At 47.8% G+C, this 143,489-nt stretch overlaps 2 protein-coding genes across 5 annotated transcripts in view; one reads left to right on the forward strand and one right to left on the reverse strand.

Moving 5' to 3' along the window:
• The first annotated feature begins 30,369 nt into the window (after window positions 1–30,369).
• Window positions 30,370–85,119, forward strand: SIM2 (SIM bHLH transcription factor 2). The gene is made up of 11 exons (XM_017526223.2): window positions 30,370–31,199; window positions 40,453–40,535; window positions 43,822–43,911; window positions 51,640–51,748; window positions 55,324–55,409; window positions 58,552–58,751; window positions 64,298–64,404; window positions 73,940–74,087; window positions 75,966–76,134; window positions 77,059–77,467; window positions 79,951–85,119. The coding sequence occupies exons 1-11, from the start codon at window positions 31,025–31,027 to the stop codon at window positions 80,379–80,381; spliced, it is 2,007 nt and encodes a 668-aa protein (XP_017381712.1). The 5' UTR covers window positions 30,370–31,024; the 3' UTR covers window positions 80,382–85,119.
• Window positions 85,120–86,394: 1,275 nt separating this feature from the next.
• HLCS (holocarboxylase synthetase) overlaps window positions 86,395–143,489 on the reverse strand; it is a 216,230-nt gene continuing 159,135 nt past the window's right edge. For 3 of the 4 annotated variants that reach the window (XM_017526220.2, XM_037737662.1, XM_017526221.2), the window contains 5 exons: window positions 99,973–100,040; window positions 97,647–97,807; window positions 92,296–92,410; window positions 88,786–88,999; window positions 86,396–86,998 (listed from right to left, as the gene is read on the reverse strand). In XM_017526220.2, the coding sequence (XP_017381709.1) occupies window positions 86,827–86,998; window positions 88,786–88,999; window positions 92,296–92,410; window positions 97,647–97,807; window positions 99,973–100,040 (730 nt within the window). In that variant the 3' untranslated portion in view covers window positions 86,396–86,826. Of the gene's footprint in view, window positions 86,999–88,785; window positions 89,000–92,295; window positions 92,411–97,646; window positions 97,808–99,972; window positions 100,041–143,489 lie in introns of all 4 variants that reach the window. The other variant, XM_017526218.2, reaches the window with a different exon arrangement.

A 143,489-nucleotide genomic window follows, 5' to 3' on the forward strand; every position in this document is an offset into this window, starting at 1 on the left:
CAGGGTCTTGCTCTGTCACCCAGACTGGAGTGCAGTGGCACAATCACAGCTCACTGCAGCCTTGACCCCCCAGGCTCCAGTGACCCTCCTGCCTCAGCCTCCTGAGTAGCTGAAACTACAAGCACACACCACCACACCTGGCTAATTTTTGTATTTTTTGTAGAGACAGGGTCTCGCTATGTTGCCCAGGCTCGTGCCTGTAATCCCAGCACTTTGGGAGACTGAGGCAGGCAGGTCATTTGAGATTAGGAGACCAGCCTGGCCAACCTGGTGAAACCCTATCTCTACCAAAAATACAAAAATTAGCCAGGTGTGGTGGCAGGCACTTGTAGTCCCAGCCACTCCGGAGGCTGAGGCAAGAGAATCACTTGAACCCGGGAGGCAGATGTTGCAGTGAGCCAAGAGCACCATCCCACTGCACTCCAGCCTGGGCGACAGAGCAAGACTCTCTCTCAAAAAACAAAACAAAACAAAACAAAAACAAAAACCCAACTTTTTCTTCTTTTTTTTTTTCTCCTTCCTCTTCCCAATCCTCTATTCCTGTTCTGTAAAACGAAGGGGGATTTATCTTTCTAATGTCTAATCAGTTGCAGAAATGGACAGAAGTCTTGAACCCCAGGGAGAGGACATCTCTGCAAATGGTGGGACACACGGAAAACAGCAAAGGCCCAACGATGGTGGGTGACAATCCAGGGGTGGGAAGAGGAGACCAGTCAGCTGGAAAGAGCTGGAAAACTCCTCAGCAGAAACGAAGCTGAAGCACAGTGCTGGCAGAAGGGACTCTGGCAGGGTGTGTGTGCTTGGGACAATGAGCCTTCAGGTCCCCCCTCTCTAAGGGCCCACCAGCCGAGGTGAAGCTGACCCTGGCTGCCAGCCCCAAGCCTTGGGGAGGCCTGTCCTGGGTCTGTGGTCCCCTGACTCCCTGCCCTGCCTACCTTCTGGGCTTCCCAGCTGCAGTGGCCCAGGGTGGCCTCCTGCCATGTCCACCCCCACCAAGCTGCATCTCAGCCCTCCACCAGGGGCTCTCAGCACAGCCCCCATTGCACCTCCAGTGGCGGGAGCTGCGGTGACTCTGGAACCAGGGTCTGGCCTGACCCACCCAGGAGGCTCTGGCCACCGCTGGGAACTACAGTATAGTCTGGAAGGGCCGGGCAAACTCAGCCCAGGAGAGACAGAGGAAGGAGCCCGCAGAGACTTGCTCTCCCTGCCCCATGACCCCACAGCCTGTCCCAAGCACCAGTGGTTAAAGGTGGCTTCTCCTGAGATGCCTTACATGACCACGAGGTGCTGATGTCCTGGGTGTGATGGCCGACTGAGCAAAGCCCCGCCAGGTATTGGCATTCCTCCTTTTCTGCCTCACTTTCCTTCTTCCCACACTCTGGCTTCTCTGGGGTTGCACCAACCACCCCCCACAAAAAGGGATTCACAAGTTCGATAAGCTTTGCTGCAGACCGTTTTCCAGGGTGCTGAACTAGCTTTGCCTCAGGGCAAAACGTGCCTCTCTGTAGAGGGGCGAGAGGCTGCCTTCTGCAAATTCTGACCTCGTTAATGTTCTGGGATGGGTGCAGAGGCATATCATCTGTGCTCGTTTCCTACGACAAACTGGGAGGCTTACAACAACAGAAATTGTGTTCTCCCTCAGTCCTGGAGGCCAGAGGTCTGGCAACGAGGTGTGGGCAGGGCCGGGGCAGGATCCTGCCTCGCCTCTCCAGCTTCTGGAGCTCCTGGCACTCCCTGGCACTCCAGGCTTGTGGCAACATACCCCTCCTCTCTCTGCCTCTGTGTTCACAGCACCTTCTTCCCTATGTTTCTGCCTAAGCTCCCTCGGCTTTCCACCCCACGCTTGGGGTGCCACGTGGGGCCCACCGAGGTAAGCCAGGATGATCTCCTCACCTCAGGATCCTTAACTGTAGCGTCTTTTTTCCAAATAAGGTCACATTCACAGGCTCCAGGGATTAGGATGTGGACATAGCTTTTGGGGGCACATTTTTCAATCCCCCATACCATCCTCACTCCCCTGGCTGAAATATACAGCAGGGAAAGAGAAAGGAAAGAAAATCAAGTGAAATTCCAACCCAGCAATTCTAAAACGGAGAGAGAAACATGAACAGAAAAAGTGTGACCTTTCCACTTCTAGCGCTTTCTGTGGCCTAGGAGAGATCCGGCCTTTAATCTTCATGTTGGCATGTGTTATTTCTTCCTTGAGAGAAAGAAAGTGCATCATCCAATATTGCTGAGTGGAACGGCGCACACGTGGGAGGGCCAGGAGTGGCTGGGTGTCCCCCAGTCCTGGTGAGGATACCCCCGTGACGGCTCATTTTAGTGCCTTTGAGCCAAAAAAGCTGGTGTGGAACTGTCAGTGTCCCCATTTAAAACCCATTTGTAAATGGCTCATGAATCACACCCTTAGAAAACTCGCTCCTCATTATAGTTCTGCAGAGAAAAACTCTGTTCAGCAATTGCAGTAAACGCGAGAGCCAGTAGCTTGTTTTTTCAGCAGGGGTCATATGTAAGAGGGTTTTGCATGATATTCTTCAGTCTTAATAAAAGCAGGAATAGTCACGGGCACTTCTCCAAATGCACGAGTCTCTGCTGTCAGACTTCATGGTGGCCGCTGAACACTAAGGGTGATTTCAGAGAAGCCAGGAAGGGTCACAATCCTCAAGACCTCAACCCTGCTGACCCAGCAAAGAAGTGGTGAAAGTCCCAAACTGCACCATTAGAACTTCCTTTCTTTGGGTTTGCCCCTGGTTGAAACATTAATATTGTTGGAAGGAGTCACATTTGAAGCACAGTTTTGTTTATACACTTATTCTGGCATTTTCCTTCTTTTTTTTTTTTTTTTCTTTTTTGAGATGGAGTCTCACTCTATCATCCAGGCTGGAGCGCAGTGGTGCGACCTCAGCTCACTGCACCTCCCGGGTTCAAGTGATTGCCCTGCCTCAGCCTCTCAAGTAGCTAGGACTACAGGTACCCACCACCACACCTGGATAATTTTTGTATTTTTAGGAGAGACGGGGTTTCACCATGTTAGTCAGGCTGGTCTCGAACTCCCAACCTCAGGTGATCCACCTGCCTCAGCCTACCAAAGTGCTGGGATTATAGGCATGAGTCACCATGCCCAGCCTTTTTAAGCATGGTTTTGTTTATACATTTATTCTGGCCTGCCTGCCTGCCTTCCTGCCTTCCTTCCTTCCTTCCTTTTTTCCTTCCTTTCTTTTCTTTTTTAGACAGTCTCACTCTGTCGCCCAGGCTAAAGTGCAGTGGTGCAATCTCAGCTCACTGCAATCTCTGCCGCCCAGGTTCAAGTGATTATCTTGTCTCAGCCTCTCGAGTAGCTGGGACTCCAGGCACACAGCACTACATCTGGCTGATTTTTGTATTTTTAGTAGAGAAGAGGTTTCACCATGTTGGCCAGGCTGGTCTCGAACTTCTGATCTCAAGCAATCCACCTGCCTCCACCTCACAGAGTGCTGGGATTACAGGCGTGGATCACCAATTCTGGCATTTTCTAAGAGCAAGATGGTTATGCACGGTGAAGCACCAGATAGGATAAGGAGACGCTATTGAGGGTGAAGATGAACAGTCACAGTCCAGGCTGAGTCCCCGGCTATGCCTGGAGAAGGCCTCTGTGATTCTGATTTTATAAAAAACCTGAAGTGTACTAAGTGCCTACTCGACATCCAGGGCTCTGTTCTTCCACATGGAGTATCTCATTCAATCCTCACATTAACCTGTGAGGAAGGCACCAACGCCCCTCCAGGTATGAGTGGGATGGGATCTACAAGGTCATTCCTAAGTCCACTGGACCAGTCCACAGCGACACCAAATAAGTTAACCGTGTATGTCCATAAAAAGTTAAGTTTTATAAAAGAACTATAAGCAATAACTTGTATTTCCAGATCATGAAGACCTACGAGCTTGGGGGGGAGCTGGCTTTCTTCCCATCAAGATCCAGACATGACATATTCCTGGAGGTGGAAGTCTCCAGGGATGCTGTGAAATAGACAGACACAGACAAAGAAAAGCTGAGCCCGAGAGAGGGTGGAGGAGGTGCAGGAGAGGAAAGGAGGTAGATGGTAGCTCCTGTGGCCAAAACTGAACGGGAATCACCAGTGGCTAGAGCTGCCATATTCAGGAGCTGGCTGAAAGGCAGGGACCCGGGCCGCAGTAACTAACTGAGAATTGGAGCGGCAAGAACTGACCTGGACCTGTGGCGACAGGCCAGGGGGTCGGGTGGTCCTGAGGTAGGTTCCCATGGGGGGCCTGAGTCTGAGATTCTCACTTTATGAAAAATTCCTTGAGAGAGTCTATGGTCATCATGCATGGAGGGGAGGGGACTTCCCTAGCTATTGGCACAAGCAGAGGTAGAGTCTCTTTGGAGGAAACTTTTCTCCAAGTTAGTTCTGCAGGAATCCCACAAATTAAAATTATGCATGACTTCACAAGCAAAAACTGACAAATATTTGGGAAGGCAAGTCACTGTGAATGACAGCTAACAGGAGCAAGAAACATTCCATCCCAAGGACTCCAGATGTTCTATCATTGCAAGAAAATGCAGAATAGTTAAGTATACAATGTTTAAAGAAGAAAGGAACTACTTACAAAGATGAACAAACAAGAAGAAACCATGAAGCATGAATAGGTAGAGTCAGGAAAAAAAAAAACTTTAAAAAATTGATTACTAGAACTATTGAAGCAAAAAACTGAATGGATAAGTTAAACAGTAGATTACACTGTTGAGAGAATTCATGAGCTAGAAGGTATTTGCATAACTTATCTGGAATCCAGTAGAGAAATAAAGAGCTGGAAATGTGAAAAATATAAAAGATATGGAGACTAGCGTGAGGAGGTCTAGCATGGGGCTGGTAAGCAATGGCTCGTGTGGTAAATCCTGCTGGCCACCTGTGATGGTGAATACTCAGTGTCAACTTGATTGGATTGAAGGTTACAAAGTATTTGTCCTGGGTGTGCCTGTGTGGGTGTTGCCAAAGAGATTAACATTTGAGTCCGTGGGCTGGGGAAGGCAGATCCACCCTCAGTCTGGTGGGCACCACCTAATCAGCTTCCAGAGAATATTAAGCAGGCAGAAAAACTTGAAAAGGAGAGATCGGCCTTTCTTCCGGGCTGGATGCTTCCTGCCCTCGAACGTCAGACTTCAAGTTCTTCGGCTTTGGGATGCAAACTGGCCCTCCTTGCCCCTCAGCTTGCAGACAGCCTATTGTGGGACCTTGCGATCGTGTAAGTTAATACTTAATAAACTCCCCTTTATATATGCCTATGTGTTAGTTCTGTCCCTCTAAGAGAACCCTGACTAATACACCACCTGTTTTTATAAATAAAGTTTTATTGGAAAGCAAACAAACTCCTTTGTTTACACACTGCCTTTGGCTTCTGTCACACTGCAAGAGGGTTGAGCAGGGTGGACAGTCTACGTGGCCTTCAAAGCCTAAAATATTTACTCTCTGGCCTTCTACAGAAAATGTTCATGCCAGGCATGGTGGCTCATGCCTATAATCCCAACACTTTGGGAGGCTGAGATGGGAGGATTGCTTAAGGCGAGGAGGTCGAGACCAGACAGGGCAACATAGTGAGACCCTATCTCTACAAAAAAAAAAAAAAAAAACACATTAAAATTCACTGGGCATGGCGTCACACACCTATAGTTCCAACTACTCAGGAGGCTGGGGTGAGAGATTTGCTTCTAGTCTGAGAGGCTGAGGCTGCAGTAAGACATGAACACATCACTGGGCTCCGGTCTCAGTGATGGTGAGACCCTGTCTCATAAAAAGAAAAAGAAGTGTTCCTGACCTTTCCTCCAGAAGGAAAAAGTGGAAAGAAAGGAAGAGAGGCAATATTTTAAGAGGTAATGACTAAATTTTCCCAAACTCATTTAAAATGTGAAGCCACATACCCAGAGAGTACAACATACTCCAAGCAGGCTAAATAAAAGACAGCCGTGCTGCAATTCTGGGTTGAATTCTATTCCTGCAAAAGATGTTGAAATTCTAACTCTCAGCACCAATGAATATAACCTAATTTGGAAATAGGGTCTTTGCAGATGTAATCAAGTAAGGATCTTGAGACCATTCTGGATTGAATATGGGATCCAAATACAATGACTGATGTCTTCATAGAAAAAAAAAAGGAAAGAGAATGAGAGAGAGAGAGAGAGAGAGAGAGAGACAGAGAGAGATGGATGACATGAAGACAAAGGGAAGAAGCCACGTGAAAACAAATGCTGCCCAAGCCAAGGAAAGTGTGGAGTCACAGAAGCTGAAAGAGGCAAGCGGAACTCTCCCTGAGAGCCCTTGGAGGGAGCACGCCCCTGTAGACACCTTGATTCTGGAGTCCTGGCCTTCAGAGCTGTGACAGAATAAATGCATGTTGTTTTAAGCCACCCAGTGTGTGGCAATTTGTTATGGCAGCCCCAGGGAACAAACAAATTTTGGTGTTATATGGGAGAATAAAAATGATTCCAAGTTCTTTGTCATTCCCTACCCTGAGATAGTATTTATTTCCCCTCCTCTTCAATCTGGGCTGCTGGACTGTTACTGTTTTAACCAACAGAATATGCCGAAATGATGCTGTATTAGTCCGTTGTCATGCTGCTAATGAAAACCTACCCAAGACTGGGTAATTTACAAAGGAAAGAGACTTAATTGACTCACAGTTCCGCATGGCAGGAAAGGCCTCAGGAAACTTACAATCATGGTGGAAGGGGAAGAAAACATGTCCTTCTTCACATGGCAGCAGGAAGGAGAAAAATGAGTGCTCAGTGAAGGAGGAGGCCCCTTATACAACCATCAGATCTTGAGAGAACTAATTCACTAATACAAGAACACGATGCGGGAAATTGCCCCCATGATTCAACTATCTACACCTGGTCCCTCCTATGACACATGGCGATTATGGGAACTACAATTCAAGATGAGATTTGGGTGGGGGCACAGCAAAACCATATCGGGTGCCATGCCAGGTCCAGGACCCAGCCTTCAGAAGCCCTGCAGAGTCTGCATTTATACTGCTGGGAGTTGCCATAAAAGAAGTGCAGTGACGCTGCTGAAGACACCACGTGGAGAAGCCAGGGGAGAGACAGAGGCCGTGGGACCTAGAGGAAGAGAGGCTCAGCACTCCAGCTGAGCCTGGCTTTCTAGATGCCCCGTCTTCCCAATTCTTTAGAACCGGCTTTGAGCTTTGGCTCACTCCTGTCCCATTCCAGTTCTGAGAACTCCTGGTTCTCAGGACTAGAACTCCTAGTGCTTTCTGGGTTCTGGAACACTTCCTCAGAGGCAGCTCAGAATCAGCCAGTCCTGCCCCGGGCCTTCTGTTACCTGTGGGAAACCATCTTGGATGTCCCTGCCCAGTGGAGCCCCATGAAGACTGCAGCTTCAAGCAACGTCGGCTGCAGCAGAAGAGCCACCCGGCTCATCCCAGTCAACCCACAGAATCATGAGGCATTGACAACCTTGAGGAACTCTTACAGATATAGGGATTGTAGGCAAAACCAGGTGGAGAGAAATGGCTTGGTTGCTATTCTCAGCAGATGTGCTGATAATAGTAAATTCTTTTCTCTTTTTTTATTTTTTTTGACACAAAGTCTGGATCTGCTGCCCAGGCTGGAGTGCAGTGGCATGATCTCGGCTCACTACAGCTTCTGCCTACCAGGTTCCAATGATCCTTCCATCTCAGCTTCTGCAGCAGCTGGGACTACCGGCGGGCACCATCATGTCCAGCTAATTTTTGTATTTTTGTTTTTGTTTTTTGAGAGATGGGGTTTCGCCATGTTGACCAGGCTGGTCTTGAACTCCAGGGCTCCAGCAATCCACCTTCCTCAGCCTCCCAAAGTGCTGGGATTACAGGCGTGAGCCACCGTGCCTGGCCTAAACACTTATTTTTACAACTAAGTAACTAATCTTACCAAATAAATAAAACATCAAATTATCAAATAAAACAAAACATCAAATTAACAAATGCTGAATCAAATAAATCGTAAAAACAAACTCATAGTTAAATATGTGCCTTATGGCCAGGAACTTGACCACTCTGTGGAACTGTAGAGGCAAAGTGGTACTCACTTACAGGTAACCATGCACACCTTAACCCAGAGTCAGAAAGAGAAAACACACCATATCTGAGACGAACAAACAATGCAAGGTCACCAAAAATGAGGAAAACCTTGTGCCTTTCCTGTAAATTACTCACTCCTCAACAAAACCTTTACCCCAGACGTTTCCAATGCTGCTACTTACGGATTCGTCAGGACCTTTGTGGATATGACAATCATGTGATAAATTTTGTTTCTCTGCCATGTGCAGACTACTATAAACTCAGTGGCCTTTGTAATTGTGTGCGTTTGTTTTCTTTAAATACCTGTTTTATTTGATGATCCATTTCTTCTAGCCTCAGAACACCCTTGCAGATCTTTCTCAAGCAAGCTTTTTTTTTCCCCCAAATGCTTTTATCTCAAAATCTTCCATTCTCAGAGACCTTGAATTCAGGGAGGGCAGGCACAGTGGAGGGTCGGAGTGGGGCACTGCACGGAAAATAGAAGAATTAAGGGAAGATCTATGTGTTGAAGAGCCATGTTCTCCCACTCAGCTCCCAGAACATTGAAAATGAGGTGCCTTTTTTTCCAGGCAAGAAATTGGAGGATTTGTCTCTAAAGATTCTAAATGGCCCCAGTAAAACTACTGCTGACATTAACAGTTAGGGCCCCCCCGCCCGCCGCCTCCCCAGTGGTTAAAACAAACAAACAATCCAATAACTCTCCAATTACTCTTCAGAGAAGCTCAGCCATCGCAAGTGGCAGTAAACTCCACAGACCTAATAAGTGTTATAGACATTTTTTCCTAGCTGCTTTTTGTATGTTTATTTTTGAGACAGACTCTCACACTGTCACCCAGGCTGGAGGGCAGTGGCGCAATCTAGGCTCACTGCAACCTCTGTCTCCCGGGTTCAAGCGATTTTTCCAGCCTCAGCCTCCCAAGTAACCGGGATTATAGGCGCCTGTCACCATGCCCGGCTAATTTTGTGTATTTTTAGTAGAGACAGGGTTTCACTGTGTTGGTCAGGCTGGTTTGGAACGCCTGACCTTGTGATCCACATGCCTCAGTCTCCCAAAGTGCTGGGATTAGAGTTATGAGTCACCGCAACTGACCACTTTCCTAGCGTTTTAATATGAGAGGATCTCTCACATGGCAGGCAAAAAACAAACAGCAGAAAAGACAAATGTGGGCAGCAGATGAGAAGCTCAAAAATTAAAAACAAAATTCTTAAAGAGAATACAATGCATCCATAAAACAAGAAGAGAATGATAGAGAAAAAAGGGCACAATCGGAGGGAAAGAATGGGCTCTTAGAAAGGAATGATGCATTTGCTAAAATGAAAAATTCAATAGACTGATTCGAAAAGGAATTGAAAAATTATCCCAGAAAGAAGAACAAAATGACAGAGATAAACTAGAGGAGAAAACGATAAAAAGAAAAGCAAAAAGTCAATACAGAAGCCAACATCCAACAACAGGCAGTCTAGAGAAGGCATATAACACAGAGAGAAAAAACTATGAACGAAAGAAGACTCCTGCCACCAGAAAATGCCGCCACTGGAATGTATGATTTTCCAGACTGATTAGGCCGGAGAGTACCCAGCACAATGAACGGAGCAAAGCCCCCACAAAGACTGTTTCAAAAAAAATCTTAAAGTCTTTCACAGAGGAAAAATAGTTTCTATTTCTAAAAATTAGGATGCTATCAACTTCTCAACGGCAACATTGGATGCTGGAAGACAGTGAAGTAACAGCTTCAAATCAATTTCTACACTCTAGAATTATATAACTAGCCAACAATTAGAGAATGAGGGTAGAACACAGACACAGATGGGCAAAATCCCAAACCTCCCACGCATCCTTTCTCAGGAAGTTAATTGAAAATGTGCTTCTCCAAATGAGAACTGAACCAAGTAAGACAGGATGAGACAGAGAAACTAACACACAGGAGGCATGAGTATCACAGCCCGGTAGAGTCTGATGGGGAATGGCAAATATATGGTCTCAAAGTCACTCACAAAAATACTAGTTACATTATTATCATTATTATTTTAAAACAGAGTCTTGCTCTGTCGCTCAGGCTGGAGTGCAGTGGCACAGTCTCAGCTCACTGTAACCTCTGCCTCCCAAGTTCAAGAAATTCTCCTGCCTCTGTCTCCCGAGTAGCTGGGACTACAGGCACCTGGCTAATTGTTTGTATTTTTTGTAAAGACAGGGTTTCATCATGTTGGCCAGGCTGGTCGCATACTCCTGACCTCAAGTGATCGCTCGCCTTGGCCTCCCAAAGTGCTGGGATCATAGACGTGAGCTACCATGCCTGACCCCTTACTAATTACGTTATATTTGTATTATATTTGTGAGAGGTGTCCATAACAGAAGGAAGGAAGGAAGGAAGGAAGGAAGGAAGGAAGGAAGGAAGGAAGGAAGGAAGGAAGGAAGGAAGGGAAAGAAAGAAAGAGAGAAAATGAAATAAATGTAGTAATTACAAAGGAAATTGGTACAAATTTCCAGTGGGGAAGCCTGACAGATATCACCTTAATCAAATGAAGAAATGTAACATCAATAGTAGTAGGGCCAAAATCATGTACTACTTGGAAGGCTGCGATGAGAAGAACACAGCGCTGGGGCCAGAGATGCCTCACCTGGATCTAATCACAGGCAGCAGCAGACAGAAAGGCGGCTGTTTCAGAGTAAAGGAAACTCATAAGACATGACAACTAAATGCAATCAATACATGATCCTGGGTCAGGGAGGAAAAGGTTGGAAAGCACATTGTTGGGAAAGTTAATGAACTTTGAAGATAAATTCTGGGTTAAATAAAAGCAGTATTTCAACAGTAGATTTTCTAATTTTAATAATTGTATCAAGGTTATGTGAGAGAATAATTTTATTCTTAGAGAATATCCACTAAAGTATTTGGGGATAAAGGGTAAAAGATATCTCCACCCTATTTTCTAATGAATGAGAGAGAGAAAATGATTCATCAAATGGGAGGAAATGTAAACAATGTGTGAATTTAGGTAGAGGGTGCAGGAGAGTTCCTTGTACTATTCTTGCAACGCTCATGTAAGTTAGGAATTATATAAAAAGTTACCAAAGGCTCATCATTTTATTATGGGTTCATTTCCCTAGAAGTTTACATTTTATGGTTAAAAACGTGGTTTTGCACTAGGCATGGTGGCTCATGCCTGTAATCCCAGCACTTTGGGAGGCCAAGGCAGACATAACACCTGAGGTCATGAGTTCGAGACCAGTCTGACCTACATGGTAAGATTCCTGTCTCTACTAAAATACAAAACAAAATTACCCAGGCGTGGTGGTGGACACCTGTAATCCCAGCTACTCAGGAGGCTGAGGCAGGAGAATTGCTTGAACCAGGGAAGTGAAGGCTGCAGTGAGCCAAGGTTGCACCATTGCACTCCAGCCTGGACAAGAATGAAACTTCATCTCAAAAAAAAATGTGGTTTTACTAAAGGAACCAATGAAGTGAAAGGCAGTATAACAAAGGTTAAAGAGCGTCTACCCAGAGGTAGACAATAGGTCAATTAACCTCCCTGTACTTCACCTTCCTCATCTGTCAATGTGACTGATAATAGTACCTATACCATAAATTTTGAGGATTGTATAAGGTAAAATGGGTAGTATTCATATCACCTTGTAAAAAAAAAGCTCACTTTAAGAAACATACCCTTGGGCCGAGCAGGGTGGCCCAAGCTTGTAATCCTAGCACTTTGGGAGGTCAAGGTGGGTGGATCACTTAAGCTCAGAAGTTTGAGAACAGCCTGGGCAACATGGCAAAACCCTGTCTCTATAAAAACACAAAAATCAATCAGGCATGGTGGCATGTGCCTGTAGTCCCAGCTACTCAGGAGGCTGAGGTGGGAGCATCACCTGAGCCTGGGAGGATTGCAGTGAGCTGAGATCGTACCACTGCACTCCAGCCTGAGCGACAGAGCCAGGACTTGTCTCAAAAACAAACAAACAACAACAACAACAAAAAAAAAAAAAAAAAAACAGAGAGAAAAGAAAAGAAAGAAAACATACCCTCACGGGCACAAGTCCTCCCTTGTTCTGCTTTCTCTGATCGTGGCGCGCAGTGTCAGCATTGTGTGGTTTATTTGTGCAGTCTGTTCTTTTACATGCCTGATACTCAAATTTTGTTAAAGATCCTATACACAAAAGTGGCAAGAGCCCCATGTGGCTCTGACAGATCCCATTGTTTCCCAAGACCTAGCTGGTTTTTTCTTTTTTTTTTTTTTTTGAGACGGAGTTTCGCTCTTGTTACCCAGGCTGGAGTGCAATGGCGCGATCTCGGCTGACCGCAACCTCCGCCTCCTGGGTTCAGGCAATTCTCCTGCCTCAGCCTCCTGAGTAGCTGGGATTACAGGCACGCACCACCATGCCCAGCTAATTTTTTGTAGTTTTAGTAGAGACGGGGTTTCACCATGTTGACCAGGATGGTCTCGATCTCTTGACCTCGTGATCCACCCGCCTCGGCCTCCCAAAGTGCTGGGATTACAGGCTTGAGCCACCGCGCCCGGCTGGTTTTTTCTTGCTTTACATTTCAGAAGCATTCCTGCTCCAAGAGAACAAAGGCAAGCTCACAGGCACAGCCTTCTTTGTAAACACAGTAAAGAGAAGGACGAAAATAAAAGGCGCACCCCTCAATACCTGGGCTCTGAAAGGTGATGCGCTGGAGACAGTTACCTGTGGTGTGGGGACATGAACCTAGAATAGAAGTGCCGTATTTCTGCTTCCATCTATGAAGAAGTGTCATAGCAAACTCTGTGCTAGGAACAGCTACACAAGCTGGATAAAACACAAAGGACAGCATTTGGAGCACCTCAGAGAACAAACAAGACATCCAAATTGGATCCTGGAGAGGTCCTGGAGTGAGGAAACACGTTGCGGTGAGCCCCATTCTAGCCTCTACTTTTTCCCTTAGAGCATCTGCCGACTTAAAGATGGGGAATGAATAAAAAGCAGTAGCCTGGCGCTTGCGTTGATCTCACTGAGAAGGCTGGGAAGGAAAACTATTTGAATGTAGAACTATCAAGGCAGCTAGTACTCGAGGGGCAAAAATTCAGGGGCAGGGCGGACTGCAGAGATAGGAGCTTCACATTCTATGTGGTTTTCGCTAGAGGTATTTCCAGCTCAGGACTGAAAAACAAATAGCTGCTATAAAGAAATTACGAATCAAGACAGCAATGGTCTTACTGACTTCAGTAATGTTCCCCCGAAATTCATGTCTCCCCAAAATCTCAGAAGGTGATATTTGGGCATGTAGTAAGTAAGCATCCTGAGGTGAAATCTTCCTAGATTTACAGTGATCTCTAAATCCAATGACTGCTGTCCTTATAGGAAGAGGTGATGACACAGAGACACACAGAGGGGAAGCTGTGACCATGGAGACAGAGAGTGAGGCAGCCAAGGCCAGGGAATACCTGGGCCAGGCGGGGAAAGGCAGAAAAGGATTCTTCCACGGGGCCTTCAGAGGAACCACGGCCTTCCCAACACCTTGATTTCAGACTTGTGGCTTCTAGAACTGTGAGAGAATACATTTGCCTTTTCAAGAACCACCCCATTTGTGGCAATTTACTTACTTCAGCCCCAGGAAACCATACAAGCCTCATAGCGCTGAGGATATAAAAATCATCATTCAGAGCCTGCCAGAGAAGAGGAACCCTGGTAGGTAATAGGCTTCACTGGGACCCCAGAAGGACTGTGCCCCGGTAGAAAAGGAAATCAAACTTAGTCTTGACACAAGATTAAATTTTCTCAAGGATGAAAAATACTGCACCAAAAAGTGCATACACGACATGCAGAGCCGATATGACGTTCTAACGTTGGTATAATTCAAGTGGGGAAGAGCTGAGAGGATGGGGACAAGCAGTATTTGAAAAGATACTAAACTGGAAAGTTTCCAAAACTGATGAAAGACATCAAACAACAGAATCAAGAGATGCCCTGCCAGCTCCAAAGAGGATAAATTATTTGTAGGAAAATCAGTAAAACAGATGAAAACCAAGACCAAAAATAAATATTTTTTTTCTTCCCCAGCTTGATTAGGTATAATTGACAAATAAAATTCTGTCTATTCAAGGTGTACAGCGTGATGTGGTACACACTAACATGGTTTGGCTCTGCACCCCCACCCAAATCTCATCTCAAATTTAATTGTCACATGTTGAAGGAGGGGCTTGTCATTCCCAGGGTGAAAAGAGGGAGGTGACTGGCTTATGGAGGCAGTGATCTCGTGATAGTGAGAGTCTCAGAAGATCTGATGGTTTTATAAGTGTTTGGTGGTTCCTCCTTCATTCACTCGTGCTCTCCTGCCTCCTTGTGAAGAAGGTGGCTGCTTCCCCTTCCACCATGATTGTAAGTTTCCTGAGGCTTCCTCAGCCATGCAGAACTGTGAGCCGATTAAACCTCCTTCCTTTATAAATTACCCAGTCTCAGGCAGTTCTTTGTAGCAGCATGAGAATGGACTAATACGTACACATACACAGTGAAATGATTACCACAACCAAATTAATTAACATCAGAATTAGTTACCGTGTGTGTGTGTGTGTGTGTGTGTGTGTGTGAGAGAGAGAGAGAGAGAGAGAGAGAGAGAGATTTGGCACTTAAAATCTACTCTCTTTAGTGAGAGAGGAGAAATTACCTAATAGGTACCATGTACACTATTCAAGTGATGGTCACACTAGTGCCCAGACGTCACCATTACCTAATATCTTCATGTAACAAAACTGCACTGTGCTCTCGAAATCTTTAAAAATAAAAATTTATAAAATTTATAAAATCTACTCTCTTCACAGATTTCAAGTAAAAAATATAATATTGTTAACTATAATCACCATGCTGAACCCCCCAAAATCTTTAAAACAGCTAGAGAAAAGAAAAAACACATTACCTTCAAAGGAGCAAAAAAATAAGGCCAACAACTGACTTTTCAACAAGAACAACAGAAGCCAGAAGATAACAGGCTAGAAAGAAACCTACGTAACGGGGTGGGGAGAGGAGTGGAGTACCTGCCTGCTGCCAACATCGTACCTAACGGTGAAGTACTGAAAGATTTCCCCTTGAGACTAGGAATGAGGAAAGCGTGTCTGCTCTCACCACTTCCATGAAAACTGTACTGGAAGTTCTAGTCCATTGCACTGAGGCAAGAAATCAGTAAGAGGGAAGAAGGACTGTAAAGGATAAAATGATAATTCTTTCAGACAACACGGCATGCTCTCTGGGCTACTTGGCAGGTGTGAGCCCTTCACCCATCGCTGGTGCAGGTGCCAGGGGTGTCCTGGTACAGAGGTTATGATCCTTTGGGGGTCTCCCCTATGAGCTGGGTTGAGGGAGCAGATGCTTGAGGAGGCGAGATGCCTGGCTTGATTTAGCTGCTTCTGGCCTGGCACAGGGCATTTGCCTAGGGGCTGGCAGGAGGGGAGCCTGGCACTAGTGGGGTGCATATGGGTGCACTGAGTTGCAAAGTGGGGCCCTTTACAATCAAGGATAAAAAATACTGTACTAAAAAAATGGATACTTGGCTGGGTGTGGTGGCTCACGCCTGTAATCCTAGCACTTGGGAGGCCGAGGCAGGTGGATCACTTGAGGTCAGGAGTTCAAAACCAGCCTGGCCGATATAGTGAAGCCCCATCTCTACTAAAAATACAAAAATTAGCCGGGTGTGGTGGTGGATGCCTGTAATCCTAGCTACTTGGGAGGCTGAGGCAGGAGAATCTCTTGAACCCAGGAGGTATAGGTTGCAGTGAGCCAAGATCCTGCCACTGCACTCCAGCCTGGGTGACAGAGAGAGGCTGTCTCAAAAAAAAAGAAAAAGAAAGCATTGGCACTCATGTCTTGGTAACATCAAATATCCAGTCAGTCCTCACATCTCCCTGATTTCCTTCTACATTTGCCTGAATTCAGATGCAGACAAGATTCCCACTTTGCATGCAGCTGATACACCTCTCAGGTGTCGTTTCATCTATGGGTTTCCTTCCTCCCCCTTCCCTTTTTTGTCCTTGCCACTTATTTGTCGAAGGAACTGGGCTGTTTTTCCTACGGTTTCCCTCTTCTAGATTTGCTGGTGGCAGCCTATGATACTGATGCACATATTTCCCTCTTCCTGTATTTCCTGAAAATCTGTGGTTAGGATGTCTAGTTAGGGACTGAATCGGATTCACAGTTGATGTTTTTAGCCAGACTATTTTATAATTTTGTATTTTGTACTCCATCAGGAAACACGTGAGGTCTCCAAATCATTCTGGAGAATCTCTCTCTCTTCCTTTCTCCCCGTGCGGATCCTCCTCCCTTCCTCTCCCTGTTAACAGTCTTTGATGACAAGCTAATCATTGACACGATCTATAACCCAGCAAAGGTTTACGAAATGCTGTATCCTCATTCTATTCACCCTTCTCTTATACTCTAATCAGAATACTTCCACAGGGACAAATATTCCCTTGTTAACTATATATTTAGCTATAAACATAATTCCAGTGTTACATTTCCAGCATTTCATGCACATTCACCCTGGAACTTTATTCCCTACTTGGGTATAAAGAAGAAAACTGAGCAAAAACAAGGAAGCCCCTGTGGATACCTATTTTCTTGATTCAAGTAATTGACATTCCACCTATGTATCTTTCAACTCAGCATATGTAGGGCCATGCCAGTGTTTTGTTTATTTTATAGTCATTCCTGTAGCCTTTTGGCATTTGACATTGTAAGTCACAATCATGTTTAACACATGAGCTCAGGGAAACTTTGATTGATAGGACAGATCACTAATATTTTTAAGGAGTAGCTCACAATTCTCAGGCTGCACTCAAAACAGCAGAAATTCTTTCCAAGAAAATGTGCAAATAGCAAGTTTCTGCAGGAGAGGAAACTCTCCGAGTTCGTCATCTTCAGCTTTGGTTCACACTTCACCTGACTCATTTCATTATCCAGGGTCATCAGTCACTGAAAGCTAAAATTAACACTTCATGTGTTTTGCCAGAGAGCTGTGATATCTCCAGAGGAAATTTTACAAGCTCTTGTGACAGACAGACCAACATCCACTGATGTTGCCACAGAGAAACAAAACATAAGAAATGAGGCTTTTGCCCTGGTTTTTCCAGCAATTGCCACGTGGACAGCCTGCCTGACCTTGGTGATAACCACACTCTGGTCACATTCACATGACAACTAGTTTTTGGTCCTCGACTGTGAGCCTGGTACACTGCTGGGTGCTGCTGGGCACAAGACGGACAAACAGCTTGTGCCGAGCCAGGAGACCTGGCCCCCTACTCCAGCCCCAGCACTCACTGGCTGCAGAGTTTCAGGTCAAGCCTTGAAAATCACGTAGATTCTAGGCATTGGAAGAGTTCCCGGGGAAAGTGGCACTCCACATCAACTCAGGAAGAGGCAGATTAAATTCCCAGCTCCCTCCCTTATCATCTGTGTGGCAGGAGCCTGAGGACACTCAGAAATGGTCAGACAGGAAGAAGCAGATGAAATGGGAGAGTGAAAGGAATATCCAAGGGAAACCTCATAGCTGTTGTTTCTTCTTTAATCAGAGTGTAATGTTCATACCATAAAACATAATAACATGCACCAAGCTTAAGCACACAGCATAATGAACTTTTCACATGAATCCCATATAACCATCACCCAGATCAAGACATAGAACTTTTCTAGCACCCCCGGTAGATAGATATTTTAATGTGAAAATACCAAGTCTAATCACATGACTTGTTAGGTTATCACAATCAACTCTGCCTCACACAGCGCCTTTCCTTAGCAGTGGAGATGGGTTTATATTTTCTCGTCCCACCCTCCTGGGGAACAAGAGCACCACTTACAGACTAGCCTACTGATCTGGGGGTAGAGATGGAACCCCTAGATCTGGCTTAGACTTTTTTTTTTTTTGAGACAGAGTCTTGCTCTGTCGCCCAGGCTGGAGTGCAGTGCCACCATCTTGGCTCACTTCAATCTCTGCCTTCTGAGTTCAGGCTATTCTCATGCCTCAGCCTCCTGAGGAGCTGGGATTACAGGCACTCGCCACCATGTCCGGCTAATTTTTGTATTTTTTAGTAGAGATGGGGTTTCCTCATGTTGGCCAGACTGGTCTTGAACTCCTGACCTCAGGTGATCCACCCGACTCGGCCTCACAAAGTGCTGGGATTTGGGAGGTGTCTGGCCTTGCTGAGGCTTCTAATGTGTAATGAGCTAACTGGCAAGTGCTCCACTGGCAAAATATGCAATCTTGTTCCCTTCTTAATGTACTAGCTAACCAGGTCAGACTTTCTTTATATTACAGAATGTACTAAATATCATAAAATTACTACACGGTTAATAAAAGTTGGGGGGAGGTACCAGCATCCTTCTCAATAGCCAACTGGTGGGAACCAATCAAAAGTCCAACAGATGAGTGGATAAACAAAACATGATCTATCTATACAATGGAATATTATTTAGCCATAAAAAGCAATGGAATTCTGCTATATGCTACAACATGGATGGACCTTGAAAATCTTATACTGAAAGAAACTAGATACAAAAGACCACATATGATTACATATGATTCCATTCATACAAACATCCAGAACAGGTAACTCTATAGAGACAGAAAGGAGATTAGTGATTGCCTGGGGCTGGTGCTTGGAGTGGAGGGATAGGAAGTTAATAGCTAAAGGTATGGGGTTTGTTTTAGAGGTGATAAAACGTTCTAAAATTATATTGGTCGCACCTATTTACAAATAGACTACAAGCCATTAAATTGTACACTTTAAATGGATGAGCTGTATGGTATGTGATTGCTATAGTTTGAATGTCGGTCACCTCCAAAACTCCCACTGAAACTTAATCCCCATTTAAGAGGATGGGGCTGGGCCGGGGGCAGTGGCTCGCGCCTGTAATCCCAGCACTTTGGGAGGCCAAGGCAGGAGGATCGCTTGAGCTCAGGAATTTGAGACCTGGGCAACATGTCAAAACTCCACCTCTACAAAAAATACAAAAATTATTTGGGCATAGTGGCTGGCACCTGCAGTCCCAGCTACTTGGGAGGCTGAGGCAGGAGGATCGCTTGAGCCTGGGAGGCAGAGTTGCCGTGAGCCGAATCACACCACTGCCTTCCACTTTGGGGGACAAAGGGAGATCCTGTCTCAAAAAAAAAAAAAAAAAAAAAAAAAGGCCGGGCACCCATGGCTCACACTTGTAATCCCAGCACTTTGGGAGACTGAGGCAGGTGGATCACTTGAGGTCAGGAGCTCCAGACCAGGCTGGCCAACATGGTGAAATCCCATCTCTACTAAAAGTGCCAAAATTAGCTGGACATGATGGCAGGTGGCTGTAATCCCAGATACTCGGGAGGCTGAGGCAAGAGAATTACTTGAACTCAGGAGGTGGAGGTTGCAGTGAGCTGACGGCGCCACTGCACTCCAGCCTGGGTGGCAGAGCAAGACTCCGTCTCAAATAAATAAATAACTTAGTACCAGGTATTCAACTATAGCAACAGAAAATGGACTAAGACCATGATTGTATCTCAATAAAGCCGTATTTAAGAAAACAAGAACAAGGCAGCAATATAAAGTAAGTTGAAATGTAACTGAAAGCCTTATTACCCAAAGATACTCATGATCAGCAGTCTAAGGAGGATCCTTCTGGTGCTCTCTACATGTAATTTTGTTGTTAGTTTACTTAATCATGATCAGACAATATGTAGAGTTTTATAGGCCTGGAATGATTTCTAATGTATAACAGTCGGATTTAGGTGCCAATACCAGAAATTTCTTAAGCTATTTGAAGCACAAAGAGATTTAACAGAGGGACTCTTTGGTGTTTACAAAACTGTTAAAAAGACTGGATAGAGACACTAGACTGGCTGAGCAGGAATGGACAACACACAGAACGGGCCAGCCAGGGTAGCTGTTAGCACTGCCACAGCCAATAATAGCATCAGGAAGCTGCCACTGTGACTGGTGAGTCCAGCAACACCCTTGTTAGCTGTGATTAAGGGATCTGAAAACCACCACTGGAACTGCCGGCTTTGGAGCCATGCCACTGGTGCCTCTGCTAATGCCGCCAGGCACACACGTATCCACAAAACGTATTCACTGATTGTGCTTACAGCAGAAACCACAAAGGCAACCAAAGTGTGGCTTCCACTTGACTTCTCAAAGAAATGCAGTCAACTGGTCACACCTAGTTCATATCAAGAACTTTAGCTGCAAGGGAGGCTGGGAAATACAATTATATAGAGAATGGTATTTATCATACCCTGTTAGGAACTTTTAAAATCTTTTAAAATAGCTACATAACTTTTCATTAAATATACATACATATATATATATATATATGCATTTAATTAATCAACACCTCCACCAATCTAGGATAATTTGTGTCCAGAGTTTTATATGATGAATATTGATTCCAAAATTTAATATTACAAATAATATGATGATACTGCCAATTATAACAGCTACGGTTTAATACTCCCTTCTCCCAGGCAGTGTGCTAGTAGGCCCTTTTATTTTCACTATGTTTGTCGATCGTTTTTTAGTTAAGACTCAACAACCTGCTTATGAGGTAACTATTAACCCCATTGTACAGATAATAAAACTGAGGGTTAAAGACAAGTCAAAGCTAGATTTGATGCCAAAGCTTGTGCCTTTTACCATTACACAAATACTCATGCAAAAAGACTTTTTTGGTATTGGAAATGATCTTCATTGGCCAAATAACCAGAAATAGATTTAGATACTGTTCAAGAGCTGTGAATGTTTCCAAATCCCTTGAAATACAAGAATGAGCAGGCCAGATTCTCAGTCAACGTCACTGTCAGGACTGTCACCACCTCCCCAGCAGGAACTTGGTTTTATCACGTGAATGCCTGGCTCGGCACTTGGCACACGTGGACACTCCACGGATGTTTCTTGAGTGTCTTCCGTGCGTAATAGTGGGTGTGCAAGCAGGAGTACGTGAAGATACTCCTCCAAAGAACTGCATTCCTTTTGCTGCATAAAGCATGAGTTGCCTCTAGCCTAGTCCAGCTCTAGACCACACCTGAATGTGAGAGCCTGCAACACGCAGCCCTCTGTCCGCTTTAGCCACCTTCACACACCAGGTAAGTCCCTACACTATGACTGTGTTGCCTGTGACGAGGATGAACATGGTCTGATAAATCAGGCATCCAAGCAACTGTGCACAAGGCTGCAGGTTGCATCTATTCTTTTAGGTAGGTCAATGGGAGCAATTTTTAGCAAGTGCAACTGCGTCACCCTGGATTATTTAGTAAGTTAACTGTCCTATTTAATGCTGGTTCTCTAAATCAATATTAGCCATTCATACATATTGTCACAGTCCACCAATGCCCACACAAGTTACACTGTAAGCCTGAGGGCTTCAGAAGATGCATGAACCACTGCAGGCCACAAATAGCCTTCATAAGCCTTGCCCTACTTCTCTCCCAGGAAGGGGTTTATATTCACACAACTACCAGCTGAAGGGCTTGGTGTTGCTAATACCTTGGACCTCCCTGTACTGTTTTTTCCTGCAGGGCAAAGTGTAGTAGCAAAATGATTGCTCTTGGGGCCAGGCACGGTGGCTCACACGTGTAATCCCAGCACTTTGGGAGGCCAAGGTGGGGGAGGGTGGATCAACTGAAGTCAGGTGTCAGAGACAAGCCTGGCCAACATGGTGAAACGCCATGTCTACTAAAAATACAAAAATTCGGGAGGCTGAGAATCACTCGAACCCCAGAGATGGAGGCTGCAGTTAACTGAGATGGTACCACTGCACTCCATCCTGGGTATCACAGCAAGACTCTGTCTCAAAAAAAAAAAAAAAGATTGCTCTTGGGAATTTCACCACTAAGATGTCAAAAACCTGTGGCGCATCAGCTGGCCTATAACAAGGTGGGTCTATGTTCCAGTGGATTTACTCCGTCTTTAAGACTATATCACGTGGAGTTTTCTTAGTCTTTCTCCCCCTTTAAAACAATCCTAAAGTTATCAAAGATAATCCTTTCAGTACTGCCTTCCCCGCCCCTTGGGCTACGCTATTCAGTTATCTTTTAAAGAACAGACTTGTAACTTGCATTATCAAGAGAAAATACCTGGAGAAAACACAGATGGTTTCTGGCTCATGTCACACAGGAGGTTCTGAAATCTGCAAAGCTATATCAGGACTTCCTGGCACCGTGAGAGGAAGGTTGGGAGGTGGTATTACTCAGCCAGACCATAATGATTTTATTTATTCCACATGGCCTAAAAACATGTTTGAACATAATGTGCCATAATTTTTCTGGTGATTTCTATGAATCAGCTTTTAATTATGAATAATGTTTTTGGAGATACTCCTGACAAATTTCACCCAAAGTTCTCTTGACAGCTGTCACATAAAATATCCAAAATGAAGCAGCTTCCACGGCTAACACAGGAAATCAAAGCATAGATTTCCAAAAGATCCATTAGTCATCTTTGCTGAGAACAACAGTCTCACGGTTCACACATGCAAAGGGTGGCTGAGAAATTCAGATCAGCAAACATAGCTAGAAAAAGACATTTACTGTCAAATAATTATTCAAAGGAGTTTTGTACAAATACAAATTTTGTAACTTCACTTGGAGCCTTTTTTCTTTTCTTGTAGCTAGGAATTTTCTCTGTGTTTAAATTATTGCCTTTCTAATCCTCAGCTGACGTTTTGCAGCTTTTAAGGGATCACTGTGGCTAGAGCAGGAAGCGTTCTTGCTCCCTGGCTCAACTCGGGCCACTCAGAAATTAAAATGTTTGTGCAAGATAATGAGTATGAATTTCCATTTCTGAGATTTACTTTTAGAAAATCCAACTACTGAAGCTCAGTCAAGTAGGGTCCAAGTGACATGGTCTCAAAGAACAGATGGGTGGAGTCAGCTGTGGAATTCAAGTGCTTCTGGCAGGTGTATCACTCCTGGAGACCACTTTTCTTCATTTGTCAGAGCTGACAGCTTCTGTGAAAAAGACGACTAGGGATCAGGCTAAACAGAAATATAAATAAGTCAAGTAGCTTTCAACGGAGCACCCTTAATGTTGCTTAAACAGGGAGGTATTTTCTGGTCAATTACCTTAAGTAGACTCCAATAAACACAAAAATTACTTTTGCATGGGTAACTACCGCGCTGATCTTTTTTCCTTCCCCGGCTCCCAACTATCCAGGAATAAAGCAAATTCATACAGAAGTATTCCAGGACTCTCCACCTTGTTTAGATTGTTTAAAAGGAATTGGAGGTTGTGGCTTTCCATCCAGCATCGAGAGCTCCCGAGCAAGTCAAACGTGGCACGCGCTGCTTTGCCAGAGGAAGCGAGCGTCTACCTGTCACTGAACAGCGCTTCTCCCATGGCGACACCTCCGTGCTTTTTTTCCCCCCTGTATTTATTCAAAATTAGATTTGTCAATAGCGCGGGGCCTGGCAAATAGGAGGACCTCTCCAAAATCAAACGCAAGATTGAACATAGGTCTTTCGCATCATAATAAAACGGTTTAATTGGTTACCACTGTGGGAGCTGAGTGGCACTCGCCCAACCCCTTTGAGCCCTGCGCACACTGGCCCCATGACCTCCTCTCCCTTAAAGAGGAAAACCACGAGAAGGGACCCCGACTGCGCAAATCTGTGTGCCCTTCCGAGGAAGGCGCCCGAGGGCTCACTCTGCCTGCTTCAAAACTTGTGGGAGAGAAGCACCGAAAAAAATTCCGTTGTTAGGTTAAAGTCTTAGTCTACACTCGCAGCGTGGAAAGGGGAATGGTGCAATCACCACGATTATTTTCTTTCCTTCCCCTAAAAAATGAAGACAGGACTGAAGTCGGGACCAAAATTATTCATAGACCACACGGTTTGAAGTCACCCCGTAGTCACCAGCAGCCGAAGCTGTCTCCAGGGAAAATGTTCTTGAGCTGAAAAAGGTGATAATTTAAAGTCTTTCGTTTTACAGGAAAATGTACTGCAGTCTTTGACTGCTTCGGGATTTGCCCTAGCACCTAGAAGAAATTCTGGCTCAGTGCAGGGGCGAGGGACAGTGGATGGCGTTGGAGCTTCCTCCCCAATCAGGGACCACGCCAGGTCTCCCCGGAGAAGGCTGAACTTCCAGCGCGTGGATTCAGAGCAGGACTCTGTCTACGCAGGCACGAGCTGGGGATACCTCTGAGGCTTTGGCGAAGCCAAGAAAGCACTGGCTTCTGATTCTCACTAGACATCTGAGTACCCACCTGCTCTGGGTTCCGAAGTCTCCCGCCCGCCCCACAGGGGTCCCAGCCCTGGTCCTTCTCCCCGCGGGGGAAGAAACTGGGGAGGGTGGGGCGGAGAGGTAGAGGGAGGATGAGAGATGGGAGGTGGGCAGAGGCTGCCCGCGTCAGGGCCAGGACAGACGCCTGCCTGGCCCCAGGCACGCACGTGAGCATCACGCACAGTCGCCCTAACGCCGCCCAAGACCGTAGTGGGATACGCACCGAGCTCCCTACCAGGGGTGTGTGCGCGCACCCAACGATCCCTTCTCCAGGTGCGCGAGACGCTTGTGCGGCTGTGCACACTGCGCCCCCTTCCGCCCACCTGCCCGGCCTGCGTTTCTAACCACGCGGGCTGTCCCGAGGTTTTTGCGCAAAAGTGAGGATCCCGACGCCCACGAATTGTATCTCCGAAATAATCCCCCCGAGCGGGCGCCCAGGCCTGGGGGTGGAGTCCCGAGCCCATTCGCGGAATTAACGAGACTTCTGGCGACCGGGAAGCCTGCCCCTGCGCCCGCTCCAGCCGCCCTTGCCGCGTGCCGGAATGTGGGGAGCGTGGCCCGCAGCTCCCGAGGCCCAGGTATGTGTGGCCTAGGGCCGGGAGAGTTGGCTGCCGGTACCCGTCACCGCCCCAGTGCCAACGCCCCGGGGCCTGACCAGATGGGGTGCTGTCCCTACGCCCGGCGTGGACCTGCCGCCGCTCAGATCTGAAGTCTGGCTTTCGCTCGCCCTGCGCGTCGGAACCTCTGACCCGGAGCAGCCCTCGGTCGTGGGCTTGGTCTCCTCCTCCTGGAAGGGATGAATGGGCTCCCCGACACACGCCTCTCAGGAAACTCACCTTTCACGCTGGCCTTCAAAAACAAAGAAAGAAAGTAAAAGAAAAATCCGCTCGAAGCGGGAAAATGTCCACGCCCGGCCCCGGCCTGGCTGGAGGAGCCAACCCAGCGCGCCCGCCAGCACGCCGCCCTTTCTGTAACTTTCTCTCTTTAAACCTCCAACGAATGAGCGAATGAGCGTGCCTCTTACAGATTTGTTAAGAGTAGGAATTAGATTCCTCACTGATAGCGTTGCTTTGCAAATAGACCACCTGTATTTTTTAAATCAAATGAGTCCGTGTCTTTAAAGGACTATGGCAGCTCTATTCCATGTTAAGGGTTGGCTATCACAATTATTATATGCTTAGGAAAAAAATATGAGCCCCGTATGTTTGTGCTTTTCTTGATGTACAGAAATATTTATCTTAGGTGGATAGGTTTTGTTTCTTAAATGGGAGTTTTTGGTTCATGTCTTTGAAGGGCTGGTTCCCTACGTCATTAATGAACTAACCGGTTTTCAGATTTCGCGGCGGTGGGTAATTTATGTAACCACTGAGGAATTTCAGTGCACACCAGACTAAGATTCCTCCAGCACAGGGGTTTACAGACGAGTCTTGGGCTCCCTGGAAGCCGTTGGAATGTTTCTAGACCGAAAGCAGGGGTTTTGCTAGGGGGCAGATGTGCTGCGTCTCCCCGACCCTGGACTTTGAGGCGATGTTTCCGTTAAGCTGGGCCGAGACCCTCTGGGAGAGGGCGGCAGGTCGTGGGGGTCGAGGGGAGTGCCAGGAGGTCGGAGCTGGACGCTGGACTCCCTTGTCCTTTTCCGCAGAATACCTGGCCAGGCCCAGGGAGCCGACCCTGGGTGTTCCAGATGGGTCCCCACCCTCACTGGAGGTCACTGGATGTCTGTGTGTATCATAAGGGGCCCACTGAAGTTCCGAAGCGTTCTCAGGGACCAGAGAGAAAGAGCTTGGGAGGTAGGAAAGGAAAATGCGGAGGAAAGGACTCAACCCTCACCCCCCAGGTAAAAATAGAAGGAACGTGTGGCAACCCAGGTGCAGCTTTGGTCTCTCTCAAGGAGTTTGCTAGTCACTATCATTAATTAATTAATCACTATCATTAACTACCAGGGACGCCGTTTTTATTCCCCTAAAAGTATCGGCTTAAGGGGGATAGAGAAGTGGGGAGCAGCTATGCAAATCCTGGGACAAGAAGCACTGACTGGGGACCCTCTCTGGCTCCCAATCCCCGAACCCGAAGTTATCCCAGACAACCAAGTTCAAGGAGAAGAACCAAGACAATCAGCTTCAGGCAGCCCCATTCCCCCACAGGCGGCGCAGGAAGTGAGCATAATCTCCGACCCCCGTGATTCCTCCATCCCATCCTCTTCTCTCCTGGGGGAGACAGAGCTGAGGTCTGCCAATTGGGGGTGATGGCTTTGGCGCAATGGGGGCTCTAGACCAGGGCACACAGGCGGATCTGCCAGGGCTTGCTGCAGGTAACGAGATCATCAGACAAGTTGACCAACCTAAAAGCAAACACTTTCTCTAAAGGAATAACTTCTAGTGAAGTAATTTATTAAAACAAGCAAAAAAGAGACATACATTTATCTCTCCTACTTGGGGAAACAGCAAACAGAACGAATTACTGTCTTGGTCTCTGGAGTAATAAATTATTCTGGACTTGCTCTGGGTACCTGTAATTACTTGTAAACAGTGGGTAGTAATACTGTGATTGCCCGTTTTTTTCTGGAAGTAGCAATGACCCCAAGGACAGTTGGTGACGTCTCCACAGGGTTTACATAAGGAAAGGAGTGAAAAATCGAGGAATCTTTCAGATAGTCCAGACCAAAAATCCTCCTAGCCATGAAATGGTCATATATGTGATGCTGGACCAAGTGGACTTTTCTGGCATAACTATATCGAAACTGATTGTGGGTGTAGACAAGGGTGTATAAACCAAATAGGCTTGAATTAACACAGTCCTGGATTTTCTGTTGCCTCTGCTTGCTGGGGCGATGAAAGTTCTTAAACTCCACTTCAGAGGTTGGAAATTCTTTCCCCTCCCCCACCTCGTTAGGGACAAGGTCTCTGATCTCCCGCCGCCACTACAACAGCCTCTCTCATCCTGAGGGGAACAGCTGGGAGTTCTTCCCTGGATCTCTAGCGAAAGTCGGTTTCCGCTGGGGATGGATCTCAGGTAGGCGCGGGCGCGGCCTGGGGAAAAACAGTTGCGGAGCATCAGAAGCGGAAAATCCAAGCAGCTGTGAGGCGATCCGGCCCCGCCTCGTTCCTCGTGGGGCCTGAATTTCTTCCAGATAAGTTTCCTAATGGAAAATTTCTAACAGGCGGGGTAAGCGGCGGCTTGCTCGCACGCGCCGCGGGACAGACTGCGGGTAGGGACGCCCTGGGAGCTCCAGACCCCAGTGCGTCCGATCCCTCTCCCGGCCGCCTTTTCCCAGGCCCCAGTCTCCTTTCATTCCCAACTCTGCAAGCTCTTTCGGGGCCAGTGGGTGAGCCGCCATTTCTGACGGTGCTTCGGACTCGGGGTCGTGTGCTGCATCTGTACCTCCCCTCTGGGGCCCGCGAGGCTGGTCCGGGCCTTCTGAGCTGGGCCTTCGGCTTTAGGCCCAATGCCCAGACCCGGAATTTCTTCTCCCCGCGCCAGAAAAGAGAGACATAGGAGGTGTCCCAACCTGCTGTCACCACCGCTGCTCCTGAGGACTTCAGTGAGCACCTGCCCAGTACTTTTCCATTCCAATAGAGCGTCCACCTTACTAAGTGTCCCACATATGGCCTGTGGGTATTCTCGCTAAGAGTCCTTTTCCAAGGGTCCCAGGCTCCCCGTCAGGCAGGGAGAGCTCCGGGACGGCCCCACCAAGGGCTGGGGTTCTTCCTTCTCGATTCCACTGAGGCATCACTGCCCCTCCTACCTGGGAAGCCTCGAGGTGCGGTGCCCGAGTACTTTTGGTACTTCGCGTGGTGCTGTCGGGGACCCCAGACCCACAGCTGCGTGTGCGTGTGTGTGTGCGCGCGCGCATGTACGGCGAAAGGATGTGCTTGGGCAGCTGCTGAGCAGGCGTTGGGTCATCTCACCCCCACTTATCTTCCATTCTTCGAACACGGCCTTGAGCTACCTCCCCCAGCGCACGCTTCGAACCCGTCTTGAGGACGCGTGAACAGAGGCTGCGCCTGGGAAGACAAGTGCGCTTTCCCGTAAAATCCGGGAAATTTACCTTGAGGAAAGTTTCCGTTCCTGTTACTTGTCAGGTTTCTCCCACTTCCACTTAGCCATGTTTCTGCGATCTGAGTAATCCCTTTCAGTCCCGCAAGGAACTCTCCGCGGTCCATAATTGAGGGTCGGAAGTCGTGGGGGTGAGAAACCGCGTTAAATCCTCCCGAAGCCCAGGAGGTGCCAGAGCAGGCTCAGGGGGCCGCCTGCGGAAGCTGCGGCGGGGGACCGGGTCGGTAGCCTCTAACCTCTTGGAGCCCCTATCTCCCAGAGGCCCCGAGCCGGCAGCTATCAGCGCAGCCAGGCGCCGGGTCCTGGGCGCCGAGGTGGGCCCGACTCCTCTGGCTTGAGTATTGCAGACCCGCGCCGCTCGCGCACTGCCCTGTGCTCAAGCCACTGCAACAGGAAAGCCCTCCTGGATCCGAAATCCCAAAGGAAAGCACGTTTCTCTGTGCGCCCGGCTCGCGTGGCATCGCGGTTTCGGAGCACTTCCGCTGTGAGCAAGCTCTGGCCACGATTTGGGCTTCGCAAGGGGCTAGGGACAGGCGAGAGGCGAGCCGGGATTTGCGCACACCTTCCATCCCCTGGAGGGAGCCTGCGCAGCTTCGAACGCCTTCGAACTTTTGACCTTCAAAGGGGTACCGGGAAAAGGTCCAAGCTGCAGGCACGGTTGCCGAAAGCCAGGCCTTTCCTTCCCTGGTGAAGGGAAGGAAAGGGGTACTCAGTCGCTGTCCGACAGCGAGTTTTCGGAGCAGCAGGTTTTTGATCCTGGGCGGGTGGCGAGAGCGGTGACATTGGGCACCCAAATCTCTGCACCCGCAGCCAGGTGTCCTCCCGGCCCGTCCTGACCTCCAGATCACGCACCACACTGCCCCACAGCTCTGCACCCTGCGGCACACGGCCGAGAGTCCCACGTAATGTCGATGCCAAGGAAAGAACTGCCTTGCATTCTCTGCGCCTGTCTTTGGACTGGGGCGCCTGGGAAGCTGGACTCTTGGAAGAGGTGGGGTTATGAGACCGCGGTGGCAGGGGTGCACAGAGGGCTCTGGACCGCACACCATTTCCAGGCTGCAGGAGCGGGACAGGAGAGGACAGAGGAGGGACAAAAGGACTCTTTAGGTCCAAAGTGAACCTGAAGGAGACCTCCGGAATGCCCGGTGGCCGCGTCTTCAATGGTGCCTTCTTTCTCCGATTGCCTTCTGCCTCATCACCATGGGCCCCACCTCCGCCCACCCTGTGACCTGGCTCAGAGACCTTCGCCCTTAAGTGCCCACCCAGCGGCGATCCCCCAAAATTCCAGCTGCTCTGGATCCGGCTGAGCGGCCGCCCGGGCAGTTGGGCCCTGTTTGCTCCGGCGCCCTGGGAGAGGCCTCACCGCTAGGCTGGGCTACCCGGCTCCTCCCTTTCCCTGGCCTGCGCACCCCTGCGGCCTTCCGCTCGTCCTGAGAATGCGACTGTCTCTTTTCACCTTAGTGTTTCGAGGACAGAAAGGGCAGAGGGTCACTTCGGAGCCACTCATGCAGTTCTCTTGTGTGAAATGGGGTGGAGGGGGACTCCTGGCTTTCCCCCTTTCAGCTCTTGGACCTGCGACGCAAGGAGGGCGAGGACCTGGGACCAGCGCACGCTCGGAGGGCTCGGCCCTCCACCGCAGGGTGCCTGGCCGGCGAATGGCGCCGCCTGCTCTCGGTCGCGCCTGCTGGTGACCTGCCCAAGAGCCACAGGGGACACCTTGGCACCCCTCCTTCCCTCGCCCTCCCCGCCGCCCATCCTAGCTCCGGGGTCCGGCGACCCGCGCTCAGGAGCAGGTCCCCGCGGCGCACCGTGTGCACTCACCGCGACTTCCCCGAGCCCGGGGGGCTCGCGGGTCTCTCCGGGGAGAGTCCCTGGAGGCAGCGACGCGGAGGCGCGCCTGTAACTCCAGGGCCGCGGCGGGGTCGGAGGCGAGATTCGCCGCCCCCGCCCCCGCCGCGGTCCCTCCCCCCTACCGCCCCCCCCTCCCGGACCCGGGCGGCCAGTGCTCCGCCCGAAGGCGGGTCCGCCATAAACAAACGCGGCTCGGCCGCACGTGGACCGGGTAACAGCTGCGCTTCGCCACAGATCGAGGGCTCCGGCGCCGCGTCTCCAGACACAGGGAGCCGCCAGAAAGGGCAGGAGAGCGCGCCCGGGCCCGGGCCAGGCCCCAGCCGCCTCCGGCCCGCTCCCCTCCGCTCGCCTCCCGCTCCATGGCTCCCCGGCCGCCGCCGCCCTTGCCGCCCTCGCCGCCCTCCGGTCCGGAGGGGCCTAGCCGCAGCCGCAGCCGGTGCGAACACTCAGAGAAGGAGTAAGCAGAGCCCCTGCCTCCGCGCCCGCCGCCCCCACACCCCCAGGAAGGCTGAGGCAGGAGGGAGGAGGCAAGCGCCAGAAGGAGCGAGCAGGAACGGGGATCCAGGTGCCGCGGGACTGTCCGGCCCGGAGGAGGCTGCGCCCCGGTCGGCGGCGGGCGGAGCGCGGGGCGGCGCCGCCGGGTTGCTCGGAGCTCAGGCCCGGCGGCTGCGGGGAGGCGTCTCGGAGCCCCGGGAGGCCCAACGCACCTGCCTGCGCCCCGCGTCGCGGACTCAGCTGGCTCCCGGCGCCCCCTTCCCCATCCCCGCCGCCAGAGCGGGGCTCCGCGGGCCTGGAGCACGGCCGGGTTTAATATGCCCGGAGCCGAGACGCGATGAAGGAGAAGTCCAAGAATGCGGCCAAGACCAGGAGGGAGAAGGAAAATGGCGAGTTTTACGAGCTGGCCAAGCTGCTCCCGTTGCCGTCGGCCATCACCTCGCAGCTGGACAAAGCGTCCATCATTCGCCTCACCACCAGCTACCTGAAGATGCGCGCCGTCTTCCCGGAAGGTGAGGCTGCAGGTGGGCGGCCGGGAACGCTGGGGAGCCCGGCGGCCTCGGCCCAGGCGGGAAGCGCAAGCCGGTTCTCCCGGAGGGGCTGCCGCGGCCTGGCGTCCAGAGCTGGGGCGTCTGAGGGAGGTTGCGTGAGGGTCTTTGGCTTCGGTGCTGGCTTGGGTAGAAGGGCCAGGGCCGAGGCGGCCGAGGCGACCAAACCCTCTCCTGAGCTGGGTGGGAGCGAATTACGAATTGTTCCAGGGGCAAGCGGTCCCCAAGCCCGCACAGCGCGCGAGTTCTTTCTGGTTTTGTTCTTTCTGCCTTTCCTCCTTTCTCCGCCAAGGCATTCTGGTTTGGTTTGTTTTTTTTTTTCTCTCTCTCTCTCTCTCTCTTTCTCTTTATTTATTTTTTCTTTCTTTATGATTTTCTTTCTTCCTCTTCCTTTCATTCCCTCTCCTTCCTTCCTCCCCCTTCATTCCTTCCTTGGCCAGTGCATTGGTTTGTTTTCTTTCCTTTTCTTCCTTCCTTCCTTCCTTTGGAAGTTCACCCTGGTTTTGTTTTGCTTGCTTGCTTTCCCCTATTCCTTCCTTTCTTTCTCCCTCCCTCCTTCCTTCCTTCTTTCTTTCTACAATTCCCTTTATATTTTCTTCATTCCCCCCTCTCTTTTCTCTTGCTGGAGGAGGTGAAGCGGGGTCTGCTCCACGCGCTGGGAGTCAGCGGGGATCACGGTGAGGCCCAGGCACTGCGGGCTGAGGCGCAGAGCCAGCGTTCGTGTGGAGCCGGAGCCGCTCGTGAGACTGGGGCGGGAGGTCAGGGCAGGAGAGAACCTCGGGTGGTGAGCTGAGATCCGGCTGAAAGCGAGGGGGCCGATTAATTCAAAAATGGCAGACGAAGCTGAGCGCTGCCGTTCTTTTTAGGATTGGAAATGTGCCACAGTGGGCCAGGGGTGTGGGACACGCGGTTCCGAAGACTCGGAACAGAAAGAAATGGTGGTGCGCTGGGTGGACTGTCCCACGTTCCACGCTGGCTGCCGCTGGTGACGGTGGCCGCCCAGCCAGGCACCTCCAAGCAGCAGGTCTCAGGAAGGCCTGGTCACCACAGCGTTCGTTTTTGGTGTCCCAAGGGTTCCTGGCCGAGCGTCTTCCAGCGCCTCTGCCTCCAGCAGCGGGGTCGCTGCGGCCTGGCCAGAAGGATTTTACTCTGCTGGGAGGCGCGCTGCTCTGGGGGCCTGATGAGACCTCTGGGTCCAGGAGCTGGGAGTGGTGTGCCGGCCTCTGGAGCCCGGGGAGCCAGCGCCGGGGTAGGGAGACAACTTCAGCCGCAGGGCACGGGATGGTCTCGGCAGAACAGGCGACAGGTGTCCCTAGGCCGCAGGACGCCTCCAGAGCGCCATCCCCGCCAGGCGCTCTCCTAGAAATCGGAAAGTTCGACCCTTTGCGTTAGGGGCTGCCAAGCCTGTTATTTTTGCTGGCCGCTGGGTCTGGAGCTGCGCTTCTCAACGCCTCCCTGGTGGAGCGCGGAGGGCAGGTCTGCAAGCGCGGCCTCCAGCCCCGCAGCGCAGCGCACCGGCCCGGGAGCCAGGCGCGGGAGGACCCGGGGCAGGGCGCTCTCCACTCAGCGCAGCAGTCCTTGAGCCCAGCGCAGGTTCCTCCCTTTCCTACTCAGAATGAGGCAAAGACGCCCCTGTCCCAGCCCAGCCCCTCCCGCTGAGAGCTGTTGCCCAAGGTGGTCGCTACTGGTCTGCTCAAGGGTGACCCCTTGGCAGAGAAGTAGGGAAGATTCCACTTCGGCAGAAGTTTCAGGGGAAATTAAAAGAGCATTCGGTTTTATGAGTCTCCTTCCCACCGGGGGAGGAACGGTGGTAACTGGTTTGCAGCGATTAGCCGTTTCTTAACCGCATGCAACAAAGCAGGTGTGGAATCTCAAGGCTTCAGCCTTCTTTACTGCCCTCTGCCCCCTTTGGAAATGGAAAAAAAAAAGTCACTGGCTTTTTTTTTCCAGATAAGCCATTGGAGAACAGGATTCCACACTGGCTACCTATTTTATCCTCTTCCTTCCTGTGGTGCTGCGAATGCACTACAGCCTGGGGAACAGAGCAAAAAAAAAAAAAAAGCTTTCGAAGAAACAATCCACAGATTAAATGATTTGTGGTCAATGATTTCGATTAAACCAGAAATGAGTAAGGGAAGGCTGAGAAAAGGTCTGCTCAAAGCTGTTCGGGGTTGGAGGGTTTCCAGGGAGCCTGTTAAACGCTGCGAAGTGGTGGGTGTACGGCTCAGCCACCTTTAAACCGGTCTGTGCATTCTGGCTCTGGAAAGCAAGTCTCCAGGCATTTGGGCTCAGAATTGCTGGGCCCTGAGTGTGTGCGGGGGTGGGTCCTTCTGGGGTTCAGGCCTTGAGCAACTTGCCCTGGTGGCAAATTTGGGAGCAGTTGAAGGGCCTCCCGTGTGTCTTTTGGGGGGGGGTGACCCTGGAAGCTGGCACTCTGGAAGGGGCTGTTTGGCCCTAGAGTTTTGGAAAAGGCCCTGAACCTGTAGGGTACTCCTCGGAAAGAGAAGGGAGCAATGCCCTAGTTCCTCCCGACTCCATTCGTGCAATGCCTGGGGTAGGGGCAGACCTGGAGGGGGTGGACACGCATCCTTGGAATTCGTGAGGACGGCTCTGGGATCTGGGTCCTGCAGCGCTGGGTGGCAACTCCGTTGGGTCACGTCAGTCTGGGGCTGAGGAGTAGGGAAGCTGGGAGCTTGGGGCAGAGGAAGAAGATGCATTTAGAGAGACCTCCATTATGCGAACTGGAATCCATTTATGCAAACTGGTCACCCTTCCAGTAGCTCCAAAGAGTGGCAATGGAATGGCATCTTGATCGATTTAACCTCTTCTCAGGGAATCTGGTTTCTGGATATGGCTGCAGGGCTGGACTGGGGTTTGTCTGAGCTGCCAGGGTCAGGGTGGTGGCCCTAGGAATGTTTAGGGCTGGGGTGGTGCCGAGCTGTGGCAAGGGCTCCCAGATCGCCTCGGGCTCTCAACTGCAAGGTGAAAAAGACCCATGAGGCATTAATCTGGCAAGGGTGGTCTTGCCTGAGAGCAAGCAGATTGCTGGGTTAAAGAATCTAGAGACCAACTTAGGACTCTGGAAGAAAAATATATATATATAGCATAGTCCTAAGGAACTGCAAGAATCACCAGATTAACTCTTCATGCCTGGGGAAATTGAGGCCAGACAGGACACAGCCTTTTCCTAAGGCCCCATAGCAAGGGCAATAACAGGCCAGTTGCTGCCACGAGAGTCCTGTGGAGCCTGTTCTGACCCCACTGCACCCAGGAGCCTGCCAGCCTCTGCCCCTTTAACCCAGGTCTCCTCAGGTGGCAAGACAAAGAAGAGCTCAAAGGGGTTTCTGTGTGCCAAGGCAGAGAGAGGCCACCAGAGCCAGGGTAACCACCCAGCTCAATAACCAGTTTGAGGGCTTGGGGAGTCCTTTCAACATTTATAGCCGGGCTTGAGGCCCTGCTGTCATGCTGTGCTGCTCGGCCTTGGTATCCTTGTCTGCAAAATGGGCCCGTTAGCTATGCACAAGGTTGTTGTGATGAAGGGTGAGGTCGCACAGGCAGAACTGTGCCCCAAGGGGGGAATCCTAAGTGTTGTTCCGACGCCACTCACCCCTCCCTGTGAGCTCCCAATCTTCCTTGGGTTAAAGGAGTCTTGAATGGCAGAGCTGGGGGACTCACTGCCTGGACTTTGAAGACCCCTGCTTTCAGGGTGGCCATCTTTTCTCCCTTTCAGCAGTGAACTAGTAAGTGGGAGGTAGATAGGATGGGGAGGAGGACGGGAGAGCAAAGCTGGCTTTGGACATGGGCTCGAAACTTGGCCAGCTGGCCCTCCTGCAAAGTGTGGCCTTCCCTTCTGGAGAGAAGGGCTTTGGAAACTGGGAAAGCTCTGGGGCAGGTGAGCTCCAGTTGCTCCCTGGCTGTAGCTACTCTAGACCACAGGCAGCAGAACGCAGGGCAGCCTCTGCTCCTTGGAGGTAGGAAGGAGCATCTCCAGCACCAGACTCAGCAGTGCCACCACCAACCTGGCACAACCAACTGGTCCCAGGACCCGGCTCAGTGGTGAAGTTGGAAACCAAGGTTGAGTCTCCCCATCTCCCTTTCCCCAACCCAAAAGACCCAAGACGTGTGCGGGTGAAAGAGGGAGAAGGAATTGCTTCTCCAGAAACTGCCATTCGCCCACACAAGAAGAGTTGGCGTTCAAGGTCTGAACTCGTCCAGTGACCAGGAGCCTTTGGGTTTAAATTCAGCTACAGGTGCCCCATCACCTCTTCCACCTGAGCATGCCGGGCAAAGCCAGGTTATCTTAGGAATTGTTTCCCAGATTGAAACAACTTGATTTGGAGAGTTGGGTGAAGAGAAACTCACCCTATAGACATCAGGGCATCATAGGTGTGAGGCCGCTGTCTACGGCTCCTGGAAAAAATGCAGATTTATTAAAGGAACAGTGTAGATCTTTACAAACCTTTCCCGGTCTCTGCTTTGAAGCCTGCCGGACTGCAACAGGGGATCCAGGAGGGAAAGCCCGCTGGCGCACAGGGGACAATCCGGGAAGTGGTAAAGCGGACACTAGGGCACAGGGCCTACGCTTTCGTTGGAGGCGAGGAGCTGGAGTGCGCGCAGCAGATTCAGCGCGGGGCTGGAGGAGGACCCGAATCCCTGGCCCCCGGGGCAGAAAGGAAGCGTCCGGGTGGCTGTGGGTGCCAAGCTTCTCGGAGCCAGCAGCTGCTGGGGCTGTGTCCACACACCCCGGGTCTGGGCTCCGGAAATGTAGGTGCGGGCCTTCGGTCTGTCCTCAGAGCAAGTAGGATACTTGCAGGCGACAAGCCTGGCCAGGCTAGGAGCCTCCTTCCTTGCCCCTCCCCGTGGGCCAAGGGAGGCCTGCTGGGGTGTCCCCATGACCACCCCCTTCTCACCCTATCCCCAGTTTGTAAAAGGGTTCAAGGGGGAGCTTTTCAGGTACCTGGGAGAGAACAGGAATGCCCCCAGGCTGGAGAAGGGTTGAAGCCCGCAGAGGTGCCCCGAATTGCAACAATTTACTGGGGTCCTTGGATGGGGAAAGGAGGCTTAGAGTCTCAAGCTGTAGGCTGTCCTAGAGCGGCGAGGTGAGGACCTGGCCCCAAACTCCCTCCTTATGCCCTGGCACAGGTTCCAGGCAGTTGGTGTCCCCGGGGGAGCCCCTTGAGACCACCGCCCCTGCAGGGGGGTCCTGCCGCAGCTTCTGGGTGGTAAACGCTGAGGTCGAGAGTGAGGGAGCTGAAGAGGCTGCCAGCGTGGAAAGCGCCAGGATCCGAGTGTGCTGCCTGGAGCAGGGAGAGAAAGAGGCAGCCAGTCCTTCCCCACCTCTCCTTCCAACACGTATCCTTCTCGACTTCAGAGTGGTTTGCAATCCGAAAGTGTGACCTAGCGTCCTCAGAGGGCCACTGGTCACGCTCCCCAGGGACACCCCTTTCCCTTTCCCCCCAGCGCCCTCTGGAGAGGGTGATAATTGGGGGAGGAGAGGCTGTTGGCAGGGAGGGGGTGGGAAGGCCAGAGCAGGCTACACCAAGTGTGGCAAACACCGGGCCTCGGGCTGGGCCGCGTCATTTAATTCCATAAAATTCCATTTTGGAGGTGAGAAATAGAGGTTAGAGTTCAGGCTCTTCTGGAGATCAGACCCCAAAGATGGGCCCAGCTAGCGTCTTAAACTGGGGAGGAGGAGTCGGGAGGAGGTGAGACCCCTGCACCCAGGTGGGGGCTCCCAAACTCTTCCAGATTTTCCACACTCCCAGGTGTGATTTTCCTTGGAGCACTGGGAGTAGGGCAGGCACTTTCTTGTAGTTAACTGCATTTGATATTCACAAGAACCCTGTGAGGAGTCCTTGTCACTGTTTCTAGATGCCTGAGGTTGCCGGAGGGGCAGTGAGAGAACGAATGGCCTTCTAACGTGGTGTTCCTACCAAAGTCCACGCTGGTCTCCCCAGCTGGACCCACGGTCCCAGCCACCACCCAGTGAAGGTGTGAGGTTTGTTGTACCTCCTTTACAGGTCCCCTTTAGGTCCCTCAGGAAGGGGGGGCCACCTCACAGCTCAGGCCCTCTCTCCCCCTTCGCTCCCAAATGCTCTTCTTGGTGTGGTGCTGTTTGTAGTCTGTGACCTGAATCTGGAGGTACCCCCCCCTCCAGGGCCAGCTCCCGGAGAGGAAAGATTGGAAAGATCGCTTAGAGGCAGCGTCCGTCAGTCCGTGGTGTGAGGGACAGCAGGCAGGGTGTGGGTACCCACAAGCACACACTCACAGGTGCTGGGGGGAAGGGGGGAGGGAGGTGCTGGCTCCCTTTCCCTCCATTTCTCCCTGGGGGTCCCAGCAACCTGGTCATCCCTGACTTCCAATAGCACAGAGTCCCCACAGATCTTGCAGTGCTCTGCAGGGGTGCAGGGAGCCCCCATTACTGCACCCCTCCCCCCACCCCTCTACCACTCTGGCAGGAAGCTACAGGCTGGGTCGGGGACCCCTGGCTGCTCCAGGAGAGCAGTGAGTGCTGGGAGCCGATAGCCCCAAGGTGCCTAGCCCAGACTCTTCCCACCCCCTATTTTTGAAATAAAGCCTTTGGTTAGGTCCAGACAAGGGCCATGTGCTCAGCACTTCACTTTTGCAGGACGTCTATCGCTTTACATACCGAGACAACTTTCTTTCGTTACAAATCTTTATTTAGTCTCTGCATTCAGCCCAAAGTAGATTTTTATGGGCTAAGTGAAAAAGCTTCGTCCGCATTGGTTTCTAATGGAAGAGCTGGCAGCGCCACCACCACCGCCGGAGGGTGGGGTGGCCTAGACACGGGGGTTCTTGGGAGGAACATCTAGCGCCGGGCCACCTCCACCAGGTCAGAAAGGGACGTTTGCACCAAATCTCCACCAGCAAAGCAGAGGCTTTGGGGAAATACAGAAAAACTGTAATGGTAGGACAGACAAGTTCTCTTGAAGTGTGCGGGTATTTGAATTATGCAGAAAATTGTCCCGTGTGCCCACATTTGCATGTAGAACCAGAGTCTTCAACACGGCTTTCGGGCATCCCCGGTAGCAGAGTCTGGTCTGGGGTTCATTTCCCTAGGTGCAGATTTCTCCCAAGTCTTCCCGTCATGGGCTTTGCAAGAAGCCAGGGCCCAGGTGCTACTCTCACCTTCAGCACCACACAGGCGAGGGTGGCTCCAGGACACTGCCCAACCCCAGGAACGACCCAGCAGCAGAGAAAAGGACAGTCACCAGGGTGCATTTGTCCATTTTTAGAAATCAGAATTCCTAGGTCCTTAGTAAAGTCTTACTTCACCAAACCCCAGAGCCTTCAAATTTTGGTTCTTGCCATTGCTGGTTAAACGATTGTAAATGCTGCCGCCACCAGGCCGTCAGCCTGGGTGTCTGGGTGCCTGGATGCCTGGGTGTCTGGGTGCCTGGGTGTCTGGGCGTCTGGAAGGAAGGGCCTGCTGGTGAGAGCACAGGGAGCGCCGCTGTGATCACGGTGATGATGATGCGGGGGAGCGCATCCCGAGGTTAAAAAGCCACCTCTGCCCCCGTGGTGGAGGCTGGGGACTCCAAATAATGAGCTGTGATTGAATTCCCGGGATCGAGCTTGTGAAATTAGCCATCCCCTCAGCCAGGATAAGCCCCTAAGTCCTTGAGCCCAGGAGGAGAAATTAAAAGTCGTCTCTTTTTTAGGCGTGGAATAGTTTTGGGGTTTTTTGTTCATTTGCTTGTTTAAGTTTTTTTTTTTTTTTTTTTTTTTTTAAGTGTTTAGTTGCCAAACAGGGAAGGTTTTGTGAAGCCTTCCCGCTGCCCTGGGTGGAGGTGTCCCTGGCGCTCCCGGAGACCGCTGAGAGACCCGGGGTGTCTGGGGTGACTACACTGAGACTCCTGGGAAACCCATTCGGGGCTGCCCGCTAGGAAGGGCTTTGCAGCCCCGGGAACGGTCTGCAGGATCTCCACGGCTGGTGAGGATCCCCGTCCCTCTTATCCTGCGCTGTCGGGGGTCCTGCCGTTGGTTCGGCGCTGGCGGCACTGCACGCAGGCAGGAAGCAGAGGGCTGGTACTGGGCCTGGCCTGCAGGGTTGGGGCAGGGGACGCGCCAGCAGCCCCGAGCTTACTCCGCAGGGATCCCAGTGGTGGTGGGGCGTTGTCCTGGGGGGGGGGGTTGGGGTGCAGGCGGTGCACCGACCCTCGCCATCTGGTGCGGCAGCTACGGCGCTTGTTGGAGGGTCTACAGCCAGGCTCCCAGCGGAGAGATTGCGGGGAGCGTTCGGGGGTTGTTCCAGCCTGCGCTAAGCGCCACTGCCTCGCCCGACTTTCCTGCTTCCTCGGAGTGTGCAGGGGAAGCCTGGGGTCTCGAGAGGTGCAGGAGCCGGGCCAAGGGTGCAGCAGGAGGAGAGCTTGGGTGGGCAGGGCCCTAGTTCCCCTGGTTTGCAACACTCTTTGGCAGCCTTTGGGAAGGTGGTGAGGAAGGGCAGGAGGCCTGCTGAGCGGAGGGGCCCGGGGTCCCTGATTATGTGACAACGGACCCTTTCCAGTTCGGCCTGTGACCCATCCCTCTCCCACCGCCTGTAGATTGGAGTCTGCTCTTGGGAGTCCCCAGGTATACCCCTCCCAGGCAGAAGCTGTCGGATTGGAAGGGGGACCACAAGCGCGTCCCCGTGTGAGAGCTGGGGAGCCTGAGGGGTAGCGTGTAGGGGGCTTTTTATAAGGCTAGAGCTGCCTCCTGGGCGGCGGGGACTTTCTGTCTTAGCCTCTCTGCCTTTGGGAAAACGAGGAGTTGCCGGAGACGCAAGGAAAGAAAGGAGGGAGGGAAGGAGGGTCCTTGGGGGAATATTTACAGGTCAAATCGATATCCCCATTTGGCCACGAGAATGGCGATTTCAAAGCAGATTAGATTACTTTGTGGCATTTCAAATAAAACGGCAATTTCAGGGCCATGAATACGTGGGCGACCCGCGGGAGCGGTGGGCCTGGCAGCCTCGCAGAGGCGTCCGGGCTGCCGGCCACAGCGGGGATTTCTCCCTCGGCCTTTTCCTTTTTAACCGAGGGCAAAGGAGAGACTATGAGAGCACAGATGGCGGCTGCAGAGCCTGGGAAGCGACTGGAGGACGCGGGGGACTCGTGGAGAGGGCTGGCAGCGTGCAGGGGTTCCGCGTGACCGGCCTGCCGCCCAGGCATCCGGCTGGGCGCTGCAGTTTACTGATTTGCTTTCTTTCCTCCTCCAGGTTTAGGAGATGCGTGGGGACAGCCGAGTCGCACCGGGCCCCTGGACAGTGTCGCCAAGGAGCTGGGATCGCACTTGCTGCAGGTAGAGCGGCCGAGCCAGGGGAGGAGCTCAGCCGCCGCAGGCTCCCCTCTGACCCCCACCCCAGCATAACAGGCGCTCCTTCCCCGAGGAGCGCCACGCAGATTCAGAGGCTGCCGGGGGCTGGGGATAGGGTTGGTCCCTACTGCGGAGGGACAGGGCTCCGGATGGACCCTTAGCATGTCGGATGCGGCCTGTGGCCAACTCTACCTTAACCCTACATCTGCCCCCACACCCCGCCGAAGGCCCCAGGAGTCCCCAGGTCACCTGAGACCTAGGCCAAAGTCGCCTCGCCTCCCGAGCGAGGTTAAGTCCTTTCCAGCCTCACTTCCCTCGGCAGCTTCCACTCAGCTTGCTCTGTACCAGGTGCTAGGGCCGGAGCAGCAGGAATGATCACGCTGCTTTGAGCTCCAAAGTATTCGGCCTGTTTGCAGGGGGTGCGAGGACCGAGAGAGAGCATCAATAATGGAATATTAAAAGGGCACTCTCCAGCGCTTACTGCAGGCCACATTCAGTTCCAGACTTGACTGTATCATCTGCCTTCCCCTCCCATCCAGAGTGGGTTCTGTTTTTTGTTTGGTTTGTTTGGTTTTGGTTTTGTTTGTTTTTTGAGACTGTCTAGCTCTGTGGCCCAGGCTGGAGTGCAATGGCCTGATCTCGGCTCTCTGCAAACTCTGCCTCCTGGGTTCAAGTGATTCTCCTGCCTCAGCCTTTTGGGTAGCTGGGATTACAGGCACTCACCGTCATGACTGGCTAGTTTTTGTATTTTTGCAGAAATAGGGTTTCACCATGTTGGCCAGGCTGGTCTCAAACTCGACCTCTAGTGATCCACCCACTTCAGATGTTGAGCCAACATCCCTTGACTGGGTTCTGTTTTTAACTGCATTTTTTTTTTAGAGAAGGAAATTGAGGCACAGAGAGGTTAAATAACATGCCTAAGGTCACACAGCAAGAGGTGGAGCAGGGTTAACCCATTGGCCTAGCTCGAGAGCCCACCCGAGTAGCCAGAACTTGGTGAGGCCACCAGGCTCTTGCTTGGTTTGGGGCCAGGTGCTTAGCACCCCAGCCCAGGGCCATTCACCCTGCAGGAGCTGCACCCATCCCTGACCTCACCTTTTCCCTGGCAGCAGAGGGGCTTTTCGGGTCTCCCGGGTAGCCCTGAGTACAGCCCACCACTTCCAGATGGGCGGTTGGCGCTGGCCGGGGACAGATCCTGGTCTTTCAAATGCCCTTTACAGAGCCTCATCAACGACCCGATTCATTCCGCCCTCTCCTGTCATTTGTCTCTGCCATCGAAAAATGCCTACCGAGAGCTACTCTGCATTTCCGCCCTCTAGTTTATGTTTTACTTAAAAAAAAAAAAAAAAAAAAAAAGTTGGCTGCAGGATGCCGTGACTTAGGTCAGCGAGTCAGCCGGAGCTCTGTGTTTCCATAAAGCAGATCTTTTCACAACTCTCTTGCCCCAAATGCCCTAGTGTGGTTTATTTTTTAAAATGTATGCCTGGGGAGGAGAAGACCCAGGGAATATTTGAAACCCCAGCTTTTACAACATAAAGCTCATGGTGTGGCCACGCTGGGTAATGGCGCTCTGGGAGCCCTGCCCAGGCGGCCTCTGCTCCCCCTCCTTCACTTCCAGCTTCAGCTGAGTGCGTTGCATGTTTCATACTCCTACATATTATAAGTGACACTAATATCAGGGACAACTAAGTACTGGGGAACTTCGGTGAGAACCTGGCTGGCAAAGTCAACACCTCCAGACTTCTCCAAGCTACATTTCTTAAATTAATTCCGGAGTGGTGTGTGGACGGGCATCTTTGCAGTTATACATGTAAGTGAATTAGGTCATTTGAAGCTATGAAGGCGTACCCAACGTTTTTCATTAAGAATATTATTTTTTTAGCTACTGCTGGCAACTGTTAGAATTTAATTATGATCATTTTCCTCTTTTCCTCGCTATCCCAGATATGGCTGGTTGTGAGATACTTTTTCACTAAATGTGTCTCCTTAATGCTTTTGGAGTTAAGCAAGCATGCCCAAAGCGCCAAGACATTTATAACTTTAGAAACTGCTGTATAGTTTATATTTTTGGAACACCACAGGTTTAGTTGGGAAAATATTTTGCAGCTGAGTTAGAAGCTTGAAAGTTTGGCTTATAATCAAGATGCTGATTTTCACCCTCAGTATCGGGAAAGGTAATGATAGTTTAGTTGGCAAAGACTTTTTGCAGCAAACTGTGTTTGAGACAGCAGAATCTAAGGATATCTTTCAAGTTTCACTTACGCTACATACTTTTTAGCCCCCTCTCTAGGGGTGGGGGTGGGGGTGGCTTAGAAAAACCAAAAGTAATCTGGTTTCAATTACACACTGTAAAAATAGAATTTGTGGCCAGAAATTAATTTGGAATATTTTTTATGGGGGCAGCATTGTGGGTTGTAAGAGTCTTTCACCAACTTTATTGCTTTTCTTTGGTTCTGGATCTAAAATATGAATGAGTAAATAAAATACGGTTTCCTTTTTCAAAAATAATTTAGTCTTTTTATCCTTGACACATAATCATTACCTTTTTATTTGTCTTAATTACCTCTTATAATTTTGCTTTATTTTTGAGGGCTAGCCAACTTAGGCAAAAATCAGAATTTCATTTGGGTAGTTTTCATTTTTCAGAAGTCGATACTTTTTCTCCTTGAATTTTGCAAATGTCATTTGATCTCTTGCAAATTCTAAATAATTAGTTCTGTAGACATCGTCTGGTAAAATAACCAGGTATTTTGTTTTATTTTCTGGGCAGCGGTAGTGTTCGGAATTTATTATTCAAACGGTACTTAGAGGTAACTAGAAAATTGTGGCAAATAAAGCATATGTCCTAGTGGTAGAAATGACTGCCAATTATGACATAAAATGGTCTATATAGTGGTAGATTTTCCCCTAAGTACCATAGAACTCCGGATTTGTACTAAGTGCTAAAATAACCCCAAACAATAAAGCTACTACATTTAAACTGAGCATGATAGGAATTCTCAAATTCCTATTTTGCATAATTTTTGTGATGTGGATGTACGATTGTTTCTAAAGTGCTTTAAAAGCATTTTAGAGCCTGGCTGGGGAACTAAACCCTGGGTGCTGTTTCCTACAGTTCTTCTTAAGACCCTGGGCTTCGTTTTTGCATTTAGCAAGCATGTGTAGATGACCAGATTTGATATATCCCTCCATCCCAGTGACCGTCCCATTGTTAGACTGAACTCTAATGTCGAATGATCATCTCTTATTCTGACGTTTTTATCTTTTACAGACTTTGGATGGATTTGTTTTTGTGGTAGCATCTGATGGCAAAATTATGTATATTTCCGAGACTGCTTCTGTCCATTTAGGCTTGTCCCAGGTGGGTATTGAATAATTTTATGTGCAACCAAAATATTAAATGAAGTGATAGCCGATTTTGATAGCCTCGCCCAACTTGAAAACAAGTCTGTTTAAGTGTTTGCTTTTGTGTGGGAACAGAATCCCAAATTGCAAAATTCTCTTCTCAGGACATCCCTCAGGGTTTTTTTTTTGTTGTTGTTGTTGTTGTTGTTGTTGTTGTTTTTGTTACAGCCATATTTCTTTATATAACAAGAATCATTTTCAGAATAGCAGTGACTACAGTTTGACAACCCCTTGTGTGAGCTATTGGCCTGAGAAACACAATCTGGTAGCAGGAAATCTTCACAAGATAATATATTTGATCTTCTGCATATTGCGTTTTACTTTTTTACTTTCTTTTTCCCTTGGGGTTCATGACCAGTGTGTCTTCACCACATCAGCCTTGTTCTGAGATTCATTCTGTCCCATGCCCTGGATGATCTGCTTACGTAGTAATGCTAGATGCCCTGAAAAGAGCTTCACAGTGGGACAAGTTTCAGTCCACACTTGCTGGTCTGCATGTGGTATTATGAGTTGCTATAAAGCAAGAGGTAAGCTGATGTGGAACATGGATTTTATGCAGAATGTGCTTTGGGGAGAGAGAATGGGGAGGGGTAGATTTATGAGTGTTCACATGGAATTCAGGGTCATTTTTCCTGACTTTTTCCAGTTCAGTGGTTGTTTCAGCAAAGCATTTTATATGCTTGTGATAGAAACTCATAAAACTCGGTTTACTACTGTTCTGCATAGCAAGGTCTTAGTTTCTTTAGAACATCCTAATATGACCCATTTTTCTGGAAAGATGGAATCATCTTCTGAAAAGGGTCCATGGTTTCCTTATACGAAAGAGGGGGACTCAGCTTTCTCTCTCCCTGGTAAGCCAAGGGTTTGGTGGAGGATTTGAGGGCTTGCTGGGTCCATTGAATGTCTGAAAAGGGAGAGTGTAACTGATATTCCCATTCACCTGCCTGACTTAACGAATGGGGATCATGATTTTTAAGTCACATTTTAAACTACATATAGGAACTAAATGTTTCTTCACGTTGTGATCTATCAGAGTGATTTTTCGCCATAACTGAAGACACATGGGAATTAATGATAGATGCAGTAGATGGGTTCCAGAGAGGCACATGAGGAATTTGAATTACACCTGGCTCCTGATGTAGGGAAGCCAAAATCAAACATGCCAATTCATGTGGCTTCAGTTTGCTCACTGAAAAACAAAATGACCACATTTGGCAAGCTGCATCTGGTGTATTCCTTTTATTTTTCTGCCAATACTTTTTTAAAATATAAACTTGCTATTTGTTTACAACCTTCTCTTCTGATGTATGGATCTCCTTATCCAGGTCCACGTGAGTTTATGTAACTCTGTGTTTCTTAGGCAAAGCCCTTTGAAATGAATTACTTATTACAATGATTTGGAAGTTTTTCTCTTCCTTTTCTCTGCTTTTATCAAACCAAGTCTCCCAAATAGTTTCCTAAGGCTTGGCTCGTACCTATGTGATTCATGGGATTAGTGCACTTGTAGAATGGGAACTACTGTTGGGAGTAGGAAATTTACTATTTTCCATAATTATTAGATTGGTACAAAAGTAAACGTGGTCTTTCCACTACTTTTAATGGCAATGACTGCAATTACTTTTGCACCAACCTAATATTATTCTCTGAATTTCTACCTTGCCCTGTTTAGAATTATTCAGGGCCCTTAAGTTGTACCTAGACTAGTTTCTGCTTCTCACTTGGCCCGATTACTTACCTTTTTTCAATAGTTTAGGAAACTTTTCATAGTCTTACAGTAATGTCACACACACAACAAAACATTTCACATACTTTTAAAGATGACTGATGGAAAATGTTTTAAAACAGGTAAAGTCACTGTTATCAAATATTAAATTTAGATCAGAGCTCCCTAGCAGTCAAAACAAAAAGGGAAATGCATTCATTTATACAGTTTCGTTGTGTGATGGGGCAGGTTCCTAACCTACTTGAGCCATATAACTTAAATAACAAAATCATGCCTGCTCTATCTATCTGTCTTTCAGGATTATGATGAGAAACAGATCAAAGTGTCTGTTTCATGTGATTTACAAACTATAGGGAGCAACACAAAAACCAGGCTTACCCACAGTTTTATTAGAACAAAGTTGCTTTCAGTAGAGTCCTTTGGGGGCTCCTATTAGGGCCGCTCGGTCATTTGGAATGCCCTGGCCCGTCAGCAGGTGCTGTGGACACTCCAAGACTTCCAGTTCATTCAGTCAGGCCATCCAGGCTAGCCTCTCCGTGTCATTTTTCTCTTTTTATATGGAAAATAGAATTGATTGATTATGAACACAGTAATTAAGAAGGATCAAAATACTGGATAGGTGACAAATCTCCTCCTGTTCATGGTCAGCTCCACGGAAGGAAATCTAGGCAGACTGGCAGGTTGAAGTACTCTATTTCCTTGTGATCATAATCCAGCAGGAAAACTTTGCATCCTAATTTTGAGAGGAGAGGGGTTAGGCACTACCTTTTCCTAAGAAGGTTGTACAGTTACGTTGTCTCTGCCTCTTCAGTAGAAGTGACAGTTTCTAAAAATATAAGTCACACTGATCGTCTGCGTAAGGCAACTGATTTTTTCTGATTTCTCTGCGGGGCTGCAGCTACAAAAACACTTTAATGCCAACATGCCCGCTTTGTCGGTGTCTAGGGAGTGTTTCATGGTGAATTGTTTAAATAAGGAACAACAAACTTTTCTCTCAAATCTGCCTCCTGTTCATGATTAACTCCATAGAAGGAAATCTAGGCAAAATCACAATGTGTGTTTTTTTCTGTCTTCTTTACTTAAATAGTAAAATAAAGTATTGAATAGGATGTCAAATACCCAGCTGGCTTTTAAAAATTTTTGTGCCTTTTAGATTATTTTTTTAAAAGTCAGGCAAATGCAACAAGCGTGAGACCTTTATTAAAATAGGCTTAAATATTTTTTTTTAAAAAGTCACGAGAGCTAAAAGTGTTAATAAAATTTTACCCAGTAGTCAGAGTCACCATTTAAACAGGTTTTCTGATGAATAACAATAGTAGTAATAGCTGGTACATGCTCCTCTTTTGTGTTCCAGAAACTTTCAGTTACTCTCAATGACATTATCTCATTAAGTAAAGATGTATCTCATGTTAATTCAGGGTTAAACTTTATGTTAAAAGTCATGGAGAATATAAGCCCCTGGGTCTGCCGTAATTGTGTGGAAATTCACTGCAATGTGAGATTGTTTTGTTTTGTTTTTGGTCTAACCTCTCTGAATAACTACTCGCGTTCTCTATTTGAGGGTATAAAAATGATTCTTTACGTGTTATAATCCCATCTCCATTCCAGGCGTTTTATTAAGCCTTTTTAAAATAAGTGCTGAAAAAAATCTACTTCATATGCCGACCTATCTAATTTATTTTTGTTTTTAAACTAGTAAACAAGCGATTGTTGCTGACAAACTTTGATAGTAAAAAAGAATGACAGAGACAACCTTAAATGCCAGTTGTTCCTCAGCCCAGGGTCTAAGTGTTAGGCAATAGAGAGGCAGGCTTTTAGCCTGAAAACTCCCTTTGGTGGACACACTCACACACATGTCCACACTCAAAACATCTAGACAAGTTCATATCCACGTGGATGAGGCAGAGTTGGGGAAGCCATCTTTTTCTATGCATGTTTACTAAATGATTGAGTTCCATGTGCTTTTTGGTTAATGCAATTATTTTACTTTTATTTAGAGAGGAGTAAAAAAGCCCCGTGAAGCTGCTGTATACATTTTTAAGTATCCTTGGGTTAAGTTTCCTTACCAACATTGCATAGTTATATAGCATCTAGGTAACTAGTATACATGTTCAGATAAATACAGATATGTATGAGTAGCTGTTTATGAGACACATAAATTAATGTCTCACTTGAGATTATGGCCAGAAACAACCATAAACATATTGATGATACTGTTTGGAGGCACAAGACCGAATCCTTTCACTTTTCAAAGAAAAAGACAGCATATGATGTTTGTTGACATAACTTGAACCCTGAAACTCAAACCATCTTATTTTAAAATGCTTAATTTACCGTATTCAGCAAAACACCCCAAACAGAGTAACGTGCATTTTCAGAGTACCAAGTGACTCTGCCCTTCCACACAGAATATATGCATTTAGTGCTGTATTTATCATGTGTAGTTTTCTTGGCAGGAAGAAAAGCTATTCAGCAAAACATAAAAAAGCTCTTAGTAGGAAAGCCATCCATTTTGTAGTTAGCAGGGTTTTACAAATACTAAAATGTCATACAGAAGGTCTGTTTTAATAAGGCTGATGTATGAGACCCGGGGAGTTTTATAGCGACAACCGTAATTTTTTTTTTTCGTGAGGTAGTCACATTTCTTTCAATGTTCAAAAGCACGGATACATACATAAATACAGGAAACACCACGTCAACCATAATTTTGAGTTAAGGTCAGTACTGTTTTATCATTCCGAAATTTATTCTGTAACAACATTTCCGTTATTTGAAGGCTGTGTTGCTTCCTAGACAGCTCTGGAGTTTTCCTGTGCATTTTCTCGCAGACTGGAGTTTTCAGAAAACCAAGCCTTTCATCTATGCAAACTCAGCCTTCTCATTCTTCAAACGCATGTGATGAGAGCGGGAACTCTGAAAACACAAGAAGCTACTCTGGGATTAAAACACAAATCTAACCCTTAATCAGCACAGATGGAGGGTCTTTGTGCAGGGATGTCAAGATTTTCCCTAAAACACATCAGTTACTTTTTTCTAGAAAAGAACTTTGAGCATGCCAGAATTATCATTTTTCCCTAAAAACATGGGGAAGGGAGAAATTATAGGCCAATGGAAAATTTCTCTATTTTGTTATTTTTTCTTTCTTTTTTTTTTTTTTAGATGGAGTCTCACTCTGTTGCCCAGGCTGGAGTGCAGTGGTATGATCTCAGCTCACTGCAGCCTCCACCTCCCGGGTTCAAGCGATTCTCCTGCCTCAGCCTTCCGAGTAGCTGGGACTGTAGGCACCCACCACCATGCCCGGCTAATTTTTGTGTTTTTAGTAGAGACAGGGTTTTACCATGTTAGCCTGGATGGTCTCGATCTCCTGACCTCGTGATCTGCCTTTCTTGGCCTCCCAAAGTACTGGGATTACAGGCCTGAGCCGCTGTGCCTGGCCTTTGTTATTTTTCATTTTTAAAATAAACTGTTGAAATTATGAGTTGATATATATTTTCTTTCTTTCTTTTTTTTTTTTTTTTTTGAGATGGAGTCTTTCTCTGTCACCCAGACTGGAGTGCAGTGCTGCAATGTTGTCTTACTGCAACTTCTGCCTCCCAGGTTCAAGCGATTCTCCTGCCTCAGCCTCCTGAATACCTGGGATCACAGCTGTGCACCACCGCACCCGGCTAATTTTGTATTTTTAGTAGAGACAGGGTTTCACCGTGTTGGCCAGGCTGGTCATGAACTCCTCATCTCAGGTGATCTGCCTGCCTTGGCCTCCCCAAGTGTCAATATATACTTTCTGAAACCAGCTCTCTTATTTCTTAGCCTCTATCACTCCGTACCTGGACAGGACTTCTCAATGCAGACCCATCGCCACCCTCAGGAAAAGGAAATGGTCCTGTCCCAAATGGCTGGCTTACATGGCGCTGGTTTATTTAAACTTTTTAAGGATTAACAGGAATGACTTGAAAGAAGAATGTTTAGCTTTCATTATTGTTCTTAAACAAAATCCTGTAATAACTTTTCAGGATTTCATTTAAGAAAATAAAAACTAAACATTCTTGCTCCTATTAGAGAAATCTTCTTGCTCCTATTAGAGAAATCAGCAGAGCAAAACTCCATCTCAAAAAAAAAAGCGAATGTCCGTCTGGGACATGTGTTGAGAGCAGTGCCGGCGTGGGAAGCGGGCGTTCGGTAGAGGAGAGGGCGGACTTCTCTAATAGGATGCTCTCTGTGGCTCTGTTTGCATCATATTGGAAGGAAACATTCCATGAATAATGTAAAAAATAGAACTGTGAGAGCCGTTTTAGGGACAAGATGACTTAGCAGACCAGAAGTGTAATTTATTCTGAGTAAGAAGGCAACTCACTCATCTTAACAAATTGGAAGAACGGGCTCATAGGAGTGCGATAAATCACTTCCCTCCTCCACGACCCCTTGGTCCCAAGTAAAAGCATGACCTAGATGCTAATCTGGAATGGCAGCTCCCAGGAGAACTGCTCCATTAAGCAGCTGGCTGGTTGTCCTGTTGCGTGAGGTGGCACCTTCAGGACGGCGCTTTGCAGATAATCATGCTGTCTCTCCTCTGATGGAGAGCCAGAGCTCCCAGCGACACCTGCAGCAAGACACACCTAAAAATAAAAGGGGAGTGGCTCGGGACAAGACACACCATGACCTCCTTTTGTTATTTTAAATTACCCTCACTCCTTGGGGCAGCGTCGGAGAAGGAATTCTCCAGACCCACCCCAGGTACTTCGCCACCCAAGGATGGTTTCCCACGTGTTTTGAGTTTCTTCTTAGGCTGGGCGTGGGGGCACCTCTTGGCACTAGGGAAGTCCCACCACTGCCCCGGGCCTCCCCTGAACAGTGCTGGGGTACACCGACTCACTGTCCTTGTCCGACACCCTCAGCACTATGGATTATAGCTCTAAAAATAGGACCCACCCACCACTGCTAAGAAGGCTACTCTGCTAGTCATTTCTAGAACATTCCATGCCACTGTCCATCTTTAAGGTGGGTGGGGGTCCAGGTGTCATCTCTCCTCCTGGTAGTTATGTTTGGGAGAACATTCAAAAGTTTCTCAAGTTCAGGAATTTGGGCCACCAGGGACCTCTGTGTGAGAATCGTAACTATGATGGGTGTTTTCCCGGGGCCACCCGTTCTTACAAAGCGACATGGACGTGCTGTCCTATGTGGCCTGTGTCTGGAAGTAGGTGGCGTCAAGACTATTGAGGCAGCAACCCCAGGACATAATCCTCACATAACATGGCTTTCTGGAGCAGGCCCAGACCCTCCCGCAGGTCACGCACAGCCCCAGCCACACCCCTGGGCGGGAGCCACAGAATCAGCACAGTCATCTTGGACCGGGAGGGCCAGAGACACATTGCTGGCAATGTGAGAGAGGCCTGGCAGTGCCTGAGGGGCTTGGCTCAGAGCCTACGAAGAAAGGGCCTTTGTCTGAGCGTGTGTCCTCCTTGGGCGCAATGGGGCCCCACCATGGCTGGCCAGTCGGTCTTGGAGTGGACCAGGCTCCACAGGGAGCGCCGTGTGGACGGGACAGCTGGCCTCCTGGCCGGCCAGTACCCTCTGATCGCCAGCAAGGGAAGGACAGAGACCCTGGCTTGGGTCAGTTTCAAGTCCTCTTCTGTATGAAGGATACTGCCCAGACCCACAGCGCCACCCACATCTGGCACCCACCTTTTCCATCCTTCGCTTTCTAGTTCTTCCTGCTAAGGGTTCTCTTGGCTGCAGGCTCAAGCCTTGGTGCCCTGGCCTTTTTAGACAGTGTGGGGGACGGTTCAGAGCTCTGAGCTCTGTTGAGAAAAGAAAACTGTTTCTGCATTTGGCCAAGGTGTGGGTTGTCAACAGAGGTCAAAGTTCTGTTCCTGACAGGATGTGCACCTGTGACACACCTTGCCCCTCCCCCTGTGCCGATCCCAGAGAGGTAGTGGCATTTCTGACCCTTCCATTCTGCGGCAGGTGGAGCTCACGGGCAACAGTATTTATGAATACATCCATCCTTCCGACCACGACGAGATGACCGCCGTCCTCACGGCGCACCAGCCGCTGCATCACCACCTGCTCCAAGGTATTCCGTCCAGAGGGAAAAACAGACTAAAAGCCAGGCAGTGTTCTTAAGTGGAACTCAGGGCTTTGCTTCCCACGTCTGCCAAGTGGCTGGAGCATGACTAGGACTGCCCAGCCCAGGTCTCTCCAAAACGCACACAGCACCCACCATGTGGGGATTTGCAGGTCTACCTGTGCCTTTTAAGCCAGCATTCACCAAGCTCTTATTGTTGGCCAGAAACTGTGTGGAGTGCTAGGTAGAAGACAGAAGTGGTCTATGCCTGCTCCCCTCATGTGCTCTTGGTTCAGAATTCCAGGGATTGCAGGGTCACGGGTCTAGACCAAGCTTCTCCTTAACCAAGATGCTGTGCATAAAACTCGGGGATCTGGGGGCAGTCCATGAAATTTTGGGGGGAAAATTACATATGTGTTTCCTCCAGTTGAAATTTAGTATTTCCTTTACTTCTGATTATAGATGATAAACCATCTTGGGATCACTAGTACCCGTGGCTTTGCTAACAACAGAAATCACAGATATTTTCCAGATCATATTAAAGTTGTGCAGGTATTTAAACATGTTGCTTATGTTCCACATGGCTACTTGAAAATTTCAGGAGTTCTGAGAGACCTGGCACCGAATCTTCTCATGTATTAATAAAGCAGCACATTTATATCCATATTACGGTGTTGAAATATTTTGATAATTATTTTCCAATACAGTTGCCTTTTTGGTAATTGTTGGAAGTAGATGCTCAGTGCCATAAAGAAAAATTACCACTGAGACAAAGGGTCTTTCAGCAACGCAATTTTTACTTCCTGGACTGCAGGAAGGGTACTCTCACTAGCCATCTTGCCACAGGAGTACAATGAACAAAGGAAAACACACAAATGTATCCCTTACGCATTTGACGTCCTCCTTACTGCTGTGTCTGATCTCCGTTGGCTGGAGCCAGACCTCACAATTTAAACTAAAACCCAATTGGCTAACAACTTAAAACTTTTCTAAGCAGGTAAAAGCAATGGAGAGCTGGGACATGCCTGTGAGCACGTCCAGCACAGATATCTTGGTTAAAGTACAAGGACGTAGAATGTACTATGTGCCTGTGAGCACGGCATGTCTAACAGCTACATAGGAGAGGGCTTAACAAAATTATTATCAACTTATTCTTTAACAAGAAGGGAAACTTTAAAAAGGAACTCTTCTACTTCCCACAATAATCTAATATATTTTATTTTATGTATTTAAACATGTTACTTTAAGTAAGGATCTGTAGGTTTTGTGCCATGGCACAAATCAAGAAGTCCTGGTCGTCACACAAATGACTCCTTAAATTTCAGTTGCGGTGAGTGCTAGGAAGATACAGAAGGACTTATTCCAGGGAGCCTGGCCTTTTAACTCCCTCCAGCTGCCCAGTGAGGCCAACGGGCCTCTTGACAAATGGGTCTTGTGTGTGCTTTGGACTGTGGTACCCAGCTTGGCCAAAATACCCCAGTGGAACGAAATGCAAAAGAAGAGTCTTTAAGGGTGATGAGAACAGAGCAGCTAGCTGCAGGAAAGAAATGAGTTGCATTCTTATTGCTCTCTTCTGCGGGGGTCATTCTCGGGCTAGGAAGAGAGAATACAGAGTGGCACAGTCGGTTGTAAAATGCCTTGCAGACAGTTCTGGGGCCCCCAGATTCCAGCTCCAGAAACAGTCACTGGAGTTTAATTGTTCCTTACCGTGGAGAGAGTCTGGCATATCGGCTTCTGAAATGAGAAGGGGGACATAGTTGTAGCTAAGGTCTGATTCTTGGAAGTGATATGTCTGCATACATCAGCATGAGTCATGGCTCTGAAGAGGTAATTTCTAACAAAATGAGGGCTAGGCTAGAACATCGCACCTGAATCACATTCTTTCCCTGTGGGGTTGTTTAAAGCTGGACAAAGATGACAGGTGTCTTAGAGAATTGCAGAACATCGTGCTGTTATTGTTTTTGAAGATTGCACAGTACAGGTTGTTTTATTTTTTATTTTTTATTTTTTTTATTTGGAGTCAGAGTTTCATTCTTGTTGCCCAGGCTGGAGTGCTGTGGTGTGGTCTAGGCTCACGGCAACCTCCATCTCCCGGGTTTAAGTGATTCTCCTGCCTCAGACTCCCAAGTAGCTGGGAATACAGGTGCCCATCACCATGCCTGGCTATTTTTTTTTTTTTTGTATTTTTAGTAGAGATGGCGTTTTGCCATCTTGGTCAGGCTGGTCTTGAACATCAGGTGATCCACCTACCTCCGTCTCCCAAAGTGTTGGGATTACAGGCGTGAGCCACTGCCCCGGGCTGAAAATTGCACAGTATGTTAACTGTATAGGACTGGCCTTTCTCCCCTACCCCTGATTTCATTTTACCTTGCCTGGGTCATAACCTCCCAAAGAGGGATTGTAAATGAGAGCAAATGAGTCTTGGGTATATCATGAGACCTTTCTACCCCCTGTTTCTGTGGCCTTCAAGTCTGAAGCAACAAGGGCTGGAAGCATTGAGGCTGCACCTGACTCATTTCCACAGCCAACCAAGGGGTGCAGGGGTTGAGGTTCCCAAGGGCTCGTTTTTTTTCCCCAGCTGCTCCCTTGCAGAGCTGACTTTCTGTGTCTGCAATGACCCCCCTTGTTTTATGATAAATGCGTAAGAAATGGGCTCCCCCAGAACTTAGTAGTTAACGATAGGATGCTATATTTTAGACCTGAGCTTCCACTCCCCTTGCTTATCTAGAAATGGCTGGGGCAGGTGGCCATGTTAGAGGGAAGCCTCCTGCCCACAGACACTAGCTGCAGGGGGAATTGTGGGTAAAATATGGCAGCCTCTCGAAGTAGGGGATTCCTAGTTGGTGACTCCTGAGCTTCCAGAGGGCAGTGACATCAGGGAGGGTGGAAGACCTTGCTTCCATTCCTAGTGGTAAACTTCCTTTAAAAATTCATTTATTAACCTCCACCAAAGGGCTGTTTATTTAGAGTGGGGTGACCTCGTCCTCCCTGAGAGGTCCTGCTCTATTTGTTTCTCAGCACATTGGTGTCCCTTCCTGAAGCAGAGGGTGTTTCCTTAGGGGACACATTTGCATTGACAATAGCGAGGTCAGAGATTTGTGTGTGAGGCCTGTGGAAGCAAAGAGAGTAAGTAGGAAGGGCAGAGCCCTGGAGAGACAGAGACGACGGCGTGGTCCTTCCGAGCTAGGAGTGAGGCTGAAAGTGTGGATCTGCTGAGCCCGGGTCACACGCACTCAAGTCTTGCTACCCTGATGGAGGTTAGAGGCTTCTGGGCCTTCCTGGAGCCCACAGCCCCCAGGAGCGGGCAATGGCAGGTGGAGCTCTGCAGGGCCCGTCTGGGGCCTCGGGTGGCCTCGTTTGGCTACCTTCCTTTAGAGCTGAGGAAGCCACACCAGGACTGGGCTGGTGTCTCCACTCCCCCACCCAGATCTCAGCCAAGGCCAAAGATCTCTGGGCAGGGTCTGGGCACGCTGAGAGGCCTCTGGCAGCTGCATCTGGCCCTGGGAACTTATTGGTGAGGCTGGAAGAAGGATGGGGGAAGCCCGGAGGGACAGCTGCCAACCTCACCTCGCTCCTGCTTGCAGAGTATGAGATAGAGAGGTCGTTTTTTCTTCGAATGAAGTGCGTCTTGGCGAAAAGGAACGCGGGCCTGACCTGCAGCGGATACAAGGTACGGGGAGCCCTGGGTGTGGGGAGGAGCTGGCCTGGGTCCTCACTGTGGTTTCAAGAGCGTCTGCAGAAAGGAAGGCACGGAGCACACACGTGTCCTCTCCACTAACGTACCCTCTCCAGCAACACGGTGCTCAGTGTCTTGGAGGCACACATGAGAGCCGGTGTTTTAGCAGGATGTCCTGGGCTGGCTGGAATTCATCGCATAAGACCCGGAATCAGTCTGGCTTTGGGCAGATTTGATTAGTACCTTGGCACTTTGCATGAGGGCCAGCCCCGCTGGAGCCGCCGCCCCTGGAGTTTATGGAGGCCTATCCTCCGGGGCACGGTGCAGCCGGCAGTGTACCCAGAGCACGGCCACTGCTCTTCCCCTCGGGATATTCCACCAAGTTCCCTGCTGCCGATGACGGTGTGCACCACAGTAATGCTAGAGCCAGTGCCAAGGTACAAGGAGAGCTTTCCTCGCAGCACCGCGTCTGGGCCACTCTCTCAAGAGTCACAGCTGCCCTTTGGAATGAGTGGCACCGGCCAGGTTTTGTAGTCAAGGACCAGAGGAGGGACGGCAAAAGGGGCCTGGTGGCGGGGCTGGGACTCTGAGCCCAGCCCATGCTCCTCCCTGGCTGCACCTCTCTCCCAGACACCACCGCTTGTTCTGGTTAATTACAGAATGGAGGAGAAGGTGGAGTCTCAGGCATGAGAGTCAGCCGCTCCCCAGGGAAAGGTGGGCAGGGGTAAGTCTGTGCTGAGTGCCCCCCACCAACCCTTTTGTCCTCTCTCTGGACTCCTCACCCTCCTCCCCGGCGCCTTCGCTGCTGTCTCTCCCACCTTGGAGGACAGACATCATAACCCATCACTGTGAGGCTGGAGGCTGCTAGAAACTTTCTTCCAGGGGGATTTGCCCCTTAGAAAAGGAGGGAGGAAGGTGGGGTGAGAGAAAAGGGTGCTTTGGTGCTTTTGTGCCTTTGTCCTCTCTTTCTGGAAGGCCCTGCCCCATCCCCCCTCTTCGATCCAACTCTGAGCTGAGCCTTTGACCTGTATCTCACATTGCTGCTATAGTTTGAGGGATGTGTTTCAGATGCTAAGCCTCTTTGGGCCAGGGTGAGGAGCCCAAAAGTGCCAACAGACACTCTTCAGGGAACTTGGGTCTTTCTGTCAAGGGACAGGATCTTGCTGTCATCCAGGCTGGAGTGCAGTTGTGCAATCACAGCTAACTGGGCCCTTAAACTCCTGGGCTCAAATGATCCTCCCGCCTCAGCCGTCTGAGTGGCTGGGACCACAGGTGCACACCACCACACCCAGCTAATTCAAAAAATTTTTTGTGGAGATGGGGGTCTGACTGTGTTGCCCGGGCTGGTCTTGAGTTCCTAGCCTCAGCCAGTCCTCCCGCCTTGGCCTCCTGAAGCATCAGGATGACAGCAGTGAGCCACTGTGCCTGGATGGGATTTGATTTTTTTCTGCCACTTATTAACTGTCCACTGTCCAATCTTAAGCAAAACACGACACTGTCTTGTTCTTGGTTTCCTCATTAGTAAAATGGAAGAACAGATGGGGGGCGTTAAGATGTGTTTCAGCCCTAGTGGCGATGAATGCATTCAGAAATCCTGGAGGAAGAGTTTTGGAACAGAATTTAAGGCTAAGATGCTTCACTGCTGTCCTGATGATAACGATCCTATCAAGATTTCACAGACTGTAGCTTGAATAAATGCTTCCAGTAGGAGGCTTGAGGCTGTATGGATGTTTCTGACACTGAAACACTGCATTCTCGTCCGTCTGCTTTCTGACTCTGGCAATTGGAAGGGCTTCTATAGGGCCACTCTGGCTTATTATGAGGGGATAAAATCTGGAATTATAAATAAAGGAAATAAAAATACATTAAAAACGAAGTACTGGGGCTGGGCACGGTGCTCCACGCCTGTAATTCCAGTACTTTGGAAGGCCAAGGTGGGAGGATTGTTTGACCCCAGGAGTTCAAGACCAGTCTGGGCAACATAGTGAGACCTTGTCTTTACAAAAAAATTTTTTTTAATTAGCCAGGCATGGTGGCACATGCCTGTGGTCCCAGCTACTCAGGAGGCTGAGGTGGGAGGATCACTGGAGCCTGAGGTCAAGGCTGCAGTGAGCCACAATTGCACCACTGCACTCCAGCCTGGGCGACAAAGTGAGACCTTGTCTAAAAAAAAAATCTACCGAAAGAATTGTTTATTTACTGGAGTGAGACCCCATGTCGAGTGACACAGATGCCAAGTTCAGTCCTGTCGGAAAGTGGCAAGCAGCACAGTCACTGGTGTGAGGATTCTGGTCGCGGTGGCTCATTCTTTTTTTAGCCACAGTCTCACTTTGCTGCCCAGGCTGGAGTGCAGTGGTACAATCACGGCTCACTACCGCCTTGGCCTCACAGGCTCAAGTGATCCTCCCATCTCATCCTCCTGAGTAGCTGGGACCACAGGCATGTGCCACCATGCCTGGCTAATTTTTAAAAAAGTTTTTGTAGAGATTTGGCTTCTGCCAGATGCCTTTATTGTGTCACCTACTCACAGCCTGGCAGTGAGCTAATAATGTATATCTCCATCATATACCACAGAGCCCTAATTTGTAGTTACTGATAGTAAAGTTAATTGAAAAGACAACCCTTTTATTTCATTATGATTTTTTGTCGTTGTCTTTTTTTGTTTGTTTGTTTGTTTTGTTACCCAGGCTGGAGTGCAGTGGCACAATCTCGGCTCACTGCAACCCCCGCCTCCAGGGATCAAGGGATCCTCCTGCCTCAGCCTCCCAAGTAGCTGGAGACTATAGGCACCCACCACCATGCCTGGATAACTTTTGTATTTTTTGTAGAGACTGGGTTTCACCATGTTGCCAGGGCTGGTCTTAAACTCCTAGACCCAAGCGATCCCCCAACCCTGGCTTCCCAAAGGGCTGAGATGACAAGAATGAGCCACCGGCTATCATATTGTTTCGTAAGAAGCGCAGCTCTCCACTTCTCCTAAGCAATGGACCAGTGCCTGTCAGCACACTGGGGTGCACAGTGAAGTAGAAGCTGGGCTGGGAGAGATACCAGCACACTTGAGAAAATGAGCCAGGAGGAGTGGGCACCAGCCCAACCCTGGGCAGCCGGTGGCTGACCCTGCCCTCTCCACTCCCAGGTCATCCACTGCAGTGGCTACTTGAAGATCAGGCAGTATATGCTGGACATGGCCCTGTATGACTCCTGCTACCAGATCGTGGGGCTGGTGGCCGTGGGCCAGTCGCTGCCACCCAGTGCCATCACCGAGATCAAGCTGCACAGCAACATGTTCATGTTCAGGGCCAGCCTCGACCTGAAGCTGATATTCCTGGACTCCAGGTGAGTTTGGCATCTGCCGCCATGGCTGTGGCCTTTTGGAAGACACCGGTGGCAGAAATGGCCCCTGAAAGCGGCAGCCTAGGCCAAATCCCAACAAGGAATAAGTCGTGCTATGAATGTGGACTTAATAGCAAGGGATTAAGTAAAACCAATTTATGAACTGAAAGAATGTATTGCAGCCTTAGGACTCGGGGACTTGTTTTATTTAATTTACTTACTGATATTTGAATCACTAGAATTTGAAATGAAAACGTGTGCTGTGAGCACAGCTTGGCCTCTTTTGAAGGCCATGATGTCAGAGCGCTGCCTTCTGTGTCCAAGGAGGACTTTAGAACACACAGAAGGTTTCCACCCTGAGTGTGGTGTGTGGGCCTTAGCACTCAGGCTGGTGTGAAGCCCCCACATGGCTGAGGCTGGAAGCAGAGAGGCTGCCTTCTCTGGGGGATGCTCTGCTCACGGCTCACGGGGGCCCCTGTCTGCATCTGGGCTGGGAGGAGGGGATTCGATGACATCATGTCCCCTGGCTTCGGGGAGGACCTGTTCTCCAGACCCCTGCTGGAGTGGCCTTCACTCTCCGCCAGAGCCAGGTTCAGTCTCAACACATTTTTTTAAATTGAAATTAATTTTAATTTTTGTTTGTTTATTTTTTTGAGATGGAGTCTCGCTCTTTTGCCCAGGCTGGAGTGCAGTGGCGTGATCTCAGCTCAATGCAACCTCTGCCTCCCAGGTACAAGTGATTCTCCTGCCTCAGTCTCCTGAGTAGCTGGGATTACAGGCATCTGCCACTACACCTGGGTAATTTTTGTATTTTTAGTAAAGATGAGGTTTTACCATGTTGGCCAGGCTGATCTCAAACTCCTGACCTCAGGTGATCTGCCTGCCTCAGCTTCCCAAAGTGCTGGGATTACAGGCATGAACCACCATGCTCAGCTTAAAATGGAATTTAATTTTTAACTGACAAATGCTAACTGCATTTGGTTATCAGGGTTTGGTTCCTCAGGGTTTCGTGGTATTCGTAGGGTGCAATGTGATGCTTTGACACGTGTCCACGCTGTGGAACAATCGAAACCCTCCCAAATCTGGAGGCCACATGCTAGTGAGGCCCCTATATTCTTTTTTTTTTTGGGACGGAGTTTCGCTCTTGTTACCCAGGCTGGAGTGCAATGGCGCGATCTCGGCTCACTGCAACCTCCGCCTCCTGGGTTCAGGCAATTCTCCTGCCTCAGCCTCCTGAGTAGCTGGGATTACAGGCACGTGCCACCATGCCCAGCTAATTTTTTGTATTTTTAGTAGAGACAGGGTTTCACCATGTTGACCAGGATGGTCTCGATCTCTTGACCTCGTGATCCACCCGCCTCGGCCTCCCAAAGTGCTGGGATTACAGGCTTGAGCCACCGCGCCCGGCCGAGGCCTCTATATTCTTATGTGCACAATAGCAGAGCAGCTTGCCCACTCCCTGCTAGGAAAACTGAAATTCGATAGTACACTGAAGCAGTGGAAAGAGCAAAGCCTCTCTTACGGCAAGGCCACTTCGGCTCTTGGCACGTAGGTTCCTCGGCTGTGCAAGCAGGAATCAGACATCAGAGACCCACTCCTGATGTGGGGTGTGTGTGCGATGAGTCTTCGGCAGTGAAAGGGGAGATATATTTTGCTTTCTGTATGTCCAGAAGCCAGGATTTACTGCCTCCTTTTCTTTTTCACTTTTAAAATTGTGGCAAAATACACATTACATAAAATTGATCAGTTTAACCATTTATTGATGCTCAATAAAGAAAAAAACAAATCTTCCTGGTTAGGGACGAGAGATACAGACAGGAGGCTGGACACGGTGGCTCACGCCTGTAATCCCAGCACTTTGGGAGGCTGAGGTGAGTGGATCATAAGGTCAAGAGATCCAGACCATCCTGGCCAACATGGTGAAGCCCCATCTCTACTAAAAATACAAAAATTAGCTGGGCGTGGTGGCGTATGCCTGTCATCCCAGCTACTCAGGAGGCTGAGGCAGGAGAAGTGCTTGAACCCAGGAAGCAGAGGTTGCAGTGAGCCAAGATTGTGCCACTGCACTCCAGCCTGGTGACAGAGCGAAACTCTGTCTCAAAAAAAGAAAAGAATTGACAGGAGTTGGTTTGGCTCCTTAAGATGCACTTCAGGACCACTCAGAGGCAGGGAAATGACAAGGGTGAGCTTGTCAGGGTAACCAGCATCTTCCCAGAAATGTCAAAACAGAGAGGAAGCAGTGCTCTTTGGGGAAAGCTGCCAGCACCTCTGGGGTCAGCCAAGAGCGACCAATGCCATTTTCCTGCATTGCAGAGGCAGGCCCTGCAGGGAGAGAAGACGGCCAAGCTCTCCCAGCCATGTGCACCCCTCTGCTCCCTCTTTTCTGACTCGGGAGCCACTTCTGAGAGGCAGCTGGAAGGACATCAGCTGCCCAAGGTCATTATCAAAGATCCAGGCGGATCCGACTGGTTTCTCCCTTGTTTTGTCTCCTAGTTTTTCTCTGGTCATTCTAGGAAACCCCTGAGACTGATGAATTCTGGAGAACAGGAAAGAAGGGGCATCCCCAGAGGAGAGACATGAGGGCTTTTCAGGCTATTCCATCCACACTGCCTGGAAAGGCAGCCGTGGGTACAGGAGGTGGTGCCTGAGGGGCTGGGACAGGGCCTGGATGGGACTTTGGAGTACCAGTGAGGGCTCCCGCATCTCAGGGTGTGGGGGCTGCACCCCTAGAGTGCGCAGAAGAGACGCTCGTGCTCTCAAAGGAGATGTCCTGCCTCTCCCCATCCCTGGTTCTTCCTACCTTATCAGGAAGCTTTTAGCAAAGCCTTGATGCCTTTTCTGAGCTGCAGTCATGTGGGACAGCCTAAAAGGGGTCAGAAGAGTGACAGAGAGACTTTCCCAGTCCCCACAGTCAGTCTGTGACCAGGGGGGATGGGGCCTGGGCTGGCCCAGCCCCGGGAGGGCAGCAGAGTGGCCAAGCGGCGGGGTGTGGTGGGAAGATGTCCCTTCTGCGTACAAACCCCAGGAGCCAGGCGAGGGCTTGGCCCAAGGTCCAGCGGCCCCAAGTCACAGGAGTGAGGGTGGCAGGCCTGTCTGGCTCCACAGCCCGCGCAGTCCCAGACACAGCTGAACTCGCCATAACCTGAAATTGGGTTCGTCGGGGTTTTGTGGTATTTCACTTTGAAACTGGAGCTGATGCTTTTGCTAAGGATGGGTGAACACAGCGATGTTTGGGGTTTGGCAGATCCTTCTGACAGGTCTTCAGACACAAGAAGCTTGGAAAAAACCGGGAGGGCACCCTGCCAAACCCCTCCATTTCCCTTTAATTTTTAAAGCCAGTGTATACTTTGATGAGAAACTTAATACATGTGTTTCTGATTCATTTACACGTTTGGGGCCGTTGTGCTGTAACTGCGCATCCAAAGGGTCTGGGAAGCCTCTTTCATCCCCACGCAGTAGAGATGCCTGGTTTTCTTTTTGGGGGAAGCCAGACGGATCAATTTTCCTGCCACACAGAGTTAGAGTCTGATGGGGCCTGAAGTTCTAGGTGGCCCTTAGACAAGTCCCCCGATCCCCAAATGGCTCTGGGTTGGGCAAGATCCCTCCCCCCGCACCGCAAGCCCTGTCTCCTTCCTGCCCCAGAAGAATCTCCTACCATGGAAATGTGTATGCCAAACAGCGAGTGATTCCAGGGAAACATGAATCTCCCGAGATTTATGACCCAGAGCTTGAGCAGAGCTTCACAGAAAGGGAAGCGGTTTAAAGAATGAAAGTGAGGTTAAGTTTCCTGGTTTAATTTACAGCTAACATCTCCTATCCTAGTAAGGAGAGCCCCCAGCCCCGGCCCTCCCTTTCCCCCACCTCACTGGCCCCCAGGACTGACTCTGCACCAGAGCTTTGCCTGCACGTTCCTCTCTTTCATCTGTTCTTGAATATCTATCAGCAAGATGTTTAGGACCACCTCCTTCAAGGGCATGGTGCCCAGCCCCATTGCCCAGAGCCTGGGAAACCATCATTGCCACATGCAGCTTCCACCTACAGCCACAGCCATCCTGATGCGAGGGATGATGTGGTCTTGGGTGCTGAGAGCCACTTTTCTTCAAAGAGCCGAAGTGGGAAATCCATGTGCCCTGGGCTTGATGAGAACACAGAGGGCTTGTGTCACATAAGTCCTGGGAAAGTGCTTCCATTTCTCTAGAGCGCTTAAGGCTTTCCTTTTAGTCACAATATCTTAGGTCATAATCCTGCCTTCTGGGGCGTCTGAACCAACTGACCCCTGAAATGAGGCTTAAAGATCTCCAGTTATTCCATAATTCCCAATGGTAGGAATCACCCAATGGCTTCATCCTGAGACCATCTGTGCCAATCGGCGGTGTCCAGTGTGCAGTGGAGGTTTAAACACTTGCCCTCGCAGTGGCCGAGATGTGCGAACAACTGTCTTCGGACAGAGGGATGGATGAGCCAAAGGTGAGATCTACATAAAACAGAAAGTTATTCAGTCCTAAGAAGGAATGAAGTTCAGACGCATGCCGCCGCATGGATGAGCCTCGGAAACATCGTGCTGAGTGAATGGAGCCACAAACACAAGGCCGCGTGGTATACCATCCATGGATGTGAACTATCTTGAAGAGACAAATCCCTAGAGACAGAAAGTAGAGGCTGGGCACAGTGGCTCATGCCTGTAATCCCAGCACTTTGTGAGGCTGAGGCGGGCAGATCATGAGGTCAGGAGACAGAGACCAGCCTGGCCATTATGGTGAAACCCCATCTCTATTAAAAACACAAAATTTAGTTGGGTGTGGTGGTGGGCACCTGTAGTCCCAGCCTCCTCGGGAGGCTGAGGCAAGAGAATCGCTTGAACCCGAGAGGCTGTGGTGAGCCGAGATCACGCCACTGCACTCCAGCCTGGGAGACAGAGTGAGACTCCACCTAAAAAAAAAAAAAAAAGTAGAAGGGAGGCTACTGGGGCCTGGGCAGGGGGCAGCGGGGGCTGATGTTTCATGGGGACAGAGTATCTGTTTGGGGTCATGGAAAGCTCTGGAAAGGGGCAGTGATGCCTGTTCCACAACATTGTGAGGGCAATAAATGCCACTGAATTGTACGCTAGAAATGGTTACCATGGTGACATTTATATTACGTATATTTTACCACAATTTGTTAAAAAATTCGTACAGGACCATACCCCCGAGGCCTTCCAGGAGTGGGTTCTTTCTCCCTGTGGGAGCTTTCTTGCAATCTCAGGATCAAAGCTCTCGTAATCATTCCCAGATAAGCTGAACCTCGAAAAAGGCTACAGTTTTAAGCCACCCCAAACATTGTCTTAGCCAGTGGGTTCAGAAAAACATTCCCGTTCATGAATACTGCTACATCCTGCCCCGGACTAGAGTTCAAAGACTTGCTTCTTGTAAAAAAGATCATTCTCAGTTTCCAAAATCAACATTTCTCCCTCGAGCCTTTTAGCACTTGATTACTTGGCAAAACCAATGTTAGTTTAAATGAAAAGCAGTCTGCAGCGTGGCGTAACTCACTGAGCCACCGTGCCCCCGCAGGGTGACCGAGGTGACGGGGTACGAGCCTCAGGACCTGATCGAGAAGACCCTGTACCACCATGTGCATGGCTGCGATGTGTTCCACCTCCGCTACGCACACCACCTCCGTGAGTAGCGCGCCCACCCCAGCCACGGGAGGTAACTGGTCAGGGAGGAGGCGCTGAGGACAGAGCTGGGGGGACGTGTCCCTTTTGTTGGTGCAATAATCATCCATGATACACATTTGAATCTCAAGCCTTCGGTATGGTTTCCTCCACCCCATGATTAAGTATGGCTGCCTGTTGTCGGTTCTCAGGCAGCCACGTGCACCCTTCCAGGGAGACTCTGGCAGGTGTAGGTTCAGGAAGCTGCCTGGGTTCTAGATTGTGGATGTGGAACCTAAACTCTGTGATGTCTGGACACCATTTGCGAATAACAGCAACAATGGCGGAAGACCTGCTAGTTACGAAGCTCTTACTGCTGTCAGGCACTAGTTTAAGTAACTAAATATGTTACCAGCTCAGTGAGGGGGGTCTCATGGTCATGATCCTCATTTTACCAGTGAGGATGCTGAGGTCCAGATAAGCCACTTGCCCACCTTCACACAGCTGGGAGGTGGCGGAGCTAGGAGCTGAACCCATACAGAGCCCTGTGTCCAACTGCCATACACCTGCCAGCTAGGGGAAGCCAGGGGAGGCCACTGTCCCATGATGGGAGAGGTCACCTTGGAAAGGGTGAACAAACGCCAATTTGATTTGCCAATGGAGGCACTTTGGGAACATCTGGATTTAGAGGGGGTGCTCTAGTCACTGAAATGTGTAAAGAAATGACAATTTTACTTTTTTAAAATTAAAATTTTTTTTAAGACAGACTCTGTCGCCCAGGCTAGAGTGCAGTGGTGCGATCTCAGCTCACTGCAACCTCTTCCTTCTGGGTTCAAGCCATTCTCCTGCCTCAGCTTCCTAAGTAGCTCAGATTACAGGTGCATGCCACCATACCTGGCTCTTTTTTGAGTTTTTAGTAGAGACAGGGTTTCACCATGTTGGCCAGGCTGGTCTTAAACTCCTGACCTCAAGTGATCCACATGCCTCGGCCTCCCAAAGTGCTGGGATTACAGGCATGAGCCACCGTTCCTGGCCGTACATTTTTCTTTTAGAATCCAAACTGAGGCAGAGAATAATTTGGTTGGAGTGGAATGCCTCATCTTCCTGCTGCCCAGCCCTGCCACACCTATGGCTGGTTGGGGGTGCTTTATAATGGGGTGCAGATGGTTAGAGGAGCTGGGCCTTCTGCAGTGTGGCCCAGATGGCATGTCCTCTGTTCTTGTTCCGCCTTGTGTTGGCTGAGGGACGTTAGAAGACAGGTTGCTGGTGTTGCATGGGAGGTGGGCCGCTGGACCCACGGCTGCGTGATGTGCTGGGTTTGGTGTGGGCTGGGATCCGGGAAACTCAATACTTCCAGGGTGTTGCTGTTGCTCTTCTCTCCCCAAGTCTCTACAGACAGAAACCCCTAACAACCAGGACTTATGGCTGGGCAGGCACGGACAGCTTCTTCTTTGCTCCTTGCTGCGTGTGGAGACTTAGAGGTGTGAACAACCCTTTTCTTTCTTCTGTTAAAGACCAAATCATGATCTCATAATCATCCCTGTCATTCTGGAGACCAAGCTTGGTAAAGAAGCAACTGCCTAGTGTTTGGATGGGAACTTCTAGGCTAGTATCACTAATTTGGGAGCTAGAAAGCTTTCTTGTGCAAACTGGGTATGGTGCTTCAATTCTAGAATTCCATGTCCAGGGTACTTGAACAGGCAGATATGAAGAGGGGAGTGGAGGGACTCTGGGGTAGCAGGAGCAGTTGGGAGATGAGAGAGGCATCCGCCTCAAGGGCATGGAGTTGTGCTGTGCACCCAGAACAGCCTGGGACTTGGAGAGCGAAGGTGAGGGCTCACACCTCCACGCGCTCCCCCCGGGGGGGGGGGATCTGGAGCCCCCTTCCACAGAGGCAGGAACATGCTGGGGGAGTCTAAAGTGTACCCCTGAATTACAGCAAGGGAAGACCTGTTCTTCACAGAGGGCTGAAAGGCAGAAATTAGTCAGGCCTTTAAGCACAGAGACAGAAAACTAAGGGAATCAGAAGTCTTCTTTTTTTTTGTCTTGCTCTGTTGCCAAGCTGGAGTGCGGTGGCGCGATCTCAGCTCACTGCAGCCTCCGCCTCCTGACTTCAAGTGATTCTCCTGCCTCATCCTCCCAAGTAGATGGGACTACAGGTGCCCGCCACCACACCCCACTAATTTCTGTAGTTTTAGTAGAGACAGGGTCTGTCCATGTTGACCAGGCTGGTCTTGAACTCCTGACCTCAAGTGATCCACCCACCTCGGCCTCCCAAAGTGCTGGGATTACAGGCGTGAGCCACCGCGCCTAGACAAAAGTCTTCCTTTTAAATAAACACTACCTTTTGTCTCACATTGCCCAGCTAACCCAGGGAGCAGGGATGTTCTTCCCCTTGTGCTTTGGAATGGTACTAAAGGCCACAGTGAGGCTGAGTCAGTGGCTCCTGTGTGCCCATCGTGGGTGGATGCTTTTCACTTACAGACTCTGACCTGCGGGCATTTCGGGGAGCTAAGTCCCTCTCGTGCCCTTTTCCCAGGTGATCAGGGTGACTCGGGCCACTTGCCCAGGGGCGGCAGTGGAGCTGGGGCAGGAGCCAAAACCACCCATTGGCCCTCGCGCCGTCAGCCATCACCGCCACATCACACCGTGAGGCCTCACCTTGGAGATGCGGCTGTGGCTGTTCTGAAGGAGCCCCGCCCTCCCGAGCCTGCCTCACCAGACCCACAGGTGATTTTATTTGAGGGGTCTCCTGTGGTTTATGTGATCAAGCCACTTTATCTCACTGGAAGTTTCCAGACATTGCAGTTGTCCTATGGGACTCTGAAAGGGCAAGCAGGACAGGCTCCCAAGAGACAAGCAGAAAAGGCAGCCGTGTTTAGAAATTAGATGGGGCACAGCTTTCTTTTCCAAATGAGCCAGAATTGGTAATTCAAAGAGAACAGAAAATAGTGAGATTGACAGTGATTGCTGCTGTCCTGTGACCCTGACTTAGCTGTGGCAGAGACACGGCCAGGACGGAGGATACCCCAGTCAGGCCGGGGGCTGGTGTGGTCTTGGGGTTCACCATGAGTGTGCCTGCCTCAGTTTCCCCTGGCAGCTTTTAGAGGGTGTGGCAGCAAGGGCAGCCTCAGATGATGGGGGTTCTTTGGTTCTGGTGTGGGAGCCACCTGCAAGGCTGAGCAGCAGCCTCCCCTCAGATCACTCAACTGGGACGTCACATGCTTCTCCAAAGCCAGAACTCTGTGGGGAGACAGTCAACTCCAGAGCAGGGCCTTCAGAGTCAGGGTCTTCATGGTGTGGTGCAGAACCTGGGCCAGAGGGGCCCACTCCAGGCCTCCTGTTCCTGCCTCTCCACCCCCAGGGCTGGGTGGCACCTGTTTGATTTCCTGAAACTCCAGAAGCTGCCCCTGAGCTTCTGGTTGAAGTGCTCTGGTTGATTTGGACAGTGGGTAGACATGGGTAGAGGAGTGAGGAGTGAACCAGGGAGAAGGAGCCACAAAGGGTATTGTCCACCGGCTACAGCCATGGGAGGCTGGCACTTAACCCTGGCGACACCCCGGAGCCAATGTCATCAAGCAGAGGGAGAGTGAGCTGCCTCCCCTGCCTCCTCTTCCTCCCCGCTTTCTTTGTTTCATGTTAGGGAGACTTTTCTTATATGTAGGGGGAGCTGGCAGAGGCTTGTGATCTGTTGTCCCAGACCCTCAGGGAGGGCTGAGGACCACCTGGTGTGTAGGCAGAGAAGGGCTCATTATCAATAAACTTGACAATCTGTGTCAAGGGGCACTGGGCTGACCACAGTTTGGAAAAACCATGATGTTCGCGTGGATATTCTTCCAAGGCTGCTGGGAATTTCACCCGCTCTCTAGGAGGGTTCCTGCCCAGAGTGGGCCAAGCCCAGACCACAAAGAGAACACAGGCCATGCCCAGCTGGGAAAATATTGTAATGTCCACTTTCGGAGGCAGGCAGATAACTTGAGGTCACGAGTTTGAGACCAGCCTGGCCAACATGGCGAAACCCCCTCTCTACTAAAAATACAAAAATTAGCCCAGCATGGTGATGTGCATCTGTGATCTCAGCTACTCAGGAGTCTGAGGCAGGAGAATCACTTGAACCTGGGAGGCGGAGGTTGCAGTGAGCAGAGATGGCACCACTGCATTCCAGTTTGGGCAACAGAGCAAGACTCTCTCTCAAAAAAAAAATTTCAGTATCCCAAAAAGGCTTTGAGGCCTGAATAGGTGGTTTACAAGTTTCAAGCAATAACCATTATAACAAAATTTCAGGACATTATAGAGTACCTAGCAGAAATCTGGGGAGAACACACTCCAGATGACATACAGTGGTCATGCACTCAATGCTTATGGGCCAGACAGGTAACATGAATGAGTGGCAAGTATAGGGCAATAGGGAATGGTGGAGCCTGTGGCTAACTGAACACACGAGGCGTCCAGAGGCATTCTGAGTAACAACACTGTGACACCAACAAGCACATCTGGTACCAGGGACACCAGGTTGCAGCCACTCTATGGCACAGCTGTGAAGCAGAGGACAGAGGCTTGGAAACAGCAGGTCAACTTGGAAGGAGCTTCCAGCCCATCGGACAGGGTGTTTGATTGATATTATAGGATTGATAATCTCTGCTGGCTTCTGCTGCTGCCTTGCTTGCCTCTGACCTGGAAATGGATGAAGAAGTTTAGTTCATACTCACATCATTTTTACCTTTTTTTTTTGAGATGGAATCTGGCTCTGTCACCCAGGCTGAAGTACAGTGGCATGATCTTGGCTCATTGCAACCTCCGCCTCCTGGGTTCAAGCAATTCTCCTGTCTCATCCTCTTGGGTAGCTGGGATTACAGGCTCCTGCCACCATACCCAGCTCATTTTTGTATTTTTAATAGAGATGGGGTTTCACCATGTTGGCCAGGCTGGTCTTGAACTCCTGACCTCAGGTGATCCACCTGCCTCTGTCTCAAATTGCTGGGATTACAGGGGTGAGCCACGGTGCCTGGCTTAGATCCTCTGTAGATGCCCTTGGAGCCGTGTGTGGACGTAGGCTGGTTTTGTCTTGCTGATGAAGGTGTGGGGAACCTTGTGCACTAAGGGGGAGCCATAAGTAATGGCAGTAAATCATCATACTGTTGTCCTAGTCCTTGGAGGCAGTTTTTGACATTGTAGGTATACCTTGTCCCTTCTGCTCTGTGCCCAAGGGGACTGGCTGTCAGGCTCAGCCCGTCTTCTGGGGTCCACCCTACAATGCGGCCCTTGTGGACTCTTCCCTAAGATGCTTCTCTCTTCTCCAGAGCTTTCCTCACCTCCTTTTTTTTTTTTTTGAGACGAAGTCTCACCCTGTATGCAATGGCGGAATCTCGGCTTACTACAACCTCCGCCTCCCGAGTTCAAGCGATTCTCCTGCCTCAGCCTCCCGAGTAGCTGGGATTATAGGAAACCGCCACCACGCCCAGCTAATTTTTTGTATCTTTAGTAGAGACAGGGTTTCACCATGTTGGCCAGGCTGGTCTGAAACTCCTAGGGGCTTGACAGGCACTGCTGGGAATAGATTTTGAGGTTGAGGAGCTTAGCAAGCACTTGTTCTCTCTAAATCCATGGATGGATCCTCACGCTGAGCCTGGTGCATCTCTTGGTTATTTTGGGACCATAAACAAATTGGCCGAGTCTCCCTTAAAAGGTGAGCCCACCCCATCCCAAGATGTATTATTTGATGTATTACATTGAAAGTAATGGCAGCCAGGCGCAGTGGCTCACTCCTATAATCCCAGCACTTTGTGAGGCCAAGGCGGGCGGATCATGAGGTCAGGATTTCAAGACCAGCCTGACCAACATGGAGAAACCCGGTCTCTACTAAAAATATAAAAATTAGCCAGGCCTGGTGGTGGGTGCCTGTAATCCCAGCTAGTCAGGAGACTGAGGCAGGAGAATTGCTTGAACCCGGGAGGCGGAAGTTGCATTGAGCCGAGATCTTGCCATTGCACTCTACCCTGGGTGACAGAGCGAGACTTAGTCTCCAAAAAATAAAAAATTAATGGTAAAACTGCAGTTACCTTTGCACCAACCTAACAGCTGTAGAGAACTTTCTGGAGGCAGCTGCTCCTCCCTCCGCCCACAGCTGCCGCTTTGAGGACACCTGGGCTGGACCCCAGCTTTCCCCCCAAGCTCTGTTGATCTCCATCTCCTGGTGCTGCCCACCCCGCATGGTTGTAGTATGGATAGAATGAGGCAATCCTGTGAAATGAGCTGGAAGTAGACGCCATGTATCTTTTCGTTAAAGAAGCAAAAGCCCCCAAAGGAGATGTGTTGTCAGGCTTCTCTCTTTCCCATTGCCCTTGCCTACACCTTTCAGCAATGATCTGAGTCTGTTGAAATGCAGATGTTAAGCCTGGGCGGAAAAGCGCCGCCCTCGGCACTGTCCCAGAGAGGCCTCTCTCCAGCCGGTGGTACTGGCATGCTTGTTACACAGCAGCACGGCCTCATGTCTCCAGCTTCATCCTGATGAAGATTGGGTTCCCACCTCCCAACCCCACAATCTTTTTTCCCATGGAAAAAAATACCTTTTAATTCTAATTAAACCTCCTTCTTGTTGGAAATTAGGAAGTCAAGGGAAGCTGAAAAGAAGAAAATGAAAATTACCTGTCACTTTCAGTCAGATAAGAGTTCATATGTATTGAGTTCATCAGCTGTTCTGCCAGTATTCCAAATCCTCAAATAGATCATCTAATCTCTCAACAACCATATGGCATAAGGACTGATTATCCTCTTTTTATAAATGAGGAAATTGAGTCACGGGGGGTTGGTAGCTTGTCCAGGATAACACAGTTTGGGGGGGTGGTGTGTGCATGTGCCCACTTTTTCATAATTAGGGTTCTACTTTACACACTTCTGAATCTTGTCTTTCCTCACAACATGGTATCATACACATTTCCCATAATGTGGTAATTTCTTATTAATCATCATTTTGCTGGCTGCATAGTTTGCCATAATTTATTTACTCTTTTCCCTACCGTTGAACAGTTGTCTCTCCCCACCCGTTTTCCCTGAATTTTCAGCAAGACTGCAGTGAAACACTTCGTACATAAATCTGTGTTTGCACTGCTCACAATTTCCATAGGATCAATTCCTAGAAGTGAAATCGGTGTGTCAGAGAGTATGAGCCATCAGACTGCTATCCAGAGGACCACACCAACTCATCCTTCCATCACACATGAAAATGCCTCTCACTGGCCGGACGTGGTGGCTCATGCTTCTGATCCCAGCACTTTGGGAGACTGAGGCAGGTGGATCACTTGGAGTCAGGAGTTCAAGACCAGCCTGGTCAACATGGCAAAACTCCACCTTTACTAAAAATGCAAAAATTAGCCGGGCTGGTGGCAGGTGCCTGTAATCCAGCTACTTGGGAGGCGGAGGCAGGAGAATTGCTTGAACTGGGGAGGCAGAGGTTTCAGTGAGCTGAGATCATGCCACTGCACTCCAGCCTGAGCGACAGAGTAAGACTCTGTCTCAAAAAAAAAAAAAAAAAAAAAAAAAAAAAAAAGGAAAGAAAAAGAAAAAAGAAAATGTCTGTCATCATAGATTAGCCAGTATCACCCGTTCGCCTTTTATTACTTTATTTTTAGATAAAATTTACCTTTTTCACCATTTTCAGTGTTTTTTAGTTATATTTACAGTGTTGTACAACTATCACCTTTAATTCCAGAACATTTTCATCCCAAAAGGGGCTCTCACTCCCAGTGCCCCTCGTCATTCAGCCCCTGGCACCCGCTCATCTGCTTTCAGACTCTGGCTGTGCCTCTTCCGGACATTTCATGTAAAGAGAATCGTACGACGTTTGTTTCTATTTTGACGTTTGTTTCTATTTTAACGTCTGTTGATCTGATGGGTGGGATGGACAGGGAGTTGGGCATTTGTTCATCATTTTGCCCATTTATATTTATTCTCTGATGAATTGTTGTTCATGCTTTTTGCCTATATTGCTTTAAGGTCTTTGTGTTTTTATCAATCTGTGTGAACCCTTTATAATGTTAAGGTGAATAACCCCTTGCAGCATTTTCTTTTGCACCGAAATATTTTGATGTGGATGAGAAAGAGCCATCTGCAAGGTGAAAAGGAACTGTAAAGGGCCACGGACAGCCCAGGGAGTGTCTGGGTAGAGACTGGGCCTCACCTAGTGCGATGGTACAAAGGCTGCATTTCTGCTGCACATGAGCCTTGGGGAGTTTCCTTCAGCGCCAGCTGGTGCAGCCACAGACTCGGCCCCTTTGGCCACCTCCCCGAATCTCTGCTCAGGCAGCTGCTAGTTAGGGCGAGGGGCCAGTCCTGCATTGAGAAGGAGGAATGTTCTGGAGCTGGGGACCCGGGCATCTATTGGTGTCTTTCTAGACTTGTGCTATCCTTCCCTTCCCTGGAGAAGCTTTGCCTCTCCACTGTCCATCTGCAGGTTCTGGCACTTTCCTCCCCTGCCTGCCTCCCAGTGAGGTGGAATCGTGGTTTATAGGGGAACCGAGCCTTTGCCTGAGCTGCTCGGCATAGAAGATGGGCCCATACAGCCAGGCGTGGTGGCTCACACCTGTAATCCCAGCACTTTGGGAGGCCAAGGCGGGTGGATTGCCTGAGGTCAGGAGTTCGAAAGCAGCCTGGCCAACATGGCGAAACCCTGTCTCTACTAAAAATACAAAAATTGGCCAGGCATGGTGGCGCATGCCTGTAATATCAACTAGTAGGGGGGCTTGAGTGAGGCAGGAGGATCGCTTGAACCTGGGAGGCAGAGGTTGCAGTGAGCCAAGATCGTGCCACTGCACTCCAACCTGGGCAACAGAGCAAGACTCCATCCTGGAAAAAAAAAAAAGAAGGGCCCATAGGCCCAATTTTCAGGAACTCTGTAGCCAAGCAGATGTCCGTCCTACATAAACAACATAGCAAATTAATGGGCCCAAGAAAACTGGGATTAATGGGAAGAAAATATGAATGGCAACAGAGTAGCAGTTTCACTGTGAATACGCCCACATACCTGAACAGTGAGCATCAGCAACAGCCTGACATAGCAGTTTCACTGTGAATACGCCCATGTACCTGAACAGTGAGCATCAGCAACAGCCTGACACTTGGTTGAATGCGCTTAACTGACTACTTGGTGTAAATAACTACATCACTCACCTGCTCTGCCCATTAAGGATTCGAGGATTAAAACATAATCGCGGCATTTTAGAAACTAAAAAGCAGATTCAATTTTTTTCACTCTGCCCAGTCCACACTTCGGTGGCTAATGTTTCCCTCAATGAAAGCAATGACTGTTAAATGAGATTTCTTAACAGGTGGGAACTCCTTAAAGTTGTAGGCAAAATTCCTGTGTGCACATCTATGTGCGTATGCATGTGTTTCTGTATGCACGCACAAGACACACACAAACATGCGCCCTCCAGCAGAGAAAGCCCACCCCCTTTGTCAATTTCTCAGAGGTATCCTCAGGATGTAGGTCACCGTTGGGGGCAGTATCCCAGAGGTGGGGCCTGCGAAGTGTCTGAGGACTCATGTCACCTTGTGCTTGCAGTGTTGGTGAAGGGCCAGGTCACCACCAAGTACTACCGGCTGCTGTCCAAACGGGGCGGCTGGGTGTGGGTGCAGAGCTACGCCACCGTGGTGCACAACAGCCGCTCGTCCCGGCCCCACTGCATCGTGAGTGTCAATTATGTACTCACGTAAGTCACACGTATTTGTTTCTCTCCTTGTTCTCTTCTCTTCCCCGTCCCACATCGGATGGCTCCGATAAACACCATCTCTCTTTCTCTCTTTCTCAAACTGTTCATTTGTCTCCTTTTTAATTTATTTTTTGAGCAATCCAGTCATTTTGGAAGGTCCAAGCTATTTCTATGCTCAGCGGTGAAGGCCAAGTGCGAGGCTGCAGGGGCAGCCAGGAGGAGGGTGCTCTGCCCTGGGCATAGCTTAGGATCCCATCACAGAGCCTAGGTGAGGGGCATGGGGGGCGGGTGGGAATGCCCCTGTCCTGAATAGAATGCAAAGAGCGTGCACATCCCGATCAAGAATACAAACGTGTACCATCCGTGCCCACAGACATTTGGGTCATCTTGGATGCTCCTGCTGCTTGAAACAGGAAATCTCCCATTTTTTACCTGTCTTCCTATAGAGCCTGTTGCAAACGATGATGAATATTTGGACCTTTAAACACTTCAGAAGGTCAAGTTCAGTCACAAATGCTTTTTTTTGTAAATCAAAAACATATAAATGTTCTCGTGGAGACAGGGTTTTGCTATGTTGGCCAGGCTGGCCTTGAATGCCAGGCTTTAGGCGATCCTCCTGCCTCAGTCTCTCAAAGTTCTGCGATTACAGGCATGAGCTTGTGGTGCTCAGCCTGCAAATACTTTTTTTTTTTTTTTTTTTTTTTTTTTTTTTTTTAATTTTTTTTTTTTTTTTTTTTTTTTTTTTTGAGATAAAGTCTTGCTCTTGTCTGCCAGGCTGTAGTGCAATGGTGTGATCTCGGCTCACTGCAATCTCTGCCTCCTGGGTTCAAGCGATTCTCCTGCCTCAGACTCCCAAGAAGCTGGGCTTACAGGCACCTGCCAACATACCCAGCTAACTTTTGTGTTTGTAACAGAGACGAGGTTTCACCATGTTGGCCAGACTGGTCTCGAACCCCTGACCTCAGGCAATCCACCTGCCGTGGCCTCCCAAAGTGCTGGGATTATAGGCTTGAGCCACTGCAAATATTTTAAGGCCATTAGAAGCAATAGGACATATGTCTATCTGGGGCCACATATTACTTTCCACCCACCATAGCTATTGTACATTAAATCACCTCACACCAGGCTCTGACCCCTGCAGTGCCCCCAGCCCCATGGCGAAAAGGATTCTCATTTGCATTTTATACAGGGTGAGGATTTAGGCTCTAGGTTCATTCACAGAATGACTTCCAGGTCCTGTGTGTCTCAGAAGGCAAGTGATTCTAGCAAAACTGTCAGGCAGAAAACAGGTTAGCCCATTAGTTATCCTTCCTGAGCAAACACGTGGGCTGGTTCTCCAGGCTGACCTCTCCGCATGTGACCATGACCCTGCTGAGTTGGGTTCTTTAGGGCAGAGATGGCCCCGATGTGACAATGCACAAAGCTGCAGGCTCCCAGACCCGTGAAGGGTCCCCAGCTCTTGCCTCCTGGGGTGCTATCTGGAGAGGCACCTGGCCCACAGATGCTCAGGCTGGATGCAGGTAGACTTGATCAGTGGTATTTCTGCCTGTCGCGTTTTCCCTTGACGGCTCCCCTAATGGCCCATGGCCCCTCCCCCCCCCCGGCCCCCTGACCACCACTCAAAGATGTGTTTGGGGCTTTATGGGACTGGAGAGAGCTCTGACCTGGCTCAGTATGTCCTGGGGTGGACCAGCCCGGGGCTGCAGACCGCTTTTATCATGAGGGTGAGCTGGCCTTGTCTCAAAGCCCACCCACATCCAACCCCAGTGAAAAGGCACACTGGGGCACTGAGAATGAGCTGCCCCAGGGCTGGGGCCAGGGAAGCTGCTCGGCCTCTGCCCCCTGCTGGACCTGACTCGGCCCACTCCCGCCTTCCAGGGATATTGAATACAAGGAACTGCAGCTGTCCCTGGAGCAGGTGTCCACTGCCAAGTCCCAGGACTCCTGGAGGACTGCCCTGTCTACCTCACAAGAAACTAGGAAATTAGCGAAACCCAAAAATACCAAGATGAAGACAAAGCTGAGAACAAACCCTTACCCCCCACAGGTAACACGCACATACTGAAATTTGGGGGTGCTGATAAATTTATCCCAGGAGTTTGGGATGCCTGGACACATTATGGAACGGGGAGCCTCTCAATGCACAGCAGGGGTCTCTCTCCCATGAAGCAAGGTCCCTCCGGGAGGTCCTGCATACACAGTAGTGACGCCAGGGGAAGGCTGACATCCTGGTGAACTAGTCAAGTTTAGGAAACAGAAGACTCAATTGGGAAGGCACATCAGCCCATTAGAACCCATGGGTTAGATTCTCATGGGCTTGACAGGTTAGAATCCACAGGTTAGGTTCCAGCCTGGTGGGTTAGAGTCTAGACTGGTTAATTAGAAGGCTGCTGGGTTAGCGTCTAGGCTGGTGGGTTAGATTCTACAGTGGTGGGTTAGATTCTAGACTGGTGGGGGCCCACAACTGTAATCCCAGCACTTTGGGAGTCTGAGGCAGGTGGATCACCTGAGGTCAGGAGTTCGAGAGCAGCCTGGCCAACATGATGAAACCCCATCTCTGCTAAAAATACAATAATTAATCAGGTGTGGTGGCAGCACACCTATAGTCCCAGCTACTCAGGAGGCTGAGGCAGGAGAATCGCTTGAATCCAGGAGGTGGTGGTTGCAGTGAGCCAAGACAGTGCCACTGCACTCTAGCCTGGGCGACAGAGCAAGACTGCATCTCAAACAAAGAAAAGAAAAGAAAGAAACAGCAAGTGTCCATCTGTGTCTGACGTGGTGTTAGCCCAGGGCTGGGGGCTCTCCTACCCTGGGAGCAGGTCACTGGGGTATCGCTTGCCGTGTGCCTGTCCCCAGTGGGACCTGGCAGTGGTGGCGAGGGTTGGGCCCCGTAGGGGCGGATGGTGTAGGGCCGGGAGGCAGCTCCTGCCGGCCCCTCACTGGCCCTTCGTCCATCTTCTTTGCCATGCAGCAATACAGCTCGTTCCAAATGGACAAACTGGAATGCGGCCAGCTTGGAAACTGGAGAGCCAGTCCCCCTGCAAGTGCTCCCGCTCCCCCGGAACCACAGCTCCACTCCGAGAGCAGTGACCTCCTGTTTGCGCCGCCCTACAGCCTGCCCTTCTCCTACCGTTACGGACGCTTCCCTCTGGACTCCCATGTCTTCAGCAGCAAAAAGCCAATGTTGCCCGCCAAGTTCGGGCAGCCCCAAGGATCCCCGTGTGAGGTGGCACGCTTTTTCCTGAGCACACTGCCAGCCAGCGGTGAATGCCAGTGGCATTATGCCAACCCCCTAGTGCCTAGCAGCTCGTCTCCAGCTAAAAACCCTCCAGAGCCACCGATGAACACTGCTCGGCACAGCCTGATGCCAAGCTATGAAGGTGGGTCAGGTCTGCTCGTGTGGAAGGCGGGAGGACTGGGCACGGCCGGTGGGTGGCAGATGGAGACCGAACCTTCACGCTTTGGGCAAGCTTTCCCTCCTTCTGCTTCTCAGTAAGGTTTGCTGTGCTTTCCTGCTCTTGATGCAGGTGCTCCTGGGGAGTGCAAAATGGCAGCCCACCTGCCTTGCGGACTGACACTAGTGACAGTGTAAACGGCAAAGGAAAACAGTATCTGGCCTTCACGTAAATCCTGACCAAAGTGGGGCAGTGATTTTCAAAACCAGCTCTCACGTGCTGAGAACGCCCTGGCAGCATTTCTTTTGCAAGATTACTTTCCACCCCATCCAGAAGTGGCTATTTGAGGCCTGATTGTTTTCCATGCCAGTTTCGGAAGTGGGGAAAACTATGGTGGAAATTCATGAGCTTGAGGACAGAAATGCCACTCCCCAACCCAGGGCAAAGGACACAAGCCCTCTAGGCCTCAGTTTCTTCACTTGTCAAATGCGGCCATAAGCTGTGATGCGCCTACTCCCAGATCACGGCACACAGTAGGGGCCTGCTTTGTGCATGCCAGTTCAACAACAGGAAGGAATGGCCTTTCGCCTTCTCCTGGCAGCCAGCAAGCAGATGTCATCTACAGAGACACTGCCAGCTGCCCAGGACACAGACTCCTGTTTGCTCACTAGACCAATCCCAGGCAGAGGGTGGAAGATGGGGATGGAGGGTTGGCTACAGGAAATGTATTCTCATTGCACCCAGACCTAACTGCTGCTCAGAGTGTAGACCAAGATGGTGCAGGTGTCCTGCAGTGCCACTAAAATGTGGGTGAAGGTGACATCAGGATTATGTGCCCCAGGCCGGACACATCATACCTGTAATCCCAGCACTTTGAGAGGCCTAGGCAGGCAGATCACCTGAGGTCAGTAATTCCAGACCAGCCTGGCCAACATGGTGAAACCCCCATCTCTACTAAAAATATAAAAATTAGTTGGGCACAGTGGTGAGCACCTCTAATCCTGGCTACTCAGGAGGTTGAGGCGGGAGGATTGTTTGAACTTGGGTGGCAGAGGTTGCAGTGAGCCAAGATCATACCACTGCACACCAGCCTGGGTGACAGAGTGAGACACTGTCTCACAAAAAAAAAAAAAAAAAAAAAGGATGATATACCCCAGAAAAAAATCACACCAGCCCCTGCTTAAAGAGGAAAGGATCAAAGAGGAGAGTGCCCCGAAGTGCCCCTCTCTTGAGGCAGGCAGGGCTCTGCTCCTTCCAGGCCTCATACTGCTTTTTCTGCAAATCCTAGGAATCTCTTGCTCTGTGTTTTGACTGGAGGCTGAGATAACATTTCTTCCCAAATCTGAGACGAGGGATAGATTACGGGAGAATCCAGCCTTTCTGGAAATCACTAGGGTGTGTTTTTTCAGAAGTAGCCAACTTAGAAAAGGCTACACTGGTGACCAGGGCCAGGCCCCTTGCCTTTTGACCTGGCCTGTCCCAGGAGCCACTGATCCTTTAGATTTGCATCCACTATACCCATGAACACCTTGGGTCCCTCACATAACCAAGAAAGGGACCTTCCAGAACATCCAAGCAAAGGAAGGCAAAGCAAAGGGTTTTGATAACAGCTGAACATCAGACCCACTTGAGATTGACTTCAAAGAGTTTTTGTGTGTGTGTCTGAAGCTGGCTAATGCAGTCACATGGTATTTGACTTTTACTACTATTTTAAAAGTGAAAGAGGTTAACAATCTCCTTGTCACACACATGATAAAAAGTGGACCAAAGGTGGTAATTTGAGGCAATTTGCCATCAGCTTCCTAGTCTCTTTGGTATTAAAGGAAGACAAATGTTGCCAAAAGGTGTTAAAAAAGAAAAGCCGGGAAGCTACTTAATGTCAGGCGTCTGACTGAGTAGATAGGAGTGGTTATTTTTCATTATGCCATGGCGAAAGGATCAGGGTGGTTACCCACCCCCCTCCCCCACTGAGGGACTGGCAGAAGAAATGGGGCAGACACGGCCATCTAACACTAAGGCCCCTGGTGGCCTCTAGTCCCCTGCCGTCCAATCAGGTAGCCACCAACCCCATGTGGTCTTGAACATGGAAATGTGGCCAGTGCAGTGAGGCAGGTGTGACCTGTGCTCTGCATCTCAGTACCAAAAAAAAAAAAAAAGTCCCAATAATTGTTTAACACTAATTGCACGCTGAGATAGTGTTTTGGCTATGGTGCATTAAAGGAAGTGTATTATTTAACAGGCATCCCACTTGTTTCTCTGTAACGTGGCTCCTGGAACATTTCAGGTCGCGTCTTGAGATTGGACCTCGCGGACTAGATGGGGTGGGCGACAGCCACCCGTGGGTGGAGCACGTGGGCTGCGGAGGGGTGGCGGGCGCGTCCAGGGCTTGGGTGGGGAGGGGGTGGTTGCGGCCGCGCCCCTTGCTGCCCGGAGCGAGCGTCCCTCTAACGTGTCGCCTGTCCCCGCAGCGCCCGCCGCCGCCGCCATGCGCAGGTTCGGCGAGGACACCGCCCCCCCGAGCTTCCCAAGCTGCGGCCACTACCGTGAGGAGCCCGCCCTGGGCCCGGCCAAGGCCGCCCGCCAGGCCGCCCGGGACGGGACGCGGCTGGCGCTGGCCCGAGCGGCGCCCGAGTGCTGCGCGCCCCCGGCCCCCGAGCCCCCGGGCGCGCCGGCGCAGCTGCCCTTCGTGCTGCTCAACTACCACCGCGTGCTGGCCCGGCGCGGGCCGCTGGGGGGCGCCGCACCCGCCGCCTCCAGCCTGGCCTGTGCCCCCGGCGGCCCCGAGGCGGTGACAGGCGCGCTGCGGCCCCGGCACCCGAGCCCAGCCGCCGCCTCCCCGCCCGGAGCGCCGCTGCCGCACTACCTGGGCGCCTCGGTCATCATCACCAACGGGAGGTGACCCGCCGGCCGCCCGCGCCAGGAGCCTGGGCCCTGCCTCCTGGGGCTGCGGCGCCACCGAGCCCGGCAGACGCGCGCGACCCACAGTAATTTATGCAGAGGGCTATTTGAATAGGACGCCCCCGACTTGCGGATTTCCACCGCGGAGGCCGCGCGCGGGTACCGAGGACCGAGGCGCGCCCGGCCGGTGACCGCCCGCCTGTGTCCTGCGAGGGCCGGTGCGACCCAGTTGCTGGGGGCTTGGTTTCCTCACCTTGAAATCGGTCTTCAGCCGTTTAGCCTTGTCCCCGACGTTCCAAGAAAGTCCCTCTGGGAGATTGAAGCGGTTTCACTCCGCAAATATTCTCCACTTTCAGGAGGGAAACGCACCCTGCCGCAGTCCGCTCTTCCACGTGGATGGCGAATCTGGGAGGGGACGCCTGTGTCCCGAGCCCTTTTAGATGCTTAGGTGAAGGCAGAAGTGATGATTGTAAGTCCTATGAATACACAACTCCACTGTCTTTAAAAGTCATTCAGGAGTCTCATTTTTTTTTTTTTTTAACCCTTTCTTCAATACAAAAACCAACAAGCCAAGACTGAGGGGGTGATCATGCAATTCCATTTTGTGTGTCTGTGAACATGGGTGTGCTTCACAAGCACATGAACAAGCTCTTACCTCCCCCTAACCCCTATGAACTCTTGATAACACCAAGAATAGCATCTTCAGAATACATTAAATAGGCATTAAATGCAAAAATATATATGTAGCCAGAGAGTTTATGAGAATGACCCTGTCCAGCTTCATTATTATGTGGCAAAATCCCTCTGGCCCACACAGATCTGTAATCCACTAGGCTTGTGTTTGCTACAAATAGTGCTAATAAAGTTAAATTGCATGTGCAATACGGAACACTGTCAATGGGTCCTGCACCTCCTGGAGGAAAAACATGTGAAGGGGATGTCATGAAATGATGTAGACATTTGAAGCATTTCTACAAAGTGAGAAAACTTCGTAAGAATATGTCACGTGTGCAACAGGTAAACAGAAATCCCTTCATAAAGCACCAGCAGTGTTTAAAAAATAAGCCTCCATTCATTTTTATTTTTTGTGGGTTTTGCTTAAAGATCTCAACACCGAAAAATTCCATCATGGCTCCGAACTGCACCCATGCATCGAACCACCATCTTTCCATTTTCTTCACACTATAAACACTGCATCATTTTGCTGCTTTATCAAAATGGTTTATTTCAGGAAACTTTTTCCACCTTTCTGAATGGAAAGAGGTTTTCACAAATGTTTTTAACTCATCGTTCTAGAATCAAAGGGCACCTACACCGACTGCTCTCAAAATGTGAACTGGTTTCTTTGCCAACCCTGTGTCACTTAGTGAGGACCTGACTCAGTCCCTACAGGGTATCTGTCAGTGGGCATCATGGTATGAGTTACAATTTGCAAATTTAGGACAGTGGGTCATGCAGCGAAGGGGCTTGCACGGTGGGAAGGGATGCACCTGCCTCTCCACGTACCCAGCTATACCTCATTCACAGCTCCTTGTGAGTGTGTGCACATGAAATAAGCCGAGGGTATTATTTTTTTTATGTTCATGAGTCTTGTAATTAAACCGTGATTCCTGAAAGGTGTAGGTTTTATTACTAGGAGATACCACCGACATTTTCCAGTAAAGTACCGCAAAATGCTTTTCTGTCTACCTTGCTATTAACTTTTGGAGCTGTATTTAGTAAAAATAAATCAAGGCTATCAGAGCAGTTCAATAAGAAAGGTTACTGCTGAGAAAAAGGACCCTATTTTACAAGTGACAACGTAGACAGGCGTAACAGATTGTATATGTACTGGAAAAAGAAAATGTGTACTAGCGAAACATCCTTGTCTAAATAAACATCACTGTTTTCATAACCTAGAACATGAAGGAAGATTCTTCCACGAGCTGGCTTCAGGACGGCCAGGGCTCAGTGCAAAGTTAACAGTGCTGTTACTATGGCAACCTAATATTGTTACCTTCATCTTTAAGAGCCTGCACATTTAAGCTGGGGATAGTGTTTCTTGACTTCTGTGAGGCTCTGGCAGGGGGAGAGGAAGCATTTTCAATATATATGCCCCTCTTTTACAAAAAGGAAAAAAAAAAATCGTTGTGGGCCCTAACATGTACTATGTTGACAAAAAGGCCAGATCAAATGGATTTGAGAAATAAGCCCAATTCAAGGCTGGCTCAGCCCTCCACAGGGCCTCCCAGGGAAAGGAATTCCTTTATGTTCTTGGAAGCCCTTTTCTAGAAAAGCCATTCCATTCATACCTTTGTAGAGCAATGGGCTGGGTGTGGAGGGCAGCGGAGGGTATCTGTAAGAGCCTGTATTTCTCCCCCGCCCCCGCCTCCACCCCTTTTATCCTTTTAAAAGTCCTATCAGCCCTGCCTTCAGCCCTTCCGCCCTGAGTGGGGGAGGTTTAATATGGTCAATGGATCTTGTATAAAGTCTACCTAAGTTTTAATTTACCCCAGCTATAAGACGGTTAAGGTAGACTGGGAGGGCTGCTACAGATAGAGTGGGAAATGAAGAACATTTGCAAATAAATGTCACAAAATCACAGTAGCTTGGAATTTTAGTGAATCACAGCCCTTGTGTTATCTAGAATGCATTATGCAAGCTGTTCCTAAACTTAAGTATGGCATATAAGGTTAAAATCTTGGAGGAAACACTGTTCAGATAAAAAGTCAAGCAGTTTCCACAAAAGAATAAGAAATATCCTAAAAACAATCTAGAAGTTGTTACATTAAATTTATTTCTCACCTCAGTGAAAAGGGTTTTTGTTTTTGGGTTTTGTTAACTTTCATTCTTTGGAGTAATAATATTTCTCTCGTGTACAGCGCTGAATACATTTGTCAATATGTCAAAAAAAAAAAAAACACCTGGCTTCTTAATACTTGGAAATACATAAATATTCCTTACTATGTAAAACACTTTATTTATTTTGTAAAAATATGTTTAAATATGAATAAAAATACAGTAACCCAAAGTAGTTGCCTACTTTTAAAAATGAAACTTGTAAAAAGAAGAGTGAGCCCAAACCACATAGAAAGTCTTAGTTTATTTTGGTAGATTTACTGTTTATAGGCATTGGTTTAAAGTGATTCTTTTCAGACATTCTTTGAAAAGTTAAAACTGCGGAGGCTTCCACTTTGTTTTATTTCAAATATGCATAGTGATTAACGAGGAATAAGGATTCTCCCATGTTCTGCCAGTTAAGAGCAAACAGACCTGGAGAATGGAAGCCCATCCTGCCTCCCTTTTACATCTGAAGCTTGGGGTGAGGCTGGCTCCTCTCTTTGTTCCCAGACTCTAGGGCAAAAGGGGAGCATGCTGTCCCTGCTGTGGCTTGGGGGACCCCCGAGGCTGCGCTCTGCTGCCCGTGCTCCCCATGGGCCAGTGCACAGCACTCCGGTCAGTCACTTGCTCTCACATCAGACGTCAGCCTGCGGCAGTGAAACTCAACCGTGATTTTACTTCGAACACAAATCCTTCCTACTTCCACCACTCCCTGGCAGACTTCCCAGTGCCAAAGGGCACTGCTGGGGCAGGGGTAGGGACAGGAAGCCCAGTGACTGCTGTGTTCTATTTTAGGGGCCCCTTCCCCAAGAGTCCCCCTGAAATCTGTTACCAGCCTGGAAAGGAGGATATCTTGCTTTTACAAAACATGGTCAATACTCAATGCACAGCCTCTAAAGCCAGGGATAATCCAGTGTTCTAAAAGCACACGCCAATCCTGAGTTTAGTGACCACATTTTAAAGATCACGAGGAAAATGCCAAGTTTCCATTAAACCTTTAAACTCCTTGAGATCCTAGTTGCAGGGTGCATACTATACAGCCCAAACTTGGGAGAGGGGTATAGCAGGTAGACAGTTGCCCTAACACTAACAGCTATTGGGAAAATGCCTTTATTCAGCTAATTCTATAAGAAGCAGAGTTGCGAGAGTCTTTGGTTCACGTGAGGCAAAGTCAGGTTTATGAAAAACGCGGCCTCTGCTTGAAGGCTGCCTCATCTCCCTCAAGACAACTGGGTCTCCTGCGGGTGAGGGCAGCCTGTTGGAAAGCAGAGGCACAGCAGGATGCCAGGAACATCTCCACATCCTTTGACAAGGCCACACTTCATTAGTTTTAATTTGCAGAAAGGAAATTAAATGATAACATTTTGTTCCCCAAAGCAGAATGGCCAGAATAAGACTTCAGCTTAAAACAAAACATAGCATGTTTTTCATTAAATAACCCCCAAAGAAATTCAAAAAGTGATGATGGCAGCTCTGAGAGAGGGCTGGCCTTATATTACAAAGTCTGAGAAATGAAACTTGCGTCGTTAGCCTCGACATCTTTGCCCTGGGTGATATTTTGCAGGTGCCCTCTCAAGGGTGAGTCCATTTTGTAATTTGGGGGTGGTGTAGGCTTTTATTTAAGCTTCAAACTAATTTTGAAAGAAGGCTTGGGCATTTGGAGAAGAGTGTTTTCTTTTTTGTTTTTTTGAGAAAAATAATTCTAATTGAAGCCTTATTTCCAAAAATTACTTTTGAAGTTCTTTTAATGTTTCATTTCCAAAAAATACGTATTAGGTATTTTTCCTTCCTATGGGGGCGTTCTATGCCTGACTAAAGGTAGACAGATCTTATACTAAAAACCGCAAGTCTCTGGAATTAGCCTGACTGGGTAAGACCGGGATACAGAGGGTCCTAGTTTACAGTGGAGGACTTTTGTTCAAAGCTGAAAGCTCCATCAAACTTTCTTTCCATTAATTTCAGCCGGGACTGGCAGGAAGAGAGAAAGCTGGACGAAAACTGGCCTTTTAAAGCTGAAAGGTAATGGGGATGATTCACAAGTTCAACAGATAGGAGCGCCAAGGAAAAAGCCTGGTGTCCATCTGGGGATAGCGAATGCGTATCAAAATGCTTCCTTTCTTTTGTTCTTTCATGAGGCCGGTAGCACGTCGGATTTTCAATGTCTTCTTTTAAAGCTACGTGTGCACACACGCACGCACATACATAAGCGGGCACTCACGTACACAGCCTCCCTCGGAACTGATGGTGTTTAGTATCGGTAACATTTTCTCCTTGGTAATATGAGGTAAAGGTGGGGGCTGGCGAGAAAAGCTATGACTTCTGAGTAGAATGCCATGACTCTCTATTCTGTGAACTGCAGAGTCTTGCAGGAATGCTCCACATTTCAGAGTGAATCTGACACTGGCTTTAAAGCTCCAAGTCCTCCCTTGTATGTGGCATGAGTGTGCCTTCATCTCCAGCTATCAGAGCCAAGTCACCACCTCCCATCCAAGTGATGCTTCATCAGACATTTAAGGATTCTGAACTTGATTCCGTCTCTTCGCAATAGGCAGTAAATTCAAACCTACTTAAGAAAGCAAGTCCCTAAGTAAGGACATTTAAACTTCTGTAGGAAAGGAGGGCTCACTGAATAATGTCAAAGCAATTAACTGATTTCCTCTACAAGGTCATTGCAACGACACCAGTTGACTGTATCTGTACAGGCGTTTAGACTTGGCCGTGGGACCACATCACAGGTGGAGAGCAGCTCGTCCCTTTCCTTCATTAACAAAAACATGGAACAATGACCGCGAGCCAATGCATGCTCTTAGTGTTAAATACCTCCCAAGATGCTCAGAAACAGGACACGGTACTTCTAACTCAACACTGGCCTGGGCTCGAGAGCAAATCTTGGTTTGTTTTTTCACAGTCTAGGGGTAAAGGTCTCCACTACTGGGAAAATACGTGAATCTTCCCACTGCTGTTTCTTTTTTTTTTTCTTTCTGAGACTGAGTTTCACTCTCGTTGCCCAGGCTGGTGTGCAATGGCACGATCTCGGCTCACTGCAACCTCTGCCTCCCAGGTTCAAGCAATTCTCAGTCTCAGCCTCCAGAGTAGCTGGGATTACAGGCATGCACCACCATGCCCAGCTAACTTTGTATTTTTAGTAGAGATGGGTTTCTCCGCATTAGTCAGGCTGGTCTTGAACTCCTGACCTCAGGTGATCCGCCCACCTTGGCCTTCTAAAGTGCTGGGATTACAGGCGTGAGCCACGGCACCCAGCCTTCCACTGCCATTTCCACATGAAAACTCCCCCTGACAATAAACATAAGTCGAAGTCCCAGAAGGGAGAGTGACTCCCACCTGTGCCAGGGTGCTCCCTAATCTAAATCTACGTGCCAACCGTCTATCCCAGATTCTCCTCAAACACCAAAGGAAACGACAACAAAACAAACCTAAGAAAACAGAAACAGAATATCCAGATGTGTGGACACGGCCAGGCGGCCGCGATGAAAGCAGAATGCTCACTGCGGTGGTTCGCACTGGGCTCGGACCCCAGGCAGCCCAGCGGCATCCCGCCTGCTGCCCAAGCGCCAGGCCGGGTGAGTCAGGAGGGCAGGCCCAGGCCGGTCTCAGGGACATCAGCACTACTGCCGTCTGGGGAGGATGAGGTTTCTCAGCATGTCGAAGGAGTTGCCATCCGGGTGCACAGTCACAACCTCGCTGCCCTCCTGGTGAACCTGGAGGAAGCCAGAATCGTCCAGGCCGACGATGGATGCCTTTGGTCCCTCTGGGCCGCCCAGACGGACTTGCTGACCACTGAAAAGGAGGAACAGCACGTCACAGGCGGGCTTAGGACAATGAGCTCAATAATAATCCATGGTGAGAGGGCTGGGTGCTGGGGAGGGGCTGAGGCTCGCTGAGGGGAAGAGGCAGCCCAGGCTGAGCCTGATTTCCTTCCACCCAGGTGAAAGTTTCAATAGCCGCTTAAGTAACCAGCAGGGTGCAAGTTCAACAAGGATGGAAGGTTCTTCGCACACTGTCACTCCTCCTAATTCTGGTCATCTGCGGTCATGGTTCGAACCGCTTCTTCACGTCCAGCGCTTTTAAGAAACACTGTGTTACTCTAGGTCACTTGGCTGAGGTTGGAGGAAAAGAGGCTGAGCTGGCAAACAATGTTTCATCGTATAAAACAGAGTTGGGTCATGTCAGCCACAAGTGAAACTCGTCCTGATCCTACTTCTTTTGAATATTTTCCAAATGTACTCAAGTCATGTCCTTCTTAACAGCTTTCGAAGCATAGAATTTTCCCCTGAAGTTTTTATTTTGAAGAATTTCAAATCTACAGAGCTGAAGGAATAGTACAATAAACCTCATATTCTCTTCCATTCTCACACCAAACGAAAATATTTTCCATATTTGCTTTCTCTGTTCACACATAAACACATATTTTTTTTTCTGCATCATATAAAAATAAATTGCAGCTGGGTGTGGTGGCTCATGCTTGTAATCTTAGCACTTTGGTAAGCCAAGGTGCTTGAGGCCAGGAGTTCGAGACCAGCCTGGGCAATACAGTAAGACCCTGCCTCTAAAAAACAAATTTGTTTGAATTATCGGGGTGTGTGGCTCACTCTTGTTGTCCCAGCTACTTGGGAGGCTAAGGCAGGGGGATCAGCTGAGCCCAGGGGTTCAAGGTTTTAGTAGTGAGCGATGATGGCACCACTGCACTCCAGCCTGGGTGACACGGCAAACCCTCTCTTAAAAAAAAAAAATAGAAAACAAATGGACATTTAAAAAGTTTTTGAAAAGCTACAGGCAGGATGACACTTTCTGCTTAAATATTTTAGCATGAATCTCCTGAGAACAAGAACCTCCTACAAAATTATAACAGCACTAACCATGATCACTCGGGACTCGGTCTGGATACAATAACCTTATCTACCATGTGGTCCATGTTCATGTCGTTCCCACTGTCCCCTCCATGTCCTTCGTGGCTATTTCCCTCCATCCAGGATCTATGGATCACACTCTTCACATTTAGATGGCATGCCTCTTTAGTCTTCTCTAATCCCAGACAATTCACCAACTTTTCTTTGTCCGATTGCTTGTGTGAGGACACTGACATTTTTCAGGACACAGGCCTGATGTCCTAACATCAGTGTGTGGTCCCCAGACTTCAGCTGCAGGAGAATCTCCTGGAGCATCTGTTATGACACAGGGTGCTGGCCCGGCCCTGGAGTTTCTGATGCTTGAGGGTGAGGCCTGCCTGAGCATCTCGCTTTAAGAACCACTGTTACCTAGAAGGTTCAACAATTTAGATGTGTCAGATCGTTTCCTCACACTTAGAACCAGATTAAACCAATGTTAAATTCTCTTCACGGTTTTTGGTTCTTCCCACTTCATCCCACCAGGAGGCATAAGATGCCAGTTTGCTCCATTACTGGCGATGCTAACTTGGTCAAGATGGTGTCCATGCGGTTTCTCCAGCAGAGGCACAGAAGATAATCATTTGGACCACTGCTCAGCCCCTCATTTTAAGACACTGAACTACTGATACTAAGGTACTAACGAAGGGTTGAAAAGAATGAAGAAGAGCCAGCACTGACCTGTGGACCCAGTATCTGTAATAAAGGGGAAGGACGCTGTTGGGCCCTTTGTCCTGAAACGCGTCAATCAGCCTCTCCAGCACAGTCAAGACTCTGGCGATGAGATAATCGGCTCTTAAGGGCTTCAGCACTGCCTTGTGTTGCTTGTTGTATTCTGTGATGAGGTCGTTGATGCAGATGGTAGGGTTACTGTTCGTCACATTAAATCCACAGCCTGGACAAAAACCAACAATTTAGCAGCTAAGCCTGCTGATGGCACCACACATTCCTTTCTGCCACCTGGAAAAAGTGACAGTCCTGTCAACTTCCTGCTTCCTTGAACTCATTTCAGATTTTCCGTCTCTAGCCACTTGAAGAGTGACTTCTATCTTTCTGTCCATCTTCCTTTTTGTCCTTCTTTTACTATTCTTGTTCAAACTAAAATCATCTCAGCCTTACTGCAAATAAGTTGGGAAAAAGAAAGCCACATTTGATTCCGTTTAATTCAACAGAAACTGTTAAATATGGGACAAAACGTATGAGTGTTGCCTCTGGAATAAGTGGTCTACCAAGCATTGTAGCTCTGCACTGAGCCCAATCTAGAAGAATATCTCTTCCTTCTCCTACTTGAACAGATCACATGGTTGAAAACAGAGAGTTGTATGAGTTGTATTCAGGACTTGGGGAGTAAACTCTGGATTCAGACATTTCAAACCTTGATAAGGGCATAACCCTAGATTGCATGTTTTACTACCTTTTCCTTGGAAGTCTTTGGTGCTAAGGTTAAGCTGTTGGCAAGACACTGACCCACGCTCAGTGGCTTTTTTACAGGCTCCTAAACCAAGGCTTCCTGAGAGTTCCTGGGGTGGTGTCTGAACAGGCTTCTCTGTGCAGTAACTTAACACCACTATTCACTGAGGGAGGGGCTGTGTCTTCAGAACAGCTGACCTTCAGTATTCAGCAGGGCCCTGAATTGACCTGCAAGAGGTCTTCAGTAAGAAATGAAATACTGCAAAAACTAAGTCGTAAGAAAACTACCATGTTTTCAGTGACTCCAAGAAAAAAATCCCTAAGACATTCGCCTCAGACAGAACGATGCCATTTCTAACAACAGCACTCTGCGGCAAGTGCTCTGCCATTTCCAGTGTGAAGGGAAGGATTGAATGGTCTCAGATCTGAAAACAACATATTGGCTATTAAAATACAAAGCAATGTCAATTACCTCCGGAAAAAACCAAGCAGCTACAGCAACAGGGCAGAATTTGCAGTTCATTCATTCATTGATTCATTCAATACAAACAGTATCTGAAGTGCTTGCTGAAGGTAAGGCATTAAATTAAGTGCTATACAGCACTGAAAACTCTCCCCTGCACTCAGAACACGGGAGTTCCCAGGATGAACAGCAACACTGACTACTGGCAACTAAGGCTATGCCCTAAGGACCAGTGGGTACCCCTGCTGGCTACTCTGAATCCCCAAAGTCAGAGACCCCATCCCATGGCCTTCAGAATTCAATAAAAACTATGAATTCTCACCAAAGGGAAATGTTTCATTCCGCTACTTTTTTTTTTTTATTTATTCATTTATTTTTTGAGACAGGTTCTCACTCCCATTGCCCAGGCTGGAGTGCAATGGCGTGATCCTAGCTCACCGCAGCCTCAACCTCCTGAGCTCAGGTGATTCTCCTATCTCAGCCTCCCAAGTAGCTGGGACTACAGGCATGCGCCACCATGCCCAGCTAATTTTTTGTATTTTTAGTGGAGACAGGGTTTCGCCATGTTGCTCAGGTGGGTCTCAAACTCCTGGACTCAAACAATCCACCCACCCCAGCCTCCCAAAGTGCTGGGATTGCAGGTATGAGCCACCGCACCCGGACTATTTTTTATTTTTGAGACAGGGTCTCACTCTGTTAGCCAGAATGGAGTGTAGTGGCTCAATCAGAGCTCACTGCAGCCTTGAACTCCTGGGCTCAAGTGATGCTCCTGCCTCAGTCTCACAAATAGCTGGGATTATGAGCTCAAGCCACTACATCTGGCCTTCGCTTACCCCATGTTGATCATCCATGAGCCTCCTTGTTATCTGGCCCCTACCTAGGAATCTCTGCATCGACTGCAATTATTCACTTAAAGATAGGAAATGGAGGAGGCTGGCGTGGTGGCTCACGCCTGTAAACCCAACACTTTGGGAGGCTGACATGGGTGGATCATAAGGTCAGGAGTTCGAGACCAGCCTGGCCAACATAGTGAAACCCCATCTCTACTAAAAATATCAAACAGTTAGCTGGGCATGGTGACACGTACCTATAATCCCAACTACTCGGGAGGCTGACGCAGGAGAATCACTTAAACCTGGGAGGTGGAGGTTGCAGTGAGCCAAGATCATTCTTTTTTGCAATTCTGGAATTGCACTGCATTCCAGGCCAGGCAACAGTACAAGACTCCATCTCAAAAAAAAAAAAAAAAAAAAAAGATACGAAATGGAGCTTTAAGGGTATGAAGTAGCTTGCCCAGAGTGACACTGCCTCTTGGTGGCAGAGCTGGTAACACAGGCCTGTATTCCCTGGCTGGCACTTGGAACACACAGTTACATGTTTTTTGACCATTGCTGGTTTCTGAACACAGATAAGGGTTGACTGCCACAGAGTGAGGCTGATGGCTGGATGGCTAGGAACCTCAGGACTTCTGAGGTTGCCTCTGAATCCATCTTTCTGCCTGAATTGGATGTGCTAAGGTGAAACAGGGATTCTTTACCCCACCTGGACCAGCCTGGAGCTTCTTCTGAACGAAGCTCAGAAGAGTTCAAACGACGACAACTCTTTCATGGCCTGGGAAGGTCACGATAAGAATGTAAGACACCAGGAGAACTATTTTAGAAATTAACTTGGGCCAGGCACAGTGGTTCACGTCTGTAATCCCAGCACTTTGGGAGGCTGAGGTGGGTGGATCATGAGGTCAAGAGATCAAGACCATCTTGGCCAACATGGTGAAACTCTGTCTCTACTAAAAATACAAAATTTAGCTGGGCGTGGTGGCACATACCTGTAATCCTAGCTACTTGGGAGGCTGAGGCAGGAGAATCGCTTAAACCTGGGAGGCGGAGGTTGCAGTGAGCCAAGATCATGCCACTGCACTCCAGCCTGGTGGAGACTCAGTCTCAAAAAAAAAAAAAAATTAACTTTTCTTTTTCTTATTACAGAATGGTACGTTAAATGTTTATTTTCACCATTTTGAATGCAATGAGCAGCAGGAGTGTGGAAGGATGTAATACTACTTAGATGTGAGTGATCACATCACATTTGGTTTGATGTGATACCACTTTGGTGCTTTCCATGGTCACACACAGAAAATGCTAAACTCTGTGAAGTGCTTTCGACCAATCTCTCTGCATCTATATCCTGCTCCCAAAACTACAAGACTTAAAGTAATCTCATATGATAGTCTGCTCTTGCTAGTGTAGGCATGCATAAACCGTTTTTATTTTTTATTGTTTTATCAATCTAAAAATGCTGGAGGAAAGGTTTTAGAAACTTACCAATAAGTATATAAAATGTTTCTCCCATGAGTGTTGAGTTAACCAGAACTCCGCCGATCTTCATGAGGTCACTGTAATAAATATCGTTGGGCCACTTCACTCGTAAGTTGATATCCTAAAGGGAAATCTGCACGTTAATTAAGCAGTCTCAGGACACAAGGGGCCCAGGCAAGTCACGGAGCTAAGCGAAGATAAGCAGAAGCTGAGGTAACATGGACCTCGTCCTCCCGTCTTTTTCACATAGCCAGTCACTTCTTTGGGACAATCCAGTATTGAAGTACCTCTTGGGGCTAGGAGATAAGGTAAAATACCTGAAGAACATGGTCTGCATAAACCCCAGCATTCTTCCCCACCCCTCAGCACCATTTCTCATCTTCCAAAACACTTTCTGAAGATGCCTACCTTGTCAATTAATTCATTACATCAGTATCAACCATCACCACGACCATGGAGTAGCTAACTAACGTGCTAGGGCAGAGGGTGGGAGAGAACAGTAATCTCAGGGTGCGTCTCCCTTCAGGAACCCATGCTTGAGAGACAAAGATGGCCCTGAATTAACAAAGGTCATAAAAGGCAGGTAGAAATGTCTTAAGTACAATGCTGTGGGCAGGGTGCGGTGGCTCATGCCTGCAATCCTAGCACTTTGGGAGGCCGAGGCGGGCAGATCACGAGGTCAGGAGTTCAAGACTAGTCAGGCCAACATAGTGAAACCCCGTCTCTACTAAAAATACAAAAAATTAGCTGGGTGTGGTGGTGTACACCTGTAATCCCAGCTACTTGGGAGGCTGAAGCAGGAGAATTGCGTGGACCTGGGAGGCAGAGGTTAGAGTGAGCCAAAATCACGTCAACAGTGCAAGACTCCATCTCAAAAAAAAAAAAGAATGCTGTGAAGCCGCAGAGGAGTAATTCACTTTAGCAAAAGCCTTGCAGAACTGCTAATGGTCCCCTGGGGTAATGGAAACTGACTTGTCAGGTGGCCTATTGCCTCTGCATCTTGAATAGTGTGATCTGGGGGGGCTCTGCCTGTCATCAGCTCACAGAATGGACCAAGAGTGGACAGTGTCTTGAACGAGGCCACCCAGACCTCTGCCTATCCACTGTGACTCTGAAGTTGGGACACAGAGACTGGGCTAGCTGAGTGGGTGTCAGAAGCAGCAGGTCTTCTAAAGCTGGGGCTGGCAGCCAGGCTGTGCCATGGGTGGGTGAAGGAAGCCTATCTGGAGATGTGAGGCTGGAAGAGAACATTCAGCAAAATAAAGCTCACGGACCACAGAGTAGCCGATGTCTTCCCACATCGCGGGCCAGACATGGCCCTGAGCCCCTTCTCAGCACTAGTCAACATGTTAATTACACCCAGCCCATGTGTTGGTGCTAGCCCATCCCTAGGGAACACAGGGAGAAACAGAAGCTTAGAGCGATTATGTGGCTTGTCTGAGGTTCCATCACTTGAAAGCCGCAGAGCTGAGATGCAAGCCTTTCTGGGTGACAAATCCTATGCTACGCGGCCTATTGCTTCCATGAAATCCCCTTCCTCCTTCCAACAGGTTTCTTTTGACCTCGGCCAGTTAGGGCATATTAGACGCTCATCTGCTCTAAAACAGGAGTTCAGGCTGAGAAAAAAAATGCAGGAATAGGAGGGGCAGAGAAGAACCAAAAGTCTAAGTCAATAAAGTATGGGGCTTTGCAATGACCCTGAACTGATAAACAGCTTCACGTTTCTTTTCTCTCCAGAACGAGGATTCCCATTGGGAGGCGTGGATTTGGCAATACCGGGAGACTTTCTTGGTTGTCACAGCCTGAGGGAGTGCTACTGGCATCTAGAGAGTAAAGGCCGTGGATGCTGACACATCCTTTAAGGCACAGGAACCCCCGACGACAAAGACGCCAGGACCCACATATCAATTGTGCCAGGCTGAGAAAGTCTCCTCTAGGAAACCTGTGACTGGAAGACTCTGCTCTTCATCACTGTCCCTGGTTCCCTTTCCTGCTCCTCTCTCGCCTTGCCGCATCCCCCTGTGCCTGCCACGTGGCCAGGGGAATGAGCCCCTGCCTTGGCGGCAAGAGGGCACCTGTGGAGTTCCCAGAGCTGTCAAGCTCCTCCACCATGTGCGCAGCCGCTGGTGCGCAGCCGCTGGTGCCTAGCGGGCTCTGCACGTGGGTTCCGGCTTGCCTTCACATCTTCAAATCACATCAGTTCATGAAGTAGCTTGTGACACTCTGGGTTCTCACGCAGGTAAACGGGACCAACATTTCCAGATGAAGAGGAGGGCTGTGTGTTTATTTTTCATATTCCCAATCATGTATTCCAACAGTTGCTGTGATCCTCCCATGTAAAAAAAGACCAAAATGAAACAAATCCTGGTTTGAAGAGCGGCTAACTTCATGGGAGATGGAACAGCAGCGCACATCACTCCTCTTCAAAGCCACACACAGTGGATACCATAAAAGAGGCTTAAACGTTGCAAGTGCTGTCCAGTGCTGGAGGAAAGAGCTGGAAGGAGCTGGAGGGCCTGAGAATGAAGTAGAGCTGGGCCTTAAGGATGAACAGAATTTTAAGAAGCAGAGAAGAGGGCAGGGGGCAGGGGTGCACGGGTGGGGGGAGGGTACTGGGCCCAGAGGGACTTCACAGACAGAAGAAAAAGCAGGAGTAAAAACGGACAGCCCAAGGCAGGCTCTGGAAGGAAGGCCCAGGCACCAGCAGCCGTGCACATGGCGGAGGAGCTTGACAGCCCTGGGAACTCCACAGGTGCCCTCCTGCCTCTGGAACGAATGTCCCAGTGAGGCTGTCGTGGGTCTGGGGAGGGTGGTCATGATTTGTGTGCTGAAGGTGACATCTGGTTAGGGACCAGTTGGGGCCCTAGTGAACGCCATAACAAAAACGAACTCCAAACAACAGGGGCCTGTTTCAATCATCCAGTAGCTGCACTGTGTCAGCTAACCTGGCTATGTTAAAAAAGAAACCCAATTCAAAATCAAATGTCCCATCACACAGGTGAGGCTGGGCAGCTGACTGTGGAAGAGGGGAAGAACACTGGCACAAGCTTCTTACGGACCACAAATTCCCCCAACCCCATTCACCGCTGAAGATGAGCTTCCCACTTCCATCCTGGCCCCCAACACCTGGCACACGCAGCCTCTGCGCACAGCAGGTCCTCAAAGAATGCTCGCTAAGGGAACTATGGGCTCTAAGGTCAAAGTCAAGGCCATGAAGAAGCTAAACAGACCAAATAGACTCATTTAACGTTCTCAGCTCAGCGTTTGTTTTACTTATTTTCCTAAAACTAACCTGTTGCTAGAGTTAAAGGTAATTTCTCCCATACCAGGACTATTTTTTAATTATTGCTGTTATTACTTTTTGATACGGAGTCTCATTCTGTTGCCCAGGCTGGAGTGCAATAGCACGATTTTGCTCACTGCAACCTCCGCCTCCCAGATTCAAGCGATTCCTGTGCCTCAGTCTCCCGAGAAGCTGGGATTACAGGTACCCGCCACCATTAGCCATGCAGGCTAATTTTTGTGTTTTTAGTAGAGATGGGGTTTCGCCATGTTGGCCAGCCTGGTCTTGAACTCCTGACATCAGGTGATCTGCCTGCCTCAGCCTCCCAAAGTGCTGGGATTACAGGTGTGAGGCACCAAGCCTGGCCAGGACTTTCTAGTTGATGGCTTTCTGCTAGACAGAATGCACAGCTCAGGTGCAAAAAAAGGCCAGGCACCTGAAGCCCTGTAATGGTGTGATACCCTCAAACCATCAGACATGCTAGGATGCTGGGTGCGTGGTAGTAAACGTCTGTTTCCACGATGTGATGTAATACAAGAAACAGAGACGTCAGCATTGACTGCATCTGTGGAATACCGAAAATTCAGACACAGTGAATATGAGGGTGTGGCCACATCACAGAGGGATTTGAGGGGCAGTGGGGAGGACTGTTTCTTCAATGAAATGATGACAGGATTTCCAAGTGTCCTTTGAGAGTCACGCTCTTAACACCTTGCTTCAGTAATCAATCCAATTGTGCCTCTTGAGCCTGACATAAGAGCTGTTGAGGGAGGGAGGCAGGGATCTCCTCTTTACATCCATATGAAATTCTTCCAGGAACATTTGGGAGGGGGCTATGGGAAGTGAAGCCCGACTACGGAAGGAAAGGCTTCAGTCACTGGGTTAACCGTTCCCTCTTGCTTGTCTTTTTAACAATTGACAACAAAGCATCCAGGAGCAATAAGCAAGCAGGCACACGGGTCCTAACAGCTGGGGGAAGACAGCCCCAAGCGGACCTAAACATTGTGTTTGGCCAACGGTGGACAAAGGATGGCCCCACCAGAGCATAGATCTGGTAAACGGAGGGAGGAAATGAGAAAGGTTTTCAGGTCCCAGAATAACACTTTTCTTTTTTTTTTTTTTTCTTTGAGACGGAGTTTTGCTCTTGCTGCCCGGGCTGGAATGAAATGGCCCAATCTTGGCTCACCGCAGTCTCTGCCTCATGGGTTCAAGGGATTCTCCTGCCTCAGCCTCCCGAGTAGCTCGGACTACAGGCATGCGCCACGATGCCCAGCTCATTTTGTATTTTTAGTACAAACAGTGTTTCTCCATGTTGGTCAGGCTGCTCTCTAATTCCCGACCTCCAGTGATCCGCCTGCCTTGGCCTCCCAAAGTGCTGTGATTACAGGTATAAGCTGCGCCCGGCCCCGTTTTCAACAGAAAATGCAGATGAATAACTTCCATCCAGTCCAATCAAAAACATCCAGTGCTTCAATCAAAAAGCAAACATGCCAGGTGCGGTGGCTCAGGCCTATAATCCCAGCACTTTGGGAAGCTGAAGTGAGCAGATTGCTTGAGCTCAGGAGTTTAAGACCAGCATGGGCAACATGATGAAACCCTGTCTTTACTAAAAATACAAAAAAATAGCCAGGCATGGTGGTGTGCACCTATGGCCCCAGCGACACAGGAGGCTGAGGTGTGAGGATTGCTTACACCCGAGAGGTGGAGGTTGCAGTGGGCCGAGATAGTACCACTGCACTCCAGCCTGGGTGACAGAGCGAGACCCTATTTCCATTTAAAAAAATAAATGAACAACAATACCAAAAACTAAAGCACAGCCCTCATTAGGCTGTTTGAGAAATCTGTAGAGCTGGGCAGAAAGGGAGCTCTGCGGAATGAATGCATTCGGGCAAGCCTGAAGCAGCATTAGCACTTGCTGATGCTCTCACAACTCCGAGAGCACACCACCGCCAGCTGTGCAAAGGGCAGGGTGGGGTTCTACGTTCACCAGTTGGGGAAGCACGTGCTACAAACAAGAATAGGCTGGATTCTGCATGCATCATAGGGACATGAAGGGAGACTGAACTGTACCTACCTGATACTCAGGAATGGACCTCACTGCTTCCACGACAGCCACGGACATCAGATGCTGGACAAATGGGATCCTCTGTCCCAGCTGGGATCTCAGTGGGATGGAGATGAGCAGAGTAGAAAGGGCACATCCTGTGGGGCTCAGCCACACATTCCTTCCCCGTCCTGGAATACATGCCGCAGTGGGAAACACGCTACCTCGCCACGCGGACAGACGCAGACACACATATCATGCCAGGACCACACACTGAAGAGACGTCCCACTTAAATAAAGCTGGACTTATTACAATGCTTGAATATGCTGGGCTTAACTCAATAAAAGAAAAGCTTTTTAAAATCGAAAGCTCTGTGGCTGAAAAAGTTTCCAATAATTAGCGTAACGTTTTGCTTCTGTGAGCCTATCATTTGTGCCTTGATGACTCAGAGTCTTAAGTGTCTGAACGTGACTATATGTTTAATTCCCACCATATAGTCCTGAAGGCAAACACAGAGACATTGGGAAACTGAGCTGAATCTATACGGATCCATGAGAGGTCCTGGAAGCCACTGTTTAGAAGTAATTCCTATCATGGCGATGGTTACACAGCCCAGCAAATACGCTACTAAATAATAGCCACAGAGCTGTATACTTTATTTATTTATTATTATTATTTTTTAAGGTGGAACCAGGTTGGAGTGCAGTATGTGTGATCTCAGCTCACTGCAACCTCTGCCTCCCGGTTCAAGCAATTCTCCTGCCTCAGCCTCCCAAGTAACTGGGAATAAAGTGCCCACCACCATGCCCAGGTAATTTTTGTATTTTTAGTAGAGACAGGGTTTCATCATGTTGGCCAAGCTGGTCTTGAACTGGCCTGTGACCTGCCCACCTTGGCCTCCCAGAGGTGAGCTACCACGCCAGCCAAAGCTGTATGTATACTTTAAATGGAGGAGTTCTATTTCAATAAAGCTGTTTAAAAAGGGATTCCTGATATTAACTGCATTATTACTTATCTTTCTTCTTCTTCTTCTTCTTCTTCTTTTTCTTTTTTTTAAAGAGACGGGCTCTTGCTCTGTTGCCTAGGCTGGAATGCAGTGGTGCAATTACAGCTCACTGGGCTCAAGTGATGCTCCCACCTCCAGGCTCCCAGGTAGTTGGGACTACAAGTGAGTACTACCACACCTAGCCAATTTTTGTATTTTTTTAAGAGATGGGTCTTGCTAAGTTGCCCCAGCTGGTCTTGAACTCCTGGGCTCAAGTGATCTTCTGCCTCGACCTCCCAAAGTGCTGGGATTATAGGCATGAGCCACCGTGCCTGGCCTACTTTTCTTAAAATTGAAGTTAGAAAAATAGAAGAATCCAAATGAGAGGAAGGGTTCATCAACGTTCTTCTAGAATGTCTTTAAAAAAAAATCCACATATGGAGATCCATAGCTTCTGATAAAAAGACTTTTTTTTTTCCCATTTGAATTATGTTTGAAAGACACGTTCAAGAGAAAGAAGTGAGAACGGCAGATTTCTTATTTCTTTGGTTCTTATGAAAAAGTCGTAAGAGTCTAAGAGAGAAGCACATTTGGGTGGGTGTGGCACTGGCTAGAGGCAGGGAGGGGCTGTGCCCCGGGAGCAGCCCCTGTACAGGGTCAGACCCCGGATGGGTTGGGAGGATGTGAGCTCTCGCCTCTGGGATCTGCAGGTGGTGATCCCTGGGCAGTGCTCTGCTTCTCTGTGGTCACAGTGTGAATGGGCATGGTGCACAGCTCACCACGTACATGCAAGGCCAGAGCCAGCTGGGGTGGGAACCGGCACACAAAAGGCCTCCCACATGATGCTCAGTTCAGACAGAGAAGCCTCCTTATGGAGAACTTTCAGGAAAATAAATGTCTCTAGAGCACAGCAACGATCCACAGATTGTGAGGCTCAGAATTCATGTAGGTCACATTTGCCATCACAGGCAAACTCCCAGTGATTCATAAGCATTATGATCAGAAGAGAGTGCTTTAGTTCTACTAAGGCTGAAGCTTCTGATCACTCCTTCCCTCTTCCTCTTCATTCCAGGTGGTTATAAACATAGACACTACTTCTAACTTGAGTCCCCAGATGATCAGCACATGCATTCAATGGGCTCCTGGGCCACAAGAGTTGCAGAGTTTAGAAAACAAAAGTAATGGCCAGGCACGGTGGCTCACGCCTGTAATCCTAGCACTTTGGGGGGCCGAGATGGGTGGATCACCTGAGGTCAGGAGTTCAAGACCAGCCTGGCCAACATGGTGACACCCCATCTCTAAAAAAAAAAAAAAAAAAAGAAAAAGAAAGAAAACAAAAGTAACAACAATGATAACAAAGGACAACTGACCTTTGCCCTGGGTCTGCCGGGCCGCGATCGCTATTAAGCCCATTTCCTGCGGCATCTGAAACATCAACCTGCGAATGGGAGAGAGACTGGTCAGGCCGGACATGGACACACACGCGGGCACCGACGACTCACACAGGAGGGACACTGTTTACGTGCATCTGTGGGTGTGTGGCCACGAAGGGCCAATTTTGGTTTCCACTGGCCTTCAGGAACGTAGAGCCAGGAGGGATAACACCCTCCTTTTTAACCTCAGTGTGAGAACGAAAAGAGATGAAGAAAGCACCTTTTAACATCAAAAAGGAGCCTGGGAGGGGGCGTGTGTACCTGCCTGAGCCGTAACTCCATTTATGTAAGACTCGGTTAGATTATATTGCATCAGAATATCCTAACACGTCCTTTCTCCCCTCACCCCCAATGTGTGTACCTTCTTCCAGTGACAACTAGCAATTCCTGACATTTGTTCCTACTTAGGGTGCGTTTCTGTTCGAACACTAGAACACAATCATAACAGAAGTTTCTGATTATTCAGAAAACCAATATGGTGGCAATAAAGCCGTTTAAAAGACACACCATCCCCTGAGAACTAATTATGATTTAACTATGGTAAATAAATCCACACCTTCTGAGGACGCAGGAGAGGCCTGCATCATTTTAGTCTTCAGTCCTGCTTTTCAAATGGTTTCATTTAAAAGAATACAAACATTCCTTTGGGAGATAGGTAGAAAAGTACACTACATCCCCACCAAATGAGTCGATATTAACTTTTTTTCAAAAAAAGGAAAGGAAAAAAATCACACAAAAAAACCCCACTCAGAATTTCCTGTAAGCTGTGCTCCCCCTGTTTTAACACCACGGTATCCCAGCAGGGCCGCCAAAAACAAAAACAAAAACAAAAACAAACCCACACTGCAGTAGGACAGTTTCTCTCTGCACGCCCAGGAATTGCGCAACAGGTGCTATGCAGGCGCAGCCCGAGGTAGGATTCATCAACAGGGCAAAGATCAGGTTTAGCCACTTTGTCAGTGCAGATGAGAGGGCCTCTTTGATTTTTTCTTTTTTGGAAGGAGGGGGGCAGCCGGGACAGGGATGCAGAAGAGATGGCATTTTGCAATAACATAAAGTCTCTAATAATAAGTCTCCAGGCTTCCACAGTGGCCCTACTGAGGACAAAGGAGCTCTAAAGAAAGACCCCGCTCTGAGAAGCTCATCATCCTCCCCTCCCGGCTACAGAAACTGGGTGGAACTTTACAAACGGCTGCAACTCGGCAAGAGAAGACAACTACTCAAAAGCAGAGAAAAACAACAGTGTCCATTGTGCGCCGATGGCTCACAGAGCTCCATCTGATGGCGTCTGCAGACCCCAGTTAGGACAGGGGGAATCCAGAAGACCCTTCACTTATTAAGGGCTGATGAGACAGCTGTCTTCCCACACGGCTGCTGGCAGGCACAGGACGCTCTTGGGGAGCAGGCCGGCCTCGCCGCCCATGTGCCAGGCCCACTTCCATCTCACATGAAGTACAGCTCAGAAGTATTTCTCTTGGACACCATGAATAACTCATTGAGATCGAGTGTGCTATACAGCCCTGGGCTCCAAGAAGAAAGCGTACTTTTCTTGTGTTGGACGGGCAGAAAATCCGAAGAAGGAGCCTTTGTCTGCGTGGGGAGTTAACATTGTCTTCCCGGAACCTCTGCTTTCTGGAGGGTCCAGCAACCCTTCACCTGGCTTCCTAAGGCCCAGCACTCTCGAGGTGATGGGGCGGGGGCTGACGGGATAATTTAGCACATTGTGAGCAGATTGCAAAGGCCATCTAGGACATTCTGTAAATAAACATGTAGACAGTAGACAGTCATAGGCTATTGCCGGGGATGGTGATGGGAGGGGCAGGAAAAAGGTTGGTTCAGAAACCAAACACAGACTTCTAGAACAAAGAGAAATGATTAAGGGAACATATGCACTAAACTGCTAGAGGTTTGGCAGCAGTTAACAGGGCATATTAATGAGAAGAGGGAGTCTGTGTTGAAGGCCAGGAGGAAACTCTGCAAGGAGGGAGACAACAGGGGAAGGAGCTAATAATGCTCAGCTTGAGACAACCGGAGGCCGCCAGATTTATTTGTGCTATCGGAGATAACTCTGTGGCCAAACCGCATGGCTCACGGTCAACAACGCAGCATTTATAAACCTTGTCAATTCTGCATTTCTGAAAATGAAGCTGCTTGAGCTTGCTTAGCAGAAAGGAGAGACCATAAATGCATTTCCATGCATCCTTAGTGGATGATGTCCTTACAAAAAGAAAAGAAAGAAAAAAAGGAGGAGGTTACATAATGATGACCTCCCTGCCTCTGTATATTTTCCTTCCTTGCTGGCAAAGGTTGCGGAATAAAAGCTTTCTGTGAGTGGCGGCCGAGTGCATTCACTGTGGAACCAAGCGGCACTCAAGAAAAGCGCTCTGTTTTGTAATCTCGTGCTGAGTCTGAAACATCCGGAGCCCCCTAAGGGTCACTCTGCAAACAAGATAGCCTCCTGGCCACCAAAGACAGCCCAGTACCCACGGAGGCTCTGCCAGTGGTACTGCCCTGATTGTCACATGGTCCTTAAAATCAAGCTTCAACGATTGAGACTAACCTAAAGACAGGCCAGCATGAATTAGCGAAAAATCTGAATGAACAAAAATGTAAATTCAGACCAAGTTCATCTACTTCGGGGTTCTGAAACTAAGAAAATAGTCCACAATCACCACAGCCTGAGCTCGGGTTTCTGGCCATATCATCAAGGTCACAAAGCTGCCTCCAGAGCTAGGCTCTCAAACAATGCTGCACTGCAGAATCGCCTGCAGTTTTAAAACACAAAGCGAAAACAAACTGATGCTAAGATCTCGGATCCCCTCTCAATCCCAGCCTCCAGAGCCAGAGCTTTGGTGTGTCCCAGATGATTAGAATGCAGCTGGTCCAAAGACTGGGGTTCTAAACCACTGCTCCCAAAGCTATTTTTCAATGACTTTTCTTTTTAACTACATTTCTTTTAAAAATTTTCCAGAGCTATAACATCAAAGAGGCAGTAATTCTCCTCTGGTTCCTTCAATGATTGAAATGAAGCATCGCATTATTTTGATATTTACTAGGGCAGCACAACGACAGTCCCACAAATGGAGAGCTTTCATTTTCTAGAGCCAGAGTGGGGTTGGTAGCTGGGGACAAGGAAAAGGGGTAAAGGAACAAAGAATAGGCATTCCGACACAAAGTGTGCACCAGAAGTGCCATTACGTGGAAGACAGTCACTTAGTGTGTCTGAGTCCCTGCTGCTATTCTGTCTCCCTACAGTGGCTTCATTCATGATCACCAGATGTCAGGCCTACCAGATGTCGTTTTTAGCCTCATGAGGCACAGTAAGGGCTGGTGTATCATGCAAGCAAACACACGCACACGCACACACGCACCCATACATATATACATACACACACACTCGACTGCCACCTCAATATGGCAGGCTTCCAACAGTGAGCACGCCAGCCAACATGGCACCATCTTTCCACTCACTGTAGGATTTCTCCAAGGTCTCATAAATGAATGAATGGACAGGCCACAGGGAAGGGGTGTCTTCGGCTATAGATCTCAGGATTCCACACTGCATGCAAGCCAGTGGCTCCTTTGACTGAGCACCCACCCACATGCTGAACCCTTGGTATGCGCGATGCTCATTTAAATGTCCCAATGACCCTCAAGACATGATCATTGCCAAGTAGTCTCGTTTTACTGCTGACAAGTGGAAGCTTCACGGGAGAAGCAGCCTGGTGAGATCACAGAACAGTCAACCAGGTTTGCCTGGCTCAGAGGCTTATCTTCTGACTCACTAGGAAAGAATCTTTTGCTTTTATCAAAACAGAATCTCAAGGTAGAAACACCACCAGCTTTTTCTTTTTTTTAATGAAACAGAGTCTTGCTCTTCGCCCAGCCTAGAGTACAGTGGCGTGATCTTGGCTTACTGCAACCTCAGCCTCCTGGGTTCAAGTGATTCTTGAGCCTCAGTCACCCAAGTAGCTGGAACTACAGGTGCCCGCCACCATGCCTGGCTAATTTTTATATTTTTAGTAGAGATAGGCTTTTGCCATGTTGGCTAGGCTGGTCTTGAACTCCTGACCTCAGGTGATCTGCCCACCTTGGCTTGGGAAAGTGCTGGGATTACAGACGTAAGCCACCACACCCAGCCAGCCAGCCTCTTAAAATGCATTTGTGTAAGTTTAACAGTCCTGGAGGTTATTGGGCTTTCTAGAAAGTTCTGGAAATTTACTTCCAAATAATAAAATCAAAATGGGGTTCTTGCTTTATCTTTTTTTTTTTTTTCCTGAGAACTGAAACAGAGTTATCTTACATTTTCAAAAAGTAAACACCACCAGCTTCAAGGCCAAGTTCATCAGTTCTGTGCTACGTGTCTGAATAGGTATCTTCCCAACTCTACGCAGTCTGCTTCAAATACTTCATTTTCCTTATGAAATTTACAGAAAGTATAATACTAATAAGAAGAAGTTTCTTTACCTACAGAGTAAAGAGGTATCTGAAACATTTGGACGAACAAAGAAACGTGAAGGTAATGAACTCCTTCCTGGAGAAGGGCGGCTCCCCCCGGCCACTGGAGCCCTTGCTTTCCACCCCAGGTACCGTCACCTTCAGGGTAATTACAAGGAAGAATGCCCTGCCTGCCAGCTGGCCTGGAAACCAGGGTGCCTTTCACTATCCTGACGTCCTGTGTGTCCCCCTCCTTTCCCTCTTGCGGCTCCCACCTCTCTCCAGAGCCTTCCCTGCACCCCGCCCTGCCAGAGATCAACCAACATGCCAGGGCTCGTTTGCCTGGGATGCTTAGCACCAGCTTAACTCTTCACTCAGTGGGACAAGGGGCCTCTTTCTTTCAGGCAGGGTTTTGCTCCTCGACATGCTGGGTTTATGGCCCTCGTGAACGAAACCTGGTTCGGAATCCAATTCTATAACGGATTTTCATTTAAATGGTTATTTTCCATCGCTTGCCCCCAATTCCATTTTCTACCCATCTCTCCTGGCTCTCTGCCTGTGGGGGCTGAACCCCTGAGACCTGGTGGGTTCACGCTTCTGGGTGGGTTCTGTGCTGGCAAGGCATTTTACATCCTGTTCGCTTACTGAATTCTTGTACTGTTTGAGTTTAGTTTGATCATTTATTCTCAAGGTTTCCCAGATATACTATAATATCATCCACAAACAGAGTTTTACTTCTTTTCCTCTTTTTTTTTGAGATGAAGTCTCATTCTTGTCCCCCAGGCTGGAGTGCAATGGTGTGATCTGGGCTCACTGCAACATCCACCTCCCAGGTTCAAGCGATTATCCTGCCTCAGCCTCCTGAGTAGCCGGGATTACAGGCACCTGCCACCACGACTGGCTAAATTTTGTACTTTTTTTTTTTTTTTTTAGTAGAGACAGGGTTTCATCATGTTGGCCAGGCTGGTCTTGAACTCTTGACCTCAGGTGATCCACTTGATTCATCCTCCCAAAGTGCTGGGATTACAGGCGTGAGCCACTGTGCCCGGCCTCTTTTCTGATTCTTACGTCTCCAATTGGCTCCTGTGTCCACTTGGACTGGGTAATATCTGCAGGACAATGCTAAGTATTACAGCAGTGGAGGCAGTGAGGGTATCCTGGCCTTGATCCTGGCCTCTGTGGACCATGCTCTTAGGTTTCCCCAAGAAGCAGGATTCTAGTTTTAGGACTCTGGATCTCACCCACCCCATCCCAACTTTGAGTCTTTGGAAAATACGATTTCTTCCCTTGCTCGTTCAGGCCCAGGTGGCAGAATTCCCCTCTCTGGGACACCTCCATCGTGTGTTTCCCTTCTGCAGGACTCTGAGTTGGATCCTTGTCTGTCTGCAGCCCTGATGGCTACAGGTATCGAGCAGGGTGGGGTGGGCTGCATCCTCAACCTGATTTCAACAGGGACACTTCTGCTAGGAGAGGAGAAGGCCCAGATGAAAAGCTGCCCTTTCCCAGGTTTCCTGAACCATCGCCCTCCTTCATCCTGTCTCTTTGCCTTCATCCTGCCTCTTCCTGCTCTGTTGAAAAGAAAATGCTTCCCATTTGTTAATTGTTGAGTGTGTTTGCTGCTCTTTTATTTTGCTTGACATTTTATAATCAATCTTCTGTATATGTTTATATATGCTTTTCTATTTAAGCTTTTTTTTTTTAAATCTAAAAAACACAGTACCATACCGCCAGAGGTGTCAGGAAACACGCTCAAATAAGGAAGGGCTCCAAAGGCCACTCTGCCAACAAAATGCCAGTAAAATCTGAAACCCAGGTTCAGACACACTGGGAACGTTCCAAAATGTAAAACTTAAAGAACTTCTTTATTCCAGTAAATCAGCTTCCCTGTGAATACCATCAAAATCTTGGGCTTTAATGAGTGAGGGAATATCAGAGGAAGGGGTGGAGAAGGAAAGGATTTGGACGAGCACAAAATTTAATTTAAAAACTATTATGAGAAGTTTAATTTCCCCTCCCCCAACCAAACACATAAATCTTTTCCATGCATTTTCTTTGTTTCACTTTTCCCTAAAAAATCTGGGGAGGGAAAGGCATCTTGAACCATATGAAATGACAGAGAGTCAGTGGAGTTTTTAATAATAAATATATGTTTATTGGATTCCTATGAATTAAAGTGCCAGATTAGCTATATGGGAGGATCCAAAGAAATCGTAAGCAAAATTGCATTCTCACTGAACATGTGATCAACCAGGGAGAAATGACATCGAGGGGAAGGAGAATGAGTGACACAAGGCCTCAGGTCTCTTAAGGAGTAGGGACAACAGAGGTGCCAGAGTCTGGGTGAGGATGACTCACTTTGAAAGGGGAGGTTGGCGCACAGCACACCCCAAGTGCACTGGAAGATGTGAGCATGTAGGCAGAATGAAGCTGGCCTTCACAGTTCATAATTCCACCCCACAGGCAGCACTGCGTGCAGCCACATTTCAACATGGGAACTTTCCGGGGCGAAGAAGCACTGAACACATAAGAGCATGGCCTTCCCAGGTTTTCAACAGGTCACGTGTGAGGATGGGCTTATGGATGTCGGTGTGCTGCAGCACCGCCACGTCTGCTCCGAGTGCAGGTCCAGCTCAGTTTTGGATGTTCCTCCAAGAGCAGTCCTCCAGGGCCACTGTGGGGCGAGGCACCTCTTGGGTGGGCCATTTGCACTCCAGCACAGCCTCTGCTCCTAATCGTGATGGCTGCTGGTTCAAGGACCCCCGGCCATAGCCAGGAAGCATGGAAGACCACACAGAGGCACTTGGCTGGGAAGACCCGCTGGAGTTACCTGCCTATGCTGAGCCTTATCTCCTTGTAGATGAAACTGGACCCAAACCCTTCAATGCCCAGGGCCCCTAGGGAATAAAGGTGCCACGCTGCATCAGAGCCCTGAGCAGGGCACTGTGGGCATGCAGCCACACTGGTTCTTCTCCCCTGGTTTCTTTTTTCATCATCAAATGGACGTGATGGAAACCTCCTTTGCAGTCTCTCTTCTAGGAGAGGAGGCGGCACCTACATTCCAGACGCAGCCATTTTACAATCAGGCGCTGCTTCCTGGTCCGAGGCGCTTGACCACAAGGATATTCTGCAGAAAGAGAACATGGCTCTCTCCTTCCTACCTCACATGACCCTACGGAAAGTTAAGAAAGGAGGAAAAGACCTGTGAAGACACCTGGTCAGCTGCCAGGGCTACGCAGACAGTGGTTCTGTTTTTTGTTGTTCCCTGGCTGATAAAATACCCAGGTCACCTGTGCTGATGACCAGACCCAACGCTACCCACCACCAGGGCTGCTAGGGCTTTCTGTGGAGACGCCGCTGCTTGCTTATTTCCTTTGCTTCGCAACCCTCTGGCTGGCTTGAATTTGATCACAGGTTTACTCCATTTCCATTTTGGTGGATTCCCTCCACTCCCTCAAGTTTCTACAAAACTGTGGGGCCACCACTCCCCACAAAAGATAAAACTGAGGTATTTCCTACAAATGCTATTTCGTCTTCCTGAAGCTGTTCTGTGCACAGGTCCTTTCCACACTCATACCAAGTGCTCAGTGAAGCATCCTCCTGAGTGTCCCAAAGAGCACGTGCCACTGGCAGAGCTGATGGGCGTACCTCACTCCCATTCACACTGTGCCGAGCTCGTAACTCAGCTGCGCAGGGCCCGCCTGGGAGCGAGGCAAACATCAACACTGCAGAGCGACCCTTTGTCAACAGTGGGGACTCCAGTGGCTTCTCCGTCGGAACTCGGGGCTCACAGGCCTCCAGACCTACTGCTACACATTGGCCCGAGGAATGACCCTCATAAAGCCAAGAACAGTAAACAGAGCTTAACATTCTAACGAAATCAAGGTTGCTGGGTGTGCTTTCACAAAATGAAACTGCCTGGAACTTCTCATAATGTTTTTTACGATAAGCATTAAAATGCAAAGAGGAAGATTAAAGTTCCTGCTACAGACCAGAGCTGTAATGAGCATGGGAGGAGGAGCTGTGAGTAGGGTCCGGGAGAGAGGTTTATGCGCTGCATTACAGTTGGATATTATTATATAAAATGAGTGTGTTATTAAAAGGATCCTGAAGTTATAAAAACTCAAAGGAACTTCAGTGAGGATGAATAACTTCTTTGGTAAAGATGAATAACTCTCACTTCCTAGAGACTGGGGTGCAGTCATGTGACAGAGCTCTTTAATTGCTAGTAGTTGGATTTCATTGTTTTTGTGGGGCACTTTTTTGCAGGGGAAGGGGCAGAAAGATTAGGAATACATTCTATGATTAGGAAAGTTCTAGTGGGTATGAGAGAGTCCCTCTAGTTAGTAACTGAGTATCGTGATTATCCTAATAGAAAAAGGCAATAAAAAGACCCATCTCTGGCCGTGACAGCCACCTGATAGGATTTGTTTTGCTCTACTGCTTTTAATGTTTTTCTTTTCTTTCTTTTTTTTTTTTTTTTTTAGACAGAATCTCATTCTGTTGCCCAGGCTGGAATGCAGTGGTGCAATCATAGTCCACTGCAGGCTTGACCTCCTGGGCTCAGGCCGTCCTCCCACCTCAGCCTCCCAAGTAACTGGGACCACAGATGTGTGCCACCATGCCTGGCTAATTTTTCAAATTTTTCTAGAGACAGGGTCTTGCTATGTTGCCAGGGTGGTTGTTCGACTTCTTAAACAGAACATACCACCTCATCCATTTAATGTTACAAACAGAATGAAATCAGTAAGTCAGAAAACTGTGGAGTGATGTGGTGAAAAACATTTTTTTAAAATGCAGTTCTACTTATTTTAAATACATTTAATTAAAATTGTACCAGAGTATGTCTTTGGGCTTGATCTACTAAAGTAATTTGCACATTTTCCCTGTAATTTTGTTTGCGTCCATAAACTAGGGAATTTCCATTTAATCTGTGTCAAGACAATCACAAATTCTAAATTAGCGAAGACCAAAGCAAAGTTTCCCTTTACCATGGTCAGAAGTGTATAGGATATTTAGTTTGTTAATTTTAAACATTATGAGGGAAATCCCAAAAGTCTAGAAAACAGAAACAAAGGTTTCATCACATATACTAACGCAATGCCACCTCGAGTATTTTCTAGTCCTTTCTCAAAGATGCATGTTTTAAGATTTTAATCTATTAATTAATAATTTATTGAAACCTGCCTTTTACTTAGTTGGTCTGATCATTTCTGTATCTTGCCACAGTCTTTCTGCTGATGGACAATACTCCATTGAGTGAGCATGTACAGAGTACTTAACCATATATCTTTGTGAGTACGAACTTTCCCATGTATCTGATCATTTCTTAGGGGTAGATTACTGGAAGTAGGATTACTCTGTCAAGGATATTAACTTTTTACAACTCCTGATGCCTACTGCCACATTGCTTTTCAAAAGGTTGCTCTAATGTACAGTCCCACTAGGGTTTGAACAAGGCTTAAAAGTACCTGTTTCATTACATCCTTGCCCATCCTGGGAATCTTCATTAAAAACCATTTTGGTGGTTTGGTTGCTGGCTGATGTAGAGGGTGAAAACAGCCAACAAACAAGCACACGGAAATGGTGAAGGATTAGGAAGGGGGTCCTGTGCTCGACCTTGGCTCCTGCATTCACACTGAAGACAGAAAACAACCACATTAGACCTATTCTGCGTCCGGCTGCCTTTCCCAGGATCTTATGCTTCTGCTCATCCACGGAGAAAGACGCAAAAGGAAGCAGGAATGCTCCAATCTGGGCTGTGAAGGCTGAGACAGCAAGGGGGCTGTCTGCCCAGGAAGGCAGGTCAGAAGCTGCTGTTAACCACTCGGGCAGGGCAGCATTTCCATCAGCCTGAAAAGCACTTCAGTTTCTGGAAGCAGCTGAAGGCAGAATTTTGGTGTTCTCGCCATGCAAAAAAAATGAGGAAGTCAGCAAAATGTTCTGAAGCCATTCCATCCACCACTTGGCCCATCTGTGTTGATTTGGCTGTGGTGTTGGCAAAGAATCTGGGTGTAGGGCGATGTGCTTTGTAAACAGAAGAAAATGAAATGATAGATGCAGGGGGCCTTCGTTTGAGCTTGCTTGTATTTACAGTGGGTTGAATATGCCTCGGCAAAGATCTTTTGGGACATGAATCCTAACAGAAAAAAGAGCAATATAGAGGCTTGTCCAAAATAAAACCTACTAACCATGCCTCAGGTAACCCTAAGAAGCATCCTCTTTTATAAAAACAATTGAAGGCCGGGTGCAGTGGCTCACGCCCGTAACCTCAGCACTTCAGGAGGCCGAGGCAGGCGGATCACAAGGTCAGGAGATCAAGACGATCCTGGCCAACATGGTGAAACCCTGATTCTACTAAAAATACAAAAACATTAGCTGGGTGCACGCCTATCGTTCCAGTTACTCAGGAGGCTAAGGCAGAATAATTGCTTGAACTCAGGAGGCAGAGATTGCAGTAAGCCGAGATTGTGCCACTGCACTACAGCCTGGGCAACAGTGCGAGACTCTGTCTGAAAAAAAAAAAAAAAAAAACCAATTCAAATATATACCAAGTAGCAAGAATCGCATAAGGAACCCCCACCTAGGATATCTGGGGTAACAACATGCAGATCCCCACCCCGATGGAGCCGGCCGAGTACCCGCCGGCCCACACAGCCAAGGCTCTGGGCAGCGGTGGCTGCTCAGGGAGGCCACTTTCAGCATTTGCGAGAAGCTGCTCACCAACTGCCAAGTTCCTGCTGGGTCGGCCAAGAGGTATGAACCAAAAATGAAAAAGCATGAAAGGTTTGTTTTTTAAAGGCAATACATCAAACATAAAAAGAGCTCTTTTGTATGAATTTTCGGTGTGGGAGCCAGAGAGGAGAAAAAATCATTTTCTCTCCTGGGAGGAAGCAGTTTGACCTCACCTGCGACTTTTCTCTTACGGTGTGGATTTTTCTCACCCCATTAAATGTAACCTACTCTAGGTGGGTTAGTACCATGTGAGAGAAATAGAGAGTGATGGGGAATATGGCAGACAGGCCGGCTAGGGCTCAGACACAGCACCGAGCACCCTGGAGGGTGGGCCCTCGAGGGCCACAGAAGTGGGTGCCACAGGCCACATGGAATGCCGCTGCTCCAAGGCGCCTGTTGGCTAGACACACAGGGATGAAGTCTCCATGGCTTCAAAACCCCTGCAGCCTCCCACCCCCGTGGCAAAAGCATTCTTTGTAAAAGGAAATGAAAAAAGAACCACCAAGTTAGAATGGGGTTACCTTCTTGCCGCTTTTACAAAGAAAAGGGCTGGCTGGGATGGACACAGAAGGTTTCCCACCATGAAGCCATCAGAAAAGCAGTGGAGGAAACCAACATGGCAGTTAGGTGTGGGCCAGCCACAGAGACAGGAGCAAGCGAGCCTTCAAACCTAGGAGCTGAATGTACTACCTGTCAAGGTTCACAGGGCTTTGCTCTGAAGAACAGTAAAAGACCATCTCAGCACCGGGTCCCTAAATCCCCTTCCCATTAACCAGGTGCCAATAGTGAAATCTAGAAGGGGACCCTGGATAAATCACACGGCAGCTGCCCCACAGGCTCCAAGCGCTAAGCTCTGGGGACAGGCAGCCTTTTCTTCTGTCACAAAGCAGGAGAACGAGCTCACTTTGGCATCTGTGAGACCAGGGACAGCTGCCACCTGTGTGTGTCACTGTAGCAGTGGCCAGAGCAGAAAGGGCAGGTGGAACCATATGAAATCCCTGACATTCAACTGTTTGGACCTGCAAAAATGGCTCTTTCCTTTGATTTACCCTGATGATGAGAAGAGGAGGAGGAGGAAGAGAGAGGGGAGGAGGACGAGAAGGAGGAGGGAAGGGGAGGGGGAGGACCATGATCATCGGCCAATTTTGCTGCATCAGTCCAGTGTGAGCTGCTGCTTATGATTTCATTTCCTCCTTGAACTAATGGGAGCAAAGGCCATCCCCATCTGTAGATGAGGCAGCTGCTCAGAGAACTTCAGTTACTCGTCCAGGGTCACATGGCTGGTAAGAGACATGCCCGGTACCCACGACAAACGCTCATCCTCAAGTAATGAAGCTGACAGCCCGTGTCTCACTCCAGAACTACAGAGCTGTTACAACATGCGGTGCCTCCTGAACCAGCAACAAAGGGCAAGAACGAGAGGATGCCGGGAGGGGCTCTGGGGAGAGGGTGGTGTCCCCTCAGTCATGTGATCCCCCAGGCTTTCTAGAGTGACGCAGGGTGAGGGCAGCAAAGATCCCAAAATGCTGTCACACCTTCACTCTGTCCATCACCCGATCCGTGTGTTCCGTTTCCCTTTCATTTGCTTGTGTGGTCACGTGGTCAGCATCCTTGCGGGCAGCTGCCTCTGCGGTCCCCCGGAAGCTCAAGCTTTGCAGTTGGACTTGAACGCCTCATGTGCTTTTAATCCCTGACTAAATGACCAGTCCTTGGGCTCTGTGGGTTCCTCCAAAGAGGAGGAAGCTTGACTTTATTTAGACCAATAAAAGGTTTGAGTTTTGAGACCTTTAGTTTACATCAAATAATTCTTCTTTCTATTGTGCCATTCACTTCAGCACATTTCCTTAGGTGCCATTCCATTTTCTCTATGGCCCCCGCTGAGTTCTAAGGGCACCCACAGGCGTGTGCCCATTGGAGGGCTTGTGAGAACACGGGCCAGCAGGATGCAGTCTTCTTAGTGCCGAGAAGCAAAGAGGTGGAGTGAGTACCTGGTAGGATCAATTGTTATTTTCATAGTAAAACAAACACGTACTAGAATTATAGAGTAAAAAGTATGCAAAAGTTACAAGCATGTTCGCATAAATCAGACTTTAAAGAAATTTAGTGGTAGTCAGAAGCTACACAAATGGTCAGGCATGTAGCTGCTGGTGCAACAGTGTCCCTTTATAGCCAAGAGACCTCGGACAAGTTACTTCACCTCTCCCATTGAAAGCGTCTCTCATGAAGACGCTGCTTTAGTCATAGGGTTGTTATGAGGATCTACCAAGTCAGTACCTATGTGGACAGCTGTTTAGAAGCCTCAGACCCCCCTGTGAATGTGCTTTGAAATCTGCCTTAGAGTCTCAGCTTTTACTAAGGACAAGCTAGGGGTGTGACTGGGTTATGCTTGGCTCATTCTGACCCCCCTGGAGAAACTTTTGAAAAGGGGCAATCTCTGAGCTCCGGGGAGCAAACTCGTGAGGATACAGACGATTCAGTAACTGTGTGCCATAAGCCAGGCTCTGGGGTGGTTTCCACGAACAAACACTCTGGCTTTGCACCCAGGGAGCTGGCATTCTAGTATGTGTGTGCAAGGGGGTAGGAGAGAGACAGGTAAATGCATAATGTGACAATGCAGTGAAAACACACTATAGCAGATAAGGGGTAGAGAGAAGGAAAAAGGATCGGGTGTCAAAGGGTCCCTGAAGGCTGCTGCGATAAGGCATTTGTTCAGAGAGAAGACAGTGAGAGAGTACTGTGAAGACATGTGACGGAGGACTATTCCAGGCAGAGGCAGTGGCAAGGCCAAAGGCCCTCAGTAGGTTTGGAGAGGACCAATAAGCTGACCAACGTGGCTGAAGCACACTGTGTGTGTATGGGGTTGGTAGGGACAGGAATGAGGGCTATGTTGGCTAGAGGGCGGATTTGGAAGTGTGCAGGTCATGGTAAGAACTCTGGATTTTTTACTGAATGAAGTAGGAAGCAACACTGAGCCTTTCTAAGCTAAGAGGGATGAGATAACTGAGTGACATTTTAAAGGAATTTGCCTGGCTGCTACATGGAAAACAGCATGATGGAGGCGCCCAGCTTGAGGGTGCTGTGTGGGCTGGGCATGCATGCCAGCCGGAGGAACAGATGTGTTCTGCACATTTTGAAAGTGGAACCAACAGGACTTGATGATGAAGATGGATTCCAGAGCAAGTTCATGATTTCTGGCACACACAACTCGAGGAAAAGGGAATTTGCTGTTTCCCAAAACAGGGAGGCAAGCGCTGAGCAGGCTGGAGGGTGGAATCTGGTGCTGGGCTTGGACGTGGCAAGCATGAGATGCCTATGAGGTAGCCCACGGACTCCAAGCAGAAGTCTGGAGTGGGAGGGAGTGGACTGGGCTAGGATATTCATTTGGGAATCATTATTGTAGAGCTGGTTCTTACAACCGCGGGACCAGGAGAGGTCAGCTAGGGAATGAGTTGGGCTAGAGAGGGGAAGATGTCTGATTAATCTAACTTTGTTCCCTGGCAAAGGCAGAATTCTCAGGTTGAGAATTCGGAAACTCATGTTCTTGGTTTCTTTTTAGTAAACACAAAGCATGGTTACCAAGCCATGTCATCATGCTGGAACTGCGAAAAGGAGAAGAGATGAAATGAGCTTTGTCTTCTGCCACGACACACTGATGGCGCTCGGCTAGCCAGCATCTAGGTCCCACAGAGGGCAGGAGGGATCCAGAAACACAGATGTCCCCTCCTGAGAGGCTCATGCCCTTACATTCTTTCTTACTATATTCGAAATGGGAGTAAATGATGATAATATGCATCTTCCCAAACACTGAGGGTCCTGGACACAAGATACTGAAACAGCTTTCACAGTTGCTATGCTCCGCACTCTGCCTAGCATATGGTAGGCATTTTATAAACATTTGATGAATAGTTATGAGTATTTCTAACAGAAACCAGAAATTTTGGAGCCATGACTCCTTTACAGCTCAAGAAATATGCAAAATTACCATTCCCTGAGAGACAAATGTCTGAAGGTCCCAAGCAGTCCAACCCTGTCCTGTCATAGTGTGAGACATCCTGCCTTTGGGAGTAAGTTATTACTAACGTGGACAAGCTCTGTTTCCCTTTTGGAGGAACTGAGGGCAGAGATCCTGCCATTAATTCCCTCCCCAGTGCCTGGGATAATGCCCTGTGCACAGCAAATGCCCAATAAATCTAAATAAATGTCGAATGAATGAGTGAATAAATATTCATTAAAAATTAACCAAACAGTTAATTTAGGTCACTCACTGGAAAAAAGAAAAACAGTGGAACTAGAAAAGCATCTTTTTAATTTAAAAGGTTAATTAAAGACAAGGTTTTAAAAAATATTTTGATGGCTTAAGTAAACCAAGCACACCTGGGACTCAAAATAGTTGCAATCTGCAACTCTGAAAACAGTCCATTATGTCCTACAAAGTAGAAAACGAGGGAAAGTTGCCTGACTCGCTTCATGACTCTAAGATAATCTCAATTCTTCAACCTGATAATGAACAAGAAAACAAAAAAACCCAAGCACTTATACACATAGATATGAAAATCATGAATAAAATGCTAGTTAACTGAATTCAATGCTGCATCTTATGTGTATTATAGCCACGTATTGTATATCCTAGAAATGCAAGGATGGTTTAACATCAGAAAAGTGTATTAACATAATACATAACATATGGGTGGGCAAAATGAGGAAAATCACGATTTTCTGAAGAGATGCAGGACAGACATTTGGTAATTTCAGTAGCCATAGGTCAGTCCAAATGACCTATTAGTCTGAACAATTTAATGATTTTACTAGATTCTCCAATTCCCAAAAGCATGTTTCCTTTTACTATTTAAACATTTTACAGCAATCTGTTTTAGATGTATCAACAGGGCCCACAGGAACTGTGAGGGACCAGGACTCTGATCATTCAGGGCATTGGGAGACTCCCCCAAACCGGCAAATGATCCCATGCACCATCTGAGCCTTCCAGTCTTCCCACAGAATCTACCAAACATTATCAAGGCCACTAACCAAGAAGAAAGAAAAACTACTTTAAGTGTTAGCTCTCCCTTTGACTCTTCCACTGGGGGATATGTGGGAGACCCGTGTTAATGAATAATAAATTCCAGAAATAAAAATTCAGGAGAGACAAGCAACGTAGCACCTACAGAAAAAAAAAAAAAATCAGACCTAAATCCACAAGTTTATTAAAGTGATCTTTTATCACAATCTCTCTCTCTCTCTTTTCTTTTTCCCTACAATGGCATCTCACTCTCTTGCCCAGGCTAGAGTGCAGTGGCGTGATCTTGGCTCACTGCAACCTCCACCTCCCAAGTTCAAGCGATTCTCCAGCCTCAGCCTCCCAAGCAGCTGGGACTACAGGTGTACACAACCACACCCCCGCTAATTTTTGTATTTTTAGTAGAGATGGGGTTTCATCATGTTGGCCAGGCTGGTCTTGAACTCCTGACCTCAAGTGATCCACCTGTCTTGGCCTCCCAAAGTGCTGGGATTACAGATGTGAGCCACAACTGTAGTCTCTCTGAACACTGCCCTGACATAACTTATAGCTGTGCCATCCAAAGACAGTATTTTGTGCTATGTCTAAAAATCTTCCAATCTGGCCTTAAAACAAATATTCAGCAATGTAATAGAATAACATCAGAAAAGAGTACTGGCTCCCATATACACAGTTGTTTTAACAGCATTTAAGGCCAACATTTTGTAAATATTACTAGAAATAATTCTTTTTATTTCTTATTATTTAACATTAAAATTAATATAGTAAAAACATTATTTTATATTTTCAAAAGTGGCTGTTATCATTATGCATTCCCACTGGTAACACATGAGAGTTCCAGTTTCTCCACATTCTTGCCAACATTTCGTATTGTCAGACTTTTTTAAGTTCAGCCCTATTACTGCATATGCAGTGTTATCTTACCATAGTGTTAGTTTGCATTTCTCTGAAGACTGATGACAATGAATATTTTCTCATATGCCTTTAGAAATTTATACATTTTCTTTGCTGAAGTGTCTTTTCAAATATTTTGCCTTCAAAAAAAAATTGAGTTGTCTTAATATTGAGTTGTAAGGTTCTTTACATATTCTGGCTATGTGTCCTTGGTCAGGTATATGTCTTGCAAATATTTTCTCCCAGTCTGTGGTTTACTTTTTTCACTTTTAAACTGTGGTTTATTAAAAAAAAAAAAAAAGAAGGTTTTTTGTTTTTTTTTGGATCAAAGTCCATTTTAATCATTTTTTTCCTTTATAGTTCGTGCTCTTTGTGCCTTAAGAAATCTTTCCCTACTCCAATGTCACAAACATGCTCTCTGAGAAGCCTAATAATTTTTGCTCCTATATTTAGGTCTATGAACCATTTTGAATTAACTTTTTCATACAGTATCATGTAACAGTTGAGATTTTTATCTTGTGCAGGCAGATATTCAATTGTTCAAGTACCATTTATTGAAATGGCTATCTTTTCTCTATTGAATGACCTTGGCACTTTTATCAAGCATCAACTGTCCACATATAGATGAGTGTACTTCTGGACACTCTATTCTGTTCCATTCATCTGTATATCTCTATCCTTATACCAGCACCCATGGTCTTAATTACTAAGGCAAGTTAATTTTAAGATGTCTCCTGGATATGTAAAAATTAGATATCTGAGTTGAACTACAGTTTATTTCTATATCCAGGCAGCAAATAAATGTGAGAATCTGGAGGCGAGGGAAGAGATCAGAGACGTCAACTTGGAAGTCATAAATTTAGAGATGATTCTTAAGGCAGGGGACTCAGGGACACTCTGTAGGACATGAACACAGAGAGGGAAGGGGCTGCGGCCCGAGCACCCCACCTGCATGCCCACTCACATACTTTGGTCGGCCTGTGCTAACGAAGTGCTGGGTCTCCTCAGCCTCTCTCATCTGTAAGCAGTGCCAACAATGTCCAACACAGTTCCATCCAATTGGGATCTGCCAGATTTCCAAGGAGCAGAAAACTCAACCCTACAAACCAGAGTCCTGAATTCAGCCTAGAGGCTCAGAAAGCTGCTCCAGTTTTCTAAGCCTCAGTTCCCAAATTTGGAAAAACAGAAGTTCGGTAAACAGCCAAAATCATAGTGTTGTTTGTGGACAACTAATAAAATGTAAACATTCAGACTCGCAAGACCCATGAGGAAAATCCAACCGTCCCTTTTTCTAATCACGGTTATGTGAGTTTCCTATGATCCATTTCCACATTTATGAACCATGATCAACAGTAGCCACTGAAAACACAGGAAAACAACTTCTGGACATGTCATCGTGAGCCAGCCTGACCCCACCACTCCATCATCAAAGAGGACCATGGTGAGAGCCTGAGGAGTGAGGCACTACTTGTTGATGGTGGCAGAGATCATCAGAAACAGATGTTTTCATGCTGAAAACAGAAGACACGGATGTAGGCAGTTAGAATCCACTCCTGGCACGCAGCAGGTACTCCATAAGTACTTGGTGAACAAATAGAGAGAAAGAAAGAAACAGCAGTCATTTGAACAATCAGCTGAGAAAACAGAGGCTCTGTGACCAAGCTCTCCGATACAATGGAAATGGACATCAGATATGGAACAGACGCAGTCACAGGAATAGGAACAGCCACAAGGTGAGTGGAGGCAGCTCCCTGCCGGTACCGCTCTCGGCAGTTTATGGGAAATTACTCATCCTATGGGGCAGCACTATTATTAACCCTGTTGTACCAGTGAGGAAACAGAGGCAGGAAGGCACTAGAATTACTCCCACTTCATAGGTAAAGAAACTAAAACCCAGCTCAGTTGCAGGGCTGGGACTTGAACCTAGGTTATCAGGCTATGGGGTTCCATGGCCTATGGCTCGGCTATAATACTATGCGATATTCTCTCCCATCTTTGGAATGTCTGCTTCACTTCAAGTATAAGACAGTAACTAAAAATTCCCTTTCCATCATCTGTCACCTTAAAACGACCTAACTCACAAAACTTCAGAACGAAAGCCCAGGTATTACGGAACCCACCAAGAAAAGCGAGTTTGGTGTTGGCTGCCATTTCTAAGTGGACAGTGTTAATTCCCTCCACTTAGTTCAGGGGTGGAGAGTGGTGCTGAAGTAAAGAGATAAGATGACAAGCCTGAAGTAGCTTCATCACAAAGCATCTATGGCTGCGTTATGTAGCTGTGCATCCGTGGTGACGTTCACCTGAATGGAGATTCTATCAGGGATATGGTTCTGGGATGCCTGATGCTGATGGCATGGGACATGCAGGAAATGTATGTATTTCCTACATAACTATGCAGCTGGATGTATTTATGTAGGAAAATTAAAGAACAGACTGATAAATCACTGGTAAGCTGCGAACGCCCCTCAGTGATTACCCTTGTTATTCACAACAGAGATGCAAATAACTTTTCAGCCTGCAACTGTCCACTAGAAATCGACTTTAGTAACTGCTTCTATCCTATGACCATCAGGTGATCATACATAATTAGCTCTCCAGCCCAACTCATCTGTGTCATATTCTATTATAACAATGGGAGAGGGTATGACAATCAAGAAAAGGAAAAAAACACAGGCATCTGTCTCACAGTTCAATTTAATAGGAATAAAAGTAATTTGAAAGAAAGAACAAATACATAGATCCTACATCTGCCATTTCATTGCAAGGCACATGCCCATCCTGTCTGCAAAGCTTCTGGAATAGCAAGTGTGGTGCACAGTAAGCGCTTCATCAGTGGCAGTTCATATTATTATTATTATTGTTACTAATGTTTCTAGCATGAATGGATCTCAGTGTATTAACTTTCCTTTCTAGTCAAGGGATGCACAAAAATTTAGCAAAACCTCAGATATGAATTTGCTTCACTGTGAGTAGTTATGTTCTACTTATAAAAATTGCAAACACATTGATTTCATTTCTTTGGTTTTTATTTTTTAAATTTTTTGTAGAGATAGTATGTAACTGTGTTGTCCAAGCTGGTCTGAAATTCCTGGTCTCAAGCAATCCTCAGGCCTTGGCCTCCCAAAGTATTGAGACTACAGGTATGAGCCTTCATTTTATTTTCATTTGCACTTTTAGCAGCAATATAATACATATATATATATATTCTTTAATGACAACATATAATGTATATGATGTAAGGTATACAAAAATACAACTATTTCATATGCTAACAGTAGCAAATAATATTCTTTTTCAAAATTGTGATTAAGCAGGGTAGGCTAACATGAGCTGAAACAAGTTCAACTGCAGTGGTCCAAGTCCAGGGCTAGTCAGGACGCTCCTCCAAGCAGTGACTCAGGGACACAGGCCTCTTCCAACTGTGACGCCGCCATTTTCCTACAAGACCTCCAAGATGGTGGCATAAGGGAAAAGAGACGGTGGGATCTCATGGGCTGGGCCTGGAAGAAGCGTACTTCATGTCCATCTGTCTGTTGGTTGTCCAGGAAACACCAGCCCAACTGAAAGGGGACTGTGCACCCAGGAGAAAAATTAAATAGGGTTGGGAGTCACGTACTATTTTCTCTGCCACAAACCTTTTCTCCATGGACAATTAACATCTGCCTTTTATTTTACAGGGGTTTACACGGCACTTTTCACTATGTCTTATTTATTCATTCAGAAAAATTAGCCAATGAGAAAAAGTTGAGAAGTTGCTGTTGTTATTGCCATTTTTCCAGTGAAGAAACTGTGGCTGGGAGAAGCCGTTCAGCATCCACGCGGATGAGCAGCACGCTAAGACCTCATTCCCTGATCTCTGCGTCCAAATCTCAAGCCCTTTCCACTTTTCTTTGCATCGCATTAAACTTCAAGAACAGAATTCCTATGATAGAACAGATTTATGACAGAAGTAGGGTTACCTTTTTACTCCCAGTGGGATTCAGTGTTGTGTAATTCCATAAAAAAGGCACAATCCTCACACAGTTCATGGGGTGGATTCAACAGAACAGCCTGAGAGCAGGCTTTCACCAGTTCATGGTCACATGTTAGCCAGTTCAGGAAGCGTTTCAAAAGTGAAACAGAAGTTAATATCCTGATAATCTCAAAATAAGACGTCTAATTCTTATTTAGAGATCAAAGGGACTGGTGCAGATATGGGTGAACATGATTAAATGAAAATTATGGATGTGAAGAAAAGCTCTGGGCGATCAGAGTCCAGTTCCTAACCCTGTCCCCTTCACTAGACACGGAGCCCACGTGGAATAGTCATTGTCATTGTGACAATCGGGTGGATGGAGTTTGAAGACAGGTCAGAACACATTACTAGGTACACAAAGCCCAAGGCGTCACTGAGCTGGGTGTGCAGTGGCTGTCTGGCACACCTTCTTCCATCGACAAGCCAGCCTTCTTGATGGGAAGGAGACACATGGCTGAGTCTCAGCTGAGTCCACTCCTGCAGGCAGGGAGCAAGGTGGACAAAATGTCCCCAGCTACCTTCTCCATGGTCTCTGCCTAGAGAGCATCAGCATTTCTATGTTCAGGATGGCATAGGCTTCAGTAATATTGAAAGCAATGATTTTCTCTTTTCAAAACAAGGTGTCGTGTGCAGTATTAAATCTGGATTCCAGAAACGCTCGCACAGGGCGACCTTGTGTGCAGAAGTTTATTGCCAAGGTTCCAGTTTATGCCCATGAGGTGCACAGCGAGGCTCCTGGAGGCAGCAGCCAGCTTTCGGCGTTCTCTTAGAGAGCTCACAGCCTGACAGGCTTGGCTGTAAGAAGTATCCTGTGACTGATTTATTCTTCAATTTCAATTCTTTTTTTTCTCTGCATGAATCATTACCATGTTTCCAAAGCAGAAGTAGAAAGAAAGAAAAAAAAAAAAACTCCTAAGGTGAAAAAAAACTTCCAAGGTTTTTTCTTTTCTCTCTTTTTTTTTTTCCAAAAATGCTTGCAATACAGGAATGGATTTGCTATCAAACGTCCATTTCAGGAAACCATGAGGTGGAATCAGGCAATTTGATGGGCAATTGGGTCTCAATTTCCCCATCAGGAACAACGTCTGTGCACACACACATACACACATTCTCTCCCAAGCCATCCACCTCAGCAGACCAAGAGTTTTTAGGGAGACCGAATTTCAGCCAGGAAGGCAGTTTCCTTTTCACTGTACCAACATAATGCTTCATTACACCAAGACAGAGCACTCTCGATCTGCCAGGTCAATAAAGAACGACGCTTAAAATTTACAGTCTCCTTTAAAATGCTAAGCATTTCAACCTTAAATGAATGTGCGGCCCACCAATCCGCTTCCCCGGCCTGCGTCCAGCTCTTCCTGTGGCTGAGGCTCAAATGATCTTCCACAGGGTCTATTAGTTCCTCTTGGCTGGTCCCTGGGTTCAATGCAATGCTCTCACAGGTACAGTAACTGCCACTCATATGAAACCCCCAAGTTACACTTTGCCTCACTGACAAGAGCATGGGGTGCTGCCTCCTATTCCGTTTTGTGGGTTCTTTTGATCACCAGAAGGAATTCTGAGCCACTGTGCTAAGTAAATCAAGTTACTCACAGGCTGGGATCTGGGAAGCCGCTGGGTTCCTCCATATATCATCAGAAGCTGACCTTGTCCAGAGGCTACTGAAGGGTCTGCTCAAGAACCCTACAGCAGGTTGCCCCAAAATTACCCACCATGACCTAGGTGGCTAAGCCACAGCCCACCTGAAGTTCCCCCAGGCAAACACCTGGAATGTCTCATGACTAAGCAAACACCTGGAGTGTCTCAGGTCCTACATAGCTAAAAATGACCCTCCTAATCCTTCCTCCTCCTGCCATCCCCATCTCTCTGACCCTCTGTAGTCCTCAACGTGCATTCCAGTCTCCTGGCCAGAATGTGGGCAAGTGCTTGTATTTATTTGCTGTTTACTAACTGCTGCCATAGTAGATGGCATTTCTAATATGGTATAAAACATCTACCAGCCAGGGGTGGTGGCTCAAACCTGTAACCCCAGAACTTTGGGAGACCGAGGCAGGTGTATCACGAGGTCAAGAGTTCGAGACCAGCCTGACCAACATGGTGAAACCCCATCTCTACTAAAAATACAAAAATTAGCCGGGCATGGTGGCACACACCTATAATCCCAGCTACTACGGAGGCTGAGGCAGGAGAACTGCTTGAACCGGGAGGTGGAGGTTGCAGTGAGCCAAGATTGCACCACTGTACTCCAGCCTGGGTGACAGAGAGAGACTCTATCTCAAAAAAAAAAAAAAAAATCTACCAACACCAGGCTTTTGGTATTCTCTATGTGACCATTAAAATAAAAATGGACCTTGGCTACCTATAATGAATGAGCCAAGTAAAAGCACCTCAATCCTGGCGTCCAATTCTATCAGCTGATATCTGACACAGGGTTTGACAGCTGACAAACCGTCTCTCTATGGTTTCCTCTTAACAGCTCCATGAGGTGGCAGGGCCAGTACAATCATCCACATTTTGTATCTGAGCAAAGGACATTGCGGAGTCACAAAATTGGTGAAGGATTCCGACTTTCCACTAGAGCAAGAGATCTCAGGGCATAGCTAGCTAGCCCTAGGCCCTACGTGATGCCAGAAACATGACAACATAAGTTAGACTTTTTTAATAGCAAAGAAAGCAAGCTAGTAAGATGTTCAGCTTGGGAAACATGAAGTTGGCAAGGACAAAAGATGCCTCCAAATTTTAAAAGAAAAAAAAATCTCTCTCTTGGTTAACCCTTAGTACTCCACCAAAAATAACAGCAGAGTCCGGGTATTCCTGGAAGCGTTTCAGGTTCGGTCTGCACCGTCTTCCTTGCTTCCTCCTCCCAGGCCCAGCTCTGGGCGCTGTGTTTACGGGCAGGGCGGCAGGAAGGACATGACCTCCCCGGCTCCGCGGCAGGTTAAGCAGCCTGATTGAACGTGGCTGCTAATTGAGGGCCTGTCTTGTCTGGCAGGGCCACCAGGGTGCCTTCTGCACTTGTTCATGACCGAAGCACCTCGCTCAGAAATTAACTCTTGATGAGTGCAGACGGGGCCCAGCTGGTCCTCCTGAGTCCTCCCAAATAGATAAATGAAGTGTAATAAGAATGCTGCTGTCTGCCAAGGGAAGAGGGGCTCTCCGTGACCTCCTGGTAAAATCCAGAGTATACTTTTCCCGTGACTTAATTCTCTGCACTGGGGACACCTAACGTAGGCAGGAATGGTGTGAACAGACCACTAGCCACAGGGGCAGCATGGAGGCTTCCAGCACCAGACGTCCACTCTATGAAGCGGGAGTTAAAAGAATACAGAGGCGATTTACGAGAAACTAATTTTCAATTCGCAAATATTTTCAGGAGGTGTGATGACCTGCTTTTCTCCATAACTCTTCCTGGACCCGGGGACAATCGTGGCTCCTATTACAGCTTACAAATGGTACAATCATTCCACTCAGGTTCAAATAGTAAATGCTCATCTTCTATCACTTATAGAGGGATTCTTTCCCCAAAGCTCTATTTAAGGAGAGGTAAATTGCGGCCGTCATTGTCTAGGCCTTCCAGATACAGAAACTTGGTAGACAGACATGTTCTGGAGCACACGGCTAAGCTGTCCTGAGATGCCGTGAGTCCAGAGGTATCGCCACTGAGCTCAGCACAGTCAGGACCAGAGCCTCTTCCACCATTCATCTCAGGAAGCCAACACGCACAGCTGGTAACAGGGAGGGCTCAGAGCTGGGAGACTGGGAACCATGTGTGGTCAGAAGCCACCTCACTGCCCTGGCCCACAGTGTGGCTCAGGTGTGACATCGTCTTTGAGATACAACAGAGACAAAAAGCAGGCTGAGAGCCCCTGCTCTGGACTCTGGATCGCCGTGAAGGCGTCTTTCTATATCTTTTTAAAGAAGCAGGCGAGGTTTCCAAAGAAAGCAGATGAATGACAGGTGACGGTCAGTGAGCTATCTTTTGCCAGCACAGCAGAAAAGTGGTTGCTGGGCTAGAAGCAAGAGGGAAAGATGAAGAAATGGGCAGAAAAGGTATTTGGCGCCTTGATGAAAAATTTCAAAAATAAAAGGGTAGCATGGTGAAACTAGAACAATTCCCTGAAGACTAACGGTGAGAGGAATGGGACAGGTAGAAGTCGTAGAGACTCTAAATTGCTTAAGAGAATGTATTGGTTATCTATTGCTGTGTAACAAATGAATGCAAAACCAAGCAGCCTAAGACAACTTAAGAAGCCCGAGGTTTCTGTGCACCCGGAGTCTGCGTGGAGCTCAGCAGGATGCCTTTAGCTCAGGGTCTCTCACAAGGCCGCACTCAAGGTGTCAGCAAGGACTGTGGTCATCTCAAGGCTTGCCTGGTGGTGGCCCCCTCTCAAGCTTATCTGTAGGTTGCTGCGGGCCTCAGTGCCTTAATGGCTGCTAATCTTTTGCCCTGGGGCTACTCACAGCCTGTCAGCTTGCCCCCTCCAGAGCTGGGGGTAGGGGGAGGTGGGGGAAGAGGAAAGGCAAGCAAGATAGACGTTACCCAGGAGTGCAAAAAAGGAGCGCCATCCCATTACTTTTGCCACATTTGATTTGTTAGACATGACCCAGTAGGTCCAACCTACCCGCAAGGGGAGGAGCTTACACAGGAGCATGAAAACCTGAAGACAGAGACCAACAAAGGCTGCTGACCACAGAGAGACTCTTTACTCAGGATAAACCTGGAGCCTGAGTCTCCCACAGCGAGCCTCCTAAAATGATATAAGCTATGGAGGGAGCTACACGCTAGGCCACACGTCAGCATTATCATCATTCATCATTCATTCAGGGCCCACAAGGTGAGAGCATCTGGGTGTGGATTTTAAGATAAAGAAAACATGCCATACTGAATTCATGCTTAGGCACAGCTGCTCAGAGGTGACCACCCTAAGGGGCCAACTGTTTCCAACTCATCCTTCCCTCTGAACCACGCACTGCCTGGTGTGGCTGCGGCCACTGCTCAGCTCTGTCCCTGCCCTAAGAAATATGTGATTCCAGAGGTGCATCCTCACAGGAAGAACCACTAGTGCCGAGTGAGGGCACGTGACGGTGACGCACAGACTCCAGCGCATTATGACCATCACCGCCTTTCATCCTAACAACGACCCCGTTCTGTGGGTCAGGATGGGTGGATCAGGAGGTGGGAGTCCCCGTGGTTTGGGCACTCAATCAGTGCCTGAATGTTCTCAGGGACACTCCCTTGCATTAAAGCAGACAGTTAGACATTAACAGATCTCATGACTCAATATGTAACCGAATCGTTATATTAGGGGCACAATGCACAACGGTTCACTTAGAAAATCTAAAAGAATCAGCTAAAACGATTAGAAAAACCTAGTGAAGTGTATAAAATGAGAACACAGAAACACTACCATGCCACCTTAGGACTCTGGCAACAGCTGAAAAGTAAGTTTTGTGATAACTCATGTTCACTGTAGAATATCTAGAAAATTGTAAAAAGTAAGACTAAGGCATTAAGTGCCAAAAGACATTTCGGTCTTTTTCTTTGATGTGTTTTTCTGTGTTACATGGGTGAATACATCACTGTATTTTTAAAAATTGTTGTCACATACGCTAGCTGAGGATCTTGCTTTTTTCAATTAATGTAACACTGAGCAATTTTCTACGCTCACGTTCTTCAGAAACCCAATGTTAAATGGTTACTGAATAGCTGATCATACTGTGAAAACCTAATTTTAAAAAACTGTTTCCTTTTATTCGTTTAATTGCTCCAAAAAAAATCAAAATTTTATGTCTCTGTTCCTCATTTCCTATCTTTAAAAAATTATTTGAATATCCATTTCAATTCTTCTATTGGCTTAACACATATTTCTTTACATTTTTCAGTTGGCTGCAAGTTAGAAATACATTATGAGTTTTCAGTCTGCCTACAGTCAACACTGTACAACCTCTATCATAAAGAACTCCTGCACCCCTGAGGTCCCTATCTACCTCTGGCCTTTACCTTACAGCTGTTACATGTGTCTCATCTCTAGATGTTATAAGCCTTGCAAGACAGTGTTATAATTTTTGCTTAAAATTCTTATCTGATTAACAATGAAATTAAGAAGAAAAAAGCAGAAGGAAGAAAACTAGTATTTTGTATTGACCCAAATATTTTACCATTCCAGTATTCTTTATTGTTTTCCAAGGACCTGAGTTCCCAGAAGTTCCTATAGCATTTCTTATGGTACAGGTCTGCTGGTGATAAATTCTCTTAATTTTCTTTTATCAAAAAATGCCCTTATTTCCCCCTTCAATCTTTCAGTCTCTCTCTCTCTCTCAGGGGAGACCAGGGAGGCAGACACCTCTGCCCCTCTAGAACTAAAGAACGCGGAGAGTCTGCCCACTGCCTGCACAGAGCCCGAATGCCCTCCCTGCTGCTATTCTAATGCCTGTCCTGTCTGCAGTGTTAGAAAGCAAGCTTCAGCTTGATACAGTAAAACTTGGGAGATGACACAGTTTGCCTCTTATAGAACTAAGTATGAAAATAAGTTCATTTAGCAGTGCTCCTTGGAGAAATGTGGTTTAGAAATCAAATAATTTAAAAAGACCTCTGTCCCATGTAAGACACCCATGAAACAAAGCTCTGGTCATAATGAGCCTCTAAACTTTCGAAACGCCTACATTGGTGACCTCACCTGCTATTGAACATGATGCCTACAGATGGTGTGAGACAGCGGAGGACCAGGAGCAGGGGCTGAGGTGGGTGGTGTGACCCAGCCACTAACTTGCTGAATGATCAGAGAGAGACACTGTGTCTTACTGGGTCTCAGCTTCTTAACCAGTAAAACCCAGAAGCTGGGGGAAAGCTGGTCAAGCCCCTTCCCTGCTTTGGCATTCCTATGAGTCTTTACTGTTGTGGGCTAGCTGGGACCCCTAGGACACTGGGCAGCTCCTTCCACCCCACATGATCATTCTGCTCAAGAAAAACTTACAAGAGCCACAGACCTGCCTCACAAACATGACGAAGCATGTCCTTCTACACAGCGAGAGGCTCAAGGTGTGTGTATAGCCAGGTCAAGGTGAAAGGTTTTGAAGAATCAATTCTGTATCAAATCTCCCTCTCTATCTTTCTTAGAGTCTGATCAAATTGGGAGGTAGGAGATTCTCAACAAATCTCATGGAGAGGGAGGAAAATACCTACCTACTATGGAATTACCTATAATTTTTCTAACACACAGAGTGTTACCTAAGCTTTGATGTCCCATATCTTTTATGTCATTTATGGTAAACTTTATCCTTTGATTTTTGATCAACTGTTAGTCGCAGAATGAACGTGCCTAAATTATCCCTGAAATCTAGCAAATTATGTCTTAGAAATGTTAGTTTTAAAAATAAGTTTAAAAATCATTTTTATGAGTCTTTATAAGTTCAAAAATATAGCTCTTATTATTTTGAGTTCATTTGTTTAAATTGCTAAGAAAATTATTTCCTCAAGAAACAGAACTGTACTTTTTACCAAATTTAGTATGTTGAAAACTGAAAATAAGAAATTATATATGAAAGAGCAAGCCAGAGACAACATACCAATATACAGAAAATATAGAGGAAAAAAATACTAAATTTTTCACTCTGACTTTTTCTCCTCTTAAAAAGAAAAAAATCAGGGCTGGCGCGGTGGCTCCTGCCTGTGATCCCAGCACCTTGGGAGGCCAAGGTGTGAGGATGGCTTGAGTCCAGGAGTTCAAGACCAACCTGGGCAACAAAGTGAGACCCTGCCTCTATTAAAAACAAAAAAATTAGCCGGACATGGTGCTATGTGCCTATGGTCCCAGCTACCTGGGAGGCGGAAGTGGGAGGATTGCCTGAGCCTAGGAGTTCAAGGTTGCAGTGAGCTGTGACGGTGCCTTGACACTTCTGCCTGGGCGACAGAGCGAGAGTCTGTCTCAGAGAACAAAAGAAAAGATCTACAAGAAGCCTTGGGCCCCTGTTTTCTGGCAATATTATGCTATTCATACTTGCAAATATGTAAACTGCATGGATAATTTTGCTGTAACTAGGAATGTCACTTTACCAGATTATAAATTTAGTCAGCATTCCTCTGAACAAACTTGCTCATGATACTAGGCAACGCAAACACGCTGCCAAACAACGGGTGTTTTAATATTCTAGCTTCTATTTCTTCCACGACATAATTTCCTGTAATAATCTAATGCATGCCTAAGGTCCACAGACATTCTTATTTATGTTTTTCAGTTCAGTATGCCAATAGCAAGAAGACTCATTCTTGAACGGCTGAGTTTTTCAAATGGATCCTGGAAGATTTCTACCAACACTGCCTACTTCCCAAGCAGGGATCATGGGAGAAAGCAAATTTTTAAGAAAATGGTTCTAACGCCATTTTGTTTAAAGCACTGAGAGATTTACAATGATCAAGTAATATGCCAGTTTCTTTAAAAGGATGCCAACATTTGATGCCAACACAATTACAAGTTGGAAAATGTGTAATGAATCAGGCGGCTCATAATTTCCCGTAGAATATGTGTGTACAACTTATTAAATGACATAAAAAGCAAAGAGTCATGGCAAATGTTGAAGCCTTCAATCTGAGTTTCATTGCTTTGGGGCATTTTCATCAAACTCCATCATCTGGAAGTACCTAACAATGAGAAATATTAGGTCACAAGCTGTTTTAGGAACACCTGTAATACCTTCACCTAATGAGCCCAATAAACGAGAGCTTCGTGTTCCTCATCAAATAAGAAAACGTAATAGTCAAATCTGACATAATAAGCCCAAACTCAAACTCTGGAGAAATGAAAATACTCACATGGAGAGCATTTTCTCTTCCAAATTTTTGACTCTGCCAGGTCCCTCCCCTAAAGCCACCTGGTGGAAAAATGTGCCCCCAGTGCTAGGCTGGCGTGGGTTTCCCAGAGTAGGGTTTAATTCATTTGGAGGTCTTTGGAGGCTCAGAAAGAACAGCATAGACTGTTCCCTTGATGGTCACTGTCCTCACCTCTCCTGCTCACCCCCAAACACGCCACAGCCTAGGTAAGAAGAAAGACCCTACTAACATCTTATTCAAAAGCCCAATTCCCACCCCTTTCAAGGTACTTGCCAGGGAGGTAAATGGTGTTCTCTCCAGGCTTCCTCCTCCAAAATCATTTGTATACTTTGTCTGTTGTCACTTTCTCCCCAGAAGGGCTATACTATCATTTTCTTCCAACTAGGGTGCCAGATTTCACAAATAAAAATACAGATGTGAATTTCAGATAAACAACTGATCATTTCTTAGTATGTCTCAAATCGTGTACTTATACTAAAAGTTGTTTATCTGAAACTCAAATTGAACCGGGCATCTCGGATTTTATCTGGCAAATCCATACAAAGGGGAATGAGAAATTAACACCTTTACCTCTTTCTGGTAGTCCAGGAAGTAGAGAAAAGGCAGCTCTAAAAAGAGGTAGAAGTGAGAAAAGGGAAAGGGTAAGGAGAAAATAAGGCCTTCCTTATTTTTAGAATTCCACGTGGTCCTTTACAAACTTCAATGTGCATACAAATCACCCAAGGATCTTGTTAATTTAACATGTGGATTCTGATTGGATATGGTTGTGGAGTCTGGAATTCTCCATTTCTAATCCCTTTCTAAGCAATGCTGATGCTGCTGGTCCAAAGTTCGTTTCACTGGTAAGAGAACTCCAGCCTCCTTTATTCCAGGAATTGTATGGCAAGAAGACCCAGTGCAACGGGTGGAGAAGCTGGTGGAGGAGTGGGGGCCCTGTGAAGGCCAGGGAAGGCCATGCGAGTGTGTGAGGAAAAGGAGGCCAGGGATCAATGAAGCTTTTCCTCTTTTTTTTTTTTTTTTTGAGATGGAGTCTCGCTCTGTCGTCCAGGCTGGAGTGCAGTGGTGCAATCTCGGCTCTCTGCAACTTCCGCCTCCCAGGTTGAAGCAATTCTCCTGCCTCAGGCATGTGCCACCACACCTTGCTAATTATTTTTTGTATTTTTAGTAGAGACAGGGTTTCACCATGTTGGTCAGGCTGGCCTCGAACTCCAGACCCAAAATGATCCTCCCACCTCGGCCTCCCAAAGTGCTGGGATTACAGGCATGAGCTACCATGCCCAGCCTCAATGAAGCTTTTCTAACAGTGAAGGTGAAATACGAAGATTTGGTCTCTTCTGAAGTTACTTCTAATTCTTCACTGTGAGAAATAACCACTATTATCATCCATTCTAAGACATGAGTTTTGAGCAACAATACAAAATGCCCCACACAGCAAACGCAGCAAACAATTTTAGACATGCATGCTTCTCATATTATTACTGAGAAACAGCTACACATTTAAGAATCCAGCATAAGAGCCTTGTCACATTTGGACAAACTAGTAAAAACAGGGTATAAACATTGTGTAGAATTCATCAAATTGGTGTTCTGAAAAAGTGACTTGAGACCTCGGGACCTGGTCTGGTTTGGCCCTCGTGATGTGTGTGCTGATATACACACCAATGCACACACTCACATCACTTTTCAAAGTGACTTGGAGAAAAGTTGTTCTAGTTCAGGGCATTTGCATAGGCCAAGGATGGTCAACTGAGACTCCCGGGGAAATACATGAGAGCTATACCAGTTCCTTGATGCCTCTGACTCAAGACAGAAAAAAAGTCATTAGGAAAATGGAAATTATCCTTGTCATTCACAAAGCCTACAATTCTCCCACCCCAGAAATCCCGCTACTCAATTAGTTGAGTATATGGAATGGGATGTCTCCNTTTAGTCATCTAGTCAAATGTGGACACTGGTCTGGGTCTTAACTTTTGGGAAACTGTTTTTCCGTAACCCAGGGGGCTCTAAAGCACATTTGTTAAGAGTACCAGGGTCAGACTGCTGGTGCGGAAATCTGGCTCCGACACTGTCTCCCTAAGTTCCACACTACTCTTAGACTCAGTTTTTACCTCTGTAAAAAGGGATCAATAAAAGTATGTCTGGCTGGAGCAACATAGTGAGAGCCCATCTCTACAAAAAATTTAAAAATTAGCCAGGCATGGTGGTGCATGCCTGTAATCCCAGCTTCTCAGGAGGCTGGGGCGGGAGGATCACTTGAGCCCGGAGGTCAAGGCTGCAGTGAGCTGCAAACACACCACTACACTTCAGCCTGGGTGACGAAGGAAGACCCTGTCTCAAAAAAAAAAAAAAAAAAATAAATTAAATAATGAGTTTTAAGGTGTTATTTGCAAGGCTCATGGTAACCTTAAATAAAAAAAACTACAAAAAAAAAAAAAAAAAGAAGGTGTGTCACTGGGTTGCTGTGAGGGATAAACTTAATAACGTATGTCCAGGAAATACAAAGGAAGAGTTCAGTGACATCACCTGTTAACACCTTGTCATTGTAGTTACTATTTCTTTGCTAGTTTTCATGAAGCTCTGAATTGCTCGATGACTCAAGCTGGGAAGTAACCTTCCTTCTCTGGATTGCCTTCTGCTGCTCAGCCATTCTAGTAATCAAGCCAAACCTCTACTGAGGTCTCAGAACACACAGTTGTACAGGTAAGCCAATGCGGCCAGTGAAATGTGTAGTAGATACAGAAAATGAGCAATCCAAAAGGGTGACTTCGGGAAGTGGAGATACACGGCTCAGCCCCAAAGGCAAGCAGCCCGCAGCCACTACTAACCTAGTAAGTCCTCCCTGCTGCTTGCCTTATATCCACAGGTGTGAGGGAAATCGGTGGTAAAAATTTCCTTTCCCATGACTAGTAACCTTCTAAGAAAAGCCTTATGATGATACTAAGTACTTCAACAAAGGATCAGAGGAGTCAGCTGTGAGCACTGCTCAGATCCCAGGAAGACTTTCAGTGGCCATGATTAAAGCTGGCTTCCCCCTGCCACGCAAAGCAACCCGGTGTGGCTGCAGTACAGTAGGCTGCTGCAGGGACTTTTCAGAGCGAAGAATAAGCATTGATGAAGATGCAGACTCGATTAGAGTAGAAGATGAAAGCAGCAGATAATGGGATGCATTACATGCCATACTCTTTTCAAAATGAATAAAAAAGCAACTAACATGGAACCTTCGATGTAAAGGTAGATGATAAACGTTGGTATTTTTTCTTTTTACTCGCACTTGGAGTTACTTTGGTCGCAGCCATTAATGTCTTTGCTCAGTCCGGACTTAATCAATTTCTGTGTCCTTCCATGTGAAACTGCATCTTTCCACCAAATAACCCTGCATTCACCTTAATTTGATTTTCTGGGTTTTCATCTTTCAAAAGTCATCACATATCTTATGCCATGGCTGTGATCAGTTCTCCAACATTTGTCTGGCTATGGCCCAAGATTTAAAAATATTTTCTTTTAAGATGTGAGATTTCCCAATTTTCCAACACTCACCTATCCTCCACCCACTGGTATTTCTGTCCCTCACCCCACCCCTCCACCTGCTTCTCCACCCCCTGCACTGGGTCTTCTTGCCTTTGACATCATGCAATTCCTGGAATAAAGGAGACCGGAGTTCTGTTACCAGTGAAACGAACTTTATGTTAGAGACATCCAAACTGTGTGGATTTGGTATAAGCTTCTTTCAAAAAGTACTACTCCATTATGGGGAATGTTTATGCCTAAAAAGAGGATTCTGTGTTCTATTGTGTCAGATGCTTTCAAAGTGCAATTGTTCAATTTGCAAACTGCAATTGGTTAACCAAGCTAAACTTAATTAGTCCAACGATCCTACACATCAAACCCTACTGTTTGATGTATTCTGCGAGATGTCCAAGCCGCCTACAGCTGGCTAAGGGTCACAATGAAAAGGCAGCCAGGCTTAGGTCTGGGAACTGAAATGAGCTGTTCTAAGTGGAGCTTTTCTTCCATTTTCTGAGGCTGCACTGCTCTGACCTTCTCCAAATCAATCCTTTGCGGATTAACATGTAAAGCAGTGTCGAATTAATTTCAGAAAGGGAATATGAGATCAGCCTAGGATCATACAAAACATCTAACTCCTAAATACACTAATGCTTCTAGCCATTCAATGAGAAGCTGTCAATAAAGGAAAAGGAGTCGGGGATGGGCGGCCAGGAGGATTTGAAGGTTGGAGCAATCTATCAGACTAGTTAGCACATTGGCTACTTCTGTGGCATGGCTAATGCATTCCTCTAGAAGTTAATCCTATTTCTAAAGACCCTCCTGCGAGGAGCACATAGGCCGTGATGAATGAGAACTAAAATGCATTAAAATTCTCAACAACTTCACCAAAAGGCACACTATTAGATTCTGAGTGTCTAAAATAAGACGGTTCATTAAAAGTGCAGGTCTTAAAGAACCCACTTTTGTCCCTACACACTGGGGAGAGGGGGGCCAGTGTGTCACTTGTGACACCTGCAGCCAAAATATTTTTATATTAGGTTGTCCAAGTAATCACACGAGAAACTCTACATGAAATGGCAAGGGAAGGTCTTTTTCACTAGAGCTTAAACAGCGTTATTACGCGCCTATGCTGGGGGAGGCTGTGTGTTTCCCCAGCATTAGCCATACAACGGTGTCATTAAACCCACTTTTAAAAAACCGACATGAAAGAGCACTTAATTTCCCTTTGGAGGAGCGGCAGTGTTTGAACACTTCTCTTTTTCTATCATTGTATTTTGCTTGTACTCAATTAAGAGATAATTTAGCCATTTATCAAGGTGGAGTTGGGGCTGAGCATGTATACAGACATTTACTGCAGCTATCCTTACAGGCGAAAATCTGAAACCGTCTTCAGAACACAGTTGATAGTGGTGGGCCTAATACTGACTGGAAATTACATCTTGACGAGTTAGTTTTGAGTCCCTGTTAACAGCACAGGGGATGGTTGGATGGCCCTCAAGACTGACTGCAACAAATTATAAAGCAATGTTGATGCTAATGTCAGAAACGCCAAGGACGAAATACTTGAGTCTCTACAGAACTGGCAGGAAGCAGCAGCTCCAGAGGCTCCAGAAGACGAAAACACAAGGACAGTAGCACACCTAGAAAGAGGAGGGAATCCACATGGCGAGTCTGTTAAATGAATGAATTAAAGAAAGAATAAATAGATTGGCACCTGGACTCAGGACATTTATAGCAACTTAATGGACTGAAGTTTTGCAAAAGTTCATCCTTAATGCTAAACATTAGGTTCAGCAGAAGGGTTCCCCAGAGGGGTGGGGGCGTGGGAGGATGAGACAGGAGCACGGGGAGATGGGATCCTGCCCTCTTGGTTTCCCCGCTTCACAATGAACACCTGTGCTGCACTTATTCTTTTGTATGAATCGAATATTACACTGAAAATATTTGAAAGTAATACTCCCTCAGACCTTTCATTTTCACATCAGAGTCTACCACTTCTTTGTAGGGTCATCGATTCCACAGTGTTAACAGTCTAAACTCTGCTGTATCTGAACATCATAATAATTAAGGTATGATACTAACAGTATCATTTATAGAAAGCTTCTAATACAGCATCTGTTTTACATACACTATCTGTAATCCTCACAATCCTGTGGGCAGGTGGCATCATTGTTTTACAGACAGAACACCTGAGGCTCAGAGATGGCAAGTCAGGTGTTAAAGGTCGCACAGCCAGCAGCCACCACTGAGAGGATTAAAGTGAGGTCTGCTGGACTCCCAAATCCATACTCTTTCCACTTTCCCATAAAGAAACAGTGCAGGAGAAAACACCACATATCTAAAAGAAAGAAGCATAACTAAGGAGTTGCACATTCGAAAGGTTGCAAGGTCCCTCAGGCTTAAAGTAAAAATGCTGTTAAATGATAGGGTCAAGGATTTTATGAATGAATAAGAAAGAACCATCCTATCTAAGCCAGGCTGAATGCACTCACAGGGCAGCAAAAATAAACCAGACTCAAGCCACTTCAGGGTCCCACCAAAAGCCAGGCTGTGTGACCCATGGAGATGACCACCAACCAGCCCCCTCCTTCAGTGAGAAGGTGGGTCCTTGGCCATCAGGAGTGATGGAAAGGAAAAGGCAGGGCCCAGGGAGCAGCGGTCTGACAGCTCCTTCCCATGAGTTGGGGAGTAGGGGACAGGTAGTGATGGTAGGGACAGCCCCGTGCCAGCTGCAGTGGAGGCATGGTTGGGGCTGCACCTCCACAGAGCTAACGGGAACGGGAACTGGGAACAGGTGAGAGTCACACCTCCTTTGGAGTTGAAGGGGGGGGGAGCCCCACCCTCCCAGGCACAGCTGCAGCCACCCAGCTGTGGCTGCAGTCTGAGACATCCCTGTGCTCTCAGGAGGCCCAGGAAGTCCCCTCTTCTCGCAGGCTCAGAAGTGCCTGCTCCTGGTGCAAGGCCTGTCCCTGCTCCTGGCACATGCTCTGATTTTGGAGCAAAGTTGTGGCAGAGCCCGGGCATCATCATGACCCAGCCAGGTGTGCACACACTTGGGGCGGTGCCGACATGCCAGTCCCCATCTGCCTCAGCCCCCACTGGACTTTGGGCGCCCAAAAGCACAGGCAGGAGGCCAAGCGGGGACAGCTCAGCGCAGGCCTGCACACGCCCCTCGGCATGAACAGCCTGGGCGCTGGGGGCACCGTGGATGTCAGGCTGGTGACTGGGGGAGGCAGATAGGCTCCTGGGCAGAAAGTGGCAGGTCCCTGGCGAAGCTCCATCCTCAAGCCAAGGACAGCCTGAGGCATTTCTTGGGTCCGGATAGCTTTTGTCTTTTAGATGACCCCAAAAGCACGGAAAAACCAGAAGTCTGCTCCGTGGGTGGCGATCCCGTGGAGGGGAAATATAAACCAGAAAGTAGGATGCCAAGTGCAGACTGGGAGGCGACTTCATGGCCTGGACTAGTGCCAGCACCGGCGCCTGGGATGTGAGGGTGCCCAGCAAGAGGGTGTAAAAACACAAACCAATGAGTTTGCCGGACACCTGGTTCCCATGTAAGAAACGGTGGAAGGAACCCCATGTTCAGCTGACAGCATCATCCTCCTGCTTATTTCCTTAGCCAAGGGCTGAGGGCTGGGAGACAGTCCACTTGGGTGACAGTGAATTTCTTTCACTCCGAGCAGACACCACCTTGGGCAGGGGGCCACACTGAGGGCTGAGTTGGCCACTGTGTCCAGGGGATCAGGCCCAGGGCAGATCTGCCTTCACTTCCCCACTCTTCCCCTCTGTCTTTTGTGTATAGTAGGAGCACACGAGGATTAGGGAGAACAGAAAAAACAACTGTCTTTCAAGGTTTGGTTGAACCACTGCCAAGAAGACGTAGAAGAGTGAGTTGACTTCAACGGCCAGACTTCCATTCATTCCCTCACTCATTCACTCAGTTCACTGGCATCCCCAGCTAACACGGCTACCATGTCACACTCACCAAAAATGACTGGGAGATTTGTCCTCGGCCAACTCTGCGGAACTGTTCGCCCAAAACCTCCTGCTCTGCACTTTGCTCCGGCAGTGATCTCAATACAGGATTTTAAAACAAGGTCTCAGTACTTGTGCAGCTCACACATTCACAGCATTACCTCTTAGGAACCTTAGTTACGTCTACATGATATTTAAGCATGTGTTTAAAGACACAAAAAACTTCACGCGTTTTCTCTGAATAGACTGAAGACTCGTTGCTGAGTTTCCAGTACAAAAAAACACCAGTGATTATCTGAAAACTGACAAGTTTGAAGATGCAAAGTTTAGACTATAAGAGGAATTTTAAATGTGCTCCTTTAAAATGAGAATTGTGACTAAAATGAAGAAACAAAGGGAGGGGAGGGGAGGAGAGCGGAAAGAGGGAAGAAGAGGAGAAACAAACGCCTCACAGGAGGGTCCTATCGCAGGCACAGGGGCCATCAGGTGGCCTCTGATGGGAAGAGCAGAGAGGCAGCCAGTCGTCCTCATCCTCCCACAGCCACTAATGAGCTATGTCAGGCCTTGTGCAAGTAAGTTAAATTACTGCTGATACATCTTCCTTGTAAGTAAGATATGGTGATAAAGCCTCAATCCTTGGCCGGGTGCTGTGGCTTATGCCTGTAATCCCAGCACTTTGGGAGGCTGAGGCAGGCAAATCATTAGGTCAGGAGTTTGAGACCAACCTGGCCAACATGGCAAAACCCCATCTCTACTAAAAATATAAAAATTAGCCAGGCATGGTGGTGCGCAGTAATCCCAGCTACCTGGGAGGCTGAGGCAGGAAAATCGCTTGAACCCAGGAGGCAGAGGTGGCAGTGAGCCAAGATCGCACCACTGCCCTCCAGCCTGGGCAATGGAGCCAAGACTCTAGCTTAAAAAAAAAAAAAAAAAAAAGATCAATCATCTAATCTAATAGGTAACACACAGACTTCATACAGCATATTTATCTGACTTGATAGTTTTTTTAAATAAACTTTTTATTTTGATTTTTTTTAACTAATAAAGTCACAATCTCTTGCCCAATGAAATAATTTTTCATATACACTATTTTTAATGATAGTAATCACAGTTCTTTCGTGATGAACTTGGCATATGTGATGAGCACCAGCACACATACATATGCCCTTTCAGATCAATCAACAGCTTGCTCAGGGAAGTATGGAGACAGACACAGATGCACGCATAGTATCTGGATCATTACTATTAATGTTAACTATTAATTTTACCTCTCCTAGTAGTTCAAAATATGGTTATGCAGGCCAATTATCCATGCATGGAAAAATGCCCAGAAAAGGGAAAAACGAGAATAGGACAAGATCTAGCTAGAACAGGACAGTGATTTTTTTTTTTTTTTTTTTTTGAGACGGAGTTTCACTCACGTTACCCAGGCTGGAGTGCAATGGTGCGATCTCGGCTCACCGCAACCTCCGCCTCCTGGGTTCAGGCAATTCTCCTGCCTCAGCCTCCTGAGTAGCTGGGATTACAGGCACGCACCACCATGCCCAGCTAATTTTTTGTATTTTTAGCAGAGACGGGGTTTCACCATGTTGACCAGGATGGTGTCGATCTCTTGACCTCGTGATCCACCCGCCTCGGCCTCCCAAAGTGCTGGGATTACAGGCTTGAGCCACCGCGCCCGGCCTTTTTTTGTCTTTTGAGATGGAGTCTCACTCTGTTGCCCAGGCTGGAGTGCAGTGGCACAATCTCAGCTCACTGCAACCTCCACCTCCTGGGTTCAGGCAATTCTCCTGCTTCAGCCTCCCAAGTAGCTGGGATTGCAACCACCTGCCACCACACCCAGCTAATTTTTTTTTTTGTATTTTTAGTAGAGACAGGGTTTCACCACTTTGGCCAAACTGGTCTTGAACTCCTGACCTCATAATCCACCCACCTCGGCCTCCCAAAGTGCTAGGATTACAGGGGTGAGCCACTGCACCCATGACAGTGATTTTTAGAGCAAGATAACTAATTTTAAAAACCTATCAATAAATACAGCATTTAATTCAGAGTAGGGTTAAAAGAAATAAAAATACCAAAGTAAAAGGATCACTCACTAAAATTACCTGTTAAATTGATTAGGGCATAACCACTCGTTTTTTCTTGACCCGTGAGCCTGGACTTCTCGGTGTATTAAAGAACCACCAAATAGAACGATGATTAATAGCCTTTTTAAACAAATCTAAGACCCCACTGATGGTAGTACACATCGCAGTTTCAAAAGTGTTAAAATGTGTATTTTAGAACTGATGAAACAGTAATACATTAAGCTGAAACCAACCAAAACTACATTTCCTACTTACTTGGATAACGATGCACAATGCCTGGAAAAGAATGAGAACCAGGCAAATATTTACTGAATCAATGGATAGTCTAGGAGGTGACAGTCATCTGTTAGATATGGAATTACTTGCGTTTGCCAACTTCTTTCCTCCCTACACTTGCCTGGGACACCCCTCTCTTAGCCTTTCATTATAAGGAACAATCAGTTCAATAATATGAATCTCTCTTCACTATGCATGAAGTGATCCTTCCTTGCAAACTAGAAACACGAACTTGTTAACCTCCTTCAAGGATGCAAGAAGACTCAGGAATCCTCCCATGTACTCTGCACTGGCAAATATGCGTATATGTGAACTTAGTCTATGAGGAGACTAACAACAGCCCGTTTAACCAGCTTCAAATGTGCAGGGTGTGTGTGTGTGTGTGTGTGTGTGTATGTACACGTGTTTCAGGGCAAGGCAAGTGCTATATAATTTATGTTGTAAGTTTACTACCACCAGATGTACAGTGTCAGTATCACCTGTATAAATCAGACACAACTGGATTTTACATTTTGTCTTACCTAAGATAAGTATTTCTCTGCATTAGAGCTATGTAAACCAGGCCTATTTAGCTACTTTCCCACTCCCACTCTTGGAGGATAAAACCAATTTGTTGTCCTCATAGGTTCTCCGAACAACTAACCCTATAGCACCAAGAGAAACCAAACAGAGCACTGACGCCATGCTTGCTGGAACACCAACAAGGGAAGTGGAGGACAATCAGTAGAATTAGTACCAAAACAGACCAGGTGCAGTGGCTCACGCCTATAATCCCAGTACTTTGGGAGACCGAGGCAGGTGGATCACCTGAGGTCAAGAGTTTGAGACCAGCCAGCCAACATGGTGAAACCCTGTCTCTACGAAAAATACAAAAAAAATTAGCCAGGTGTGGTGGCACATGCCTGTAATCCCAGCTACTTGGGAGGCTGAGGCAGGAGAATCACTTGAATCCAGGAGGTGGACGTTGCCGTGAGCCGAGATGTACCATTGCTCTCCAGCCTGGGCAACAAGAGTAAAACTCTGTCTCAAAAAAGAAAACAAAACAGGAACTAGTATCAAAACATCAACTGTCAGCAAAAACAACAGCAAAAATATCAGGTATCAGAAACTCATTAACAAGTCACTAAACCTGCAAGCTTCCTGGGTAGTACAGCTAGAGAGAAACATTTTTGGTATAACCATGAGAACTGTAAATTACTCATGAAAGTCCACTAACAAACCATCAAGGTGCATCTCAGCAAGCGACTGGACTGCTTCACCTCTGCTGTTCCTCACAGGGCTTTCACTCTTCAAGACACCTTCTGACATCGTCACAGTCAACTCTGACACCATGAGATGGTATCTCATCGTGGTTTTGATTTGCATTTCTCTAATGATCAGTGATGTTGAGCTTTTTTTCATGTTTGTTGGCCACATAAATGTCTCCTTTTGAGAACTGTCTGTTCATGTCCTTTGCCCACTTTTTGGCGGGGTTGTTTTTTTCTTGTAAATCTGTTTAAGTTCCTTGTAAATTCTGGACATTAGACCTTTGTTAGATGGGTAGATTGCAAAAATTCTCTGCTATTCTATAGGTTGTCTGTTCACTCCAGTGATAGTTTCTTTTGCTGTGCAGAAGCTCTTTAGTTTAATTAGATCCCAGCTGTCAATTTTGCTTTTGTTGCAATTGCTTTTGGTGATTTCATCATAAAATCTTTGCCCATGCCTATGTCCTGAATGGTATTGCCTAAATGTTCTTCTAGGGTTTTTATGGTATTGGGTTTCACATTTAAGTCTTTAATCCACCTGAGTTAATTTTTGTACAAGGTGAAAGGAAGAGGGTCCAGTTTCGGTTTTCTGCATATGGTTAGCCAGTTTTCCCAGCACCATTTATTAACTAGGGAATCCTTTCCCCAATGCTTTTCTTTATCAGGTTTGTTGAAGATCAGATGATTGTACATGTGTAGTCTTACTTCCGAGGTCGCTATTCTGTTCCACTGGTCTATACTGTATCTCTGTTTTGGTACCAACCATGCTGTTTTGGTTACTGTAGCCTTGTAGTATAATTTGAAGTCAGGTAGTGTGATGCCTCCAGCTTTGTTCTTTTTGCTTAGGATAGACTTGGCTATATGGGCTCTTTTTTGGTTCCATATGAATTTCAAAGTAGTTTTTTCTAATTCTGTGACAAATGTCAATGGTAGTTTGATGGGAATAGCATTGAAAAGTCAAGAAACAACAGATACCAGAGAGGCTATGATGAAATAGAAATACTTTTACAGCGTTGGTGGGAATGTAAATTAGTTTAACCATTGTGGAAGACAGTGTGGCGACTCCTCAAGGATCTAGAACCAGAAATACCATTTGACCCAGCAATTCCATTACTGAGTATACACCCAAAGGAATACAAATCATTCTACTATAAAGACACATGCAGCACTATTTACAATGGAGCAAAGGCTTGGAACCAATCCAAATGCCCATCAATGACAGACTGGATAAAAAAAAATGTGATACATAAGCACCATGGAACACCATACAGCCATAAAAATGAATGCATTCATGTACTTTGCAGGGACATGGACGAAGCTGCCACCATCATCCTCAGCAAAATAACACAGAAACAGAAAAGCAAACACATGTTCTCACTCATAAGTGGGAGCTGAACAATGAGAACACATGGACACAGGAAGGGGAACAACACATACTGGGGCTTGTAAAAGAAGGGGAAAGGGAAGGGAGAGCATCAGGACAAATAGCTAATGCATGTAGGGCTTAATACTAGGTGACGAACTGATAGGTGCAGCAAACCACCATGGCACACATTTACCTAACCTGCATGTTCTGCACATGTATCCCAGAAATTTAAGCAAAAAAAAAAAAAAGAGAGAGAGAGAAAGAAAAATCTCTGACACCATCTCTGGCATCTCAGCAATCTCTGATTTTTCTAGGTTTTCTTTTGTCCATACTACATAGAGACTTCCTCCACAGGGGGACTTTATGAACCCACAAGAAAACCTGGGTGAGAGGTACCAACACAATAAACAAAGTGAAGAAACACACCAACTTTCCTAACCAGGGAAGAAACACAAAACAATAAAGGAAGTCATATTTCCCTCCTATTCCCGTCACTGAAGAGATGGCAGCCAAATGGTCATGCTTACATTTTGGTGGTGCAGGAAAGGGCTTTGGCAGTAATGATATACAGCCAGTCACTGACACGCTTATGGTCACTAACTTGTGACCCTGTTTCTCAAGTTTTTCCCAAATTTTCTTTTTGAAAGAAAGACTTTGACATAGAAAATGTTCAATGTAGCTTCAGAATCACAAGAATTAGAAATTACCTCAATATCTAATAGTAGGTAGACCACTAAGGAAATTATAGTATGAGGCCAGGTGCAGTAGCTCACAGCTGTTATCCTAGAACTTTGGGAAGCTGAGGCAGGAGGATTGCTTGAGGTCAGGAATTTGGGACCAGCTTAGGCAACATAGTGAGCTCCTGTCTCTACAAAAATAAATATGAAACTCATCCAGGTATGGCTGGACATGTCTCTGGTCCCGACTACTTGAGAGGCTGTGGCAGGAGGATCACTTGAGCCTATGAGGTCACGGCTGCAGTGAGTCAAGATCACATCACTGCACTCCAGCCTGGGCAACAGAGTAAGACCCTATCTCAATTATTATTATTAATAAATTATTATTGTTATTGTCTTT

The sequence above is a fragment of the Cebus imitator genome, unplaced genomic scaffold (assembly GCF_001604975.1).
Source record: "Cebus imitator isolate Cc_AM_T3 unplaced genomic scaffold, Cebus_imitator-1.0 Scaffold41, whole genome shotgun sequence".
Classification (NCBI taxonomy): domain Eukaryota; kingdom Metazoa; phylum Chordata; class Mammalia; order Primates; family Cebidae; genus Cebus; species Cebus imitator.

Excerpts from the sequence above, each read along its gene's own strand:
- SIM2 (XM_017526223.2), top strand. The coding sequence starts at position 31,025 with ATGAAGGAGAAGTCCAAGAATGCGGCCAAGACCAGGAGGGAGAAGGAA. Across the intron at positions 31,200-40,452 it reads GCGCGCCGTCTTCCCGGAAG|GTTTAGGAGATGCGTGGGGA; the intron begins GTGAGGCTGCAG and ends TTCCTCCTCCAG. Across the intron at positions 64,405-73,939 it reads CCGCTACGCACACCACCTCC|TGTTGGTGAAGGGCCAGGTC; the intron begins GTGAGTAGCGCG and ends TTGTGCTTGCAG.